The sequence below is a fragment of the Anomalospiza imberbis genome, chromosome 14 (genome assembly GCF_031753505.1).
Source record: "Anomalospiza imberbis isolate Cuckoo-Finch-1a 21T00152 chromosome 14, ASM3175350v1, whole genome shotgun sequence".
Lineage (NCBI taxonomy): Eukaryota > Metazoa > Chordata > Aves > Passeriformes > Viduidae > Anomalospiza > Anomalospiza imberbis.
In genome coordinates, this window is record NC_089694.1 from 308,839 (window position 1) to 451,206 (window position 142,368).

Below are 142,368 nucleotides of genomic sequence, written 5' to 3' on the forward strand. Positions count from 1 at the left end.
CGTGTTAAGCTCAGTGATTCCAGGAGGACTTGGCTGTGTCCAGCTTTGCTGGTGCAGACCAGAGCTGTTGTGGTTGAAGAGGAGACAGATGTTATCAGAATGCACCAACACCCACATCAGGGATTGCCACACGTCACTGTGTTGGTGCCACGCACACAGTGAAGGAGGGCTTGGGAATAAATGCATTTTTTCTCATCTTAAAATATCTGATAGAGGGAGATAGAAAGACCTCTTGCACCAACTTCTCTGTATCAGACCAGTCGCAGCAGATGACCTGAAAAAACTAGCTATCATATACCATATCATGCAAATAAATACCTCTTGCAGTTTTTCTAAGCCTCTATAGTCAGCTGTGTGTGCAGGATAGATATGACTGGATTATTATAGTCTGTCATTTCAGCATGAATTCAGACACTCTGTTAAGTGAGTATTACTTAATAGTCTGGAAAAAGCCTTTGGAGCTGTTATTATCTCTCATGTAAATGCACATTAAAGCAATTTGAACAGGCAAATCATCTTGCTGAGGGACTATATCCCTCCAGTGGGAAGGCTGAGGGGTTTATACTGTGCCACAGCAGAGCTACCTGTCCTCTGGAATGGCAAATGAGAGGTGTGTGGACCCCCAGGATGTCAGGCTGCTGCGAGGAATGGCCAAGCTGCTGCTCAGGCTCTGGCCATGTGCTTAAGGATGCAGAGGAAACAGCCTTACTTGGGAGGACCAAGATAAATAAGTTGAACACAAACTTTTGACTTGCTGTCAGCAAATCTGCATGGGCTGACTGCATCACTCAGTGTGAGACAGCTGTGCTGGCTGCAGGTGAGCTGGGAACCAGGAGCCCGCTGGTGAAGAAAAATGTTCAAGGTCCAAAAAAGATCCTTTGGGAAACCACTGGGTTTGGAGGGTTGGAGCTGTGGGGAGGGAGCCTCACTGTCAGCAGACAGTAGCAAGACATGGAGAGCAAGTGGGGAGGAGGGATAAAATCCCACACAGCACAAAGCTGCTTGGGGGGGATGTTGCTCTAAGAGACCTCCATGGCAGGGCAAAAGAGGGTTTAAAATTGCCCTAGGAGTGGGTCACCTGTGTGCTCGTTCTCCATCCCTGCACCCGTGCTGCGCCCAGACCCGACCGCAGCTGCCCTCTGTGGGCAGCAGCCCCCAGCTGCCTCATGATATTATTATTTTTTTATTTACCTCAATAAAAATCTGTGAGTCATTAAGTACTTGTCATGTTTTGATACGAGGATCAGGAACTGATCAATAGCCACCCAAATTTAATAAAAAGGAGCTCCATTCTTGGGGAATGAGCTTGTTACCATGCCAACTATCGATCTTTTCTGACAGGCTCTGTAAGTCACAAAATGGGGTCCTGATCGTAGGTTGGTTTCCCTGTCTGCCAGAAAGGGTGTTGGTTGCAACCTCTGTGTCTAAAAGACTTCAGAGAAAACCCTGCTTTTTAATACTGCCTCTTTGTAATTATTTGGCAAAGGTTCTAGATTGCCTGGAGCTAGTGGAAATCATCTAAAGGCTTTATTTTTCTTACTGGCTCTAAGGTGGTGGAAATATAAGACAGAAGGTAGCAGAGCTCTGGTTTTGCACCAGAGCCTCACAAGGCATGGAGGGATGGAGCCCAGTGCCAGTCCACACCCCTGCCTCGCTGATGCATGGTGTGCTAACCACCACCTGGTTCCTGCAGCCAACATCCCAGAATTTTTCCTTGCCATTTTAATAATATGAGCCGAACAGTGTTAAATGGCACTGAAACAGTCCCCTGCCAGGTGGATTTCTCTAGCTGACCATGGTAAGCAGGACAGATTTACATCCTGAGGAAGAGGGATGTTCTGCAGAGTCCATCAGATCCCAGAATTTTATGTTGAAAATCTCACCAAAGTCACCTGGGGATCAATGTAATTACTTCATGGCTTTTCCAGATTGTGTACTGTAAAAAGCTTATTATGATTTGACCTCAGCATTAGCCCTGCCTTTGGTGGGGGCTGAACTCAAGACCTCCAGAGGTCCCTTTCTGCCAGCATTTTTCCTTTATTTTGTCTCAGAGATCTAACCCCAAAATGAAAGTGCAACTAGCTTTTTTGGCTATTCAGACATGGAGGGCAATACAAACAGACATCAGACTCTGAATATTTCTCAGAACTATTTGTGTATCAGAGGTGCCAGAGCAGTCCTGGTCACTAGGCTACATGTAACAGGTTATTGAACAGAGCTCTTTGGCTGCAGCTATCAGAAAGGTCACCAGCAGCAAGGGGGCCTGCCCTTGTGTCTGCTCTTGGCATTCCTCCTCCTTGGCTTTAGCTCATCTCAAACTCCCTTTTCCAAATTTCCTGCTTTCAAAGATTTTTCTCTAGTAAAAAATCAGCTGCCTTCTCCATGGGGTTTGTTAGCATGAGTTGTTTAATGGAAATGTCCTTTCAATATATGACAAAGTGAAAGACTTCAGTAAGGTTTAACAGAACCACAGAATTATTTAGGTTGCAAAACCTTCCTAAAATCATCAAATCCAGCAGTTAACGCAGCACTGCCAAGGGCACCTCTAAGCCATGTCCCCAAGTGCCACATCTAGGTCTTCTAAATACCTCCAGAAATGGCGATTTCACCACTGCTATGGGCAGCCTGTGACAGGGATTGAGAACTCTTGCAGTGAAGAAATTTTTCCTGATATCTAGTCTAAAACTCCTCTGGCATAATTTGATGCATTTTCTCTCATCCTGTCACTTGATGCCTGGGAGAGGAGACCGACCCCCATCTGGGTAAACCTGCTGTCAGGTAGTTCTAGAGAATAATGAGGTGCCTGCTGAGCCTCTTTTTGTCCAGGTGGGACATCCCTCAGCTGCTTCTCACTGGACTTGTGCTCCAGACCCTCACCCAGCTCCATTGCCCTTCCCTGGACCTGCTCCAGCAGTCAAGCCCCAGCCTCTCTCTGTCCCTGGGCTACCACAGCGAGTGCAGAGCAGAGGATGGAGCAGCCCTTTCAGGAACATGCCAGATTGAGCCTGCAATAAAGGTCTTAAAACTGAGTGAAAGTTGGGTTTGGGATTGCATTGTGAGATCAGACCCTCGCTGCCTGGGCACAGCCTGGCGTGGTTTTAATTCCAAACTGACTGAATGCTCTGTCCCTCCCGCAGTTTGCACTGGAGCCTTGAAGACACACGAGAGCAGCTGGGAGCCGAGAGCCGGGAGCCGCGGTAGGAGGACGCGGGCTGCCCTCGGGCAGGGATGCGATTCCTGCGGCCCGGAGACATCCCGGCGGCCTCGGCGGAATGCAAACCACGGGATAACCAGCTCGGAAAACACCTTTAGCTCAAGAGAGAAAGCTGCCAAAAGCAAGCTGGGCTGGTCAGCGTTGGCTCGGCTGGCAGCTGCTTTCCCTTCCCTTCCCTTCCCTTCCCTTCCCTTCCCTTCCCTTCCCTTCCCTTCCCTTCCCTTCCCTTCCCTTCCCTTCCCTTCCCTTCCCTTCCCTTCCCTTCCCTTCCCTTCCCTTCCCTTCCCTTCCCTTCCCTTCCCTTCCCTTCCCTTCCCTTCCCTTCCCTTCCCGCTGGTCTCCGAGTCAGCCCGAACCCCAGCGAGGGCTGGACAGCTCGGGGCTGCCAGAGGGTTTGTGTTTCCCCATATTTGAGGGGCCTGCTCTGCAGTTTTTAAGATGTATCCGCAGCCTCACAACACATCGTGATTTGGCTGTAAGTTGAGCCGAGTGTGTATTATCTCGGCAGGCTCATGGTGTGCATCTCCTCCCCATCTAATATATCTGAACATACAGTGAGAGTTTTACAGACAAGATAATGTGTTTTGGCTGCATGAAATAGTTGTGCTATTCCTATAGGAGAAAAATTTAATTTTGCTCTGAATTCCTCTATAACCAGACAGCTCCCCATTTATATCCTGGGTAATAAATCAAAGCAACATGAAGCCTTGTGCATGGAACTGAAGTGGTTTCTTAAAGCAAATTTGGCAGGAAATAAGTCATCATCATAAAAAGCCAGTTCATTCCTCATATACAATACACCACTAACTCTTTGCTAAAATCTGTAACCAGGCACATGATGGTGTGAAAGATAAATACACAAGCCCTAGCAATGCTGTGTGAGAGGGGCAATTTGATCCTCTTATCAAAATCACCCATATCTTCATCAGAGAAATTACTCTATGAGTTCCCTGTCTCACAGGTTTGCAGTGCCCAGGTACTCAAACTTCACAAGGGTCATTAGTTTGACTTCATGTAGAAATAAGGTCAAGCTGGTATCACATCTTGCCTCTGTGTTTTTCCTCTTTCTTCTTGCCTTCTCAACAGATGTTATTTTTTCTCTCATTTTTTGCCTACCAACTTTCCTTTCTAGTTTCTATTTCTATCGTGCAAACATGCCACGGCAAAGAGATGTAAGCAATGCATAATATATTTGCAGTAATGTATGATTCATTTACTAGCTTTCATAATTAATGTGGCTGTGTTTTACATACACAGTACTTCCTGCATGCATTTTATGATGTGTACGCTCTTCAAAAATCTAATAAAATGTAATCTGTTAAAAACAATAGTACTAGTCCTGTGGTGAGATTTGTGTGCAGATTTTTGCAGCAGCTGCAAAAAGAACTTGGTGCCAAGTTTTTATTCTAAACACCAATTTTTTTGCTGCTGTTTTATGCAGCTCCAAATTCTCAAGGTGGAAATTATTATAATTATATATATTATTATAGTGATACCACAGTTGCTCTGAGTATAATTTGCTTTCATACCCTGAAAACTTTCCAACCCAAATAATCTCTCTGGAGTTCAATAAAAAATACAAAACTATGCTGAATTTATGGAGAAACTTATCAGAACTATACAACAGCATGTGTAAAATATCAGCTAAATAAGGCCAATATCTGCACCTCCAAAACATTCATTCTTGCCTGGGATTTAGTGAGGCTGAAAGCACACTCAGCTTCATCCTCTGGGCCCCAGAACCCTGTTTCCAAAGGTATTTATGCATCTAATTGCAACCAATATCAGCAAAAGTTGGGAATGGCTGGAGAGCTCAGGCCATGCACTCTATTTCAACATTATAATCTTCCTAGTGAAGATTTGAGGACCCCAAATTTATTTTCACCCCACGAAAAAGAAATCCAACATGGCCATTTGTATCCTGACACTGTCCCAGGCAGACAGACTTGGAAAGTTTTGGTTTCCTATCTTTACACTAAAAATGTGTGTAAAATGATTTCCAGCAAGAAAATCTACAATTTTGAGGACGGCAATCTAACATGAATGTATTGAAAATTCTAAATTTAAATGAGAAATGGATATAATTTCCAGTGTAAAGCTAGAAATCCTATTTCCATCACTCCAGATACCAATCCGATGTTTTGCCTGCTTTCCTCCAGCTGAATCCTTGTTAAAACCAATGGGCACAAATCATCCCAGCTCGATGGCAGTGTGGGGTTGGGGGATTTACTCTTGTTTATGTTCTGACCTCCAGCCTGGGTGAGAGCAGCCAAATTAGGCCATGCTGCTCCTACTTCACACCTGCACAGCACCTCAGCACTGCCTTAGCCACCAGCAGGTGAGGGGCACCACTGGCTTGAGTAAATTAAGCCTGGGCTTGGAACTGATGGGATGAGTTTTGCAGGGGATGGTTGTGTATAGTAGGAAAGTGCAGCATTTTCTGAATGCTGCTGGCTGGAACAGCAAAGGGACAGCTGTACTTCCAGCATGACTCCAGTCCACTGGTTTTGCTGCACTTGCATCATCAGGCTTTCTCTGAAGTATTTGACACAGAGATTTTTTTCAAAAGTGTTTAAGCTTTGCTTTTGGGCGCTTCTGTGTCCCTCCTGGTGAAAGTTTCCCTGTTGGAGCAGCTGCCTGTGCTGCATGGGGAGCTTTGGGTAACCCTCAGGTAACTCGTACATCTCCAAGATGGAGAGCGTGCGTTCCTGGCAGCAATGCTTGGCTGGGAAAGCTGCCGTGCTGTGAGCTGCTTCTCTTCCCACACCTGGCACAAGGGGAAAGGTGGAAGACTTTTCATGTGGAAAAATGAGCTAAAGACCTTACTGCCCAAATCTTACCTTTTAGAGGAATCAATACTTCTGCTGCTGTTGGGAAGTGAAATACTGCACTGCAGTGGCACAAATGTGATGTGTCCCTGTCTGGGGTGAGCACCCCGCACTTTGCATAGCTGGGGGGACACCCAGGGGGACACCCAGGGGGACACCCAGGGACACACCCAGGGAGACACCCAGAGGGACACCAAGGGAGACACCAAGGGGGACAAAAAGGGAGATACCCAGGGGGACACCCAGGGGGACACCAAGGGGGATACCCTCCCCCACCACCCAGTGCACTCTGTCTCCTCTGTTTCCCACTTGGCCACCTCTCACCTTGCATGCTGCAGGAAGGGGGGTCACAGCAATAGCAAAGGACACTTGTACAGTGCTCTCCTGGCAGCTTGGGAGGAAGCTTTTAAAATGGTAGTTTCTAAGGTTTTCTAGTTCTGACTATGAGCTGACTATGGATTTTGTTTTTTCCTCCTGAATTTGAGGAGATTCATTTCAGTGTTGTGTTTACTGCTTGGATTTTTGGGCTGAAGGTTATCGTGTGTTATTTCTTGCCACATCTTGGGTTAGTTTTGCATGCTTATTTTTACCTTTGGGTGTTAGTTGTTTTTTTTTTTTTGTTTTTTGTTTTTTTTTTTTTTTTTTTTGTTTTGTTTTGGTTTTTTTTTTTTTTTTTAGTGATTGCCTTTTTTAAGAAAACATTTGTTAAATTAATTATTTAGAGAAGAAAAGCCAGGTAAAGCCAAGTAAGTGTATCTCTGCCCTGTGAAGGTTCAGGAAATGCAAAGCTATGGAGGGGGGAGGAATCAAGCATTTTGAAACAGCAATATTTGAAAACTGTTTAAAAGTGAATCTTTTCAGTATTGGAGACCCAATAACAACGTCTTTGGCAGGCTTGTGCAGGTGCTAAAGCTTTCCTGGCACCTGCATCTGTATCTGTTTTGCTGCAATTCCATCAGGTGCTTTTGCCACAGGGTCCCTTCTCCTTCTGCCAACAAAGCTATGGGAGGGCTGCTCCCCTGGGCAGGCAAAGCACCTCTGTCATGTCTGTGCTGAGCCCCTGGGAGTGGCAGCAATGCAATATTTCTGATTCAAGGCATGTGACAACAGGCTCTGTGCTGGGACTGATCCTGGCACACGAGCGGGGGCTGCTCCTCAGTGTGGGGAGCTGCCCCTCAGCCCCAGCCTGCCAAATGCCACATCAGTGCACTGCTCTTCACTTCCAGGGCCTTTGGTGTCCTAAATGGGTGAGAACGCCCTGGGACATGTGCCCACCCAGGTGGCCTCCTGTCCCCAAAAACTGGCCTCCAGCTGGGAGGTCTCTGCCCCTGCAGCCCCCTTCTCTCAGCAGAGTTCCTACCTAAAGTCCCAGAGAGCCCCGGCTCCAATTCTGCCCTCTGGCAGCGGATGAAGGGGCACAAAGTCCCCTTTGGCAGAAATCTGGGGAGTCAGGAACAGTGTGAGTCTCCCAGAAATGCAACAGCAGCTCTGGCACATGTGTGGAGCTCTGCGTGTTCCCATCTCATGACCCAACACTGGCTGGAAGGGCTGAGACCTGCTCAAAGCATCGGTTTTGAGGAGGGTCAAAGAGACAAATTTTTGGGGGAAGGAGGAAATGTAGGACAAAAGGGAGACCTTTCCTCTGCCTGATGTGGAGGAAATTAAAAAAGAAAAATGCTAACTGCTGCTCAGACCCCTTTGTGGGATGAGGAGGGGCTGTGGCATTGCCGGCAGAATTCCCTGCTAGCCCCCCACTTCCACCAAGCGCCTTCCCGGGGTCCTGGGATGGGGTGACTCTGGGGTTATGGGGTTCTCTGGCCCTGCTGCGGGGGAGCGGGATGGGCGCAGGGGCTTCCCACGGATGCAGAGCCACAGCGCGGATGCCCAAGAACTTCTTCCTGCAGGGCAAATGGGAGGGCATGGGGTGGCTCCCGGCATCGAAGTGGCAGGTATTGAAAGAATATAAAAAATATATAATATATATTTAATTTTTTCCCCTGCACCAATAAGCCACGGGTCCATTTGCACCTGTAATTCTCTTTTCAGGGTGGATGTGATGCAGCAGCCGCTGCCACCTCAGAAGTAAACGAGAAATAAAATAGAAACAAATGCCCGCATCTGCCCCGTTTTCAAGGCAAACGACAAAATTATTTCGTGTCTCCCGGTTCAGCCAAACCCGCGCAATGACCATGGGAACACCCCAAAGTCTGGGGAGAAGGGGCAGGCTTTTCCTGCAAACGAGCAGTGCGAAATCTTGTGAGATAAAATGATGGAGGAAGGTGGGGGATCTCTGTAAATACGCTGTGCATCGGCAGTCTTTATGCTCAGGTCGCCTTGGAAGGCGGAGGGACGTCGGGGATGGCCGTCCCTCCCGACTCCCCTTTCTGTGGTCTCTGACATGGTCACATCAAAGGACCCGCCGGGGGGATCTCTGCACAACCGAGTCCCTGAAATTTGAGCCTGGAGATACAAAACCAGATGATATTGATATATTACTGAACAGAGAAATATTGGATGTGTCTGTACGTGCGCGATGCCAGAGGTTTGCACAGTTTGTCTGGAAACGCCCGGAACTGGAGGCGGGTTTTAATAAAAACCATTTGCCACTTGTCTTCAATTAGGGACTAGAAATTTAGCAAAAAGAAGAAATGTCTATTTTTTTCCTCCCTTGCTGCTGGGATCAAGAGGTAAACGCGGCGCCCCTGCAACGATTTCGGGGCTCCGCGTTACAGGAGAGAGGAAACACAGGCGGTATTGTCGCGATCCGTGTCGGTGTGGCTCGTGTCCCGATATACACCTGGCCGTGCTCTGCCGTTTCCCCGCGCGGAGCAGGACTCCGCCGGCCGCGGAACTCCCGCGGGGGCTCAGGAGCGGCGGCACGGGGACAGCCGGCTCCGGGGGCCCGGCGACTTCGCACCGGGGCTCTCCTCAGCCGGGCGTGGAAAGGTCGAGCACGTTTCAAGGTGGGGTGTCCTTATTTTCCTTCGCAGTGCTATGGGGAGAGCCCGAGCCGCGACGCTTCTCCCTCCCCGCGGCTGGGCAGCCACGAAACATCCTGTCACCCCTTCCCAGGCAGGTGATGGGCACCTCGGAAAGCCAACCCCCACCACCGCCCCCGGCCCCAATATTCCTGCATCTTCGTGTCCATGACAAATAGAGGCAACGTGAGACAGGAAAAAGGGAGGAGGGAGAGAAAGACACGCACACAATAGCCAGGCAAATTGTTAATAACTCCGGCGTTTGGGGAAGCCGGTACTGTAACTGCGCTCTCATCAGTCACCGCTCCTGAAATGATAGTAAAAATGCATCTAAACATGCTGCGGTGTGATATATAAAAGCACAGCGGGATGAGCTGCTTTCCAAAAAGGGACTTGGTGATTGGTTATGCCTTGGCATGATTGACAAGAGCTTAGTTTGGTAAAGAGAAGACACGCAAGCTTTCACAGCGGGATTTCTTTTCTAAAATATATCACACTAGCCTTTGAAAAGCGCCGCACACTATAAGGGAAATAAGGTTGCTTTATAGTGCGCTGACATTTCTTTAAAACACAACTAAGATCAAAAAAAGAAATAAAATGTGTTCCAAACACAATGTTTTAATTAGTTTATTCTGTGCATTTGCTTTTATCTGGTGTATATATCACGGATCCCCACCCTTTAATTAAAACAACTGGCTGCCTATACAACAACATAGACAAATGCTTAACTTTCTCCTTTGTAGCTACAAGCAAACTCAATTTATTACGGCTCTCTGAAGAGTTTTTAAAATAAACGTGGACTCCTTGAAAGCTATTGGGGAACGGGCGAAGGTAGAGGGAAATGGCTGTTTCCTGGCTTTGAAAACTTGAGAGGATGTGGAGTGTGGCGGGCAGCCCTGCCCGCAGCCTGCCCGCAGCCTGCCCGCAGCACTCACCCGCCGCCTCTGCGGGCTCGCAGCCCTGCCGAGAGAATTGAAACGCATCGAAGGCACAGAGCTGCCTTCATCTGGGAGCCGCAGCTGAAGGGCTGCGATGGGGCTTTCCGTTTGCTTGGTTGCGTTTTGGATTTATCTTGGTTTCTGTCTCTTGATAGCTTTTTTTTTTTTTCCTTTTAATTGATTTTGATTTTGGTGCGGTCCTCATCGAAGCCCAGACTACCGCAAGCCCTCCCTCCCACCGGCACTGCCCGCTCCGAGCTCGATCACTTGACGCACCTTTTTCACAGCCGTCTCCCCCGCCTCTGCCCGACATGGTTTTCGTTACGGAACTGATTCTCCGGGTAGGGGAAGAGAAGTCCTTTAAAAGGCTTCGACTCTTTCACCCCGTGGCAAGCACATCGTTCACAGGCGGGTTAATCGTACCGCGGGGGCCCGTCGCTGCCCCCAGCGCCCGGGGTGCGCTCCCGCGTCCAGCAGAGCGGGGCCTGGGGGAATTCCATAGCGAAAATGCAGAAGGGAGGGAGTCAGACCCGCGAGGGGACGTCTGTGTGGGGATATCGGCAGCAAGAATACAGCTGGCTGTCCCCGAAGCCCCGTGGACAAAGGCAGGGGATGAACCACCCCGGTTCCAAGCCGGACCCGGGCAGAGGGGGTCACTGGGGCAGAAACCCTCGCCCCACTCCGCACCGCTGTGATTCACCCGCCTTGGCCCCAAAGCTTCGAGCGGGTTTTGCCGGTGAAAGCGGCTCCTATTGCAGGGCTGTTTAACCGAGGAAAGCGTGCGAGGGCTGAGCCCAGTTCCCCCCCGGGAGTCACGGCCGCCCAGCCCCCGCTGACCCACGGTGCTCGGGGCGGCCGGAGCCCGTCGGGGCTGCGGGCTGGAGGGGCCGCCGGAACGCTGCCCTCGTTGGCGAAACGAGTGGGACAGGGACGAAAGGAGGAGCGGGTCAGACCCACAGCTGTGGGGGGCACCGCCTGTCCCGGGGAGGAAAAGAACACAAGAAAAAAAGGGATAAGCAGATCACCCAAGGGGACCGTCGGGGATGTGTCCTGGGCCGGAGGGCGAAGGGGAACTTGGTCCGCTCCCCGACACCTTGGGGAAAACCCCGGGCCGTTGGGGGAGAGTCTCTGAGCGATGCGGCCGGAGAGAGGATGGCGAAAATCGTCGTTTTAATTGTTTAAAATACTTTAAATCGTTCAACACCTTGTTCCAACACATCATCGGGGCTGGCGAAATCGTGTCCCCGTCTTAATGGAATGCCGGCTGCGGGAGACACCCACGGTGCCCGCTACCGGGATGCCCGCCGATGCGCGGAGTCGACGCGCGTGACCCGACCCCCGGTCTCGGGCCCACCTGCGGCCCCCCTCAGATCCCTGCTCCGCCCGAGCACCGAACGGCTCTGCTCCGGGCAGTCCCGGCCGGCGGCAGGTCCCCGCCCGGAGTCACAGGGAGCGGTGACTCCTGCTGACGACCCTGCAGCTCCGGGCCGCGGCTGTGCCCAGCGCTGGGGGAGAAGGGCTGGAAGCGAGAGGGAGCCCCACGTTCTCTCCTGGGACTCCAACTGAAGAGCGCTCCAGCCCGGCACAGCCCGGGCCGTCCCCGCAGCCGCCTCAGGGACCTGCTGCATGCTGAGCAGGGTGCCCAGGACGGGCTTGAATCTGCTTCCCCGGAGCTCGGCAGCTTCCCGGGGCTGACCCTCAGCAGCTAGAAACCGCTGTTTAGAGCCCCTAGGGGTGCCGGTTCAAAAGGGGCGATTTGTCCCCGGGAAGCGGGTTTGTTGCCGGTGTTTACACCTGCTGTGAGGCCCCGGGGAGAGACGGGTGGGCCCGGGCCCGGGCGGAAGCGGGGCTGGTACCGGGGCAGTGCCCCATGTCTGCCTGCCCCTTATCCTCCGGGGCAGGGTTCGGGGGCCCGTCGGTGCGCGGGCAGGGGCGAGGGCAGCGCCCGGAGCCGCGGGGGTCTTGGCGGCCGTCGGGGCCGGCCCGGCCGCTCCGCAGCGCCGCCCCGCGCCCGGCCCCGCCGCAGCGCTCCGCTCGTCGGCCGCAGGCTGAAGAACTGGGGCGAGGGCTCCTCCCGGGACAACCCCTCCTTATTCTTCCTCTCGCTTCATCTCCGTCGGCTCCTCGGAGAATCTCTGCAAGGCAAACCCCAACTCAGCACGGCTAGGGTCACCCATTGGGGCCTCTCCGTCCCACCGGTGCTCGCCATTGGGCGGGGAGGGTCTGCCCAGCCGCGCCCGGCTCCCGGAGAACGGCCCAGGGCAGGAAAGGGCCGCGTATTCCGGGTGCGGGCTCGGAAACAGCCGGGGCGAAAAGGCAGCGGCCTCGGCACGCTGGGGAAAGGGCGGCTCTGCCCCGGCAGCTGATGCCGGCCCGGCGACGCCCGAGGCCGGGATGCCTCCCCGGAGCCCTGGGCTTGCGGTTGCCCCTCAGGGCTCAATCACGCAGAAAGGCTGCCTAAAGTCTGTGTCCCCCGCAACAGCGGGACAATAGAGCCACCCTTCAGGTCACAGGTCACCTTCTCGCTGATTGAGATATTCGCCGCTTTCCCCCACCCTCTCTGCTCCTCGGAGGCGTGGGGGGGTTCTCAAGGGGGGCGGCCGGAGGGTGCGGATGCTCTCGGCCGGGCCGGGGTGCCGAGGCCCCGGCTTGCCCTGCTGCCCGCTCGCGGGTCTGCACTGTTCCTCCTACTGATGGCTTAGCGAGGGGTAGGGGGTAGGAGAGATGAGGAGTGGGTGTTTCCCACTTCCAGAGTGTGGCCTTTCCTGGGGTGACTCCGGTGCGTGGGCGCCCCAAGGTGCAGGGAGCCGCCTCAGCTCCCCGCAGAGCTGCGACACCCGTTGTTCCCTACTCCTAGGTCTGCCTTGGCCCCATTTGGGCGACAGGACACAATTTATTCTGTAGCACTTGAACCGGTCCTCGTGGCTTTCCCACTCGCTTCCGAGCCCGATGCATATTTCCCACGCAGCTGAACGGCGATCTTCATTTTAGGGGGGAAACTTCTCTCCATCACCACAAAACAAGCAACAGACCCTGGTGCGCGGGCGAGGCTGCCAGTGTCGGTGCCGGCCCGGCTCCCCGGGGTGCAGGGGAGCCCGCTGGCACCTACGTTTCCTCGCCACTCCAGTCTTTCTGCCTGCCTCCGTCTGGCCTTTGATATTCCTCGCCCCCTCCCCTTCCCGAAGTTCAGACCTGTTTACTCCAGCCCGGATCTCTGAAGTTCAAATGTACATGTGCTTCCCCCTCCGCTGAGTGACAGCTACAATGGAAATGTCTCGTTCGCTCCTGGTTTGCATATAATTACACCGGAGATGCAATATGTTTATGGCAGGAGAAAAACTACTTGTCTTTACGCTTGTTAAGGATATTCATTTAACCGCGATAGAGCGCGGTTTAAAAGCTCTTTAGGGTGGATGGAATATTCCCCTCGCCGCCGGCTCGCAGCTCAGCGCGAGGGGACTTTTGTTGCTGTTATCCCGGGTTTGTTCTGCCTTTTCCTCGCATCCTCGGTGTAAGGGACGAGGGAGCTCCACGAAGCCACCGACCTGCCACTCCTGGGGCCGTGGCTGAAACTTCACCTGCCCCGGCCCCGCTGTGAAATCTGCCATAAAGAGTGGGCACCCGTTGGGGACCACGTTTTCCTCCTGCGCTGGAGGGCCCAGACCTCGCGGTCTTCTCCCTGGCAAGGCTCTCCGGACCGTGCCGGGGTGGTGGGACGGGGCAGCGTTCTGCCCCGGGAGTCCCCGGGAAGCCTGGCATGGAGGTCCCGGCGGGCTCTGGGCACGGAGGGACCTGCAACGCTTTCCAGGGGATTTTACATTTTTGCAGCTCTTAAGTTCTAAAAACACTTAAAAGGGAAACAAAACAAAGCAAAACAAAAAGGTGGGAGAACTGCACAATATTGGTTCTTGACGTAAAGCAGGGGGTCTTTCTCTGCCTTCCCCTCGCGTTGGGAGCACGGAGGGAAAAGGGAGCCTGGAGACTACTTTTCCCGTTGTTGTTGTTTGCACGTTTGCAATTGAGATAGATTTTAAATGGAAGAGATGAGAGGTACCCCGACTTCTGGAAATGAATTGAGTTTGGCCAGAAATACCGCTGAATAAAAATGGAAATTACTGAATTGATAAAATAAAGTACAAAATATATATATAAATATATACACCCATATATTCCGAAAGCTCAGCAAAGGAAAAGCGATCATAGGCTATAGGAACAATGCCTTTAAAAAAACCCAAAAAACAAAAAAAAACCCACCTCGTTTTATACAATTTTTGCTCCCGAAGTGGCAAATTCCAGTCAGGAAGTGATGGGGTGTAAATAGTGACAGAATGCCAGTGCGGATGCTGCCGACTGCACACACCCAGGCAAAGTTGGCTGAGTATAAGTGAGAAACATATAAAAAGATATTTATAGGTTAATTCATGTAGCCCGATCCGCAAGTACATAGCTGCTAGGCAGGCTGTGGCCACCAAACCGTCCCGAAACGGGGAGTCCTCGTCCAAAGCTACGATCGCTCCGTTTTTCTCCCCAATCCCAGCCCCTCGGGATGTTTTTCTCGAAGCCCCGTGGTCGCGCCGTTGCCGACGCGGCGAGATTTTTTTTAGGCGAAAAACAAATTTAATTTTTTTTAAGCTTCTGCCGCCGTGGGGCCACACTCGCTCCTTCTCTCCGAGCCGGAGGGTTTCCCAGCCCACACCCGCGCCTCCCTTCCCACGCCGCCCGGTCGGGGCAGCCGCAGCCCCGCGTGGCGTGGGCACCTGGGCGGGCAGCGCCGCTCGGCAACCGCCACGGGCCCGACGCGTCCCACCCTCTGGGGACACAATGCCGCACGTGAGGCCTCTGCATAAACAGGGGTCAGCCGACCTCGGTCGCTCCAGGTCGGCGACTTCAGAGACGCTGCCCTCCCCGACGCTCATCTGACGGGAATAATTAAATTTCCACCCCCTTCCCCCCGGCCGTTTTTTTTCTCTCTCTCTCTCTCTTTTTTTTTTTTTTTTTTTTTTTTAAGTTTTTATTATGTGGTTGGTTGTTGTCGAGAAAACCCTACACATGCGGAAGGTAATTAATGACCCCGCCGCAGCCCTGCGGAGACAGGCAGGTAGAGCCTCAGCGGAGCAGCAAGGTGGCTGCGGGCCTCGCCCCGTCGCCCCCGGGGGCCGCAGGCTTGTGACCGGGTATGCCTGGCCCTGTCCCGGCTTCCCGGCGCCCGGGCTCCCGGCCGAGCCGCGGGAAGGGCCGCGATCCTGCCGGGTCTCTCGCCGCTCGCGGAACAGCCGCGGCTGGAGCGGGGAGAGCAAGAAGGCGGCCCCGACCGCCACCGGTGGGTGCCCGCGGTGGGTCCCCCCCAGGGCGGGTCCCCGCGCTCCCGCCTCCTGCTGTGCTGCGATCGTGCACCAACGGCAGCGGCGGACTCACCTTCCGACTTTGGGACTGTTCTTGGCGGCTGTGGCCTGGGAAATTTGAGTGTTTGACGGGCAACGGTGTTATCTCTCGGGGAGATTTTATATCGCTGGCTTTTTTTTTCTCCCTTTTTTTTTTTTTTTTTTTTTTTAATTTTTCTCTTTCTCGCCCCCTGCAAACCTTAAAATAAAGAAGACGAAGCCTTTCCCGGGGCTGATTGGGGGGAAGAATGTGAAAGGGCCGCGGTTATAAAGCGCTGCTTGAAGCGGGCTCTCAATGCGTCTCTGAACTTGATCAGATTTTACGTTTCCTGCAGAGAGCCGGCGGCGAGCCTGAGACCTGCCCAATAGCCAGACTTGGAGGCTCAGCAAACCTCAGGATATTACAATTACAGCCATCTTTCTTTCCGCCTTTTATTTCCACTCTTGCTCCCTATAGTTCTTTGCAAATGCTTTCCAGAACAGAAAATGAGTGGATTTATAGCGCTGTCTGCAACTGATAATTATTCCAAGGCAGAACGTTTCCCTTGCAAAATAAAATTTAAAAAATAAGAAAAAAACAAAGAAAGAAAGGGGGTAAAAAGAGAGAAAGGAAGAAGGAAAAAATGAGAGAGAAAGTAAGAAAGAGAAAGAAAGAAAGAAAAGAATAAACGCGAGTAGGGAGTAGGAAAAAACCAGCTAGGAGCCGCCGTGCCGGGCGCTGCTGGGCCGCGCTCCGCGGGTCGGCAGGGGGTGAAAAGGGGGGAAAAGGGGCTGGACTCGGCCGGCGGGGTGACCCCCGGCCCGGTCACGCTGCGCACCGAGGCTGAGGGGCAGGAGCGGGCTGTCCACGCACAGTGCGGGCGGCTCCGCTCTCATGTTTAATCAGCAAAGGTAAAAATGAATAGAAAAAAACCCCAAATCTATAAAGTATATATGATTATATATATGTATGCATAAATTATAAACAGCCTCGGCTGTAGCTTTTTTTTTTTAATTAAATTTTATTTTTGAACCAACTCGGCGGCTTTGCAGCGGCTTTACGCCTCCCCGCCGCGCCGCCTGGGGCGAGCATCCCGCGCGGCATGGGGCGGCGCTGGCGGGACACGGGGGGACCCAGCGGGGCCCGGGCCGGGACACGGGGGGACCCAGCGGGGCCCGGGCCGGGACGCGGCGGGACAGCGGGGCCCGGGCCGGGACACGGGGGGACCCAGCGGGGCCCGGGCCGGGACGCGGGGGGACCCAGCGGGGCCCGGGCCGGGACACGGGGGGACCCAGCGGGGCCCGGGCCGGGACGCGGCGGGACAGCGGGGCCCGGGCCGGGACGCGGCGGGACAGCGGGGCCCGGGCCGGGACACGGGGGGACCCAGCGGGGCCCGGGCCGGGACGCGGCGGGACAGCGGGGCCCGGGCCGGGACACGGGGGGACCCAGCGGGGCCCGGGCCGGGACGCGGGGGGACCCAGCGGGGCCCGGGCCGGGACGCGCGCGGGGCTGCGCGGGGCTCCCGCCGCCCGGGCCCCCCCGGCCGGCCCCGCTCTACCTGCGGGGCGCGCGCGCCCAATCAGCGGCCGCGGCGGCGCGGGGCGCGTGCCAATCAAGCGCGGCGCCGCCAATGGGGCGGCGGGCGGCGGGTCAGGTGACCGGCGGCGCGCGGCTCCCCATTGGCGCGGCGCGGCCTGGCCCGGAGTTGGTTTATGTGCGAGGCGCGGACGGGCGCCCCGTCAGTGCCCCGACGGCGCCGAGCGGGAGCGCGGCCGCCCCGCGCCTCCTCGCCCTGCTGCGCCGCCCTGCCCGGCCCGGCGCGGGGGGCGGGTGGCTGCTTTGGGGCTGGTTGTTTCGGGTTTTGTTTTGGTTTTTTTTTTTTTGTTTGTTTGTTTTTTGGGGTTTTTTTTTTTTTTTTTTTGTTTTTTGTTTTGTTTTGTTTTTGGTGTCGGCCGGGGGGTGCTCCCCTCGCTGCCCGCCCGCGGCCGGGGCCGCGCCTGCCCGCAGCGGAGAGCGGAGTGGGGGTGTATTTTGGGGTGTTTTTGTATTTTTTTGGGGGCGGGCGGGCGGAAGGAGGGGGGGCGGGCAGTCTGCTGCGGCGCCGACGGCCCCGCGCCCATGACGATGCTGCTGGACGGAGGGCCGCAGTTCCCGGCGCTGGGGGTGGGCGGCTTCGCAGCGCCCCGCCACCACGAGATGCCGGGTCGCGACGCCGCCGGCGGCGGCATGGGGCTGGGCCCCTTCGGGGACTCTTCGCACGCCGCCGCCTTCAAGCTGAACGCGGCCCCGCACGACCTCGCCGCCGGGCAGAGCTCGGCATTCACGCCGCAGGCGCCGGGCTACGCCAGCGCCCTGGGCCACCATCACCATCACCACCACCACGCCGGCCAGGTGCCCTCCTACGGCGGGGCTGCCGCCTTCAACTCCACCCGCGACTTTCTGTTCCGCAACCGCGGCTCCGGCATCGCGGACGCCGCCTCCGGCACAGCGCAGCACGGGCTCTTCGGCGGCTCCCCCGGCGGCTTGCACGGCCCCGGCGGCATCCCGGACACCCCGGGCTACCTGCTCTTCCCGGGGCTGCACGAGCAGAGCCCGAGCCACACGTCCCCCACCGGGCATGTGGACAACGGGCAGATGCACCTGGGGCTGCGCGGGGACCTCTTCGGGCGGCCGGATCCCTACCGGGCCGTCTCCAGCCCCCGCACGGACCCTTACGCCGGCGCCCAGTTCCACAACTACAACCACATGAATATGAATATGGGCATGAACGTGGCGGCCCACCACCACCACCACCACCACCACCACGGCCCCGGCGCTTTCTTTCGGTACATGCGCCAGCCCATCAAGCAAGAATTGTCCTGCAAGTGGCTCGACGAGAGCCAGCTCAGCCGGCCCAAGAAGAGCTGCGACAGGACTTTCAGCACCATGCACGAGCTGGTGACCCATGTCACCATGGAACACGTCGGGGGACCGGAACAGAACAACCACATCTGCTACTGGGACGAGTGTCCGCGGGAAGGCAAGTCCTTCAAGGCGAAATACAAACTGGTGAACCACATTCGGGTGCACACGGGGGAAAAGCCTTTCCCGTGCCCCTTCCCGGGTTGCGGCAAGATCTTTGCCCGCTCCGAGAACCTCAAGATTCACAAGCGGACCCACACAGGTAAGGCCCGTGTCCGTGTGTTCCCCCGCCCGGGACGGGGGGCTCCGGGGCTGCGGGGACGGGCTGGGCCGGCGGCCGGCGGCGTGTGAGCTGCGCGGCGCTGCCTCCGCTCGGCCTCCGGAGCGGAGGGAAACATAGAAATGCTAATGAAATCGCATTTTCGGTGACTTCCGCTCCTTTTTTATTTTTATTTTTAGGCCTGATTGGCGTCTCTTCTAATTAAATCGGCGATACTTTTGTCAAAGTATTTTTATTTGCAGCCCCGACTTTCCTTCAGCCTTCCTGCATGGGTGGAGGGAAGAGAGGGGGAAGGCTGGAAGCAAACGTACTTTGGCTTGTATCCTCGAGTAGGTCTTGTAAAGCTGTCCGAGCCGCTGAATTTATCTCGGGTCTTCTCCTTTCCCAGGCTCGCCCAGCCGCCTTCCCTGCTGGAGCCCAGCGTGGGCCTGGCGGGAGGTGAGTTACAAGTCATAAAGGCTGATCCAAATTTATCCGATACGTAACAAATCTTGCTGTCCATCTTGCCCTTCATTTGTTGTGGTGCTTGTGCATCCCTGAGGTGGAGCGAGCAGGGCAGATGCTGTCCTGGGAGGAGGCGGGTGGGGATGGAGAGGGGAACGGCCCTTCTTCACCCTCTCTAAATTTCACAGGTGAGAAGCCTTTCAAGTGCGAGTTTGAGGGCTGCGACAGGCGCTTCGCCAACAGCAGTGACAGGAAGAAACACATGCACGTCCACACCTCCGACAAGCCCTACATCTGCAAGGTGTGCGACAAATCCTACACCCACCCCAGCTCACTTAGGAAACACATGAAGGTAAATCACCCCTGTGCTCCAGCCCTTTCCTCCCTGAGCAGTGATGCTCAGTCGCTGATGTGTTCAGGGACCCTTCCCCCAGAGCAGGGCAGAGCTGAGCTCCTTGTTCCCAGCACGGTCCGAGCCGTCCCCGCTGTGGCTGGAGCACAGCCCGGGGAAATGGCGTAGTTTTTTTTCCGTGCTGCCGCTGGTGCAAGCGCTGCCCGGTTTGCGGAGCGGGGCTCAGTGCCGGCAGGCTGCGCAAGTGCAGCCCGGCCTGTGGCTGCAGCCCCTCGTGCTGGGATGCCGCAGCCCCCCTGGCCAGGACGCTGCAGCAGAGTGTCCGGGGGCCGCGGCAGGCGTTTTTTTTTGTCGCCGGTGCTCAGTGGCCGGCCGGGCATGAGCTGCCTGTTGGCCGGGCAGGGCCGAGCCGCTGCTCCGCAGTGCCCTCCTGCACGGAGGAGCAGTCCAGCGGGGTGCCGGAGGCCCCGAGCTCGCTCCCATCTCTGCCTCTTGGTTTTAGGTGCACGAATCCCAGGGGTCGGACTCATCCCCTGCAGCCAGCTCGGGGTACGAGTCCTCCACCCCCCCTGCGGTGGGCTCCGCCGGCAGTAAGGACTCCACTAAAACGCCGCCGGCCGCCCTGCAGAGTAACCTCGGCCATAACCCTGGACTGCCCCCCAATTTTAATGAGTGGTATGTGTGAAGGCAGCTGCTGCCCGGCCACAGACTGGACCAAATGCATAGGGAACGAGGAAAAAAAAAAAAGGACAAACCAAGCCAACTGCAGCTCGCTCCCACGGAAATGGAGTTTCCACACCGACGACCGCATAGGGCTACACCTACTTAACTGCCAGGATGCGGAGGGGGGGGTCTTTTATTATTATATTACAATTATTACTATTTTTTTTTTGCAAGCCCAGACGCTGGACTAGCCATGTCCTTTTCTCAGGATTAGATTTCTTTTTTTGTTGTAATTTTTTTTCAGTCTCAGTCTTTTCTTTGATTTTCAACCCCCCCCCACCTTGCCTGAGTCTCTCTCTTCCTCTAATTCCCCACTTATTTTATTTTTCTTAATTTGTTTTTTTTTTTGTCTTTCTTTCGGTGGGATGTTGACATGAGGATGAAAATTCTCCTTCGCCTTAGTGGTGATTGTTTAAACTTACAGTCTTAAACTGTGCCAAAGTCCTGTTATGTCTTGAACTTTCCTTTCTAGCTCTCCTGATGCTTCTTTCTCTGCTCTTCTCTTTCTCCTTCTCTCTCCAAGCATTACACTTGTGAATGTATTCTCGTCTGATGGGGTCGGTCAGTATTTTTCAGGATGAGGATGTGGTGTTTATTCTGCCCAGATTGTGACGTTTAGTATAACAGTTGCCTTTTTGTAATAACTTTTTTTGTAAATACATACCCATGATGCCATATTTATCGTTCGTAATTTAATTATTGATACAAAGTGCCGGGAACTGAACAATATTTATGGGGGAGAAAAAATTGTTTTCTAACAAAAAAATACAAACAAACAAAAAAATCCAACTCTGTACAGCTTTTGGTTATAACTGCTGTAGCATTAAAAGTTTATTGTTTTGGAAAGAGCCGTTTTTGACCTCCTCCGGGGCACGGGGCAGCCGCGGGTCCCGTCGCGGGCCCGGATGGCGCTGCCACCGGGGCCGGGCCGTTGTTTCCGAGCCGGCGATGCCGGGGGAAGCCCCCTCCTCGCCGCCGCTCTCTCTGCTGTCCTTTTGTCCCCGCCCTCCACCGCCCGGCGCTTCGCTCCCCCGTCGGCTTCCCGAGCGGGCCGAGGTCGGGGCACGGCGCCGGCGAGGTGGAGCAGCCACGGGGGCAGCGGGCCGCCTCGACGGGGCGGTCTCGACGGTGAGTACCCGGTGAGTACTGGGCAGCGCGGGGTGTGGGGCCGCGAACCGTGCCGTGCCGGACCGGCCCGCCGACACCGGGCTGCTTGCTGCGGGGGGCCCGGGGCGAACTCGCGGCGGGCAGGACTGTCTCCGTTATCGTGTGTTTTGTTTTGTTCTGTTTTTATTTCCGACTAGGATGCGGAAAAGCCTTCCCGTCTTCAGGAGAGAAGAGGGATCGAGATCAAACATCTTCCCCGAGAAACTTCTCGGCGTCGCAGAGGAGCCCCAAGCAACTAGAGCGACGGTGGAAACCGCCCCTCCCGGCACATCGCGGGGCTCCCGTTGGCCGGAGGGCGCCGGCTGTCCGGCGGGCTGGCAGCGGCTGCGGCGGGAGCGCCGACGGCCCGGTGCCCCGGCGGGGCGCGGCCGCTCGGCTCCGCATCCTCCTCCGGCAGTACGGGATTGCCGCGGGCTGAGCCCAGCCCCGGGGGCAGGCAGGGACCGCACTACGGCCGCCGCATCTTTGCTGACTGGGGGAGACCCCAGAGCGGCCCGTCTTGAACTTGACTGGGGGCACAGTGGAAGGACGAGGGGTGGCCCATCCCCTCCTCTTGCCGCAGGGGCCGCTCGGGCGAGCAACCCGCGGAACCTTGCATGCTTTAAAATTTACATTTGAACAAATTACCCTCTCCTTCCCCAAAAGGTAGGGAAAAAAAAAAAAAAAAGGAAGAACGGTTTCTCGGGCAGAAAAGGACAGGAGAAAGGTGGATTGCAGCCTGTGCAGCTGCACAGCTAAAACAAAACAAAACAAAACAAGGTCCCCCGAGCTCCCCACTGGCCCCTTAAAATAGTTCCCTTCGAGGTGTCCCGGCTAGACGTGGATCTCTGCTTCTCTTTTGCTGTGAAGTCTTTCTCTCGCTGCGCGCAGAGCCCAGCCCGGGGCCGGTCGCGGAGCGCTGCCGGCCCGGCTCCGTCCGGGGCGCGCGCGGGACCGCCCTGCACCGCGGCGGGCCAGGAGCAGCGGAGCCGCCGGGGGCCGTCGGGTTTGCCTCGGACACCCACCTGGGTCGTGTCTGCGTTGCTCCGGACCGCGCCAGGCTCGGAAAAGGTGCCGGTAGGCTCGGTTTCGTTACTGCTTTGCTCGGAGCCGGGGAGGCGCGGGGCGCGCATGGCTCCGCGGGAGCGCCTCGGGACGGGTCCTGCTGCCGCCGGGCCCGAAACGCCGTCCCGGGGTGGGGTCCTCAGCTGTGGTTGGGGCTGTCCGGCCTGGGGAGCCGTGGCCGGGAGGATGTAGCGTCTCGGATCCTGGAGTAGCGGCCCCAGCGGAGGATCAATGCAGGGGCCGTTTCTGGCCCCAGAGCGCGTCTGGCTGGTTCCCGGGGCTTTGGGCCTTGCTGGAAAAGCTGCACTCCTGCCTGTCCCCGCAGGTGCTTCCTTCAACTGGCAGCACTGCCCCTGCCATTTTTATAGCCAGGACTTAAAACCAGCATCCTGGCTCATTTGGCTTCCCTGGTGTCACGTCTGGTCCCCTACCCTCGGGCCTCTCCATCCAGACAGGGCTTGCAGCCAGTTTGCGGAAGAGTGGAGCACACTGTGGAATGCACCCCACTGAGGTCCCTGGTCCCCCATGGCCATTCTGCAGCCCTCCAAAAATGGGGCATGGGTTGGGCAGGTGCAGCTCTATGTGTGTGTCTGGTACGAGATGAAGCAATGGATTTGGGGTGGGTATACAAAGAGCTGGGGAGCTGCTTGGCTCTGAAACGCTTGCAAAACCAGGGTTCAGCACCGTGCGGTGGGGCAGGAGGACCATGCCTCCCGAGCGTGGAACGAACGGTGTTCTGGTGGGTGCTGCTGCCAGCGCCTCTGAGTCAGCAGCAGCTGGTGGGGCAGACTTGGGAGTGACACCAGAGAAGGGCTGTCTCACCCTGCAGCCTAGTCCTCAGCCTTCATGGACAAATACAAAGCGTTTTTTGTAAAAAGAGGTAAAAAGTCCCTGTTCCTTACCCTTGCCCATTGCAGGGAGATACGGAGAGTTCTGGAATGGGAAGGATCCTCTCTCCTGGATGTTTTAGGCTGGTTTTATGAGTTGGGGAGAGACAGCTTGTGATTTCCAAAGCCAGGGCCTGGCAGTGAAGACCTGTGCTCACAGCTTGGAGAAAAACATTACAGAGCTGACGAGGGCAGGACAGTACTGACAAGGCAGTTGCCCTGTTAGCTCAGCTTCTAGTGTGTCATGAAAATGGGACTTGTGTCACACCTCAGAAGAGTCCCAGGACTGTTCACAAACAGGGGACATATTCTGCTGGCCTCTCTCAGACTAGCAGCTCTCTTGAAGTTGCTGTGCTTGCTTGTGTGAGCAGGATTAGGTGGATTTGTCCCCAGATAAACACAACTCGGGATGGTTTTCTTAAAGGGGTAATGTTGATTCATTGTGCCATAAGGAATATAAACAGGGGCAGGTGATGAACTGGAGCCATTCCATCTCTACCATACTTTATGAGCCATGAACATTTTGATTCCTTTGGTGTCATTGTTTTTGCATATCTGTCTCTGTATCTGGTGTAATCCTTTGAAAAATATTTTGTTTTCAAGCACTGTGCCTGCCATTAGCATGTAGTGGTTCCATGTAGTGTGTGAAGGCAGAGTCCTGAAGGCATTTTGATCAGGTTGTGTTCAAGTGTCTCGGCTTTATGGCATCAGGAATTAAGTTTCTATAACAAATCTGTTTGCTGTAAAGCTCCAAAGCAGTGGATAGGGTGTAGTATTGTGTGATTACATTTTATTTTTTAATATAATGTCCTCAGATTAAAAGCATCATATACTAACACCAGCTTTTTAAACTGAGCGTAACTTTGACAACTGTTTGCTAAATCATCCCTGTTATTTATGATTGTTACTGTGATCACCTGTAAGGAAAATATTTCTGCAGAGATGCACTCCTCATTTGAAGAGGTGAAACTCCAGAGAAAGCCTGTATTCTTTGAGAAATCTAATTTTATAATGGAGCATGCAAAAGGAAATAGTTTGTATTGTAGTGACTAGTCTGTACATCCCCTGAACTGAGATGTTTAGTTATCCTTTCTATGCTGTTTGTGTGGGATAAAAATATAATCTGTCTTGCTAATGCCTGCTCACCTGAACATAACTGTAGGCAGTAAAAATGCTTTTCTAAGAGCTTACAGTGGTGAGTGAGAATGGCAAAGCAATGACCTGCCCTGCAGACCTGATAGGAGATGGTTTAGGGTGGCTTTACAGACATCTGTTCTGTTCAAGTAATGGAAAAACGCCCTGCAGAATCCGTAAGAGGCAGTTGTCAAAAGAGGTGCAGATATATTTTAATATTTAGATGCTAGTTTTATTCTCAGAAAAGAAGGTTGTGTGCTGCTTTACATTTTCTTTTAGCTGATACTTTGGTAATGTTTCTCCATTTCAAATGTTTGTGTGAAAAGAAACTTTATTTAAAAGAGCTAGGAAAAAAATAGTTTAGCTGAATGATTTTGTTTTGGCAGCTTGTTCAATAGTGGCAGCTTTGAAATGGTCAAGGCTCGACTTTGAAATGAGCGATACGTGGAGTTTCTTCTGAGGGAGATGCAGCCTGCAAGCTGGGGACTCATTCCTGTGCACGCTGGGAGGGTATCCTGACCTGGGACAGGGAGACCCAGCGAGGGGAAAAGCCCCTGCCGGGGCTGCTGCCTGGGAGGAGGCTGGGGAAGCTGGAGAGCCTCATGTCCGAGGATCATAAAGGATACGTGCAGAATAGGGCTGTTCCCTTGTTTTTATTGTTTTTCAGAGCGTGGTATAATCCAGTCTAGGCCTGTGGGGGTTCTGCAGCTACAAAATGGCTCCTGGCAGGGTTTGGGCACCGGGCGTGGCAGAGCGAGGGGCTGGGCAGAGCCCCTGGCCCTCCTGGGGCCGGGCCCGGCCGCTCCCCGCTCCTCTGTGCTGTCCTGCCCGAAGCTGGAGTGTGGCAGAGAGATGTGCCCTCGGTGGGGCTTGGTGAGGGGGACGGTGTTTTCCTGTGCAGCCTGTGCCCAGGCAGGTGCGGGCGTCAGCGCTCCCTGCGCTGCGCAGGCCTTGCCGCAGAAAGGGCTCTTGTGCTCTCCTCACAGCCTGCTGGGCAGCCTTCGGCTGGCAGGGTCACAGCAGGTGGAAAACGGCAGCACTCTGGCTTCTGCCGTGGGCTGGCTGCGTCTGTGTGCCACAGAGAACAGCCCCTTTAGAAAATACAGTTCCGTCCGACACGGCTCGAGAGGCAGGGCATTGACACACAGTCTTTGCCTGACATAAAAGTAATTACTCATCTCTGCCTCCTTTAAATTCGTCCCAGCTTCACTCAGACTTTATTTCCGTGCAAAATCTGGTGTTTGTTATTTTTTAAAGTGTTTTTGCCACTTTCTGTAGTTTACATAGCGTAATTCTTGTTCTTAGAAAGATGTTCTTTTTGTTTGCTTTTGTCTTTATTTTGATTTTTTTTCTGTTTGTTTTTTTTTTACCTGTGTTACTAGAATGCTATTTGTTTTAGGGTTTCCACTACCTCAGCGTGTTCTTACTGAAAATAAACTTTTTTTTTTTTTTGTTTGTTTGCATTTATTAAATCCATGGATTTGAGGTTTTCAGGGATTATCAGTAAACTCAAGAAAAAATGTTAAGCTTGTGTTGAGATTGGTGAAACTTAGTCTTAACTATTGGAAACATTTTAATTTGGAGTCAGATATGATCTCTGATTAAGAGAAAAAGCTTCATGCAGCAGGTGACGTGACTAAAGTTTCTCTGAGTCATGCAGAGTGCAGAGTTTGCAAGGAGTGTCTCTGGTTGCTCACTGGTCCAAGGACTCCTGGTGAGGAAGGCAGATGTTCCCCAGAATACTCATTTCCCTGCAATATTTTTATTTTTACTAAAAAGAAGATACTGCAAGAACTTTCTGTGAATCATAAATATTTTAAAATCATATGCCAGGGGCACTTGAAATGGATTTGCTCAATTTTACAAGATTATAAAAGAAAAGAAAATAGACTTTTTTTTCCCCCTTTGTCTCCTATTTTTCAGAACCTCACTATGCAGATTTTATTTTGCTGCCTTTTTTTTTTCCCAGTGACATCTTAACTTGCTTTAAAAAGTCTTTTAAAGTGAGCTTGAGTGTTTGTGTAATTTCATGATTCTGGAGCTTGACTTACATTTTTTAAAATAAGGCTATTGCAAACATTGTAAAAATTGGCAAAACTGCTGCAGTAAAATATATATTTAATTTTTAATCTTGACTCACAGGAGTATTTTAAAATAATACAGCAAGTAGAAGTTTTACTTTAATGGCTTTGCAGCACTCATTTTGTTTTTAAAAAGAGATACCAATGTGTCATTGCAATCTGCTACTTTTTTTCTGTTTCCTTTTTGTTCTTTGCTGATGCAGAAGAAGGAGGGCAAAAACCAAAGGAGTTCAAAATGTGCTTGAAGACACTCCCTGTACCTTCTCGGGAGGATGCTGGGCTGAGGTTAAAAAAAACCCCTTTCTGTTGGTGCTCACTTTATGTTGCCGAGGACTTGATTTCTGAGAAGTTCCCCTTAAAAAATCTCTGGTTGAATTTTTTTTTTTTTTAAAGAAGAAGATTTTTTTTTTTAATTTAAACATTAGCTCATTTTTTAAACTATGAGATTACATGGGGCATTTTTAGAATTATGATTTGATAAAGAACTTCCTGGGTCCTGCACGGGGTGCTGCTGGGGCTGAGCTCTGGCAGCCTCGTCTCACAGCCGTGGTCTCTCTGTGTGTTTAACATGAAACCAGAGTGGACCTTGTAAGCTATGTCATGACGTCTGCAGTCAGAGGACAGAGGAGAAGACTACAGAGGGCTCTTCTAAAAGTCCCAATTTCAGACTAAGTCCACTCGATCAGCTTTATAAAAATTTATAACTCAAAACTCCAGAAATTTGTAACACAAACTTGAGCAATTGTAGTATTAAAGCAAAGTTTTGTTGTTATTTAATTTTCATCCAAGCTAGGGAAAAAAAAATTATAGAACAATAGGTTATATCAGTACCTTAGTTGTATCACACTAATATTTCTAGATTTTGTAATTTTGCTGTAGAGTAAGAAGTAGTTCCCTTCCAGATTGACAATAAATTGCACTGAAAAAATTAAACTGGCATAAATGCCCCCTACAAAGTATAAAATCACAATTGTATTAGCGAAACATTAATGCCCTGAAAATGCATTTTCTTCTTTCTGTTAGTTTTCTGCTCTTCATCTTGGCCAGTCTTTTACAAAAAGCTGGTTGTCAGTACAGCAACGGGACTAAATCAAGCTCCATGGAGAGGCTGACGCAAGGAAGGGGCATTGGAGAAATACTGCATTTCATAAACAAAATCACTAGAGCATTAGGAGAGCAAACATGTGGTTTTATGAACATAGTTATAAATATTTAAACATGCAAAATGAAAATGTTACTAAATATCTGTTTTTCATTATCTTTTGATGAACATTTTCATTCTTGGAAGCGTTGCTGGCTGTCTGCACAGAGCGATCACCACCCCCTCCCCAGAATGAATGATGTCTAATGTGAAAACGTGTTAAAATGCACAGTTGTTTGTAATATCTTCTACCAAAGTGGAAGACATTCTACCAAATTTGGTATTCTACTGAATCACAAAATATTCTTGCCCAACAAACAGGCAACCATCCTGATCTGTCAGCAGCTTGCTTGCTGGATCTTATGAAAAATCTGAGAATGGTTTAGAAAATATAAGATGTCACTCAACGAGCTTGGAGTCATGGTCTACCATCCTTTCTCCGTCAAAATTCCTACAGAAGTCAACAAAAGCTTGGGCTGCTGATTTCATCATTAGCAACGTATTATTTTGACGTGTCAACAAGCGTGGAAGAGTTCTGTGTGTCTCTGTGGAAGGGGTGGAAGGCTGCAGCAGGAGGTTTGGGTGGGAGCCTGGGCTCTGCCTTTGGCGGGGCTCTCCGTGTAGGTTGTACTCTCAGTTGTGCTGCTCCTTTCAGCAGGGGTGAGGCAGGCAGTGGTGCACACAGGTTGTGCGGCTCAGCCCGCGTGCGTGCACGCCGGGAGCAGGCGCAGGCCAGGCCGTGCCTCAGTGTGCGTGGTGAGGCCGGTGTCTGAGTCCTCAGACTCAGCGCAGGCAGCCGGCTCTTGGCTTCGCTCCTCCATCCCTGCCTCCCCACCAAGCTCTCGCTGTGCTGTGCATCTCATGAAATCAGGTGCCAAATGAGGTATTTTTTATGTACCAGAGAGCCCATGCTTAATGCTGGCTGTGCTGAGTTTCTGGTGGAGGTACGGCCCCGGTGTGCTGTGGCATCCACACGCACGCGCACGCTGTTTACTATTCCTCCTGCAATTGCTCCCACCAATAAATCTGCACTTGCTGTAGCCAGGATGGAAATCTTTGAGACAAAGGACTTGAATGGGCAGTTTTTTATTGCTGTTATAGAGTAGAAGGCCCCAAGCTGGGGACTACTGCATGCATGAATGCTGCCCCCCTTGGCTTGGTACTGTCTTCTGTGAGCTCTATACCAGTACCAGAGACTGTTAAGGGGAGAGGGCCCCAAGGCTGGTATTTCCCCATTTCAATTCCTGCTCCTCTGACTGCAGCAAATCCCAAAGAAATGATGGCTGAGAAGTAAACTTGGAGAAGAGCGTAGAAGGGCAGGCTGTTGGGTAGCGCAGGGGATGCGTGGGAGGGCAGCACAGAAACGTGGGAATGAGGAACGGAGGAACAAAAGAGATGTGGGTTGGCGAAGGAGGAATAGTGGAGTGAAAAGCGGCCAGGCTGGTGCAGCAGTGAGGAGCTGCTCCTTGTCCCTGTGTGTGAATACATCCAGCTGAGCCTTTTGCATTTGCAGGCTGTTCAGGCAGAGCCCCCACAAAAGTGTGTGAGTCTCTGGAGACGTGCAAAGGATTTGCCCTGTGGGAAGCAGCGTGTGGCGCTCGGGGTGAGGGACGCTGCAGGCTCCACGCTGCTGGCTCCCATGCTGCAGCCATGCAGGGCTGCGGTGGGTGCAGAGCTGGGCACCACTCGGGGTGAGGGAGGCTCCACGCTGCTGGCTCCCATGCTGCAGCCATGCAGGGCTGGGGTGGGTGCAGAGCTGGGCACCACTCGGGGTGAGGGAGGCTCCACGCTGCTGGCTCCCACGCTGCAGCCACGCAGGGCTGCGGTGGGTGCAGTGTGTGGGCACCTGTGGCGCCGTTCCTGTGCTGGGGCTCTGGGCTGGGGATGGGGGTGAGTCCCTTAGCGAGCCGGGCCTGAGCTGCAAGGGGGTGAGAACGGGATGCCGTCCTGCCGGCAGCTCCATGCCCACCAGGCTCGGGGGCAGAGGGGCCCTCAGGGAGCTGTTGTTGCCCTCCTGCTCCCCCATGGCTCCCACTAGCCCCCGTTCTTGCAGGCCACAAGTGAGTGCTGCCCTGGCGAAGGGACTGGGGTTGGCTTCTCAGCAGCAGGAGCGGTGGTGCTGTGCTCCTTCCACTTGCGTCAATGCAGACCTTTCCATGGACTCCAGTCGGGGTTGGATCAAGCCTTGCATGATTGTGGCCCTTGTGCATTTCAAAACCGTGTTAATCTATATCTGGATCCCAATAGGGGCACTCGGGATGAGCTGAGCTCAAACAATCCTTGGCAGGAGGGACGGACTGGAGTTGGCAAGGATTTTTGTCCCATTATTGGTTACTCAGAGGAAGGAATTTACGCACCATTTTAATATATGACAACTTGAGGTCTGTCATCTTTAGCCTATTAGAAAAGCCTCATTTTTAACAAATCCCAGAGCATTTACCAGGCATGGTGCTGCAACTGAGTTGAGACTGCATGCTGGTCCTGGGCAGAGGCACAGCACTGCTCTCTGTCTCTTTAGACACAGAGCAACTTCTGCTGCCAGGTCAGCCCTGTGGGTGCCAGCCCCAGCCCTCCAGGATGCTAACCTCTCATTCCTGTTTGACCCTGCCAGCAGGAGAGGTGGGAATATTGGGGCAGAGAAAAGCAGTCACAGTGCAGCTGGTATAGCAAACCCCGTTGAAAGCTCTTCCCAGCTAGTTAAATCTGCCTCTGTGTGCTCAGCAAGTTTAGCCAGGGCTGTTTACCAAGCTCAGAGCAGACTTGCCTGTCTGCACTAAAATCTTCAAAATATGTCCCAAAGTCCCAGAGAGAGATTTTACACTCTCTCAGTCAGTTTGCTCTTTTCTCTAGTGAAAAATCCAGATGGATGCTTGTCTTGAAAACTGGTTTGTATGAAGTCACACTTTCTGCTTTATATTTCTGGATTTCTACAGTAGAAGAATTCAACTTGTAAAGATTTTCCAAGATTATTTAGGCTTGTTGTATCAAGACCAAGAAATTAGTCCAGATAACCAGAAAATGGCTAGGAAGGATGGAAGAAATATGTTTGGGGTTTTGTGTTGTTTGAATGTTTTGGGGGTTTTTTGGGGGGAGGAGCACTGTTTTGCTTTGTTTTTTTTTTTTTTTTTTTTTTTTTTTTTTTTTTTTTTTTTCTTTATTCTCTGTTTGGGTTTTTTGTTTTGTTTGTTTTGTTATGTTTTTTGTTTTGGAGGAGGAAAGAAATTGAAAATAGTTTTCTTTGTTTTACGAGCATTAGTTGTATTTTTATCAACCAGCAAAGCACCCGAGTACTTCGGTACACCCGAGTACATGAAGAGAGTGCTGAAATAATCAACCAAAAGAATTGGTGACAGCCTTAGACAAACAGCTGTGTTTCTTGGTAATCTAATGCCATTTTAATATCTTGCTTTTAATGTAGCTGAGAGAATGGTTTGATGGACAAGGCACTGATGCTCATGAGCCTGAGTTCAGTTGTTAGGGCTATGTCAGAAATTATTTTTCACAGACAAGTGTAGTTGGAGTGTCAGCTCCCATTAAGTATATTAGGGCCTCTGAGGTTCAGTGCTAGCACACCATGTTTTGTAGCCTTTGGTTTGCTTCTGTGGCAATAAAACCAGAAGGTCTTTGGTTAACTTCTGACCACTGACATATTAAATGAAGATGAGCATTTGAGCAACATCAGTGATTTCAATTGACTCATCAATTGCCATTGCATAGCAGTCCTCATGTTTCACTTGGGTAACAAGCTCATCTGCCACATCTGATGCCAGCAATTCAGTCCTTCAAACAAATGACATGTTTGATAAAGAAATCTTTTAAAATTCATTATGCACTTTGGCTTTTGTCTTTCCTTTTAATACAGCATCTGTTGCAGCCAGGATACATTCCTTGATCGTTTCTGAGTCTGCAATTATTTTTATGCCTGCCCAGTGTCCCGGAGATGTGAAACGAAGCTGCCATGCTATGCTGCTGAGCCCTGAAACTCTACACAGACATTCAATTTAATCTCTTGGAACAGACTGCATTAAAGTAGTGTCATCAGTGCACACTTGTGATAAAAAGATGACATGAAGAAAGACAGTGAACTAAAAGGCCCTACTTTTTTTTCTGGGAAGAAAACAGGATATCTGTCCCTTCATTTGTTTCATGGCTTCCTTGTGCAGCCATTTAAATTCAGCAGAAGGCTCCAAGTGTCTAAACTTTATCCTGAGCATTTTGCATTTTCTTCAGTGCTGGAAAGGAATACAGTTAAGTGTCCCAGAGGGAATTTAATAGAAAATGCTATGTGCAATGTTAATGACTTGGGACGTGGTTGTACATTTTTCCATAGAGAGCCAGTAGGGAAACAAATACAGGACTCGATGAGAAGTGTTCTGCAGGAATCCACTGCTCTGTGGCTCCACAGACTGGCAGAAGGATAATGAGGGCTTTAACCCAAAGTGCCCCCTTGTGCCTCTGTCCTGCTCCATGCCAGAGCCCTGTGAATATCTGGAGCTAGAAGAAATGACAAACTTCTTGGGTGCCACAAGAGATTGCATCAGCATTACTGATCCCTACTCGTCTTGTTACTGAAAATGCATCAAGCAGCTATTTGGGTCAGACTGCTAAATTTGTAGACACGGAGTGTCAAGAAGCCTTTTTGTCAACTTGGTACCGTTTAGAGTTATTTGTCTTCAAGTTCAAAGCAATCGTGGCCTCAGACTTGTGATATTTTCTGCCCTTTCCCCTTTCTGTTGGCTCAGACCTCTTCCCTTTGAGGTCAACATCAAAATAAAGATGTACGTTTCCTCAGCCTGACCATGGCTCTGACTCTTTAGATCAGCAATCCTATAGTCCATATGTCTTCCCATCTGTCAACTGGCATTTGAAGCCAGCTTGCTCCTCTATTCTTTCAGACAAGTGTGAGAATCAGGAGTTTCTTTAATGATGGTTTCAGGCCTTAAAGCATTTGCTAAGATACTACCTATTAAGATCCCTTGATGGCACCTTGAGTAGACATCAAAAGCAACTGAGTTCACTCCACAAATCTGATTCCTCAGTCAGTTTAGGGCATTGAGAGAGGGGTGGGGAGGGCTCAGGAGGGCACCTTGCTCCCGCAGTTAGGAGACAGGCTTGGGAAGTCTGGGCCCTGGCTTCTGGCAGTGACAGAACACAGCAAACAAGCACTGCTGAATCCCTCCAGTGGTGGCTGTGCTCGAGCTGCCTGGGCTCCTTGGGTGCAAGATGCAGATCTGTGCAGCGAGGCCTGGTGGCTTTGCCCATGCCCTTCAGGGTCTGAGCTGTGCCTGGTTTGAACAAGTGCTTTTTGGTTTTGCATTAATTAATACCTGTGTCTGCGCCTTTGGCTGAGAGATTACTCAAAACCTGTTAGTCACATAAACAAAAACCTGATAGTAAAAAAATATTCTTCTCATTAATAATTACTACCAGGCTGCAATTTGTCTCTTATACTTTGGAGAGCTACTAATAATGGGAATCTGTTTGCTGTTTCACCACTGAGACTGCATGAAAAGTGATGTGGAGAGATGCTGCCTACACAGCACGATCACAGCAAGGTGGTCACTCTTTCTGGGGGCACAGTTTGACTTTCAAACTCCCCTGTTCTTTATGCTTGTCAGGAGATGATGCAAAGCCCTTGGAATATTTGGGAAAGTGTTTGCTCTGGTGGTGCATTTCTCGAAGTGACTATCATAGAGAAATTAATGGGAAGCTGTGCACATTATTTCAAGCCCAAAGCCTAAAAGTCAAGGCCTTGTTGGATGGGGGGCTGGAAAATGCAGGGTCCTCACCGTGGGAAGGGTGGTGGAAGGCATTCCCCAGGGGCCCTCCACAGCCAGTGCTAACAAAAGTTGCTGTTTGTTTATGGGACCCAAATGTCTGAGAAGAGCTGAAAAGTGCCAGGATGTGACTGAGTGTTGGAGGATGGTGTCACAGCACTGACTGTCAAGTAAAACTTGACTTGCTGGAGTCAAGGACACCATATGTCCTTAGCTTTGTGTTGGAGCCTGTTGAAGTGTGAGCATGAACCTGAAGTCCAGACACAGGCTTTCTTTGGCTTCAGTGTCTTTAACTGCAGTCATAATGTAATTTCTGCTCCCTGAGCAAAAACAGCTGCTCTAGCTGCCTGCTCTGGTGCCTCACTGCCTTCAAATCAAATCAGGTGGTTAGTCAAAACCTGGGGCATGTAGATTGTTTCTTTTTAGGATGGAAAACAAAAATTACTTTGATGCAATTATATGTCTTCACCCACAAGATGCACCGGCTCCTGGACACTGCAGTCAGCAAAACATCAAGAGTCATTTTGTGTTCCCACTCCAAGCCAGCTCAAAAATTATATCTATCGGAGACTGTCATTGGACTTATTTAAAGGCATTTGGCTTTCTGCTCTTATTCTCTGTCTGTACTCTTGGTGACCCACTGTTTTTCTTTTACAACCCCCACTCAGTCTATTTTGTCTCTTTTACATGATGATACTCAGCCAAATTTCTCTTCATCACAGTCATTTTTAGTGTGAATCCATATCTGCCTTTTTAGGGGATAGTGGTGATGGTGACGTATACTTGTGGTTGCAGCAGAAACTGCTATTGAGTTGGATAAAATAGGATGAATGCTGTATAAAAAGCCTTCAGAGAGCTGTGAAATCGCCATGCTCTCTTCCTTGTTCTCCTGGGAACACTTGCACAAAGAGTATTTTTAATGTGAAGCAAAAAGGATTCTGAGGAATACTCATTAACATTTTGTTTCTGCAAAGATACATGATTATCACAAGGCTGCAAGGGACATGTATTCAGTAAAGATCTTAAATGTATGCCTAGTTTTATGTATATGCTTAAATCTTACTGATGGCCCCTGCTTTGCTGAATTGACTTATTAACCAATCCAAAACCAGGTATTTGGTGGAGCTGATTTGTACTGCTCAGGTATGATGCAGGTCTCCAACCTCACTGCATAATAATACTCTGTGAGCAGTGAATCTTCTCAAACAAGTGTTGCAGTGGACTGGTTGAAGTACACACCCACAAATCATTTGTATCATAATTGTGAACAACAAACCATAAAAGCAGGATTCCGCCAGAGAGGTTGGAAGGGGAAAGAACATCAGAGCCATCATATGCTACAGCTTGTTTGCTTCATGTGCCTTTGTAGTGGGAGCCCAGATGGAAAACATCCGGGGAAGGTATTGCTTCTCCATTCTCCATTGCCACTGTGGAAGCTCCAGTGCCATGAATAAAGATCTGATATGGGCTGCAGTCTTTGTCCGACACTGGCTGTATCCCTCAGGGCATATGCAGGCAGCCCCATTTCCTGCTGCCTGATCTGAGCTGGTTAAACCCAGCACAGCCTTTGTCAGGAAGAGTTAATGCAGTGGCATGGTGGTGAGTCTCAGCTACTTATCTTTTCTGAAGGCAGGAGAAAGCGCGTCTGTCTGTGCATCTTCCTGCATGTCTGTGGAAGGTGGAATGCTGGGCTTGCTTGGTGTGTCATTAGATACTGCCCTAGATTCACTTAAGAGTAAAGATTTCCCATTTGTGCGAAAGAGAAATATGTTTTGGTGGCACAGGACGCAGCGGAAGTAAGCAGACATGACAGAAGGGCTTCCAAGCTTGCTGGAGTTCTCATATCTTGTCACAGGGGGAACCATACACTCATTTTTCATGAGGTCCCCATTCTTCCAGTGGTTGTAATCCACTTTCTGTGCCTCTTTCCATATGAAACATTTGGTTCCTTTTAGCAGTTGTGTTTGGGTGGAATAATGAAATCTAAGAGTTGGAAACAAACAAAAAAGTCCCCCCCAAAAGATTTCATGGTCCTAGCTATTTCTTTTATGAAAATGAAATGTTCTGAAGATGTTTTTTTATAGCTGAGTGTCATTTTGAGTCACTTGAAGCATACTGAAGCTTTGACACAATGTCACTGAGACCTGGAATTTCTGTCACTGTGCAATGGATGTTTTGCTAAGACGTTCATTAATGTAATACTTCTAAATGCTGCTGCAGCCTCAGGGTGTGATCCAGTGCAGACCAAAAGCCCAAGTGTCTCTGCTGGGAATGAGAAGCTCCAGGTTCTGGTTCATAATTACAGGATTCTCTGTTTTACATACGAAGAACATTGAGGAGCAGAGGTCTGGCTCGAGGATGTCCATGGCTGCAGTGTTCAGGTGCTGCAGCCAAACAAGCTCATCAGGGTGATGGTTTGGTACCGGTTCTGTACCCCGGGGCAGGAGAGCAACAGCCCCCTTGCTTGGACACAAATACTAATTCAAGTGGGCCTCTTGTCCCTGCAGGGCAGGGTGAGCAACTTCAGAATATGACAAGTACTTAGTAATTGTCACTAAAGATTAGTCACCCAAGAAGAGCACTGTTTTCGTTAGACTAACTGGCCAAAAGCATCCTGGTTTAATTTCAGGAGGGCCAGGGGTGTTACACTGCTGTTTTTTACATCACCATTCATTTTGACTGTGCTGCAACAACAGGTTACTTATTATGTGTGTGTAATTGGGAGTATTTTTATTAGTTGATGGAAAGATAGCTGTGTAATTAATGGACTGGGTAATTTGTTCTAACAGTATTATGACATGATTGCTGAACAATTCTACCTTAGCAGAAAAAGAAACATTTGCAGCATAGAACTCAGGATTTCTAAGAAAGCAGTGCTTGACCTTTGGTGAAGACTGGAGCTGGTAGCACCTGTTAGCATGAAGCAAATGAAGATGGTGTATCACTGCTATTTATATGACAGAGGTCGAGCATTATAAACGTGTCACTTCTTGCATTAACACATCTTCCAAAGGCACAGAGCTGGTGTAAAAAATATGGAACTAAAAATCGTTAAACTCCACCCAGCATTTGACATAAGTAATCTTTCTCAGCACGTAAGTAATGTGAATGTTATGTTGCTCAAATACTTAGAGCTTCATTTACCCTCATCTTCTTTTCATTATTTGCAGGAGGTCTTGTTCTCTGATGGTGTCCTGAAAAATACAAAGTGGATATTATTCTTATCTCCGCTGCTGATATTTACTGCTGATAAACAGACTCAGTAAAACGGGAACAAATGCTTGTTTCATAATCCTCCTGCAACTGCTGCCTTCATTATGTATGAAGAACACAGAGATTAAGTCTGCCATTTGCCAACAGCATGTTTACAGTTTCCGTTTATATAGTACTCACAAGCAACTCGATATTAGTATTAACCTGTACCTGGGCTGAAATACATTTTTTTTTTCCTTCTTGGGTAAGATATGAGGATTAATTATTGATGTACTCACTCTAGCCTTTCAACCTGGCTGGGATTGCAATTTTCTCCCCATGCTGCAGTATCTGAAGTATGTTTTCTCCTCGGTGGAGGTGAAGTTTGTGCTGCAGTGAATTGATCTTTGCCTCCTTAGAAGTTTTATATTTTTAAAATATTTTTGTGTGCATGGGCAAAGTCCATTTTCTGAAAATGGATTTCTTTTTATCACAATATGTTATTAGACCACATCTTAAGAGTTAAAGTTTTATCATAGTCAGATTCTATTTGCAGATAGCATCATGTGGAGACTGTTTTCAAAAGCATTAACTCAAACCACACGGATGCACAACTATTTTAGAAGATGAGAATTCACACATGCTTTTTATTATAATGCACATAAAACTGAAGTATAATACAGTAGGCTAGGCAATAAAACAGAGTAGTCAATATATAAATTTTATGCCTGGTTCTTTAGCTTAATGACCTGCTTTTCTTGATGAATTGAGGATGAATGAGTAAAACCACAATGATCTGATTAGATACTAAATCAGTTGTTTTCTGGCAATTCAGAAATTATGTATCTAGTTCAGTTTTGTTTTGGTGTTTTTTTGTTTTATTTTTTCCTTCCCCTGGGACAACTTGATAACCTTCTTGTGCTAGCCAAACCACTAAAGAGGCATTGTCAGTCTCTTCAAGTTCCCTATTGTTCTCAGAAAATCACTTCCTTAAGACATATCCACATGTTGAGGGTCTCAGTAGTACTTTGTGGGAAACAAAGTTATGGATTAAATTAATTTAGTCTGTAACACCATTGAAGCTGGATTCAGCTGGCACAAATACCTCTGGATGCTGTTAGAGCAGGGGGGAGTCTGCCTTTGTCTTCTCTTTTCTGGCACAAGAAATGGGGAGAGGTCAGGAGTCAATAAGGACAGCTGCCGGTGAGGGAGATTCCTCAGGCTGAGATTTCAAGTTGATTCACTTCATACGTTTGGAAGCTCGGATTTGAATTTAGGAATATAAATGAGGTCAGTGATTTTCCAAATGAGGTGAACAGTCAGACGACCTCCTTCTGTAGAGTGGGGCCCATATGTGTTTGTGGCAGAGAGAGACCTTTTCCATTTTAGAGGCACTGGGAAGAAAAAAATACTGATGGGAAGCTGCCACAAGCCAGACAAGCCTCTAGAGGCTGGCAGGGAAGGAGTTAATCAGCTAGAGCAAGGCCTGTGCAGCAGGTAGTGATTTGTAGAATGGTTGGGAAGGTCCAGCTGGGAGAAATGAGCTGATTGCTTTGGGGTGGGGTCGTATAAAATACTGTCTCAGCAGAAGGGTTTGTTGGAGAGGCAGCTTTGGTTGTAAGGAGTTGTGGCTCAGCCTGTTCTTACAGATTTAGGTGAGAGAAACTCTGTTTTGCACTTTTCTTCAGAGTCCTGCTAGTGCTTCCCAAAGAGGTGCTGCTTTTGTAGTGAAGGTCTCCCTTCTGTCCAGTGAGAGCAGGGTGGTGGTGGTCCTCGAGCTCTGTGGCATCTCCTTTTGGTGCTGCAGTTCCCGGCTGAGAGGGCAGATTGGCCACCATGGAATGGAGCCATTGCAGAAGCTAGCTGAGATAAACTCTCCCATGGGAAAAGATGCTTGTCCTGATTCTCCCTTCCCCTACCATCTTCTGTAGCTGCTGGTCCAGAGCAAAAGTGGTGTGGATTATTCCAGGAATGAGTGGCTCCTGCAGGGTGGAAGGCTATGGCATCCTGTGTCCATAGGGAGCTCTGGGGTGGTGGTAGGGCCCCTCCATACAAAGGGTGAGTGCTGTGAAGAATGGGAACACCTGCATTTAAGGCTGTAAGGGGTAAATCTGATGGAGATGGTGAGCCCTCCAAGGTGGAAGGAGCAGCTGCTGTAAAGGTGGTTGGAAAATGCAGAGTGTTGGGAGACTTTGCCAGGGCTCTGGGACAGTTCTTGTGGCAGGAAGGACAGGATCACCAGGGCAGCCCAGGGTGTTTCAGTGTGTGCAGCTGTGTTGTGGCTCACATAGGTGAGGGCTGAAATGGAGGGACAAAGAAAACAAGTGGTGGAATTTAAGAAGGTGGCAGCACTGACAGTGGTGAGCTGGCGAGTGCAAGCTGCAGGCGTCTCAGATGGGCGGTAAGAAAGGGAAGGAGACATGTGGCATGCAGAAAAAAAAGAATAAATAATGGAAAAAAATTAAAAGCTCAGTTAGAGAGGTCAGAGCTTGAAATGAGCTTGCCAGGAGTGAGGGTCCTGTCCTGGGGATCCTTTGCATCCAGAAGCTGCTATGGCATGCACAGACCTCGGTCTGGTCCCTTTTCTTCCTTGGTAGCGTCTTCTTCCCCCTCCCCCTCCTCCTTTGTCAGGCAACTCGTTAACACTTATTAGCAAGCATCTTCAAAAGGCCAGGAGGGGAGAAAGGATGGGAGAGGAGCTGAGATGGCTAAAGGAAATGATTAGGAGATTCCTTTTCCTTTCTGCCTATTCAAGCTTTAATGACCAGCCCTTGCGCTGTCTGTGCCCTGCATTGTTATCCAGCCCTGCCCTGGGACCCAGCACCCCCGCTACCCCCGGCACTGATCCGCTCTGACATCTGGGGCACTGAGGTGCCCACAGCCACTAACCTTTCTCATGCTGGGGTGCTCGCTGGGCTCTACTCTTCTGGCTGCCCTTGGCATCGATGGCAGTGCTGTGCCAGCACTGGTTTAGTCTCCTGCTGGTTCACCCCTCCGAGTGTACCTTCCTCATTGGTGTCATCAGAGCTGGGCTGCCTCGCTGGATGTGCCCTCGTGTGCTCCTGCCTGAAGACTGATCTCTATTTATGTCTAAACGTGGCTGGTCAATCCCGGCTGTCCAGCACCAGGGATCTGCTGGGCAGCACTCAGACAGGTTTCATGGACAGAATTGTGTTTGCCTGACAAGGAGGAAAGAGGGTTGAATAAAGGTGACAGAATTTGGCCCATAGTTCTCTATTTCTGCCTTGGTTCCAGCTGCAGTGCATGTTCAGTGGTTTCCCCTTGAGCTAGTTATCTAGAGCTGAGACTTAATCCCATCCTCGAGGATGGCAGAGCTCCCGTTGGTGCTGGGAGGAGTGCACTGAGCGGCAGCACTGTTCTGTGCTGCTCTGTTGTGGAGTGTGGGTCATATTTGTTCTGCTCTGCCCATCTGAGTCTTCACCCTTCCCATGTTACAGTACAGGAACAGATCCTGGAATGGTTTTTATGCATTAGTGAACTCCACAGAGAAGGACTGGTCTGTCAAAAACTCCTCTAACTTGGTAAAGACAACCATCCCTCCTCCCCTCCCATCCACCAGACAAAAACTGAGAAATTTCCAGAAGTTGCTGAAGTTCTGCATCTACCAAGGCCTCTCTAGGCATAAAATACCAGTGTATGTTGTCTTTTCACATAGCTTCTGCCTTTTCCTGCAGGAACAGCACGTTGGCATCTGGAGAGCTGGGTGCCAGCAGCACATGCTTGAGCAAGCAGGTGACCTTCAGTGCAAAGTTCTGCTTTGCAGAGGGGAGGAAAGGTTTCATAGATTTCCTGCCCCTACTTGATGATCTTTAAGTGGGGGTGTATATGTGTAACTGCATGCAAAGGCAAAGCCTTTATCCCAGGAATGGGTACTTTGGGACAGATACTTAAAATGTAAGTAACTCAGAATATCCATGTGTGGGTTGTGGGCTGGAGTTAAAGGTCTAGGGTGCTTCTTGAAGTCAGCTCTGACTCTGAAAGGCAGTGCTGCATCTTCTCTGGGCCTTGCTGCAGACCTGTCACCTATGCTGGCCTTCTTCAGTATCTTCTACTGACCTACTGGTGCAGATATGTGTGCAGTCTGACTGTGTGGCCACCTGCCAGCACCTGCAAAGAGGCTTTGACAACGCTAGGTTATACAGAGGATAGATGTGATTCTTAGTAATAGAAAGTAATTTGCTCCAGAAGATGTTTTGAGGGCTCTGGCTCACTCCTTGGGGATATAAAGTCTTTGGGGCAGTGACTCTGTGTAGAGACAAATAGAGGCTTGCTAAATCGGGGGATGTTTTACTGTTGAGCCCAAGCTGCAGAGGAAATTTACTCAGTTTGTTGACAGTTGTGTCAGCATCAAAGACGACTACAAATTTGAAATAAAAGGGAGTAAGTGATTTAGCTAGTTCTGTTTTTTAGCTTGTAGAACATACCATGGGTAATGTGGAGAAAAACCAGACCAAAGAGTTGCTGGTGGCTGGCTGGAGTATTCCTGCTCATATTCCTGCTCCAAGTGCTGGGAGCCTGAGTTCACACCGGCTCCTACAAGGCTCCTTCTTTCAACAACTTATTATTACAGTCTGCTGAGAGTGTGAGCCAATCTCCTCTGTGTCAATAGCTGAGGGTTTAATTTTAAACAAGGGGAAAAGTGGATTTTCAGATGAATACTGGAAAATTTGATATATGCATGGAAAAAAAAAGCACAGAGAAGAATTGGTGAGCTGGAAAAAAATAGACAAATGTTATTATTTTTTGGTGTTTTTCAGAGTATATTCTTTATCTGGTACTTATTCCATGCAGCATTTTGGAAAGTATTTGGCAAATACATAGAAGTAATCTGTAGGATACTATGTAGTCAGATGCCATAACTTAGATTAATTTACTGCCTTCAGAAATGTCTGCAAACAAATGCACTGATTAATGTGTCAGTTTAAAATTTTTGTGGGGAAAGAGCTATAACTGTAGAATACAGGAAATATTTAGGACAGACATTTAAAAAAATTTATAGCTTCTAAGTAAGAGAAGAGGGATAACTTCCAATTATGTGCTTTATGAACATATCCTTTTTAGCACTATGAAATGGTAACAATGTTAAAATCCCCTCCTGGGAAATAATGTCACATGGCTTGCTACTGATAGAACTTGAGGAGGTTGGGAGATGATGGTGGAGTTAACCAGTTGTTAATCAGTTGCTCATTTGCAGCTGAGTCTTGCTCTAGCTGGACTGGAGATAATCAGATGATAATTTTGACTTGGAGGTGGGTGGGTTTGTTGTGAACTTGGCATCTTGACAAAATCTGTAAGGAATGATTTTATTCCCATGATGAAATCAGGTCAGCTGATGAACTCTGATGTGGTGGCAGGTCAGCAGTGTTGGTGCTGAGGTGTCTGTGTGGGGCTGGACCAGCAGGACCAGTGGCTGCTGGGCACTGGTGGCTCCCAGGCAGCTTCTTGACAGCCCTGCAGCTGCTGGCTTTCCTGGAGGCCACTGTCCTGAGCTGAGCCCTCTGGGGAGCATCTGGAGTAGGTCTGGAGGAGCTGGTGCCCAGTACAAAACTCAGAGGGGCTGGTGGGAGCAAGATGCTTCTGCAGCTTGTGGGGTCTGGACTTGGCCTTGCCCTGCCAGGCTGGGATAGTGGCCCTGCTGTGAAACACCTGATGATGGTCTGGGACTGGGACAAGTCCCCTCAGAGAGGTGTGGGGAGTATGGGAGAGCTGTGAGACTCAGCCACTGATGTCCCAAAGGCTCCAAGGTTCAGTGTTTCTGTGACAGGCTGTTTGTAGGGCACCTGGGAAAGACCAGGAGCACCAGGGCTGGATATAAACCTGCTGTGGGCCTGCTCCTGATGGGATATTCCTTCAGAAGTGAGAGAGTGCCACAGGATTAGCTGTGAAGCCTCTTCACTGCAGGTCAGTAACCGAGAGCTGGTTCATTACATTCCTGTCTCCTGCTACTTATGGTGGAGGCACCTGGTGTTTGTTCCCTGTGCCTCCTTATCCTTGAAGCATGAACTCCATGTAGCACCTGACAGCTGTAGTGACTAGCTCAGCTCCTTGGCTTCCTTAAAATACTAGTTTTCTCCCCCCCAGAAAAAGAGTTTTGGTGATATAATCCCAATGAATGAAGGGGTTTTCTTAATTAAAGTAATAATCTGAATGTTGTCATTGAAAAGTGTGTAAACAAGCTGATTGCAGTAGGCACATGAATAGCTCTAATGAGCACGTGTGGGTACTGAATTAACCATGGTTCACAAGCCATGCATGCCTATATGGTTATTCACAAATAACCACTTTCCCCTTTTGCTTGACTTTGCCTGCTGCCCCAAAAATCTTGTCTTTACACAGCAAAAAGGAACCTGCATCTTTCACAGGAGGGCTTTGGGGGCAAACACTGCTTTTAAGGAGGCTGGGGAGGCAGCCCATGCTCCTGGTGTTTTTCCCCCGAGTGAAGTGCAGCCTGGTGGGTACAGCGTGTGTTCAGCATTGGCCTCTCCTGCTGCTGGGCTGTTCCAGGGCCCTTGGAGGAGGCACTCCCCTGCTGGATGTGATGGGGTGCCCTGTCGGTGAAATGGGAGAACAATGGCTCTGCAAGGCTTTGTGTTTTGTTAACGAGCTCCTCAGAGAGAGGGCCCTACAGAAGTGCAAATCATCTTCTTAACTTGCTGTTAATTATTGATATATTGATTACTGCATTAGGCAGGATGGCAGTAGCAGGGTGATGGCAGGCTCAGCTGATCTGTGTGTGGGTGGAAGGACACTGACTTCTTGTGACTCTCCCAAGGAGGTGCCACCTGGACCTGCTGCTCTGCTGGTGCTGGTGGGACTCTGGAGGAGTCTTCCCTTTCCAGGCCTAGGAACCCCTCCATGATTTGATTGAAAGGAGGTTGTGGCTGTACCTTCCATCTATTGGAAGAGAAATAACGTTTCATTGCTAAATGCCATCTGGATGATCTTGTCTGCAGCTTAAAATAGCAAAGGAAGACATAGGGTGTAGTTTAACTTCCAGAGAGTTAAGTACACCTTCTTTCCTGATCAAGAGGAGATCAGGGTTTGTGTTGTTGTGTACTCATGGCACTTAGATTTATCTCCTGTTTTTGCAGCAACTCATTCTTCGTTGCTGTCATTTCAAGGCATCATGTTGTGAAGTGGAAATTCAGCCTCTTGTTAACTGCTGTGTTGCTGCAAATAGCCTCCTTATTTGTGAGTTCCCAGGTCTAGCAGAGAATTAAGGTGGAGGGAAGATGCTGAATCAGTGACACCAAAGACACCTGTCTTTTGTTTAAACAGTGATTTGCATAATGAATGAGGATATTTGTGTGTCTACTTCCACCCTGAAACCATGACTTAATGTTTCTCTTTTGGGGTAACAATAAATAGTCCACGAGGCTGTGGAGGGAGATGGCTTTTGAGGATCTACTACAGTTTGTTGTGTATCTGTCCTGTAAATTCATATGCCATGCTACTGTCATGGGCTTTATGCTCTTCTGGGTCTGCATGGTCATTAAACAGACCAATGAACCACCAGGGTAACCTTGGCTCTGAAGATATTTGTTTACCAATGTCTGCTTTTATGTGCAAAAGCTCAGGGAGGAGATTTCTGCAGGGCTCCATGTGTTCCCTTCCACAGTTAGCGCTGTCTGATCTGTGCATGTCCCATGTGCACACCCTTTCTCCTGTCCTTTGGGGTTGTATAGCCATTCCCTGGTGAGTGCTGAAAGCAGCACTCTGGTGCTGCTGGAGATCTTGTTACAGGATGGGTTCTGCTCTTCCTCCTACTAAATTCTCCTGAAAGAAAAAGACCAAAACAGCAACACAAATTCAAGCCCGGGTAGGGTTGTTACAGCAGAGTGTCCTGTGCACACACAGGCACTTCCATACACATTTAGGTTAAAATGGAAACTCCCAGGTGGAATTTCTGCACTGGTGTGTGATCTGTCTGGCTCACCTGCCTTTCCTGCCAAAGGGAAAGTAACGCTGCCCTGCTTTCCGGGAAGCTCTCTCTGCTGCCTGCTAAATGGACATGAGCCCAAGCTGGCTTTAGGGAGCAAGATGTGTCCTAAGCTTGTTGGCCGCTGCCCTGCAGGAACTGGACTACAGGAACCGTGGGGAATTACAACCTTCAGGTGTATTTCCTCTGTCAAGCAGGCTGAGGTTTGCTGGAGAGTTCTGGCTTCAAGGTTTGGCAGAAATTGTCATTTCACATTGCTAGTAAAGAGTCTGAATATATGCCATATAATTAACACCAGGAAATTCTGACTCCTGAGGCTACAGGGTTAAACAAATATATGTCCCCATTAAACTTGAATAATAAGAGGTTAACTCATTAGGAAAAGAACACTCTTGATGTGCTTAATGCAGGGAGAGAGTATTAACTCTTACAGTTCCTTGTGAACCCTTATGTTAGTTACACTTTCATTTTTGGGTGTTAATTTTTCTGCTGCTTTACACATCCAAATTTGTCTCCTGTTTATTCTGTATGAGTTGTCTTTTGTTTCCTGGATTATTGATATGCCTGGATCCTTTGGAGTCTTAAAAATTAAGCTTTGTTGATGGTTGGTGCATACATTAAAATAGTATGCAGCACGGAACAAAGGCAAATCTTTGAAACCCCTTATTTGAAAATAGTGAAGGAAAACAGGTGAAGTATAGATAAATTAATATAGCCAAGGGAGAAACTTGCAAGCTTAATAGTTCTTTGACTGTGGTATGAGCAAGCCTTATCCAGGCTGTGGCTCTGGAATGCCTTTGGTGTTCCCCAGATGCTGTTGTATTCTGGAGAGCAGGTGTTGTCTGAAATCATAATTCTGGCAGAGCTGATTGCCCCTTGCAATAGTGACATGCTGGCCACTGGTGGAAATAAGTCAGCTCCAGCTCCTCCAGCTGCTTCCTCCAGGCCCTCTTCCTTGCCCAGCACTGACTGTGCACTCCAGATTGCAGTTAGAGTGGGAGATATCTCATTTTTGTCTTTGAGGTTCTCCTGCAGAATTCCGCCTTGCTCCAGGCATATTTAAATGTTGTTCTTTTGAATAGTTTGAGTCTGGCTTCTTGGGAACTTCTAGCACTATGAAGTCAACAATCCTATTGCTGATCATGCTGTTGTCAAAATAATTATTCCAAGTGTTGGCTCCATATGGCGCAATTAAACTATTGATTAGTATAGTTTGGTCCAACCAAGGAAAAAAATGTGGTCCTTTGCACAGATTTCCTAGAACTGAGAGACTGATTTTTCTTTTAGATTGCCCTATTAAACAAAAGGAACAGACTTAATTCAATAATTGACTTTGGTAAATGGAGCACAGAGATAATTTGATTCTGTTGTAAGCAAATAGGAAATTTTTATCCATTGTTACTCTCATTCTGGATCCTTTATAACATATGGATGTTTCTGGCTATGCATTCCTTCAACTTGGCAGTCAAAAAATTCTAGAGAGGATTTGAAGTTAGGGGCCCATGAGGTGAGAAGGGGAACCCAGAGTATTGATGACCCACTTAAGAAATTATTTGCTTATGAAACAGCAACATGTGTGAAGCAGCTCTAGCTGGGAACAGTTCTAGGCATGGAAAAGACTAAGGTAGTCTCAGACTATGTAATAATACTTTTCAAGGCAGAAATAATAATTTATAATTCATGCAGCTGTGTAAGCTCTTAGCAGAGTCAATTATGGAGCATTTTATTTTGTGGATCACCTGAGAATAGTCTATCTTCCCAAGTTTGCAGAGAAGAGATGCAAGAAGTCTGGGAAATGCTTCTAAGCAAGGAGGTTTCCAATAGCAAATAGTACATGAGTGATGTCAGCCTACGACAGGAAATCGGCATTTTGGCTCCTGCATCCTCCATGGCTCAGCCTCTTTCCTGTATGTGGGAGTGTGCATGTGTGTGGAACTGTATATATAATCACACACCAACGTGTTTCATGTGCTGAGTGACTGCCTTGGAGCAACTGGTTCCTGGGATGAGTAGCTACTTAGCATAAACACATTTTGTGTGTTCTTAAAGCTGAGTAACCTGATTTTCACCTGTGTCCTGTGGAATGATCCTGAAATCCAAGATGCTCTATATGCTGCAGCAGGGTAGAAGAAATGACACATTTTTTCCTTTTTTTTTTTTTTTTTTAAGTAACATGTTTTTGTTGAATTTACTGTCTGTTATGTGGGTAAATTAATCTCTATGTTTTTGTCAGGTGTTTCATACAAGGCTTCTGTTGCAGCAGCCCAAGCATTTAGTTTTCTGTCTTTATTTTTATTGGCCTGGTTTCCACTTTAGCAAATTCACAGCTTGTGAGCTGTTGCTGGAAAATTCAAATGTGCAAAACATTACGGAAGCACTAAGCACAGCCGTCCTCTTAATTTGTGCTCTGTCTTCACTCCTAATAGCGTGTAACATCTGAGTGCAGTGATGCCCAGAGCAGCAGCTCCACCAGCCCCACTGTGCCCTGCCACGTGGGAGGGAGGGGAATTCCTCCCTTTGGGCTCTGGAGTGGGAACTCAAGGGGATGGGGCCAGGGAATCACCACAGCGGGGAAGAGAGGAACTGGCTTGGTCACACAGCAGATCAGTGGCAGAACAAGGAACAGAATTAGGTTTCTGCTAGGACATTTAGTCACATCTAAGCTAATTTTTCATGGTGCCTCGAGGCAGACTAGGTGACTTCTTACAGTACTTTTTTTTGTCCCATTTTTTATGAGCCTATGGATGAATTAACTCTTACCTGCTAATTAGTGAAAGCAGACAAGGGCAAATCCTGCTCACCTCAGCTTGCCTCGGGTAAACTTAATGCTGACCATGACTCTTCCTTGTTTCCTGGCCAGTTAGCTGTTGTGCCAATCTTGATTAACTTGGTAGTTTAAAAACTGAATTCAATTAATTTCATCACAGAGACAAGCCCTCTGGCCATGCGAGTTTGCAGGGAGAGGCACAGAAATTAGACTTGGATCAGTACCTGCATTTCTCTGGAGTCCTTGAAATCCTACCAGTAGTTCATAACTGGAAAGTACAAAAATAAAGCTAATAGTTATGGCAAAAGAAATCTCACTGCTGTTTCATAGAATGCCATGACATGCGAACCATGCTTTGAAGGGAAATACTGAGTTCTTGATATGATAGAGCCTCTTCTACACATGCAGCACATTAGTAATGACAAAGAGATTTTCCAATGGATATCAATTTAGGTAAAATAAGATGGATTAATACAAGCATTCACCTTTCTTGTCAGTTTAATATCAAGATAATTTTACTTGATAGTTCAATGTAGTAAACTCCTCTTTTCCTTAATAAATATTTGCAAAAAGTAGGCAATATTGTAATACAGTAATTAGCCATATTTGCCTTTACTATGTGTGAATAAGATTAATATACTAGAGTGTTCAACCTAATTGATCTATTATGTGATAGGGACTCACAACCAGACTGCAAATTACAGTTTAACCCCCCAAAGGGCTAGACTTGTTTAGAAAATGTGTGAGTCTTTAAGAGATAAAATTAATAGAACTGACGTTGACCTAAATATTCAGTGTTATTAATTGTATCAGTGGATTGTGCTGCTTTTATGTGCAACTAGGAAGGCAGTGTTTGGAAAGGAGAGGGCTTATGACAGCAGTGGGAAGGGTGGCTAACAGAAAACATGACAATTATTGCAAGCCAGGTTTTCTGGTTAAAAAAGTGATTGTCACAGGCCCTTAAAATTGCTATTCCATGTGGTTGTGATTAAATAAATCATCCGTGCAGTGCGTTTAGAACATAATGGCTCTGTGGGAAAAAAATGTAAATCAGGTTTTTGTATTAATGAAAACAGTTTAATATGGTTTTAATGACCCATTTTTCAGTCTTCACCAGAAAGTAATTACCAGTTAGATAGTTAGTGCTCTGGGCTTTGTTGTGGCTCTCAGAACTCTTTCAGCTGGTCACCCAGGGGAGTCCTGCCATGCTCCGTGGGCAGCCCTGGGCAGTGACCCAGCCCTGCTGCAGCTCCTGCCTTCTGCTGCTGGGCTGTGCTCCCAGCCCTGCTCCGCTGCAGCTCCTGCCTTCTGCTGCTGGGCTGTGCTCCCAGCAGTCACTCCCTGCTGCTGGGGCTGAGGCTGGGCAGTGCTGGCAGGCAGCAGTGCCCCTGTGACCGGAGCAGGAGAGCTGGCATGAGGTGCCTGCTCAGAGACCCCCCTGCAGTGGGATCGGAGCCTTTGGGCTGCCACAAGAGAACCTTTGGGCAGGGAAGCAGTGCCCAGACCTGGCCCTGGGGGAGGATGCTGCCCAGAGCTGTACTGGCAGTATGGACAGGCAGCAGGTTCAAATGGCTGTGACTCCATCTCCAGGAGGAATGGGAGGTAAACAGACACCAGTAACTGAGGAAACAGGTCAGGAACCAGGATGTGTGTATTGCTGCCAAACCCCACTGCCCCTCTGCTCGATTATAAAAATGAAGGTCTTACTAATGACTGAGGTCTTTGTGTGTTTTTAATGCTTGGAAAGGTCTAGCAGCCAGTGTTAGGAGTGGGATTACTGGATTAACTTCTGCAATGCTGCTTGGCACTGGTGTTTGCCCTCTAAGAAGGGCACAGAAGTGGACCCAGACCAGGTGAGGCACCTCTGAACTGAGCAAATTAAGGCCCTGTTGGATGCTTAGGGTTTGCACCTTTTTATGTGGGAGAAGGTGTTTCGTAATAAAGGGCTCTTTGATCTTCCAAAGAAAGGCACAATACAGCCCAATTCCTCAAGATAGGAATACACAGGGTCAAAAAGATCTATCTTCATTTTAGTAGTACATAACATTGGAACAGCTTGCTGAGGAATATGGTGATTTAATTGTCATTGGAAGTTCTGCTATCAAGACAATGTTTTCCTCTAGAAACCTGCTGCAGAAGCTCAGAATGTGCTCATCGTATTGATGTTGGGTTTGGACAGGATTTGTGTGCTGCACTGGAGCGAAACGCAGGCTGTTGTGATGGTCTCTGGTGAGGTCTGTGCATTCAGAACTCTTCTTCCTAAGCCTTCTGCTGCAGAGAAGGCCAGTGTTGCCTCATACTCATATGGATGCAAAAATAATTAAGGTCCAGGTGAAATCTAGAAGCTGCAAAATTTCTGATTTCTGGAAGCTGCTAGGTTAGTGGATTTGAGTGTGCTTGCTGAAGCTTAAACACATCTGGAATGTCTCTTGCTCGGAAGCAAAGTCAGGAATCTTTTGGCTCTGTCAGTCCCAGTGAAAGCCAAGAGGTTTGTGCTGTGTCTAGTGCCCTACCTGGGGTAGTCCAGGCTGCTGAAAAGTTGAATGTGTGGGTTGATACAGAGCTCTGTGTGACAGCAGCACCTGCATGAGCTGTGCACCTTGTTACTGCCGCTGCCTGGGCAGAGATGTCAGAGCTGACGGCCTCTTAGCTTGAATGTCGAGTGGATGGCTGGGGGAGTTGCTTGGGGGTAAGGTACATTTGGGCTAGGTGCTCCTAGCACTTATTTCAACTTGTAAAATTCACAATATGAGCGTGATACCAGGCAATACAGAGGGATGGGTTTGTGTTTGGAGTTCCTGATGCTATTGAGAAATAAAGTCGTTTGAGGGCAGTGAGTGAGAACAGAAAGAGATTTTGAGGGAGGTGAGGGTCCTTCAGACTTTATTTATCCATTGTAAAGAAACATATGAAAGTAAACAGAAATCAATTTTCTGAAAACCCCTCCCAGGTCACCTGCAAGGGAAATAATGTGACACTGCTCAATGCCAGACACTGCACATTTTGTCAAGACATAAAGAATCCTGGTGCTTTATTTTTATTTTTGAAGTGAAAGTGGTTCACAAGGCACACCAAGGAGATAGATGATTCAGTGCTTACAGTTGTGACATGTCAGAGGCTTGTAAGCTCAAAGACAACTGTCTTTATTGTGTTTGCCTTTTTATCTTCCAAACTTTGAGCCCCTGTGTTCCTATCATTTTCCCTTTCCGATGTGAAATAAGGAGCATATTCTAAACAATAGTGCTCTTTTGATACATGCCATAATAAAGAAACACTGACTCAGAGAACAGCAGATCATAGCTGTCCACAAAGAAGTACAGAGAGGTGCAAATCCTTTTGGCATGGCACCACAGCAGTTGTTCCTGCTGGCTGATGGAAAACCAACAATTATTCTTCTCTTCTAACATAACAGGGACAAAGGAGCTTCCCTTAGCAGCCCATGTCTGCCCTAATTTATGTTGCAGCTTTTTAGGGAAAGGAGCAAAAGTCATTTTAGGAGCTATTGAAAGATACCTTCCTCTTTTGTAGCTCCTGTATGTTTTTGGCAAGTGAAGTGGAATACGTTTGTGGGGCACATCAATGGCAGCAGCCTGAAAAGGGCTCAGGAAGGGCCTAATCACCTCCTCGGTGTGGCACAGCTGCTCTGAGATCTGCCAGAAGGGAAGGTGGGGGCACAGGGGAGGACTGCTGGGCTGCCCTGTGCAGAAAGAGGGCACGGGCCAGCCCAGGGAGCCTGAGCCCAGGGCTCATGGTGCTGAGTGTTGGCCCCTTTGGGGTTATGGTGCTGCTGGGGACAGGCTCTGAGACTGTCACCCTTCTCCTGCAGGCTGAGCTGGGACTCAAAAGGGGCTCTGCTGTCCTGTCTCAACCCTGGGAACTGCTGCATGTTCTATCTTTGGAAGCCCTTTGTAATTGGGACTTTTTTTGCTTCAAGCAGAATGACTTTGCTGTCCTGTTGTGTGAGTGTTATGGCAGCTCCCTACTGAATGTTGGACTCTGATGGGAACCTTAAGATGTAACACACACAGGTGAAGCAGAAACTGTTAAAGGAAGTTTTGGGGTGGGGATCTTTCACATGGTTAGTAACAGTACATGGTGAGATCCAAGCTGAATGACCCTTACCAGCATCAATATTGCCAGCTAAGATTCCTGTGAAATCCCTCAAGGGACAGACTGTTTACCAAGGGTGGAAAACCTGCTTCCTTTTTCTCCTGTGTATGGCTCAGGATGAAGCAGGGACATGTCAACAAGTGGCCCTTGATGTGACATAGGATCAGTGAGGGGCTGGAGCCCAGGGTGGCATTGTGTTGTTACAGGTGAGGAATTCCTGCCGGTGCCCTGGGAACTTAACGCTGGATTGATCTGGGAGCCCTGTCCTGATCAGGACAAAATAGTTAAGAGTTGTCTCTGTGTCTCACAGTTTGTGCTGCCTGTGCATTTTAACTATACAATCATTTCATCGTCTCATCCCTAAGGAATCTCTGGGCTTCAAGAAAGATTTTGTGACTCTCTCTGTGACTGACTTATACGAGGGACATAAGTGCTCGGGTCGAGGGCTGGCTTTTTCCTATGGAAGTGTAAGACTGTGCAGTGTTTAGTGGCTCCAGCTTCTGACTGAAACATCTCTAGACTTGACTGCACCATGAGTAAAAAGTAATGAGGTTGGCCAGCAATAAAAAAGCCCCAGGAATTCTGTTTTTTTTTTACCAGACTGAGCTGCATAGAGTCCCTCATCCTGGCAGGCTGGCTGAGAGGGAGTGTTTCCACAGCCATGGGGTGTCTGTGTGTGAAAAACATGGTCCATCTTTGCAGCATGAGGGTTCAGCTGCTCCATGACCTACCTGTGTGTGCTGCTTGAACGAGCTGATCTCTATCTCTATATAGCCAGTGCAGTGTCGGTCATGTTATATCAGATGTGGCACCACTTTCTCAGGCTCCGTTGTTCCTGCTGCTGGTGCTGTGCCCATGACCCCTGACACGCCAGTTGTTCACACTGCTGGGACTACCAGGTTTTGTCAAAGGATCCTCAAAGTCTGTGGATGGCTGGTGGATATTGGTATTTTTAAGCTCCTAGTTTGAAAACCTCCCTGAGCTTTTAAATTGCTTTCTCCTTCCAATCACAGTGACACTTCATTCTCAAAAGGCTGCATTCATCCTTTTATTTGCCCTGTTAAAGGCTGCTTTGTGGCTCTCTGACATCTATCCTTCCTTAGGCTGTTGCTGTCTTGTCTCCATGTTTGATGGCCAGATGGCTGGGATAAGCTCTGTAAGTGGAAGACACCTGGGGACACCAAAAAGGAGGGTTCTTAATTTTTTGGCTGAACAATACTTGATATATCTTGTTTCTGTCACTGCAGTTTTGTTTTATCTATTTTTAATGTCTGCTTTCTTTAAAAACAAACACTGGGGGAGGATCAGGCTCCAAGATAAACCTCAGTGCTGTGACTTCATGGGACTATTGCAGATTCTTGAGTCCAGTGCTGTGTCCTTTGCTTTGCCCCAGACTCTGGCCCATGCTTCCAGGTCTTGTTAGTCCTGCTTGTGCCAGGGCTGTGCTCCCTTGGCTGAATTGCAGAAAAAGCCAGGAGTGAGTGCTGTGGGTAGTGATACACAGCTTGAGGGGAAAGGCCAAGCCCAGGGGGTGTCTCTGATTAATCAGTTTGAAGATTTTTACAGATGGGGCTTTCTGGAGCTGAAAGATGCTCGGAGGAGGTGGGGATCTCCTGCAAGCAAAGCCCTGTGTCTTCCCAAGGAGGTTTGCTTTGCTGCCTGGAGGAGCTTGGGGAGTTCCAGTGCAGCTGTGTGGGAGGAGAAGAGGGATTTGTGGTTGAGCTTCTGGGAATTAAAAAGGGTTGAAATCTTGCCAGCCAACAATGAGAACCCTTGCAAAACTAGTGTGAAATCCAGGCACCGCTGAAGTCGTTGGCACAGAGTTTTGTACTGGACTTCAGCAGCATTTTATCCCAGCTGTGTGTGGAAAGTTGGAGTTCTGTCCATTGCAGTTTTTGCTACTGAAGCTCTATAGCATATAAAGGTGTTCCTTTATAGAAAATAAGTGCCACAGCTGCAGTGCCAGAGCTCTCAAACTCACATGTCTGTGTCCAGACAGCAGAAGGAAAACCTGTGGGTATTTGTAGGATTAAACTCCCTACACTCCTTTGTATAGTCAGGAGAGTGTGCTCCAGTATGGACCATTCCTTAATTTTTAATGTGTCTTTTCCTCTGGAGGGAAGAATCTGTTTCACGTCTCCAGGACTGTGTGACCTGCTTGATACATTGGTGAAGTGAAGGGTATTATAAATACTTCTTACCCATGCAGAGAAATCAAATAATTAAAAGGAACCAAATAAAGAGGCATTTATTAATTCTATTAGACTAACAAGAACTTGCAGAAATAGGGTATGCATGGGGTTAATATGTGAATACACACGCGGTAATTTGTCTTTTTTTTTAATCTATGATTTTTCTTTTAATTGGGTGCTTTGGTCAGAAGATGGTGCTGTAAATATGTCCAGTTGTCTTTTACACTTCTCTAAGCATCCCTAGTGCAATTTGGTTTGAACTCTGAAAGCAGATTGCCATGAAGATCTGTTGTGCTGCGAGATCTGCTCTGTGTAGCTCTGAGAAGAGGAATTAATTACATGGTTGAGGAGCTGTCAAGCAGCTTCTGTACTTCAGATGCGGTCTCCTGGCAATTTGCTATCACCTGATCTTCCCCAGCAATGAAGATTTGTCCTATCCTTTGCCCTTAAATGCCCCTACTCCCCCTCAAAGGGTGTTACTTGGGCAAAACCCAGACAACTGGTATCCAGCCTCAAGCACTACGTTCTTTTACCACCTGAAATGGAGTTCAGTGGAGCTCCTTTTAATAATGTGAATTCCTGCTGACCTTAGCAGTAAAATATTATGTCTTGCATGCTTGAGGTGACTTGCATGTGTGTCCAGTAGGGAAAGCTGTCTGTTGACATGTCTTCACAACGCTTTTTGTCTCAAACCTGAGACTCAAACACAGAATCTAATAGGAGCTGGTGAGTTTACGAATGATTCCTGGAGGATTGCTAGAGAGTTAACAAACCTCTAATGGCCTGCTTTTAGTTGTTTCCAACTGGTATGGTCTTCACTTAATAGACATTTTCTTGTATTTGCTTAACAGTAAAAAAATCTTATGCAGTTTAAATGTCTGGAGAGCAAAATAAGCTCCAAAAGCAACTGCAGCTAAATGGCGATGCATTTGTGATGGTAGATAAAATACATGTGCTAACGGAGCACTGCCAGGCTGTGTGATATTCCTGCTTTGTAATGCCAAGAACTAGATCTGGCTCTGAGCTCAGGCTGCTGTCTGTGTTTTCAGGCGCTGATTGCAGGACTCTCTCAGCACACCTGTGAGCTGCCCTGGCTGAGCTGGCATGGTGTCACCCGTGGCACCTCAGAGAATGGGACCCCATCCTGGCCCAGCTGTGCAGCCTGCAGAGAGGCATCATCTGTGGGCTGTGGGCACCCCAGAGTCCCACCCTGCTGTCCCACCCCGCTGTCCCCGAGAGCAGCGCTGGGGCTCAGACCCCCGGCCTGTGTGGCAGCTGCTGGCCGGCCTCGTGCCTTCTGCAGAAGGGATCATTCTGCTCAACACTTCTGCTACTGCCTTTTTGCCAATAAAACCTTAATGACTAGAGTGGAAAATACTTTGAATTCTTTTTGATAACTTCAGAAATGTTTTCAGTAGCAGCCGAGTTGTCAGAAAATATTTACATAACTGCATCTGTGAACCTCGCTACAGTATCTTAAGATCTGCAGCAGCTTTGTCACTTCCTTACAAATAGCTGTGAGCGATCTATTATGTAAAAAGGCTCAGTTTAATTTACAGGAAGCCTTACATTTTTCTCCAAATACTGTGTTTAGTTTATCTTGTTGGGTTTTTTTTAAACCACTGTGGCTCTTTTTAATGCTTCTCTGCAGAAGTCTGAGCGATCTGTAGGGAAATGTAATTCCTTTTTGTTGGGCAGGCTGGCTGGGGAGGAGAGAAGGAGCAGTCCTCGTGGAGGTGAGCTGCTCTCGAGGCATCCCTTGGCCCTCCAGGCCCAGCACCGAGGTGGTGCTTTACCTGGTTATCTCCAGGTAAGGCTCTGAGTGATGCCATCAGCAGTCAGAGATGCATGCTGCACCCCCCTGCAGAGCTCAGGGAGCCTTTGGGACTGAGGATGACTGAGCCTTCACACCTGGGATGGGCAATTCTGGCTTCTCTGTTGGAAAGAGCACCAACCTGCCACATTCCTGCTAACTTCAGTGAAGTTATTTTTCAGGTGGTTTGTTTGATCCAAAAATATTTTGATCTGTGTGGTGACTTTTGAAAAAAGTAATAGGCAGTATTTTTGTTTCAAGGCCTGATGTTCATGCTGGTTTAATACCGTTTTCTAAAACTGCTGGACCTAGTTGAAGTCTGTGTGGTTTCATTCCAAAATAAGTGGATGGTGTTAATGTAAATTAGCTTTTTGCATTAGTAACTGACTTTTAATCTCTTTCCTGCATATTCAACCTGAATGATAAAGCTGTCCCTTGGTTGAACTGGTCTGAAACAACTAAATTGTCTTAAACTTGTACCTTTCATTGTTCTGAATGTGAGTTTTATGTGGACCCAAACAACTCGGTATCTTTAATTGTGTTATGTAAATTTGACCTCCCCAAGTTGCAAAGCTTCCCTCAACAACTCGAGGCTTGTTGGCATATGTCCCTAATCAGCCGAAAACAATCAGGGACACTTCCTGAGGCTGCTTTGTTCTTCTCCACTGTCATGTGTATTGTGTGTGGTCACGTTCTCTAAGTGTGAGAAGACTTACTCACACTGTGGGAATTTCTCCTCTATCTGCATTGCTGATGGAACCAGCTATTCAGACATATTTCTCCCTTAAGTGTAAAGCTAGACACGATGATAATAATGGGACCAATTATTTTTTCCTCGCAGTGTCCCAGATCTGACTTTCCCTGGGGAGAATGCAATGTTTCTCTTATTTTATTTATTTTCCCTCCTAAACACTGGATGATATATTACCAAGGAGAAGATTGAGAGAAATGAGCGATCTTTCTCTCAAACATGGTAATGAAAGAATTACATGTTGCTTTCCAAGTAATAATTGAAGCATTGCAGCAGTGAAGGCAGTTTTTGAGCTGCTGCAGCATTCCCTGGAGAAAGGGAACATGTTGGCAGAAATTTCTGTTAATTTCCATATGTACTTTCATTCAATGGAGAATAAAGATATGGGGTTGCTGATACTTGGGAGAAATTTGCATGGGAAGGATGATTTTCCTCATACTACCATCTAGAGTTACTTGAAATTTCCCTACTTTGCTAGTCCTTGAAATCATTTAACAAGAAAAGAAAATGGTCTGTTTTTTGAGGAGGAGAAAACAAACTTTATGGGTTTGATTGTTTGGGGTTTTGGTGTTGTTGTTGGGGTTTTATTTTGTGTTGGTTTCTTTTTTTGCTGTTGTTTTGGCTTGGGTTTTTAGAAATTATTTTTAAAGAAGGCCTGTCCAAAGAAAAAATCTGCAAACTTAATTTCCTTGAGGTAGTGTTTGAAAATACTTGGTTTAGGGTTTCTTGCTGAAAAGCCAGAAACCTGTCAGAATAGACCAAGCTGAAATGTCAGACATGAACAGGGAAATTTTTCTGAGCAGATTCAGTAATCCAACTTAGTTTTACAATTCCCAGTTTGTCAAATACAGCATCTGGCAACATTAGCTAGCCCTATGTACTTTTTTCTTTGTAAAAATGAGGAAATAAATGCACTGTCAAGGCAAAGAAAAGAATAAGAACAGAGTTCAGTGAGTTTAAACTCGGGTTAGGAGAATCGTGTGGTGCTGCCAGTGAGAAGAGCAGTCTATTTCCATGCACTTCCAAGATGTTCACTGTAATCTCAGTTTCTGGTATCGATTTAACTCTTACTCCATGAAATCCCAAGAGCTGTAGCAGGAGGCATTTCCCAGTCTCTCTTCCAGAGGGATGAATGAGAATCAGTTCTCTAAGGAGCCGAGTTTACTGTTCTCTCAGCCATGGCAAGGGCTTTGCTCTGGTCGCTGTGGTGACCTCCAGGTTATCGCAGTAGCAGTGTGCTCTGCTGGAGTCCTCTGCTCCCTGGTCCAGTACTGCTGACCTTTTCTGACCACCTCCCTTAGAACGTGGTCAAAGCCCGGTCTCATCGCATACTGAGAGCGAACCAAACCCGACTGCTGTCTCATGGAGCTGTGCAAAGCCCACTGGATGGGAATAGAATTCACTTTGCCAATATTTTCTTTATAATAATTGGAAGAACTTGCTGCACTTGACGCAACCCTTGGATTCCGAGAAAGAACGTTTTCCAGCCTAGCAGAGCCATCCATCTTGGCGGGACTATTGCTCTTCCCCCGTCCCAAAGTGCTGGAACTTCATTATAAATGTTCTTCACCCTGCAAAAACTTCATGTTTCCCCAGGGTGCACTTTCTGTCTAGCCTTGTTGCCTTATTAATGTGTTCTTCTACCTCAGCTCTTGTGTCAGACCCAGGGCTGATGCTTCTAAAGGTCACAGTTCCACAGTGTGCATCTCTTTAGCTTCTCTACTCTAGTGAGTTTGTTCTCACATTATTTTTAAATTTAGAATTTGTAATATTGTTCTGTGCACCTCCAAAAAATGTACATCCCTCCTCACTCTGTTTTAAGACAGATTACTTTTTTCTCTTATTTCCCAAGAAAAGAAAACATTTTCAGGATTTTTGAAATATTGATTTAGGTTCAGATATTAAATAGACAAATGTTTAGGTAACTTAGTGTGTGATTTCACCAGTTATTTCATATATGAAATTCAGCAGGAATTTGAAGCCAGTGGCTTGGATAGCTAATAAGTTGGGTTTTTTTAGGTACCCATCTCCTGGTTTGTGCTACCTTGACTTTTCAGAAAGTTTTGAGCACCTCAGTTCTTAATGTTGCACTCATGGGCAGCATAATAATCGCTCTTCTATTATTGTAATAGCACAAAATTGTGATCACCTGTGAAGCACAATACTGCTACTCTGTGTACTTCCATGTAATGGAGGTTTTTTGTGTATTTTTTTCGAAGTGTCTGTTTAAAGATAGATGACAGTACTCTCTGAATTTGAATGTGGAAGTAATCTGCTTGTAGAAGTGTTCTGTTTTGTGGCTGTGTTGTATCTTTTGGACATACATTTTAAAGATGAGTTTTACAGGAATCTAAAATGAATGAGGGAATGAACAATAAATCAAATTTTTTGTAGAAGTAGAAATAATCCTGGGTGCCAGTTGGAAGCTTAGATGCTGCTTAACTAAAATTGATTTTGAACACTGTGAGAATTAAATTGTAAGATGGAGACTTGGGTCTGGGTTCAGTTCTCAGATCTGCTATTTCATTGAGTAACTTGTTCAAGTCACTGAATCTTCTGGTGTCCCACTTCCCCTTCATAAAAAGGAGGCAACAATACTGCTTTTCTCTTGGGTTATGAGGCCTCTGGGACAGGAACAGCCTGTTAGTTTGAGCATGTGTAGTATTTAGCACAATGGGGTCCTCCTCTTAGAGATAATAACAACAACATGTGTGACATTCACAGAACACAATTTATCTTTCATCTTCTAATGCACTGGAGTTCCCAGATTGCCACAGTGTTTTCTTTTTTAGATGTGAGAGATCTTTTTTTGTCTGGTGAGAATGCAGACTGCTTTTTGTCTTTCTGTCCTCTTTCCATCTGAGAGGAGGGAGGTGTGTGGGGTAAATACGGTGATATAGTGCTCAGTTTTCTGAAGGGGCTCCTTGTGTAGGTTGTCAAGGTGACTTCCCAGTTTCCAAAAAATCCACTCCAGCAAGGGAAAGTGCTTGTGATATACAGGAGAATTGCTTCTATATTCATGGTTTATGGTGCACCACATGCTAAAGACTGAGTCAGACCATCTTGACCATTGCTGTACTCCAAGGTAAATTACTTGGGTTATATATCATATTTTACAGTGTTAGGAACAGCCTCAGAAAATATAAGGCTTTACAGTGTGGGGAAAGAAATTATTGCCAAAATCCAGTCAAATCCATGAGACTAGTTAACAGAGTGTTAAGGCTGTGCAGAGATACAATGGGGGAAATGCCTGTTTATTGTAAATAGCATCGGGTAGACTGTCAGAAGAAAAAACAATTTTTTAAAAAAGGTATTTAGTGGTAAAAAATATCTGTTATGCTCACAAGAAGTGGGAAGCATCTTGTGGCACAGCTGACTTAAAAATAAATATTTAGGATCCTAAGTATCTCAAAGTAGGAAGTAGAATTGAGCTGGAGAGATTGTGTCATTAAAGAGTGGGGCATTCAGCTGGTCTGTAGATGTCCAACTTCTTCCCACATCCAAGTCAGGGACCAGCACATCTTAAAGGTGTAGATGGGCAAACTTCCCATTCAGCATATCTAGTCCTTGTGCTATTATAAAGAGATGTGTGTGGAGATGGAACTCGGCAGACTGTGGAAACATCAGTGACTTTGTTCTGCATCTCTTTAGCCCAATGAGAGATCACTGGCTTCTCCTTAAAGCCAAAAAGCTGCTCTGAGCAAATGCAAGCAAAGTTTTTGTAAATTCCATGTGTTGAACTGTTTTAGCAAATTATTCCAAATAGTATTAACACAGGATGCTTCTGCTCTTCTGAATCAAGAGTTGTAGGATGGCTTTAAAAGAGGAAATACCTGTTGGGTTAAGGAGAGATTATTCTTAAAAATCTTTTACGGTGAATAAAGTGGGAAATGTTTAATTGCTGATACAGTGCACAAGTAAGCAGATTTACTTCCTGTAACTTCTCTGACTGTTCTCAGGAAGTTCTGCTCACAAAGACAGGTGCTGGGCTCCAGAAGCCCAGAGCACAGATGGAGATGCTCTCGGTGCTCTCTGTGGCTGGCAGCGGGGTGGTTTCAGCCAGGGATGAGCCGTGACGTGCCACTGTTGGGCTGCAGCTGCCCTGAGAGCTGTGCCTTCATGAAGTACTGCTGGAAAAGGCTGAGCACACACAGCAGTGGGCCAGCACCATGGCAGAGCAGTGTTTTCCTGAAGACAGCCAGCTTTCATCAGTCCCAGACTGCAGTCAGCAGCGCTGAGACACTCTGTTGGGATGGGTAGAGTTGTTCCAGCCAAGAGGCAAGATTTAGCAGATGTTTAGCAAAACGTTCCATTCTTCTTGCCACAGACACATGTGGAGCTGTCTTGAGTCTAGTAAGGATTTTACAAGTTTTATAAGTCATAGTTTATTGAGCTTGGGAAAGATTTTAATGTGCCATTGTGATCTTGGAAGCTGTTTTCCTCTGAAATAATTTTTTTAAGTAAGCTCTGATTTTGTGATAACAAGTGAAAGAGAAGGTAAGTACATGGTGGTTTTTTTTTTTTTTTTTTTTTTTTTTTTAATACTGCTTCTCTTTTTTGGAGTGTCCTCCTGTACTATCCTCTTCAGTTGCACAGTGATGTCTTCCTCTGAGTGATAAACAACCAGAAAGCTGAATCAGCACTTTGGAGCAGCATGAATCTGGCTTAACTTTGCTTTGGAGAAAGTTCTTTACCAGGTTTCATAATGACTATGGAATGGTACAAATAAAGGCAACACAATTTATCAACCACGTTGGCCATGGAAAGTGATATATTTAGATGAGCAGTTTATGTCAGTGAAGGACTCCTTAGGACAGGAGCCAGTGCTACACATTATTACAGCAGGCATTTGGAGGGAGGGGTTTGCTTTGGGCAGCCCTGGATTTGGGAGATGCAGCCCTGGAAGTCAGTGTTATTTCTATCTACTGAGCACTGAGGCTACTGATAAAAATGAAAAACTGATAATTTTATAACAGTTTGTGAGGTTCAGCCTGTAACTTATGCTACTATTTAAAATGTTCCACTGAAATTCTGTTGATTTGGTTAAGCTCAATGAATTTTACTGCTGGACTTGATTGCTGAAGGGAGAGTGCTCTATATCAGCCTGACTGGTGTGAGCTGAAGTTGAAAGCATTTGGGTGTGAAACAAAAGCAGGGCACTGGAGAGACATTGGAAGGGATGTGACAGAAGGGCTAGTGTAGACACACAAGGCTAACAAGCATTTCTGCTTTTAAAATGCCTTTCAGAAAGAATGGCTGCCTTCTCAGCATTCCTTCAGAGGGTTGAGAAGTAGTGCAGTCACTGTTTTGGAGGCTGAAACAAAGGTGAAAAAGGTTTCATTCCCAACAGGAAAATTGGATATAGAGCTCAAAGCCCCTGATGACCAGTCCTCTGCTTCAAGAGTGACACCTCCATCTTCTTCTCCTGGACCTTCTGCTGAATTATAAGCAGGAATAAAGCCTGTGCAGCACATGGAAATGCACTTTCCTCATGGGCATAGCTGCGAAGAGCAGTTTGATCAGAACTCGACAGATGTGACACGGCTGAGGAGGGGGAGGAGAAGAAGGGGTTAAATACCTGCTGGTACAGTCTCAGTGTGACCTGGCTGCCACACTTGTGTGATTCACACTTCTGCTCTCCTTTGCATATGTCAGTTCTCAAGGCACCAGCAGCACAGAGGAGGATGATGTTGACTGACACTGCCCTAACAGAAGCTGCCAGCAAACCCAGCTGGCTGCTGTGCTGTGCTTGTTAGTGGGCACAACATTTGGAAAAGCCCAAAGTAAAAAACCACCATCTGAAAATCTGCATCTGATCCGCTAAGGTGAATTTGAGAAACAGGATTGCCAGAAAGTGATTCTCACTCATTGCTAAGGTGGGTTTGCCTGGTGGTATAGCCTGGAGCAAGAGCAGCTCTAGGGAGAGTTTGGGACAGGTGTGCTGCTCCGGAACACAGTGAGTAACATCCCAGTAACATTTCCTGAGGAGCTGGGGGAGCAATCACCGATGAGAAATGCTGAGAATCAGTCATGGCAGGTCAGTGTCTGAATCCTCCTTGACTTAGGGTCTGCCTTTGTTACGTTTCAGTTGTTTCCCCAGATGAGGTATGACAAATGCAGAGATTCCCAAGGGAGGAACTGTCCATCCTGAATATGTGAGTAGCTCTCATTATTGTTAATGGAAGTTGCATGTGCTCAAAAAGCTAAGACTCCCTTGTGATGCCTTGAGATGGAAGACTGATATCTAAATGATGTGTAATTATTTGAGCAAATGGTGTAACATGTGATGTCTTTGTTAGGGCATTGTTGTTCAGAGAATTGTCCCAATATAATTTTTCCCTAGGAAAATGACCACACACACAAAGTAACAGACTGTTAATTTCTGCTTGGTTTTATTTAAACTCTCTCTACTCCCTTCTTGTTTTCTAAAACTTTATATCTGGCTTCTAAGAAATGTATAAAAGACGGGAGTCTGGCCCTTCAGAAATAATGTAGTAACTCACTGGTGATTATGTTCTGTACGTGGATGGAGCTGGGTTAGTGAAGAATCTCTACATGGCAGTCGACTCTGGAGAACTCTTCCTCATGCAGTCAGGTTCAACAGCAATGATAAAGTATCACAGGTGAACTATCCCTAATGAGGAATGAAGTTTTTTAAAGAATAAAGCTTTCCCTTTTTTCTATGGCAATGAAGCTGATTTTTGGTGACTTGTAACTCCATATAAGCTCAGGGTGCTGTCAGGCACGAGCCAGTCGGGTGAAACACAAGACCAATGTGACCAGAAGGTACAACACACTTTGCAAAGAAGAAGCTTATTGGTGGCAGTGTGGCTGTTTGAGGACAGCAAACGAGCAGAGTGGAAGGGCTACTCGCCCTCATCCTTGACGACAGAAGCAAAAATATCATTAAGGTAGGGTGGAAGCTTGTTTGGCATCGGGGTTCCTGGCACCTGCACATTCGATTCTGATTCGTTTCAGAGATGGGATGCCTAATATGAGAGAGCACAAATCCTATATCCTGTGCCTAAATAAGCAGGACAAATGAAGCTGTCATGCTTTGCCATTCGTTCCTCTCCTCCGTGCGGTGGAGGGCTTTACAGATCAGCCTTTCCTTCCCGCAGTGGTTTCGGCTGGTGTTGTCCCTTACTGCTGATGGCCCTTGGCCAATCATGCATTGCTGATCACCATTCAGGTGAGGGACAAAGGAGGGAGCTTAGCAGTCAAGAGGATACTGATGAGAGGGGAAATTGCCTATTTCAAAGGCTTTTTAAGCGTTCTTCTCCATCTTGACAACAACAGACTTATCGCTCTCCTTTTATCCCCCCCGTACAGAGTCAGACGCTGACCATTATGAGGAGCTCTGAAGAAACCCTCCTCTCCTCTTTGTTAGTCTCTCTTGGCTTGTGGTGCCAGCGAGAGGGGACTGGGCATCTGCGTGGCCGAGGAGTGAGTGCTGGCCAGCACCAGTCCCTTGAGGTGATGTCAGCGGTGTGGGCTTGAAACTTGTAATAAAATGGACAGGAGGGCGAAAGGAGAAGACAAAATTCCACAGAAAGCTCACCAGTGTGTTTTGAAATATGTTGACAGTCTACAGTATTGACTTACTGTATAATCCAGCCTGGACTCTTCAGTTTTACAGCTGCATGGTTAGATGGAAAATCACTGAATTTCTTGGCAAGTAGCTCAGTTGTTCTCTCCCTCCACTCCTGGCTGTCTGTTGTGAAGTTTAGTGCAGGCAGCTAACATTGCTTGCATGCCGTTTGTCTGATACCAGTGGCGTGGCTTAGACTTAGGGTGACACAGCTGCTTTCCAACTTTGCTTCTTTCCAGGGGTTGCTCAGACTCTTGCTACTTCCTCCACAGTTTTTGTTTGTATTCATCACACCTAAAGGGCCACCACCCCCATGTGAGGCCTCACCTGCCCTTCTCTCACCCCAAAGAACTTGCAATTGCATAGATGGTTGGGCAAGGTGTGGACAGGGATGAAGTTGCTTTTGGCACAAAGAAAATAGATCTTTCAGGAACTGGGAAGGAGCACTGGGGCCAGCCCTTTAGAAACAGGGCTTTGTAAAAGACTTGCAGCTGAACATAATCCATAGTGTAATCGTCTGGCTTCTTCCTTGCAGGGATAAGGGACTCCTTTTCCAGCATCTCCTTTTCAGATGCTGTCATTGCCACCCACTGCATGGTGACCAGTCTGTCTTGCCATGTAGCTGTGCCAACTTGTAGCATTTTATAGTCCCCCGTCAGTTACCTATAAAGTTTTTGGCTGTCTTGGAATCAGATCCCAAAAGGTTTAAGGCAGGTTAACTGTAAATTCTTCCATAGGGATACTTTTGTGTTCGCTCTTAACAATGCCAGCAACTGTTATTTTGGAAATACGTGACTCTATGGAGTTACAATACTAAATTTTGAAGTGGGACATGTTTCGTTGCACTTTTCTGAATGAACATAAACATTTTGTGTCTGGGCAGCTCAGCTCTTTAAGTGCAGGTTCTTGAGGTGTGGTGTTTCACAGGGACATTAGGTGGGAGACAGCTGTCCTTGTTCTTTGTTTGGTGGGGCCCTGAGCAGACTGGCTCATATGAGGCATCACAGATGAACCAAAATCTGGCCCTGGACAAGAACAGGGCCTAAGTTGGCCTCTTTCTTGAATGACAGTAGTAAGACTGGTAGCAGACATCCACTTGAAGTCCTGCACAGTACCTGAGCAAAGTATCTCACATTTTCCAGAGGATCTCCTACATAAATGATATTTTTCACTGGAAAATAGTCTCTGTACTTCTACATAGTCAGTTCAGGCTTATGAGGGTTTGTTCCTGGTAAAGATTCTTCCCATTTTGGAAGGTGGAGAATATAAACTGTCATAATTGAAATTCTGCTGTTGATGCATTAAGCATAAAAACGTGTTTGGTCAGCGAATGTGGTTCAGAATTGTAACACCCTCAAACTGCTCCCTGCTGTACACAGAAAGGATGTGAAATGGCATGTTTATCAGTCAGTGAAAGCTTAGTTAATTGGCTTCAGTCAAGTTTCTGTATTGTTCTGAGTAATCTGAATTAAACATTGGTTTGACTACATATGTGGCTTTATCTTCCTTGAAGACATAGGTGCTCAGTCAGACAGTAGCATCAGCTTTGAAGTTAAGTTATTCATAGCTCAAGGATTGATTCTGACATTAACACTGTTTTCCTGCACTCCTTGAAAATGCATCCCACCACCCCATTCTTTCAATTCCTGCTTTGGTATTAATTTTAAATATCTGCAATTTCATAGTGAAAATAAAAGCTCCTCTCCTACTCTACTCATGAAAGGTTGAAAAGACCAAAACTAGAGGTATTAACAGGGAACGTTGCTTTTTAAAGAGTATCTTCTTGCTCATGTTTATAAGTTACCAGCTGTCATTTGCCTTCATGTAGAGTTGCTTTGCCACTTCCATCTGTGAAGAGATTCTGTCACTTCACCCCAGGGCTGGGGCAGAAATTCCTGCAGCAGAAATACAGAAGGCTTAACCATACAAATATTTAGCCTGGATCTTGCAAACCCATGTTTATTACTGACATACATGCCTAATAGCTTAGAGTCACCCACTTAACTAGCATTTGCTTTTAGCTGGCAGGTACAATTGGGTTAAGTGACATTTCCTTCTCTCTTTTCTCCTTTTTCTTTTTTTTTTTTTTTTTTTCTTTTTTTTTCCTTTTGCAGGGACATGTGGGGGAGGAAGCATGACTTTATTCTGAACTTTCTTCTTGTTTCTTTAAGGAACTTTTTGTGTGAGAAAGACTTGATGTCAGTGCACAAAAAATGACTTAAGATTTGCATTCTTTTGCCACAGGAATAAATGAACAAAGTTTGCAACTGAAAAGGCATTTTTACACCTTTTGTTGTTTAGTAATGTAGAAATCCCATTATGCTTCATGCATAGCCCTAAGGAATGTGCAAACAAGTATTAGATCAATGGCATGTCTCTGCAGCTTCTTTTATCATGAGTATTTAAAACTGAATATTCAAACATTCATTCATATTTCAAACATCTGTCTCAAATAGTGGATTTGTGTTGGAGTATGTTTTATTGCCAATTGATAGGTTAAATGTAAAGCTTTTAAATGTTTTATAAGTTGCAGATGCTTAGTATGGTCTTGTAACAGTGTTTGCGGGTTTTGTTAAGCAACAAAGTGGAAAATCAGCAATAAGCTCTAAAAGGTGGCCAGGGAAAAAGAGTTTAAAGAAAAGAAAGGTACCTACCTGAAAGAAGGCATGTGAAAAGTTGGTATGTAATTCAGAGGAGTCATGTCGGCTTCAGTCAGTGATGGTGGGGCCTGTATCATTTATTACAGTGATACTGTTAAACTCCCTCCTTCCCCGGGTACCCAGAGGGATCCCCTCCTTCCCCGGGTACCCAGAGGGATCCCCTCCCGCTTGCGCATGCTCTCCCCTGCAGTTTGACAATTGCTGGCTCTGCGGGGCGGCACGGCGGGGACCAGGGTGGGTAACCCAGGGGGGTGACTGGGATGGGTAACCAGGATGGATAACCCAGGTGGGTAATAGGGATGGTAACCAGTGTGGGTAACAGGGATGGGTAACAAGGCTGATAACCAGTGTGGGTAACAGGGATGGTAACCAGTATGGGTAACAGGGTTGATAACCAGTGTGGGTAACAGGGATGGTAACCAGTATGGGTAACAGGGATGGGTAATAGGGCTACCCAGATGGTAACCAGTGTGGGTAACAGGGATGTTAACCAGTATGGGTAACAGGGATGGGTAATAGGGCTACCCAGATGGTAACCAGTGTGGGTAACAGGGATGTTAACCAGTACGGGTAACAGGGATGAGTAATAGGGCTACCCAGATGATAACCAGTGTAGGTAACAGGGCTGACAACCAGTGTGGGTAACAGGCTCTGGTACTGCATGGGCTCATCCTTGCCCATCGTTCCCTGGTTTTGGGGCAGCATTCAGGAGCAGCTTGGTGGCCCAGCAGTGCAGGATGTGCAGCCCGTGTATCCCCTCGCTGCTGGGCCCCCCTCCCTAGCAGTGCTTATGCCTCTGGTCAGTCCCAGCTCAGCTCGTTCCTTTCTTTGGGCTCTGTCCTTTAGCTGTCCTGCAGGAGGACACGGGTCAGATGTGCTCGTGCTCACCCACCCTGTGCAGAACAGATGATTCAATGTCACTGTAAGGGGAAGGCAGGGCAAGGCAGTTGCTCCCCTCTCCAAAAGAATAAAATTCAACCTTTTTTGAGCTCTACTACCTGTTTTAGCTGGACTGGTCCCATCCTGGCTGTGGGAGCTCCTGGTGCAGAAGTGCTGCAGTGCCTGAACATGAAGCTAGCCTTGGGGGTTTCCCCAGTGCTTGAGCAGATGTGTCACTGTGTGCATCTGTGCTAAGGGTTCTCTAAAGGAAAATGTCCCCATGTTGAAGAGATGTTCAACATTAGAATTGAAAATACGTTACTTTTTGTGGTGAAAATATTTTTCAATGACAAGAAAGCTTTTATTTATTATTAAAGCATTCCTGGTTTTGGTGAGATTTTTGCTGTCTCTCTGGAGTATAGGCTGCAGGCTGTAGCAGAAATACAGCAAGACTCCAGTCCTTTAAAAGAGTTTTTCATATGTTCATGTTGTGAATTCTGCCTTTCAGACATAAAAAAACTTTTGTAAAACTGTCTTTAAAAACAAATTAATATTCAAACAAACCAAATAAAAAGCAAAGAGAATACATTTCTTTTAAAAAGAAGGCACCTCTCCTTTTTGTTGAGCCCATTATATCTGGAATTATTATACTGAATACTTCATAGTTAATTTTGCAAAAATAACCGATTAGAAATGTCTTAACAAGGCCTCTCTTCTGGCAGTAATCTCCTGGGAGTTAGATTTCTTCCATTTTCTTTTCTTTCATTTTTTTTAAATTATTTTTTTTTCTGTCAGGACACTAATAACTGTTTTTGCACCACTTTATGTTGTTGTTATCTTGCTTGCAGTTAAACTTTAGGAGTTAACTTTAGATTTTGCGGGTGCAAATACTTCAGCATCTGAACATCTGGCCTTTACCAAAAGATGCTGGCAAAATCTGTCTTGCTTGTGGATTTTCTGCATGTATATTTCCACTTTCAAACTGTAAAGACATTGTAGAGTGATTCAACAAAGTTCTTAAATTTAATAAGTTCCTAATCTGTTTAAATTAGGCTGGAATAAGACTTATTTTAAACAAAACTGGTGTTTGTTTAGCATTTAGCTTTTTGTAGACTGAACTAATTAAGATGGCACATTGGGTTAAGCCAGTAAAAATGTGTGTATAAACAAGAGCTCTGCATTGGGCACTGCATCAGTTTTTAGGTAATCAAGCTTTTTTTCTCAGAGATCTACTTTTTGATCCAAGTATTTGCACCCAAATATTGCAACATTGTAGTAATCAAGACTTCAGCTCCCTGACAGGTTTGATGTGTGTTTCCTGTAATTGAAATAGGACAAACAGAAAGACAGGTGAATGTCTTCATGTGTGATCTGCCTAGAGGAGGACTGAGACCTTGCCGGAACATGGTTTGTGTGGCTGATGGAGGACCTCAGTTTCCATTTCAGCCCCTGCCGCAGAGTGGTCTCACTGCCCTCTCTGGCTCTTGGAGCATCTTTGCCCGGGGTGTGTGCAGGTGTTTCCCTGTGCCAGTGCTGCCCCGTGCTCCCTCCCGTGCTCGCTGTGTCGGCAGAGCCCTGCAGGTGCTCAGTGCCCATCCCTGGAGGCTCCCAGGCCAGGCTGCTCGGGCTCTGAGCAGCCTGATCCAGCCAGGGTGTCCCTGCCCGGGACAGGGGCTGGATGGCATCATCTTCCAACTCAGCCCATTCTGTCAGCTTTGGGCACTAAACCAGGACATGGTGGCTCTTCAGGTGCTGCCTGCACCTCTCTCACGGGCTCCATGCCTCAGTCCTCTTCAGGGGGTGTCCTGGCCCTGGCAGCAGCTCCTTGTCTGCACTTAGCAGCTTCCAGCTTTTCCAGCTCAGCGCTGCTCCCCGATTTGTTCTGTCCCAGTGGCAGTTCTCACTGTCCGTGCGTTCTGCAGCCTGCGCGCGTTGTGCTGGTACCAGGAGCAGCAGCATCTCGGGAGTGGGTGACCTCCCAGGCCCTGGCTCTTCTGCCTGCTGCTTTAGGGAGCAGGGCAGGAGAACATCCAGCTCAGCCCCTGCTGAACCAGGCTGGAGACTGCTCTGTGAACGCACTGCTGTAAGAGAACAAGAGAGCGGTGCTGACTCTCTTCCCCAATGATTCACAACCTGGCCAAATGCAATTCTTTTTTCCTTCTTTTTTTTAAATTTTTTTTCTTTCTTTTAAATTAATAAAAGGCACAGTGAAATCCCTGTCACCAGCAAAATCCCTCTGCTGAAATGTAAGGGACATTTCTGTTGGGAAGCTATCTTTGCCTTAAAGCAGTCAGGAAGAATTTGTTGTAATGCCTATGGAATTATATATATTCCTCAAATCGTTTTCTTAAAAGTTATTATTTCTTGCAGAATCTATCAAGAGAGAATGCAAAAATCAAATCCAAAATGTACCTGGCATGAAATGTCCAAACTTTTAGAAAGCTGTAGGTAACTGAAAACAGAGCTTGTAAAAGCTGTCATTGCTAGCTTTGTCTTCAATAACAGCTAATGCAAACAGAAACTGCTGCAATGTTTTTGGAAGGATTCTCAACTTCTGCTTCTGCTTTCAGGGATTAGGAAAACACCCATGGTGGGAGGCAGATTATCTCACATCTGTGTACTTCAAGGCTTCTTGTGTCTTTCTCTGAAACATCTGGTACAGGCTGTTGGCAGAAGAACATAAACTAATTTATATGTGCATGTGTTTTTTATAGCTCATTAGCAGGGGCTGGTACTTTTTTTCAGTGAATTCTTGGTGAACTGATAAATTTTTTTAGGTGAATCAAAACTAATGGTTTATTGCAGCCCAGAACAATTGAAATATGTTCTTAGCTTTAAAATGATGTGCCAAAGTAACTGTTTTTATTTTTTTTATTTGGCATCTGAAACAGTAATAATTTGAGATGAGCTAAACCAGAAAAAATTTGTCACAGCAAGGAGTTGCAAGACATTTTGTTTTGAAAGAAATAGGTTTTTTTTTTTTACTAAGACAAAAAGGTTTCATTTGGCTCTTAAATATATTTTAAGTATAAAAATTGTACTAGAGGGAAACTTTAAGAAATGTAATGTATTGATGTTTGACTTAGGTCCTGAACTTTGTTCCTGCTGGAAAAGTTAATAGTGGGATAAAGTTGGTTGTGCCGGCATTTTGATTTTTCTGAAAACCTCTCCAGTCTCATTTTTGAATATTACCTGGCCTTAAGCAGCGATCATTAGCGATGACCTTCAGGCTGGATGGCCACAAACCTTTTGTTATGCTGAATTTTATCTGCTGAATAAAGGGTCTGATCACCTCGGACACAAGGGGCAGCTTCAAGAGGCATCTCTGCAGGTCGGGGTCCAGTCCTGTGGGTCAGTGCTGGAGACATCTGGAATTGAAAATGCCTTTAATGGATAGGACTCTGTGGAGCCCGACTGAGATGCCCACTGGGATGGAGTCTGCGGCTCCTGAGCCCAGTGGAACCAAGCAGCAGCTCTGCAGAAGCACAGCAGAACAGCCCAGTGTCTCAGCTGAAGGAAAGTTTGCACCTGGAGAATGTTGTTGCCAGAAAGTGCAATAAAGGGTTTTGCAAAGCCAGGCCTTGATGCAGGTATCACCTTAGTGTTGGACCCTGCTGGCCTTTAGCACTGTTGCTCTTTTTCCCAAGAAGGGTAAAAACCTCCAAAACCTTAAACTTTTCAATACCTTTATATATCTTTACTCTTAAGCATCCCTGCCATGATTAAATGTACAAATCAAATATGACAAATAGTGAAGTTAATAAGTCAGCTGCTTTTCCACTCTTCCTTTGTGCAGAGAAGTGATAAAAAGAAATATAATAGTACAATCTAAGGTCCATGCATTTAAGAGTAAGAGGTAATTTTTAAAAATAAAGATCTGCCCATAGTGGTTTTTTTTCTTCAAGCTTTAGTCTTCTATCTGAAGGCTGACCTCTATTTGAATGAGGGAATCAAACTCTTTGGTTAGTGTAAAGGGATGAACTGAATATGAAAGCAATTGAGGGAAGGGATGGAACATCTAAAGGCTACATTGTCATTAGTTTTATTTTAGTGAAAATAATTGTACATGTTTAGTTTAAAATGTAGGGGGAAATGTACTTTGAAATATAATTACATTTAGCAGTCTTGTAGCTTTGTACTTTGTGCTATAAATTGCGTTCCCAGTTGTTTTTCATCTCCTGTAATTTAAATAAGTAAACCTTTTGTTCTTAAACTCTTAGTTCCTTCTAATTCTGTTGATGGACATCCATTTCTACTGCTTTATTTTATGTTAATATTTAACAATGGCATGCAGTTACCCCCCTGCTGGCACCGCTCCACCTCCTTTGTTTCTAGAAGGCCTCTTTTTGCCTTGGTCTTTAGTTTTATAGAAGAATCCAAACTTCCTGTCCCTGCATCTAGCAGGAGCAAGGTTTCTGCATAAACGAACACAAAATCCCTCAGGAAGGGCGCTGGCCCCCAAGCAGGGAAGGTGGTGCTGGGCTGTCAGTCTCTTTTGTTCCTTGCTCAGATGGAAGTATGGAGTGGATGATGCTTTGTGGGCCAGAGCAAAGCTGTGCCAAGGGAATGCAAATCCACTAGGTGTGCCCAGGTAATTTAAAATGCTCATGCTGGCAGCTTTTCTGCATGAGTAAAGCCGTTTAATTAATGCGTTTTCTCCACTTTCTTTTCTTGACAGTTGATTCGAATTGAAACGGTCTGTAATAAGCTTGTCACGGGTCTTGGGGACAAATAACCCCTCCCTGCAGGTGGAAAATAAAGAGCCCATGTGTTTTGTAATTCTGTGTGATCAGAAGGGTTGGTGGCAGGTAGGGCAGACTGGTCAGGCTGCAGCACCCCTTGCAGCCCAGCCCATGGCTTGGCTTCACTGTGGTGCCCAGCAAGGCTTCAGGCAGGAGAGCTGGCACTGCTGTGGCTTTTCTGCTCCCCTGGTTTTACACAAGGAACGTGAGAGTGGAGTGAACATAATGGGCGCATAGGCTGAGGGAGTGCTCGTCCCTGTCTCCCCCTCCTCCACCCCTCCAGAGAAAGCTTATGTTTAATTTGCTCAGCCTTGCGGTTTGACAGAAGTGAACATGGAGACCTGAGCCCAGGATCAACAAAGGCAGCACTGGGCATTTCAGCCACTGCCTTTGAAATAGGCCTTGACAATAATGGAGTTGGGAAGCCCCACTGTTCAGCCTTCTTTATAGTGTTAATAACTGTCCAGAAAGAAGAGAAGCAAGAAATTGTTCAGATTTCATCTCTCAGATTTCATCTTGCATCTAGAGTGCCGCAACAAATCAAACTGAAATGGGCCCCATCGTGGCTTCTGCACTGCCATGCTGAGCTGCCCTGGGCCCCTTCTCCCCCTGCTTTGCTGAGGGTTATAATGCTGAGCAAGTGCTCAAAGCAGGCTGGCTGGGGCAAACACATGTGCTTCCCAATTGGGCAGGTGTCCCAGTTAGGGCGGACTCGGAAATGAATTGGTTTGTAGAGTGTGAAGCTGGAGGCTGAGGCAGTAGCATGTGCCCAGTGACAGACACAGAGTGAGGCCAGAAGAGATGTCTTCTCTCCCTGTTCACCTGCCCTGGCTGTCCCCAGGACATGTCTTCCTTCCCTGGAATGTGCAGGGGCAGTTCTTCCTTAAGGGATCAATATGAAAATGAGGGTTGTGCTTGGTCAAGGCAGAGTTCATGCCCGGCCATCTCCTCTGGGCCAGGCTTTGAGGGAAGATGGCTGTGCCAGTGACAGCAATGTTTGGGCAGTGGTTCTAACAAGAAAATATTGTTCATTATTTAACAAATGAAAACTCTTTGATGCCATTAACAGGTAATGCTATTTTTTATGCCTCATAGTAGTCATGGAATTTGAAGTTGTATGCCTTGTCCTCAGGGATGCCTTTGGAAGAGTGCTGGAAGTCCAGGAGGACAAACGTGTATCATGTATTGAGTTACACTTTAAAAACTGATAGGAGTTGCAAAAATATTTAACTTCTGGGAAAAGAAAAACAAAAAACCCAAAGCAAACAGTAAAATGTGCAAAAGAGTTCCTAGTTTTAAAGCAGAACAATGATAATCAAAAGAAGTTGCATCTTTTCATGTTCATCCATTTCAGGTCTACATAGTAGAAAGAACTCTGGCACCTTCATTGATTTAAAAGCTTTTTGGATCAATAATCTCCACCCTCTCTGTACATGGAAGCAGCTGGAATGCATTCTCATGTTGCAATAGACAGTGCATGGTGTTCAGCAGTTTCCTTATTATCTTTTGTAATTAGCAAATCAAATTTTTGTCTTTAATCCTTTTGCATCCAGGGATATTTTGTGCTCGGAAGGCTGGGTAGTATGTGTGAACAGATTGTCTTGCCAGTTGGAATTCCCCAGGGCACTGGGGGAATCGCTGAAGAAGAGGGGCAAGTGTTTTGCTGATTGTGTGAGTATTTGGAGCTGCAGCATTACAGCATCGTTCCCAAGAAGTGCAGCAGGCAGACAGGGAACACATGCTATTGTGTTCACATCTGGCATTAACATATAAAATTTGAGGCATATAAAGTTTCTTCCCGTACAACTAAATTAAAAACCTGTGGCAAAGGTAAATTGACAAGTGCAAAACTTCTTGGGTGGGAAATTTAAATGGTTGCAAATGTTTCCTGAAAGCTGCTTCTGGAAGTGTGTTCTGAGCACGGCTGTCTGCAGGCTCACTGCCTAGCAGTGTCAGGGAGGACTGTCCTGTTCCCATGATTGATTTCATTTTAGTGGCGGGGGGAAATTCTGTTCTGGTCTTGAAGACAGCACTACCGCGTGGGACAGAGTCCAGGCTGCAGAGCTGAGTCGTGCCACGTAAAATAAGCACATCTTGGCTCTCTTTGGAGGAGACAGGGAAGGCACAGTTCACTGTGGCTTGCCTGGGTAAAGTGGCACATGCTGATAGCTGTTGATGTACAGACACCTTATCTCTGGGATGGGCAACATGTTTCTTGTTTAAATTTGCTCCTAGAATGTCTCAGCTGGGGTAATGCACTAGAGTGTCCTTCCTGGAGACCTTGTTCCTGACTGAATTTGATGTACCTATTGATCTTTCTGCTGAAACAGAACCTGGTCTAAATAACACAATCTCCTTCTATGTGGCACTGAGGCAGGCCCACTGGAAAGTTGCTGTGCTGTCTGGCTGCAGATCAGTTGGGACTCTGATGTTGATGACTCTGTCGAAGCAGGTGAAGAAAATATGTAGCTGACAACATCCATTCAAGGCAGCAGGAGCTGGAGAGCTCGGCACTTCTGCAGCAGCTCTCTCCCATGAGGTGTCCACACCTTCCTTGCTCTGGGTCCTGTGTCCTGGGGTGCGCTGACCCTGATTGCTTTTGTAGAAAAGCAGAAGTCATGCTGGATGTTGGGAACTACAGGTAGACTGAAGTCAAGTAGAGCTGCTGGAGCAGAATGAGACCATCTTGGTGTCTCCAGCACTGATACTCTGCTGCTCAGGTCAGGAGTAGCCTGACCAGTCCATGTCCAAGCTGGGATTCCTGTTTAGACTAAAATTTGGCCTTTCTAGTGGTCAAAGAGAAATGAAACTTCTCTCATAATGACCATACTTGTTCCCTCTTGATGCTGGCCTCCACTGGCCTTTGTCCATGCTGTGTTACAACACAAGTGTTACATCTCTATTAATGTCTTTGCTGATTTTATTAGCAGCCCTGCCGTTTATGTACTTGTGTTGCAAATAGTCCTACATGAAGGTACTTAGAAAGATATGTTATGGCTGCAGAGACCCAAGTGATCAATAACTTTTAGATTACTGTGTCACTAAACAGCAGGCTGAGACATGGAAAGGCACTGTTACTTTAGGGATGAGAGATTTTTATAAAATAAATCAATAGCGAGTACAGGCTGATTGGTTTCCAGTTCAAATAATTCCAAGAAACATGGAGCCCAGGGGAAACCATGGCATTCATACTTGGAAATAAACAACACACGCTTGCTTTCATTTATGTATTTGGGTCAGTACTCTTGAAAATGGATAGGGAGCGATTGGGCAGGGTATTAGTCTGGAAATGGGGAACCTGGGTTCTCCTTCGAGTGCTCCCAGAGACCTCTTCTCCTTCTGTTTCCCAAGTTCCTTTTGGTACTAACAGCCTTCACTCTGGGGCATGGTTGTAAAGCGCAGCTGGAGCCCTTTTGGGGCTATCAGGAAGGTAAGTAATAACAAATATTCAGGGAGGTGATTTTGCTTTCACAGTGTTTCCCTTTCTAGTGTTCAAGCAGCCATGGGCTAAATGCTGGTAAGTGGCTGTCAGGTGCAGCCAAGGGCTGGGTGGTTTGTAGACAGGGATGACATGAAGCTGCCAGGGAAGTAGATGCTGCTGCCTCTCCAGGAGGCTGCTGGGACACCTTCCACGTGCAGGTGTGTTCACATGGCATGGGCTGGCTCGGCTGGTGTGCAAGAGTGCCTGGAGCAAACAAGTTGCTGCAGTACCAGTGCTCATCCCTGCTGGCTGGTGCTGCCCTGGAACACGTCTGTGGAGGTGAGGGGGGGAGACTGACACTGGGTGGTGGCTGCAGGAGCACACCTGTCCCTTGCCAGTGGGGAATGGATCTATCTGAAAGTGTCCCAGCACTTCAGGGACTTTGCAGCATCCACTGCCAGGAAACATTCCTCTGTGAGCTTGAGCTGTCTTCAGTTAATTCTTGTTCTAGGCCAAGACCTGCCTTCTACTCTGCACTGAATCCTCCCAAAAGCTCTTTTGTGGATGTGCTTCAAGGACAGTTTGGTGACCTGCTACCTCTGGCACACAGTGGACAGTGACTGAAGGTCCCAGAAATTTTGCTAGAGTGCTGGTATTATACCTACTGGGTTATTGGATCACTACTTTTATCTTGGGATGGGTTGCTGAGTCCTGGAAAGCAGCCAGTGGAGATGTGTAAGTTGTGAAGGATATTTTCTAGAACTGCAGCATAGTTCAGCAGCCAGGGGCTGACTGCTGTTCATCCACTAGTGGCAGAAGACAAGTTGGAAAAATTTATTTGAAAAAAGAAGTGAGAGATACTTGAACACTGTTTTCTCACGTGGGTTTGTTCCTCCTTGTCCAAACAAGAGAAGGAAACAGGCTGCTCTAATCTGACTTGTGTGTCTCCACTTGAGAAAGGTGTTTCATGGTGGTGACAAGGTGTGGAATAGTACTTTTGTCTAAGGTTTGGGATGTTTGGAGTTAAGACCCTTTTGTGACCTGGATATGCCTGTGATGCATAACTATGTCACCTGGTCTAGCTGTGCTCTGTGTGCAAGCTGGAGAAAAGAGTATTCCTCAGACTCAAAAGAATGAAGGGTAATTATTTTGAGGCACTGAGATAAGGGAAGCTGTATAAGCATCTAAGACAAATAGATCTGCTCCCACTGAATTCGGTGGCAGAACTTTTAATGGGAGCAAGATCCAGGCCCCATCTGATAAAGAGTTTCATCTGGATTGCATATGGGGGTAGGCATTAAAGGACCCATCTAAGGATCTCCCCTCTGGAGTACATCTATAAAAGACCCTCTGTAGTTGTGTTCAAAGCTCACAGTAATGCCAGTCTCCTCAGGACCATTCACTTAGATCATTCAGAAACTCTTTCTTGTCTAAGCCCTGATGCTCTCCCCCAGTGGAAGAATGTGGTTGAAACTCCCATGCCGGGAAGACTTGAGATTTGTTTTTTATTTGAACCCAAAACATTAACAAATTGGACACATGTGCTCTAAGACTAGAGCCCGCTCTTATTTAAGCCAATGGAAAACTCTCCTTGATCCCAGCAGGATCAAGGTCTTGAATATTGCTTGCACCTTTTTAGAATATCTGCCTCTAAATGAAACAGACAGTGAGACAGTGACAAACTCATTCTGGATTTATCCCCCTTGACTGATTTGCAGCCAGAGAGGTTTGCAGACCCTCCCTCTTGGAGCAGAGGAATTCAGTCTTAATTGCTGACTGAAAGACCAAGGGCAGGTATCACTGTGCCTTCTCTTGTGGCACGTTCTTTAGCATGTGGAAGTCAGTGCTGTGATTTAGTCTTTTTTTTTAGCATTTAAACATCTTTAATGCTCTTGTCATACTGTTGCTCCAGGTAGCATAGTGCTTCTGTTCACTATCTGTGATTTTCTTCCTCTTCACTGACAGGTGAGCATTATATGTGTAGGAAGCTATTTGGCAGAAACATATGCCTTGAATATGTTTAAATTCCTTGTAAGTCACTTGATCAATGTGCAGTATTTGTGCCCCCTCTATCTTTGCTCTAAATTCGTATTCATCAACAGAGGTTGCTTGGTACTTAATGGGACACTGGGGGCACTGAGTGAAGGGAAGGGACAATACACAAGCAGGGTGAAGAATGAGGACAAATGTAGATGAACTTCCTCCAACAGGCACAAGATGCTCATTCCTGAATAAAAAATGTGAAAAGGTCAAGTGCCCCCAGAGGTTTCTATTGTGACAGGCACTTAACCCCTTCACTCCTGGTTATCTGCTTCAGCTGCTGGGCCACTCAGTGCACAAGTGCCATTAGCATCAGTGAAATGTGGGGCTGGGAGCTCGGGAGACCCACCTCCCTTGCAGGCAGCAGGCACTGGGTGAGCAGGAAATAATCCTTGTGGACACTGACCTTGTCAGTAGCTGTGTCTAGAGATAATTATTTCCTAACGTGTAACCTTTTCATGGTCAATTGCTCCAGTATATTACACAGAATTGTGATTTCCTTCTATCTTCAGACACACTCGAGGTCTTGTCCTTCCTGCTTTGAGGGCGTAACTTAGCAAGTGCACAGACTGTGCTGGCTGAAAAGTGTTGTTTCTATTTTGCTTAAAAGGAAAAAACTTCTGCTGCTCTTCTTTGCCACTGAGCAGAAGGGATCTGGGGTATATGCCCACTCCCATGTTTTTTGGACAGACAGACATTTCCCTTTAAGCATCTAATACTAACCAGGCAACTGTCAGTGTTTAGTAATCTTCTGCTCCACCAGGTTTCTTGCTTGTTGACTGATTTTGGTTTACCTTTTCCTAGCCTCTGATGCTTCAGTGTGCCCTTGACACATCACCAAGGCATCTGCAGAGGCAGGATCAGCAGAGTCTGTCAGTACAGCTGCTCCGAAGGCGTTGGCTTTGATGCCATCAGGATCAACACCAGCACGAGCAGCCAGGGGTGAAGGCAGTTCTCTTGTGTGACCCCTGAGCCCAGTCTGCCCCTGCCTGAAGTGCACCTCACAAGGGCTCTTGGATGGTTGGGACTGAGGAATGTGAGGGAGGACACTGTTCTTGCTCCTCCACCCCAAAGACTCTCCTCACGTACTCGTGTTGCAGCTTGTTGGCAGAGACTTGGGCATACCAGCCAGAACCTTTATTTGGGACAGTCCCTTTTGGGAACATACTCAGCTGACCCCTTGGAGACACCTCGTGTGATCCAAACAATACCACAAACCCAGCTCCTGCAGCTATGTGTTATTCGTAGGTGGTATGTCTGCAACCTGCTCTGTTTTGTAGCAGTATTTCATTGGTTTTAAAATAAAATTGCAAAACTAGGTCAGTTTGCCATTGGGCCTTGTAAGACTCTTTAGCTAAATCTCCAGACTTTACCTAGAAGTTAATTTGAGACAGACTTAGGAATAATATATATAAATATACCCAAAGTCTCACATGAGAAACTTGTAGGCAACGATTTGGGATTCAGAGCCATATTCATATTCCTAAGACTAAATTCAAAGCCACAGTTTAAAAGCAGCCTTGCACATGTGTATGTCCTGATCTTTAATTAGGCAAAACTCCCACTGACATCAATAGGAGTTTGACTTGAATAAGAACTGCAGGATCAGGTCCATAATTTGGTACCTGGGATTTGATTAAGCAGCTAAATTACTAGAACAGTTTCCCCATGTGTATAATTGCCTAATTAATTTTTAAAATAGCTAAGTTCAGCACTGGATATGGTGTACCTCTTGCCACATGAAATGTATGCTATTTAATCAAGTTGATGGAGCTATTTGGAAGAGCCTGTAGAGTTTATTTTACTGTTAAGTAGTATTGCTTATTTTAAGCTCAGAAATGGCCACCATTGTGTTAAAATGTCATGCTCCAGAGTAGTGCTCTGCTACATCCTAATTCTTGAGTTCTGGCTACTCTGATTGATATTGCAGGTGAGAAAACACTGGAGGCTGGGGAAGAACTTACTCTCTAAGATGATTTTAAAATTCAATGCTTTGAAAAGTTTTTTGTCTTATCAATGATTTTTTTTGTTTGTTTGCTTTTTTGTTTAGGGCCGCATCATACTGCCTGTGGTAGACTATGTATCAGAATAAGTGTGTATTATTTGCTTTTTGCTGAAATTTCAGTCTAATACTGGAGTTGATATATTTGCTGCAGAAGAAGGACTTGCTTTCACAACTGTCAGACTTTGTTTGTTCTTTGTTTGAAACAGAGAACTTGTTCTGTAAGAAGAAAAGGGAGATCATATCTGAGTTTCCTAAATGGAAAAATACTGTGGAAGGACTTGCAATGCCAAAAAGTAAAATCTGTTCTCCCTAAATGTATATTTGCATGTGTGTTTATATGTGTGGGTCTTGTGTACAGATATAAATAATTAGACTTGTAGCTGGCATAATGCACAGTGCCTACTCATACTGTTGACTATTACGTAATAATGCATGTTCTCCCATTCTCTCCAGCTGAATTCTTGAGGCATTGCCATGGGAATTTCCCCTTTTTGGGGATTGCAGTGTTGCTCCAGGACTAGCTGTTTTTGTGATGTGCATCTTGCGGTAGCCCTCATTCAGGAACTCCATCCAAGCATCTCCTGCAGAGAATGAAACCATCAGTTGTCCTCAGAGAAGAGCTCCATGCTGCAGCCATGGTGAGCCTCGTGCCTTTGGGTCTGTCGGGGTGCTGGGAGCTCGGATGCATGGCTAGAAGTTGGAATTCCAGCAGAACATGGGATGGAGCGGGATAAAGTCAAATGTACTGCTCAAAGAGGTAGGCTTGGAGCCTCTAGAAACCATTCTGCCCCTTTAAGGATCTAAGAATGCTCGATAGGTAAACTAGTCATGGCTCTGAAACTGGCTGAGCTCTGCAGTGTTGCTGTCTTTTCAAATTATAGCTTTTTGTGTGTTCCATCAATGCCAGAAACTTGCCCACAAAATAAGCAATCCTGTACCCTTGAAAATTAACGATTGGGCCCATCCGGAATGATGAGATGGTCTTAAAAATGGGAAGATTATCTTTTGTTTAAATTGGATTCCTTTTGAAGGCTGTCCTGCTGTCTTGGTTTGTCAACTTTTATTCTGTATTCAGCTCATATTTTGAAGACTTTCTATAGGGATTATAGAAATGAGTAGAAGGGATGGAAACTTTCAGCTTTTGTTTAAAAAGAAAAATAGGTAACTCTGTCTTTCAGACACTTGATTTCTACAGCTGAAATTCTCTGAATCATCCTGATTTAACATTGTTAGTGATGACTAGAAGTGATGTCTGTGGGTTTGGGATCCCTTGGGTTTTAAATAAAATTTGGAAATACCTTGGGGCTGTGTGTCATATCATTTCCCCCAGCTCCTACTGAATCTCATTAATACTGAGGAGGCTCCTGGGTTACACAAATACAAATGGTAAGAAGGGAGTGCAAAGTCTGTGTGTGGTAGCTGGGGCTGTGGTTTGTCTCCCAAAGCTGTGGAAGCGTCGCCCCTTCTGTCGGTGGCACTCTGCCCTCCTCTAGCGGTGGCAGGACCACAGAAAACTCTCCCAGCTCTGCTGGGGACCCGGCGCTGGGCTCCGGTCACCCGGAGCGGCAGCGCTGCTGTAGACATCTCCTGCTGGGAGAACTTGCCTGTTCTCTCCGATTCAGCTGTGTTTTCAACGTCTGCCCTGATTTTTCCTTTGGACAATACCAGAAGTTTCTTGTCAGTGTATCACTCGGCGGAGCCAGGGACGCGATAGTGGAAGTCTGACAGCTCCTATTGCCCTCTTGTTTTTAGTCTAGGTTTCTAAAGTGTGAAACCAGCAAGGAGCAAACACCAGACGGTGGGGGTTTTCTCTCTCTTTACCCCCCTCTCTTTGTAAAATGCAAATTTAGGGAAAAGGGCCAAGTTTCAATTTCTCCTCAAATTTATGGTCATTTTCCTGTAACTGTGGATGCTTGAAAAATCCTGAGTAACGCCACAAAGGGGAAATCCCTGTTTGTCTCATTCTCCTTATTGTCTTGGCTTGCTTGACCCTTTGGGGATGTGCCCTGTCACTGTGAGCTGCTGTTGGCCTGGGAGGACAGACAAGGGCATGCGCTCTGTGCGAGCCCATGTCTGGATGGGGAGCAGCTGAGGGAGCTGGGGCAGGGGCAGGAGCAGTCTGGCCCAGCCCCAGGTGCAGCTGCAGTGTGCCAGGGGCTGTTTGCCTCTAGCCCTGCTCGCCCTCAGCCTGGCTGCTGTGCAGGGCCTGCAGACAGTGCTGGGGTGATTTCCACTGGGCACGCCACTCCTGGACTTGAGGGGAGAGAAAAGCTGAACCAGAACTTTTAAGAGCTACTGAATCACATCCCACTAAAACGAGAGGGCAAGTGATGTTTTCTTTAGTGGTCCCTTCCATGGGACAGAAAGCAAAAAGGTTTAGTCCAGTCTTCAATACAGTCTCTGGTTTGCTGTGTTACTACTTTCAAGGAGGTGCAGGTGTCATTAAGCAAAATCCTGCAGAGTAGAAATGGCAGGATTAGGTCTGGGATAGGGTGGGACTCTCCCTCCCAGCACACTGCAACACTGCATTCTCACTTTCAACAAAAATAATGAAAGACCAGCTCCAAAAGGGTGGCGTGTCCTTTTCTCTTAAACCCCTCAAGCCCTTGCAGTTGCTTCCCTGGACTGGTTTGTTTGTCAAAGGGCTCCTGCCTAGCTGGCAGTCCTTTCTCTGCAAAAACTCAGTGCTTAGTGGCCTTAAGGTGAAAGGCTATACTTAGGTTGGCTATTAGGAGGAAATTCTTCCCAGGCCCTGGCACAGGGTGCCCAGAGCAGCTGGGGCTGCCCCTGGATCCCTGGCAGTGTCCGAGGCCAGGCTGGACACTGGGGCTGGGAGCATCCTGGGACAGTGGGAGGTGTCCCTGCCATGGCAGGGGTGGCACTGGATGATATTTAAGGTACTTTGCAACCCAAACCATCCCATGATTCTCTGGGCATTGACGACATTGTTTTAACAGCATAAATGTCTCCTGAGGCTCAAGCAACTGTGTTTTGTTTTTTTTTTTCTTTTGGCTAAAACTTTTTTTTTTTGCTGGATGAGAAAGTCTATGGGAAATATATTATGTTCCAAAAAGTAGTGTTTGCTGCTGATTTTGCTACTCTGTTTTATTTTACCTGAGATGATTTTTACATTGCAGAAGTACTGGAAATAACAGGAGTGCAACTGATTTTAGCTGTATTAATGATACAACAGTTTAGTATGATGCATGAAAATAGGGTCCTCACTCTGCTTTTGTTTCTTTAGCACTGCAGCCCAGGGAAAGATTTAGTACAGAAAGAGAAGTGAGGTAAAGACCCATGGTGTGTTTAAAACCTGCCCTAAAAATGATCAGTCATGATGTGGTAAGTGTGGTGGAAGTACTTGGATAAAGTCCTGTGCCACCACCTGACATCGTCCCAGGCAGTTCAGCACATCCAGATGGGTGTTGGGGTTACAGTTTTTGTAATGCACTGATTTTTTTTTCCCCCACTCAAGTTTCAGTTTTTAGAGGACTTCTGTATGCTTTAGCGCTCTTCAAAAAGTTAAAAATAAAATAAAGAACAAATATCCACCAAAGAAAAATAAAAAAAAGAAAAATCAAAACAGAGTGAAAGTTTGGAGCCAGAGTACAGATAGATGTAGTTTTCAGGAAATTCATGGTAATTTTTCGGTATGTGAGATTTGGTCATACTGTCAAATGTTTTAAAACCTCAGTTGTCCTAAACTTGCATGTTAATGGTAGTTTTGGTAGGTTTTGGGTAGAGCTGAGAGCTGATACCCTTGAGTCCCTGCAGGCAAAACCTCTGGGTTATCTGGTTCCTAAACTACTCCGTAATCCTGGGTGGATGCATGCAATTTTGGCTTTGTTGCATCAGTCTCTTTGAGACGAGCAAAAGGGAAGATTAATTTCCTAGAAATAGCTTTCTCTGCTGTGCATCCATATAAATTTCAGTAACTTAAGATCTCTTTCCTTTTTTTTTTTTTTTTTTTTTTTTTGAGAATGGAGGGAGTGTTTAAACTGAATACTTATGGAGCATAGCAGTGCTGCAAAGTTTTCTATGCCCCAGGCAAAAACTAAACATCAGTATATAGCAGTCTGTTTGTATGGAATATTTGAAGAGCTTCATTTTTATCTTAGAGAAGTTTAAGACTCTGGAGAGATACACAAACCTCTTCCTTCTCCCTATGAAATAAACAGGAGCTGATATGTATTGTTGCTGCATTCTAGTACTTTTTTGTGATCCTTTACCCCACTATTCAATATTTTTCAATTTGATTAATCCTTGTAGTGCAGGGAAAGCTGTGTTTAATTCTGTTGTGATCACCTCTCCCAAACAGGCAACAGGACTTTCCTGCAATGAGTGAATTTGTTTGAATAAGGGTGCTTTTCCAAACCATCTGCTTTGTCTTCATTAAAAACTTGTAGTGATGGATCTGCATCGCTGTCACCTGTGGTGAGTGACTTCTAGCCCAGTCAGGCTGTGTTTAACTTCTGTTTCTGTTAGGCCTTTGCTAGACTGGGAAACTGCTCTCACAGTTTGGTTCCCACAGAGGTGTGCATGAACCTAGGCTTTGATAAGCTAATTAGACAGAGTTCTCTCACTGAAATGCATCTCCACGGCCTTTAATCAGCTCTGTGACTCTGCTCTTGGCTGCTCCGAATTTAAAAAGGTATTTTCTGTCCCTACCCCTCTGCCTGTTCCCTTTTCCTTGCTGTGCTCTGTGGTTTGCCTTTAAATATCTCTGGGGGGTAGAACTATCTGTGTGTTTTGTACATTATTGAGGATCTGGGAGGGCTCTGGGTGCTGCCTTAATAAATGTTAAATAATAAAGCCGAGAGGAGGTGTTGCTTTAGCAGTGTATGGGTGTACCAGGGAAGAAATGGAGAGCAGATCCTCTTATGGGTGTACCAGGTAAGAAATGGAGAGCAGATCCTCTTAGTCTGTCCTCTGGCTTAACCAGCTGGAGTCTTGGGAGACGCTTTGGAGACCCACTGTGGCAAAATCATCCTATTTCCTTTATAACTATATTGATGGTTAGGATCTGTGTCCCTTCGGTGTTACGGGGTTTTTTTCCCCTGAAAAATGCTGCTGCCTTCTTCTTGAAAGCTGAGAGAGATCCCCAAAGCTTACCAGGCAGAAAAGCTCAGGGAGCTCTCAAAGGATATTGCTGCTTTTCCCTCTAACCTCTTACAGTCTCTACCTTTCCTCTGTTCTTTTTTCTTTCTTTGCCAGTAAGGCACTGTGTGCAGTCTTTTGTGAACCTTTGTGGGCCAGATTTCTCCCAGGTGCCTTTTTTCCTCCTCAGTAGCTGCAGAAGAGGCAGTGGATCTGAGGGGGAGATGCGTTTTATGATTTATGACACTTTATAAAGTGCATTTCGCAGCAGGATTGACAGAGCTGGAGACTGAAGTCCACCGAATTTTGGGGTTGCAGAGGCAGGTAGGGGGTGGATCTGCTCCTGGTGACTGTCTGTGTGTCATGGACTGAGTGGGGACACCTCCGCTTGCTCCTTGCTTCCCTGCCAAAACTCTCTGTGTCAAGAGCTGGGGGTGGTGCCAGGAGATCCCAGGACCTGCCTGTGCTGGGAGCCAAAGCCATTTTACACCTCTGGCACCTCTCCAGAAGCCGTGGCAGGGCTCCTGCGTGTCATGGGGCTCCCTTATCAGCTGTTGCTCTAAAGCTGGGCTTATTTTGACAACCCTTGCTCTTCTTTCTTGGGATGCCTCCTGATGGCAGGGGTGTCAGCACAGCTCGAAGTGTGAGGAGCAGGGCTTTGCTCCGTGTTCCTTGGCACTCGGGTGCTCTGTCAGAGACTTCAAACAGGGCTCTTTCCCACGGTTTGTCTCTGCCTCTGCCCCTTTCTTGCCTGTAGCCTCAGGGCTGCAGCTCTCCAGCCATCTATTTATATGGCCCTCATTTGTCTTAGTCTCTTTGGCACTTATATGGCTCCCATTGGCCCAGGGCCTGAATGCCTCCCAATCTTTAATATATTTATCTTCACACATGCAGACGCACAGGCATACCTGTGAGGTCAGGAAGTACCAGTGCTGCCATTGTACAGATGGAGGACATTAAATGGTAATTGGTAAACTGGGAGCAGGTGGTGGTGGGGATGGAGGAAGGCTGCTCTCACATGGTACAGGAAATGGCATCACAAGAAATTGTTCATGAGCCACAGTGCAGTGCTGGGAAGATGCATCTCCCCACTCATACATGAGTCTTGCAGCCAGTGGAATATGAGCTCCTAGTCATGTCCTATTCTTGTTTTGGCCTCTTCATTCTTCAGTCTTGTTTTAAAATATTTTTGTCCCAGTGATACAACTACAGATGCAAAGCTTCTGTCAAATTGCCCAGCCAGGATGGGGGAGGGAGGTTGGAGTCCCCTTAGTCTGCCAGTGAAAGCAAGGATCTTTTAGTGGCAGGGTCCTTCCCTCTTGCTCGCTGGGTTTACTGTTCTTGTAGGGGGGGGGGTTGGTCCCCTCTTTTCTGTGGCTGCAAGGTGGGGATGGCCCAGCAGCACCATGGGCGGAGGATTTGCTTTGTTTAGCTGGAGCTCTGGGAGCAGACTGTCTGCTGGAGCAGGAATTTCTGGCAGCTGATACACGGCCACTCTGTTCCTTGGCAGTGCCTTTCCCTCAGCCTTTCCCAAAGATGGCAATGCTGCCAAGCACATCTCCAAATGCTTTGCAAATGTGACCCATTAGCAGTGTCTTCAGCACAGAGACAAGGCTTGTGGCATTTAGGGAGCTCAACCAAAACCTGCTGGGGGTCGGGGGTAACCCCGTCCTGTTCCGTGGGGCCTTCTCCTGTGCCTGAAGCTGACTGGAGCCCCAGGGCCAGGGCCGGGCTGTGGGAATGGCGAGGGGAGAAGTCAGGTGGCTCCTTGCTGGGCCTGGGCCTGGGCCTGGCTGATAGAGCACGGTGCCTAATTAGTGTGGCAGCTGTTCCCCGTTAGCAAGGCTTTCCTTAGGCGCCTCACTAATGTTCATGATAGCAGCTAAGAGAGAACGGAGGAGGAAATTGCATCTATATTTAATTAATACTGCATCCATATTTTATTACAGAGAGCCCTTAGGTGCAGGAAGATTCTCAGTGAGAACAATTGCTTTGGAGGGCTGAAGCTATTGTATGGTGCTGAGGAGGTGAACTTTGGCTTTAAAAACAACTCCAAAATCCATTGCAGGGTAACCTGGGGAAGCCCAGAAACCCTCTGCCACTCACCTCTCAGCCTCAAGCTGAAAAGCAAGTGGCAAATTTGCTGATAATTCATATTTGATTACCTTTACTATCTTCTATTATTGCAAGCGAGAAAGGTCCAGTGGCTGCAGACAAAAACCACACTGATTATTTTTTACTTTTGATAAGCTTCCAGGACTGGAGAGGTTTCCTTTTCCATTCTCTGAGCTTACTCCTGTCTTCCAGCTGCATGCTGTGCTCCTTCTCTTCTGACTCTGAACCCCAGCGAGGAGACAGAGCATGTTGTTGAAATGGCCATCCCATTCCCGTGGCTGGCCATGGCTGAGGTGCCCCGCTGGGCTGGCTGGAGCTGAGAGCATGGCAGAGATGCTGGTGGCTGGAGTGGCCTTGGCAGCTGTTTTGGGGTCAGCCTGAGTGTGGCCTGAGTGGGGCCGTGGGTCAGCCTGGCCTGAGTGGGGCTGTGGGTCAGCCTGGCCTGAGCGGGGCCGTGGGTCAGCCTGGCCTGAGTGAGGCCGTGGGTCAGCCTGGCCTGAGCGGGGCCGTGGGTCAGCCTGGCCTGAGCGGGGCTGTGGGTCAGCGTGGCCTGAGTGGGGCCGTGGGTCAGCGTGGCCTGAGCGGGGCCGTGGGTCAGCATGACCGGAGTGTGGCCTGAGCGGGGCCGTGGGTCAGTGAGCCTGAGCAGGGCTGTGGGTCAGCGTGACCAGAGCAGGGCCGTGGGTCAGCGTGACCAGAGCAGGGCTGTGGGTCAGCGTGACCAGAGCAGGGCTGTGGGTCAGCGTGACCAGAGCAGGGCCGTGGGTCAGCGTGACCGGAGCAGGGCTGTGGGTCAGCGTGACCGGAGCAGGGTTGTGGGTCAGCGTGACCGGAGCAGGGCTGTGGGTCAGCGTGACCGGAGCGGGGCCGTGGGTCAGCGTGACCAGAGCGGGGCCGTGGGTCAGTGTGGCTGGAGCGGGGCTGTGGGTCAGCGTGGCCTGAGTGGGGCCGTGGGTCCGCCTGGCCTGAGTGGGGCCGTGGGTCAGCGTGGCCTGAGTGGGGCTGTGGGTCAGCCTGGCCTGAGCAGGGCCGTGGGTCAGCGTGACCAGAGCAGGGCTGTGGGTCAGTGTGGCTGGAGCGGGGCCGTGGGTCAGCATGGCCGGAGTGTGGCCTGAGTGGGGCCGTGGGTCAGTGTGACCAGAGCAGGGCCGTGGGTCAGTGTGACCAGAGCAGGGCCGTGGGTCAGTGTGACCAGAGCAGGGCTGTGGGTCAGCGTGACCAGAGCAGGGTTGTGGGTCAGCATGACCAGAGTGTGGCCTGAGCGGGGCCGTAGGTCAGTGTGGCCTGGGCAGGGCCATGGGTCAGCGTGACCAGAGCAGGGCTGTGGGTCAGCATGACCAGAGCGGGGCCGTGGGTCAGCATGACCAGAGCAGGGCCGTGGGTCAGCGTGACCAGAGCAGGGTTGTGGGTCAGCATGGCCTGAGCGGGGCCGTGGGTCAGCGTGGCTGGAGCACGGCCATGGGTCAGCGAGGCCGAGCAGGGCTGTGGGTCAGCCTGGCCGGCACTGCCCTGTGGCCGGAGTGCCCAGCCCTGCACACGGGTGGTCACTGCTGCTGTCCAGCTGTGGCAGCGAGGCACAGCCTGACCTGCTGCCAGCGCTCGGCCCTCTGCCCTCATTAGGGGCAGGCTTGGGCCAACAAGGAAGCAGCTTATAGTCCAGTCAGAGAAGCAAAAAACAAGCCTGTGTGTTGGAATAGCCTGAGCCTCTTCAAATATTTTGTACACACCCTTCATGCCCCATTAGTACCATTGTTTTGTTCAGTCAGCATGTGGTACAGCCCTTCTTGTACTCTGCAAAACACAGCATTTTCCAGAATGCTGTTGTACTCTGTGGTTTCCATTATAATAAAAATATGCAAACAATTGCTATCCAAAGAAAACTAACTACCATTTAATTTTTAAATCCTCCTCCTTCTCCTTTCACTGATTCCACAGTTTTTCCTTGGTAGTATCCAAATTTTGGGGAGGAAGGAAAGCTGAAGACAGAAGTGTTTACAGAAAGGAGGATTTCTGCCCTTCCACAACTACAAAAGAAACATTTGTTGCCTCAGATAACTCCTAAACAAACTGCTGCCAAAACAATTAGTGTTATTTTTCTATTATCCTCCTATTTGAGAGTAAATAGCCATTTCATGAATATGTTAATTATCTGGTCGGTGCAGAAGATAAGTGGATGTCGTATCTTCACAAATGATGATACCTCTTCTATTGTATACAGAAATTTCCAACAGTGATTTTTCCCAAGTATTTTGGGTCAGGTGACTGCAGTTAAACTGCTCACAACTGGACCTTTTGCTTTGATAACTTAAAGATTTAGCAAAGATTGAACAATGGAGTAAATGAAGATTTTTTTCATTTTTTTAAAAGAAAAAACAGGCAGCTGAGCAATAAGAACCAAATCCCTACAACAGCTGAGCTTTTAAATCGTGTTGTATTTCTGTATTAAGTTTTAACGGCTAACAGAGAGGTTCTGGGGAAAAAAATCACTTGTGTAAATAGTGCAGGGCCATATGTCTGTGTACTATTAAATACATGATATTTTTAGAGGTAAAGTAATACAGTGTTATTCTATTTAAATTGGGCTGTCTGCAGGACAGAAATTATTTGTGAATTTATTTGTCAGTAAAAACTGCAGGTTACTAGATAGATATGTTTGTTTACGTTTTAAATAATCCAAACATTTATTTTAGTGATACTGTACTTATTTAGGCTCCAGAGAAGCAGCAAAGTGCTGATTTTCCTTTTGGAGATGTGTACATGTGTACATTTAGGAAGGAAAATTCAATATTCCGCAATGTTGAATGCACCATTGTGCCAGATAATTAAAATGTAAATTTAAGTATCTATGCCTGCTTTGTGATTTTTTTAATACTTTTAAGTTAGTTGTCTTTTAAAACATGTGGTCAGCTGTTGTATTCACATATGGTCAAATGATCAAAGTCTGAACTCCTCTCTAATTGTCCCCTGCTGCTTGTCTGCTCTGTCCATGATCAAGGCCTCAGCAGGTGATAAGAAAGGCATGAGAACAGGCTGGAAGGAGAATGAACTACTGAGGGGCCCAAGCTGAAAGAAATAAAGACTTCCAGTACATCACCCTGACAGTAAAGAACCAAGAAAAAGTGAAGTCTGGTTAGTTCTTATTTTTTCTTTCTTTCTCGCCTTTTCCCCCGCCTTGCTCACAAATCTGCATGTATTTTTTTAACAGCAGAATGCAAATAGGGTCGTCTCTGTGTATTCTCAGCTCATATAAAAGGCAGAACCAAACAGCCTTCTGCAGACATGTTTATTTACTTGTGAGGAGGAGGAAGCTGCTAAGTCACACAGTTTATAGTATTTCACATGTTTGTGGAAATCATTGCAATTCTTTTCACTTGTGCTTGTCATTGTTTGCCTGGAGTTCACTTTGCCAGATGGTGCTTTATTGTCACTGGTGTCCACACCTCACTCTTGCATCACTTCAAGACCAAATGGTGTGAAGAGCTTTAATACTTAGAGGATTTAGTAAAAGTAAATCCACACTTTGTGGAAGGTTCATTCTCAGCTATTCAAGCAGGTCTAGCACTGATTCAGAGAGGGAGTAGCTGACCCCAGGAGTGAAGAAAGGGTGAAATAAATGGATTGTCTTTGCCACTCCTGTTTGTTCCCTGCTCTCTTGCAGTCAAAACGCTGATAGAAAATTAAGGATCAATATTAGATTTAGAATAAAGACTTAACAGTTAAATAAAGGAAGGTGCATTGTCAGATTCTCCTTTCCTCCCCCCAGTCAGTGTAGAAAACAGTTGGCTACATTTCTAAAGCTAAATTTCTTAGGCTTCCAGTAATGTATTTGTATGCATCGTGTTTTTGGAACCACGTGAGGATTAATTTTTTACATGAATTTGCATGCAAATAGAGTACTCCCTTTTGGCTTGTGCAGAGTTGTTTCTTAATATTTGCAAACACTGTCGCCCAGATGCAAGAAGTGCCATTGCCCCTTTTTACAGATGAGGAGGCAGTGGCTGGCTGAGAAAGAAGTGAGTACTGTTCAGACTGTCATTCAAACGTGGGGTTTACGGGCAATCTATATTTCATTATTTAAAACAGTACTGAGTGCCTATTTCTCTATTTTTGCAGGTAACTGAAGTCTCTGTGTCCAAGTGATTACAGCAGTAAGACTGGACAGAGGGAGTGTGTGTCTCTGCATGGACAGGCAGTATTTTAGCAGGAGGCAGATGTGGGAGGATTTAGAGGATATTATAGAAAAATCCTTGTGGTGGTCAGGCTATTATATGGCTGTGTAAAACGGCAAACAGGTTAGTGGGTATAACCACAAGGAAAGAGCACACATCACAGCTGCAGCCCCTGCAAAGAGGCAGAGCTGTGTTCAGTACCCCAAGTTTTTTCTGGGGTCAGCTCCAGAGCGTTCTCCTTGTGGGCCATGTGGGTTTTAGGAAAGACAATTCTTGGAGCAGGTTTGTGATGGAAGGGGAGACTGATGCACAGGGAGGGTGGTGGAGAAAGAGGATTATGATCATGTGTCTGCACGGGGCAAAGGGTGAGAAAGACTTGAAACAAAGGGTTTGGAGCAGTTTGACCATGGAGATTTGTGGGAGGAAGGGCCCCAGTCCTGCTGGGGATCTGCTGAATCCTGTCTGCCTCAGCAGGGACCCAGGGAAGGGAAGTGCCCCTTGGAAAAGCCGGCGCTTTGCTTCCCTCCCTCCTGTGCTCCCTTCTGGACTGTGAGCTGCTTCCACTTGGTCATGCTCAAGCGGCTTCCTGAGCTGGGCTTGTGGGCGTGCACGGCTGGGGAGGCCAAGTGCCAGCTCAGGCTGTCTGTGGTGAGCGTGGCAGAGCTGCTGGCTCTGGATGCGGGCAGCACAGAGGCTGCCAAGCCAGGGCACAGCAGCAGGCTGTACAAATGAGCTCGAGAGACAGCCAGAGGTGGGACTTACTGAGTACTGGGAACTCACCCTTACCTGCTTAGGGTGTCTTGTACATCCCATGTGCTGCTAGATCCATCCCCCTGTGGGGTGATACACAGCCCTTCTGCCAGCATTTGCCATGCCCTAATGACCTTCCTGTAAATATTTATTGTCCAGAACATCCAGAAGTAGGAAATATCTACTGTGATGGCAGACACACAATGGGAACAGAGGCAGCCACATTTAACCAGCTTACACATCGTATCTTCTGCCATTTGGTCCTCTGTTTCCTTCAGAATAAAACTGGCAGTGTCCAGAGAGAGCTGTTGAGAGTCACCTTTGCACCTGGGACATTATTAACTGGTGTGGCCTGTCTACCTTCAACACGCTTGAGATGTTTATTTTTTATAGAGAATTCCCAGCATTGTCTGTGAATTCTATTTTCTGAATGTTTTTTTTTTTTTTTGTTGAACATGTGGACTTCTATGCATACAACAATAGCATTCAGTAATACATGGAATACATTGAAGCAATGAATGGAAATGCTTTTTATGTAATACTGCATTAACCTTGCAGACTTAAATGGTTTGGTGAGGACTTACTGGTCACTGTAACTGTGAATAAACTCACATATTCTTGTTTTCATATTGGTTCAGGTTCCTTTTCTGGCAGAAGCTGGTCTTTCTGCAAGCCCATGGAAAGCTCTTGAGCAGAGAGCTCTCCATACCTGCTGCTGATAGCAGGTAGTATCATGATGTTTTCTTGGAAAATGTCTTTGGATGCTATTTTCTAGAATAAACAAGTTTAAGTGGCCAAGAAATAAAATAGATTCCTCCCACTTCTCTTCTTCCCCCATGTGCTCATAATAAGTGGCTGAAGTAAAAAAAAAAAGGTAGGTGGTTGATTCTCACTCTTGCAAATGGTCAAGAAAATTACAGAGCCAGCAAAATCAATTTTCAGGTTTAATAGTCCACAAGCCCAAGGAATTCTGCACAGTACTCCCTGGGATCTGGGTAGGTGTTTAATCTCTGAAGTTCTAAACTGAGGAATGTTGAAAACAAGAAGTTTTTGGTGGGGTCACGTGCTCCAGGAGGTTTGGGATCAACAGGAGGTGTGTGGTTTGTTTGCTCTCATAGTGGTTTTGGGCAGTAGCTCTGACCAGTGGCTTTGGTGGGAGGGGGTGAGGTGCTGCTGAGGTTGGTTTTATATTGCTTTGTGAGGAGCTGAAGGGGACAGGTCCCAGCTCTCCTTCCATGGCATCCTTATGCAGGAAGAAGAATTTGGTTTGTTACTTTGCCAGCCTGTTGTGAGAGCTCTCTGCAATAACAGATTTTTGAAAAAGCACCCTTGGGCTAAGCAGGGCAGGCCCTGTGTGTCATGGGATTTATTTCCTGCAGGATGTGATCCTGTAAGAGGCTCCTCCTGGCTGGACTGGGGTGACAGTGTGAGCCCACCCTGTCCCTGCATGGTGCCTCCAACTGACCACAGAGAAGGGCTGGTCCCTGCTTTGGATGAGATTGTGAGGCAGAGGAAAGCAGGAGGCTTTAGCAGAGACTCGTGTGAGGATTTTGGTTGGTGGAGGGAGAAAGGACCTTTCTTTGCACTTTGTGTCGAGTGGTTGGGTAATGAGAACAGCCCTGATGTGCAGAAATGCTGCCTGTCAGAATGACTGCTCTGCAAGTCTGCTTAGAAGTAATTTTCTGTGTGCCACCCTGAAATGCATCTGGCAATTAAATGATAAGATTAATATGTTGCATACATGGAGGCCAGAAAATTTGGAGGTAGTGTTGCCATAGCAACTGTATCTCTGCCCTCCTGGGCATAGGCATCCCTGTGGGGTCAGCCAGGGCTCAGTGCTGGGGGTGGGAAATGCCGCCAGCGTAGTCGCAAAGGGGTGGGAAAAGTCATAAAAATGTAAAAATAAGCCAAACTCTTTGATCTCGCTGTGTGCTGTCGGTGGAAGAGCAGTAAAAGGTGAAGCTCCTCTCCATTGTGTGTGTCAGAGGGAGCACTGCAGCGCTGCCTCGGGCTGTGCCAGGGAGCTGTGCCTTCAGGAGGGCAGGGCTCACCGCTGGCTTCAGCTGCTCTCTGTTCCTGGGGCTGCTGATTAACTGGGAAAAGGTGTCTTCAGTACCATTCCAGCATTCTCCTTTGGCTCCTACAGCTAAAATCCCAGTGCATAAAGGAGACACCCGCTCCAAAGAACATATACTCCAACAGTCAGATATACTCAAGAAGGGTTCTCTTGCTCTGCCACAAATTTTGAAGCCATTTAATTTAAATCTGAGGACTACAGAGCCCTTGCTTTTGTACCTAAGTGTGTTTGTGAGCACTTCCATTGGTGGCTGTGCATCCCTGTGGGAGGTGGCAGGGGAAGCTCTGCTTTCTCCCCTGGGCCTGTGAGCAGGAGCAGTAGGGTGCTGTCTCCACTGGGAACCATGAGTCCTCCTCCCTCAAGTCTGCAGTGTCACTGCCTGGGACTCCAGTGTGTCCAGGTTGTGTTAGTGCAAATGATTTTAGGCTGTTAGAAACCCCTGTGGTGAATGATGTAGCTTCTCTTAACTACAAATCATAAAAGGAATTTTGTGGGGAAATCAGAAATGATGAGTTGGCTTTCCCTGCTTTAATGAACTAAGTGTTCAAATCTCAGTAGTGTTGCAGAGATTGTGATTCTTGTTTCAGTCTCCAAGCTTCACTCCTGAGTGGTCTCTATTGTTTTGCCTTTGAGAAATGGTTTGGTTTTCTGTTGCTATCTTTTCGGAGTAGATCTGTGCTTAGGTATTACCACAAAAAAACAGGTAATCTTTTAAACTGAAAAAAATGTCAGCTGGTTGCTTGCAGATATCTCTCATCTGAGAAGGGCTCTTGGCTCATATGCTGGTTATCCCTGCTGAGATAAAGCGAGCAACTGGAGCAAATGAAGCACTTATGAAGCATGTTAGAGCTTCTCCCGTAGTATGCAAATGAACTGCAAATAATCTGTGTTCCTGCAGGAAGTCCTTTATGAAGAGCAATGGGCTGGAAAAGGAAATGGAGGGCCTTGGCACTGGTGAGATTATTTACATGGAGGGCACCGTGTGTTTGCTGTGTGGTTGGGCTACGATAACAGAAGTCTGCTTTCCCTGGAAGGTTGTGGCTCTCAGAGGCAGGAGATGAAAGACCTAGAATGATAAAATGGTAAAGTGGTACATCTCAGGGCATTTTATTTTTTATTAAAGCTTTTTTTTTTTTTTTTTTTTTTTTTTTTTTTTTTTTTTTTTTCAGCAAATGAATACCAAATGCCAGAGGGACCAGAGGGAAAGCCTGTTGTGTTACCAGACTAATGTCAAAACATGCACACAGATGTCATCCTAATGTCACCTTGGTTTATTTGAATAAATACATGTATTTGCCAATGGTTCATAAGAATCCTTGCAAAGGTACATGATGACCGTACCCTGAAAGGCAATGTTTAAATATGCTTCTTCACTTTATGTTCCTTTATTTTTAAGGATGCATAACAACTTGGTGTAGTTTTGGAAATTTGGGGCAGATGTAACTTAAGTAGATTTATCAGACTACACACAATACTTTGTTGTTGGATGCAGCAGTAGTTGCCATAGCAACTGCAGGATCCCAAACTGTTATGATACCTCCAAGAAACAGGTTGTCTTTTGGAAGAACTGCAAGCAATTTAACTTTATTCTACAGTAGCTATAGCTTTAGGGGATAAATGATATCTCCAAATGTATGCTTCTTGCCATGTGGGATCTTCATGGTTTTTATTTCGATAATGATATTTTTTCACTTTGCTGTAATTTTTTTGGTCATAGTAATTTTTTCTGAGCTGAAGGAATAGGATATGTTTTAACTGCTCATCACTATTAGCTCTGTATACCATGATAGTGTCTAATGACTCTTACAAACTTTGAGATCTTCCTGCCACCACTTAAAAAGCCAAAAACCATGATAGTGTCTAATGACTCTTACAAACTTTGAGATCTTCCTGCCACCAAAAAAAACCCCAAAAAAACAGGGAGGAGGTCAGTGGCATTTTTTCCCTTTGCTTTTTTTGTCATCAAATAATATATCCCAAATGGAGATGAATTTACCTTCCTAACAGCCATGACCAAGGTATTGTCCCAGCTTCATAGATGGGTGAATTGTTCCACTGAGGAGTTAACAGAGTTCTGTAAGACTGAAGATGAATCTGTTGAGAGGTGGGACTAGGTCTCATGAGTGGTTAGGAGAATCGTGAACTAAGTGCCTGCAAGCAAAATTTTTCATGGGAGGTGACAAAATAAAACGTGGATTTTCTTGCAGCCATGTCCTGCTCCTGCAGACAAATCAATATAAATAACCAGCTGTATCAGGGGAGTTCACTTGTGTATAGTATTTGGCTCAGATGGTTTATTTTTGTGATTCCAGATTTATTTTCTTTCTTTTCTTTTAGAAAGGTCATGGTAATGTGTCCCAGCTCCATGGTAATGTGTCCCAGAATTGTTGAGCCTGGAGAAGAGAAGGCTCCAGGAGACCTTAGAGCCTCTTCCAGTGCCTAAAGTGGCTACGAAAGAGCTGGATAGGGACTTTTCAGAAGGCAAGTGACAGGGCAAGAGGAAATGACTTCCAGCTGCCAGAGGGCTGGGTAAGATGGAATTTTGGGAAGAAAGCCTTCCCTGTGAGGGACAGGTTGCCCAGAGAAGCTGGCTGCCCCTTCCCTGTGGGTATTCAAGGCCAGGTTGGATGGAGCTCTAAACAACCTGGGATAGTGGAAGGTGTCCCTGCCCTTGGCAGGGCGTTGGAACGAGATGATCTTTAAAGTTCCTTCCAACCTAAAGCATTTTATGATTCTATGAAGTCATCTTATAGATTAGTTAGGGAACTAAAATGTGTCTGTGAAAATAGAAGGAATCAAGAGAGTGTCTCAGTTCCTGCTAATAACGCATGCAGGTGATCTACACTCATTCAGGTTAACTCTTAATGGGTTAATTTTCTTAGAATTTGTTACTTGCTTTGTGGGGCCAAAGAGTCTTAGCTGTGCTCCAGGATGTCAGGGAATGCATTGGAACAAAACAAAATAGTTTTATCCTCAGACCTCTTCCAAAGTGAGCCCAAGACAAGGGCTTGCAGATAGGGGTGTGTGAGGACTGATAGGAAGGCTGGTCTGTGGATGTCTCTCAGGAAAGGTGCTGTTTAAGTGCTGGCAAGCTGTTTGTTTGCATGGTGCTTCAGGAGACTTTGAAGGCTGGCTTGAAGACAAACAACGAAGCACTTCAGAGGTCGCTGTTGGCAGCTCTTCTTGCAGGAGTGGCAGCAGGGGGAAAGCACAAAAGGGATTTTGTTGGAAAACACAGAGTGTAGGCTAGGGACACGTTGGGGAGAAGCTGTGTAAAACAGCCCTTTATCAACTCTTATTCATCAAACTTTCTGTGAGGAGGAATCTGGGGGTCTCCCCAAAGGTGGCTGCATTTTGAAAATCTCAGAAATGTGGTATTGCTGACTGCAGTTGGGCTTTCCCAGTCGTGCTCCCTGATAAAGCCCTGTCTTCTTATGTGAATGGCTGGCTCTTTTCCTTCTCCAGGGAAAGGGCTGGGATGCCATGCCTGCTGGGGACAGCTCAGCCAGGGACCTGTACCAGGGCCTGCACTGCCAACAGCAGCACTTAACGGAAGTGGCAATGACTTGTGCAAAGGTGGATGCTGAAAAGCAGCCACTGTCTGGTTATTTGAGTCCAGGTGGTATCTCTGATGTGGGAATTCTGAGACCTACTTGCTGTGCATCTTCACAAGGTGTTTGTATACCTTTGCCAGCCTTAAGTGCTCAAAATTCGTGAGTTATACCTCAGAAAGTTCATGAGGCTGGGTTTTTTTTCTTTTTAAAAAATTTTTGGATGTATTGTCATGTTTACGAGCTTTTAGGTCCAACTGGGTTGCCTATTACAAGGTTTTATTTGCATCTGCAAATTGGAAACTTATTTTTATGGTACATGTTCTTTTTTCGTACAGAGCCTAGATTTGGGTGAGTCACGTGCCTGCAGGTTCTGAGGCTTCCTGAAAGCACCAGCTGCTGCAAGACTTGGGATGAAACTGCAGGAGTGTGCAGTGCTGCTGGTACAGGAGGCCTTTTCGTTCAGCATCCTTTTGGGTCACGTGGGTATAAAATGGGCTGAATTAGTCTTCTCTTCCCTCCTGACATTTGGCTGGGTGGGAGGTTGATTCCTGGTAGGTTTTAATATGGTGTTTGAAAACATAATTTTCTCTCAGTTTTACATGTAATTTGCCCATATTATTACTATAATATGATTCTTATTCCTCTGGAGGCTGTACAAGTCTTCAGGATACTCTTAATATGTATGGTGGGAAATGGGCTGTTTGCAAATTACTAACAAAACTATAATAATTACTCTGCTTTCCCCTTGAAATGCTAATCTGAAGCTTTGATGACCACAAAATTCCCATGTAAAGCCACACAGATCTTCAGCTGCATTTGTTGGACCTATTTAGATCCCTGCTTGGTGTCTAAAAGAGGCGATAACGTCTGCGAACATCTCTGGCCACTTCCTCCCACACACTGCTCGGTGTGGCTCCTGTCTGCTTGAATATCTATATACAGCACAGCTGTAGGTGTGAGTTTTTGTGGTTTGACCTGTTTCCAGAAGTTAAAGTTGCTAAGGATGGCCACAATGTTAATTTAATAGGAAATACTGAGCTAGTGGTGAATTTTCTAGAAATATCTGCAATGAAAATACTGAGCATTTGAAAATTCATGGGAAAAAAATATACATTTTGAGGACTTGAAGACATGAGAGGAAAAAGAGTTTGTAAACTAGTGCTAATCTTGGTCAGTGTTGTAGAAACTCATGTTTAATAATGATAAAAAAGTTTGCGGTAATATAAAAACTCGCAGTGTACAATTCTCAAAGTGATTCCTTCCTGTCCACTCTAAGTCCAAGCCTCTGTTTGACTCTTCTTCCTCATGGACTACCCTAGTGCCATCTCTAGAAGGCAGCTGGAAGACTTCGTGTCCAGCTGTGTCTCACAGCATCTCCAAAGATCTTTTCCTCCTCTGATCTGAAAGCACAATACCAGTGCAGACAGGCTGAGTCTGAGGCATACTCCATCAGCCCTTTTCTGTGTGGTGAGGAAACATCAGTGAAATGGAGTGTGTTGGCTTCTCCTGGAGCGTGTAGGCAAGCTGTCCTCTCCTGCCCCTAACTTTTGCAGCTGGTGGCTGTTTGCTTTCTCCTAACCCCTTTGAAAATTTGAGTAGGTTCTCTTCTGACAGCTGCTGCTGCTGCTGTTTCTGTAGTAGAGAGCCATTTCAATATCCCTATTATTGTTTTTGGGCTCTGCCGCCTGGATGGAACTGGTGGGAAAGGCGTAACCAGGAGGAAGGAGGTGCCAGCGAGGGAGCAAAAGGAGAACGCTCTTGAGGAGAGCAGGTCATCCTGCACCCTCATTCATTGCTTTGGCTGGGGTTAAGCAAGCTGCAAGAGCGACATGGGAGAGGGCAGTTGCCCACACAAGCATCACCGTGCCAGGGCTTTTCACCCCTTGCTCTGTATTTAACTCTGCTAGCAGGAGAAGGAGTTGTGAGGATGGAGGTGCTGATGTGCGAGCCGGGACAAAGCAGCCCTGGGGGCGGGGATGCTCCGGGATCGGTTACAGCCTTCTCGCCCTCCGGGGAAAGCAAACAAGGAATAAAGGTCACACAAGAAAGTGAGGATATCATCTTAAAGAGAGCCTCTGCTACACAGGATTGTCTCGTGCAGTGCTGCTGAACATCTTGAAAAGCAAACCAATAGCATTAGGGTGGAGGAATTCCCTCTGCATCCCCCTCCTCTAGCCCCCTCAGCTCGGCCTCCAGATCAAAAAGGCAGCAGCAGTGCAGCCTTCTGTCTGCATGAGAACAGAGCCTATGCAGGAGAGCTGCCACAAGGGAAAGCTGCTCTCTGAAGATGCTTGAAAAACAAACAATGGCACATCAGCACAGTGTGAGGTGCTTACCTGGGTCTGGAGAAACCATGTGTGCTTGGGGTAGTGAGAGCCTGCCTTCTCTCCCTCTTGAATGGTAAAACTTCATTTCCATGTACTTACCAGGCCTGGGGCAGCATTTCCAGGAAAGGCAGTTTGGTAGAGGGGGATGCTGCATGCAGTGCAGTGCTTCAGGGATTGCTTTCTGTCTTCTGAGGGCTGAAATGCCCCAATACAAACCATCTTGCAGTGTGCCCTGGGGAGCAGGATGTTAATGGGATGTGCCAGCAGCGTTTTCTTATCTTGAACATGTGATGGAAAAGATTGAGGTTTTTCTGTCCCCAAATTCTTGGCATTAGCCTGACCTCTTTCTGCACCTGACAAAATCTCTCTCAGTGGGCTGGTTTTAGTGTTACAAGGTGATAGTTAAGGAGACCAAAGTGGTGAACAGTTCCTGAAACACACTGATGTGTGCCAGGTGCCTGAAAGGCTGTGTCCAGGGCTGGTTTTGCTCTTGCTCTGTCTCAGTTTCCCAGGAAGCTGTTTTGCTGCACGTCTGGTGTTGCTGACCCACCGCATGGGAAGCCTTGAGCAATCCCACACTGCTCTGAGCATGTTTGAGAAGTTTTGTATGCCAAGATCGCCGAGTGTCCTGCCCTTTGCTCTGCCCCCTCTCGTGTTTGTCACATCTAATAATGGATAGAAATGTGGTGTGTGCCACTGAACACGGGGAATTTGTTTGTATTCCATGTTTGCCACAGCCTTTTAATTTGAAGAGGGAGCGTGGGAGCAGGGAATGGCTAAGAGCACTTCTCTTTGGTAGCTCTCTGCTGTGGGCTAGATGCAGTTCTTAGGGAGTGATGTGAACTTGAGCTGAAGTGCTGGGCTTTGGAGCGGCAGTGGTGTCTGGAGGGGCAGTGCTAAGTGCTTTAAAAGCACTGTGTCTGTTTCAGGCCTTGGTGAAGGGTGGTGGGACAAGCTGTTGTCTGTGCTGTTATCTGGGTAGGGGTGTCAGGTACTGCAGTTTCCAACGAGGATGTTGCCACATTTCATTTTGGGAGGGAAGTGCTGTGGAAAGATCACTCAGGCTGTCTCCAGCCCTAGCCTAGGCAGGTGCTCATACACCCTCTGAGTTGTGCTTGTGCTGCTGCCAGCTGCTGGACTGCTCTGCTGCAGGCAAAGTGGGCTTTTGTCCCTAACCTCCACGTTGGTACATCTTGGGCTTGTTCTTGCAGAGATCCTATCTAGTTAGGTAACAGTAATAAGGTGTAAAAGTGCAAGAGAATCCTAACTTGTGAAGTCCTGATGATTTTTCCATGCTTACATATTTGGTTGTTGAATGTGAGTATCTGGCCCTAATTTCTGTGCACATGCTCTTTGTTCCTAGATGTAGCAGATGTTGTTCCAACAACCACCTCCCATCTTTTCTCCCTCCTTTTTATTCCTTTCTTGCATGTTCAAAACATGGTAAGTAAATAAGGACACTGTTGTTAGGTTGAAGACTTCAGCTGTCTTTATTGCCTAGTCCAAGGGAAAATGGGACTGGTGTAGCTGCGATGTTGGCAGGAGAGGAAGGCACACATAAGAAATTACTTCTCATGAGGCCTCTTTTCCCTTCTTAGCCTGTATCAAAGGGGATAAGGTCTACTTTTGGATACATGTGAGTATTCAGCAGTCAGCAGGGAAGCTTCCACAAGGCAAATAAAGTCCCTGACATATCACAAAGGCATCTGCCTTGTTCTGTACACTTTGTAAGAAGTGTGAGATCTTAAATGAGACATGGAAATTAGGTGAATTGTGCCACTAGGAAAGCATTTTTGAGAAGCACCTGGTTCAGGATTGTACAATGTCTAGAATGGATGCTTTCTGGTACAATTCCCCATCCAAGGCTTGGTTCCATTTGCTTTATGTCAAGCCCCTTCCAGGAGCATATTGCAGAGATTTCTGAAATGATGACAGTCAGACAAGAGTGGGATTGTGGAGCATGAGAGCTTTGCCAGTGAGATACTGCACCCAAGTGAAGGAGCCCTGCTGACAGGGTAATTTCACTGCTGCTGGGACCTGGCTGGCATTTCCAAAGGAAGTTTTGTGCATGCACTGGCTCTGTGCACAGGAGGAACATCCTCTGGGATGGCTGAGGGCAGGATACATGCCAGGATTAGTGCTGCTCATGGGTAAAACCTGACAGTTACCTATTATCCAGAATTTTAATAGTATCTTTAGGGTATTTTTTCTGAGACACACATTTTTGGATGACTGTTCTTATCTTTATTTATGTTTTCATAAGCATTCCCAATATCCTTCTCACTTCCAGCTGGGAAATCAAAATACAACAAGCTTTTATTTATTTATTTATTTGTTTGTTTGTTTGTTTATTTTACCTCATATGGTTGTTGTGGGCTTTGTTATCTCTGGTGCTCTTTGTGTGCCAATAACTTCTGAAGTCAAGCAGTTTAATTGCAAAAATGAAGAAACAGAAAAAAGCACCACACAAAAGCACCAAAAATATATGGGAAAAGCCGCCTATTTTACAGTGTCCATGAACATCTGCTAATGCAACATTTGCCAAATGGGTGGGGAAATTAGCAGGGAAAGGAATGTCATTCATGGTCCAAGCTAGGTATGGCAAGATTTGTGCCTTCATTTTTGTGCCTTTCGTCATCAGAGCTGCCAGGCTCCAGGCACAAGCTTCTGCACTGGGCCAGCCTTGGTCAGGGATAATCTGCCTTCACATCAAACTGAGATTCTTTTTTTTTTCTGGACGATGTAATTTTTTTTTTCTCTTTAAGAATTGGATCATTATTTTGGAATTTAAAGCCTTTCAATAAAGGGCAAGGGGAGGGAGAGTTTGAAGCTGTTAGGGTGCTGCAGTGCTGGAACTTGCTGGCCACAGAAGCTGTGGATCAGCCATCCCTGGAAGTGTTCGAGGCCAGGTGACTGAAAGGTGACTGAAAGGTGAATATTTGTCACAGCCTGGACAGAGCAGAGCCCTGTGTGAGCCAGGTCAGTTTGGAGGGGAGGAGAAAGCTGCTGCCAGATCTGCTCTCTGGTTTGAGTTGCATGTTGTCCAGTTCTTATACTAATATATGATAACACTCACTTTGTTGGTTTTGGTATTATCAGCAAAATGTGTCAGGCATTTTGTGGTAAGATGATCTTGGTTTGACAAAATCTGTGGGGATTTTTTCAAACTGTGCTCTTTCTGCTCAGTGTTTCTGTGCCCTGTGGATGCACATGGATTATACTCTGTAAAATTATTCTAATGTTAAGTAGAGTGTGGATGGGTTGAGGAAAGAAAGACTTTGAAGCAATGTGTTATAAGCTCATCAAAAGCCTGATAAAGTGTAAATTAAAAAAAAAATAGAGTAAATTGTAGACATTCTAATTTGGGATGAAACTGTATCAACATTTTAACATCTTCCATGGTGGCTGGAAAGTCTTGTTGACCAAAGAAAATGGCCTAAGTATGATAGCATTGTTACTTTGGTAGGTAGAGAAAGAAAATTAACATTAAATAAAAATTATTTCTTGCTTCAAAGACCTGATGACCTAGTGCATCATCAAAAGGAACTTGGAGAAAGACCTCTTACATAAAATTAACTCTCTGAATCTGTCTCTTACCAGTCATTTGGGGAAGTAAAGCCACTAAGTGAGGGTGGCTGTTTGCAGCCAGCTCCCATGTCCTGGCTTGACTGCATTGCTAATTGGGGTGCAAGAATGGGGCAGCCTTTTCCAGGGAGTTGTGTGAGACCTTTGTGCACCTTTTTCTTTATAATACACTTTACCCTTTTCAAAAGTAGCTCCTTTTTTTTTTTTTTTTTTTGAGGAAATACAGGTTTTTGGTTTGCATTTTGAAACTTGTCTTCTCTTCCAAAGGAAAACTTGGCACTGTGCACCTGCTAACTCCAGCAGGCATCCAACATGGGCTCTGGAGAAGGTGATTATTCCCTGTCACTGGGGCAGGTGTCTTTTCCTGTGAAGATTTTGATGCCATTAAAGAGTGATGTCCTAAAGGGGTTTGTATTTTTAGCAGCTGTGATTTATGTCCTGTGGGCTCTGTCTTTAAATCATGCCTCAAAGAGGGATAGGTTATTTTACAGAGAAACCCATAAAGTAATATATGCTGTGTGTGTGACTTATATTGTGACTTTCTTTAAAGCTGTGCATTAATTCCTGAGAGCTGAGGTCAGCCTGCCTGTGCTGAGATCTGCAGAATGACATTTCCATACTGGGACTTATTTCATGCTGATGTGAGAAGCAGGAAGTAATATTTACCATATGAAGATTCATAGTACTATTAACAATAATGATAACAACCGATTAATACTAATGCAGTGCATTTAATTTTTTTTCTTTGCCTCAGAGTACTTAAGAAGACCTCCAATCTATAGAAAAAGCAATGAAAGTGTTAATAAGAATTCAGGTTTTGTAGGGATCAGTATCAGCCTCTGGTACATGTACAAACCACTTGCTGGAAAGCTGCTGGCTTTGGAGTTCTTGCTTTTGACCTGGAAATGTACTTGCTCTGCTGCTGTGGAGACACCTCTGCAGGGTGGGGAGGCCTCTGAATTTTCCTGTCTCTGCTCAGCACCTCTAAGTAGTGCTGCAGATCAGGCTGAGAGTGCAGAGGAGGTGGCCGATCTGTGACTTCACTGAAATATTCCCTCCACTCCCCAGTACCCCATGCAGTGTCATAATTTACAGCTCTCCACATTCTGACCAAGGCAGAAAGCTGCTTCTGTGGTGAGGGTTTGTAGGTAAGTTACAGACACTAAAGCTTAGTGCTGTGTTCTTCTCTGCAGTGTTATCCGGGTGGGTCTGACTTGGCAAATAGAATTTCGTTCGTGATGGGTTTAAGAAAATGGTGATGTATCTCTGCTGGTGAGACACTTCTGGAGGAGCCTAAGAAGGCTGTAATTTTTTTCATGTGTAACTATGGAGGCATGCTTTGATATCAGAGAATTGCTTTATAAATGAAGTTGTAAGAAACATTTAAATGTCAAGTATCCTTCATCTCGTTCATTCAAGCACAGAATATTTATGAGGATACTGTTAATAAAGCATCTTTGCCTCTCTGACAGAGACTGGACTTAGGCAGGATATTTGACAGTGGAAAAGACTAAGAAAGTGAGAAAAGGACGATTTCAGTGAGTTACTTTGAATTTCTCTTGCATGCCCTTTTCTTTTAAGGGTTTTGTCAATTGCTCTGGCAATTTGCTAAGTATTAAAGGGAACAATGAACACGGCCCTCTTTTTACAAAGACAAAGAAACAAAGATTTGAAGATTTTTCAGTTTGCTTCAAAAATAGCTTGATGAAGATGGACATTATAGCAAATGAAATATTTAACTACAGTGACCCTCACTGAAGTGATGTCAAGGGTAGTAAGTAATACAATTGTCACATTGTATGTAATCACTCCTTTGTAAGCTACTGAGGCACAATTATTTTAAGTAAATTGAAATGTCTAATAGAGACAATGCTGTTTTTCTTTAGCTATAAAAAGTAACATGAAATTCTTATTTAATCTTTAAAATGTTTCAGGCTTTTAACACTAAGACTGGATAATTTCACTCTTTTGGTTTTAGTTTTACTCTCTCTAGCTAGTGTCTTTGCTCTGAAGCTTTCTCAGGATACAAGTATTTACCAGTTTCCTCTAAAACAATGAAGTTATTAACCACTTAAGGTGATTATCTCCCTGAAAAGTTTAAAGAGGTTTCATTTTTTGAATGGCACTCTTGAGATTTTGCTCAAGTGTTTGTGATTTGGAGTAGCTGCAAAATTGTTATAAGATATATGACTCAAGAAAAAGCTTCTAAAATACCCACATATCTAGGAAGCAGTTTCAGGTCCTGAGTTTCTCTTACTGATGCAGACAGCAAACACTGCACTCCTTGTCCTGGAGTGGCAGAATGGTCTTCTGCACAGCCCTTGGGTTCTCCTTCCATCTCCAGGAATAGGTCAGGAAAAATGTCAGGCAGGTGGCACACGTGCTAGCACAGTCCGGGTTTGCTGTGAGAGTCCCTGAGAAAATGCTTGTGGTGGAGTCTTCCCCTCCAGCCCTGCTCTTTTTAGGCTGTGCTGTCTCTACCCCTTTGGATGAGATTTGCAGGAGCTGAGCCTGAACACCTCTTCTCTCAGAACTCTGGGCTTTACTGTTATGTATGGCATCCCAGATCCTTTATCTTTAACCCTGATGTTCCACTGGATTATTGTATTTCAGCCTTTGAAAGATTTTATTCTTTTCCTCAAACATGCACAAAAATATTGTTGAAAGTTCCACTCATTGTCAAGGCTATTGGTGCTTTCAGTTTGCTGCCAGGAGTGCAGCACAGAACTACTTTAGATAGATCAAGGAACATGCCCAATTACTAGTTAATTTTCTCCTTAGATGTTCAAAGACAAGTCCTCTTGTAGTACGTCAGCATAACTGAAAAATATTTTTCTTAATTATTAATTATTCTAAAGCTCCGTTTGCTTATGAATCTCTTGTTACCCTTTTGAATCCAATTATTTATAAGTAATATGTTTAGCACATGTTCTTGAGGGAACATGGCCCTGTAAGTCAGACACTGACTGGTGTTTTGGTGTTGGTCCATTGCCCAGTGTCAGTGCCTATGAAATTGCCTGAAAACTCTTACAGGAAATTTCCTGAATATACCCACAGAGGGCTGGAAAGCAATGTTGTGTCACAGATGGATTTACCAGGGTCTAACTCATCACACTGCCCTCCTCCCTTTGGCAGCAGGAATCAGAACTTTGACCTGTGACTGTATAAGAAAGAAACATCACTGCCTGAACTTGAAAAAAGGGAAAATCTTAGTGACAATCTTCATAGCATTTGATAGTTTCTTTCCTCAGGGCCCCATCACCAGTGGAGAGGTGCGGTGCCAATCTAAAGAGCAAGTTCTGTCACCTCAGCAGTCCCTTGATGTCCTTCTGGGGCCTCCATCTGAAGGAAGGACAGGAGCTGCTGCATTTGCTCAATAGCAGAGATTTCCCTGTAAGAATCTTGGGGAATGTGTGGACCAGCAGCTCTCTCTGAACCTTTGCCCTTGCATGGTGGCCCTTTTGTGATTCCTGTTTTCAAGTTAGTGTGAGACTTGCAGCTCAGGTGGAAATCTCTTCCCTGATGAGTACTGAGCTGGCAGCTTCTGAGCTTTTGCTATCAGAAGCCAAGCTGATGCTGAGTGCCCAGACTGGGAGTGTCTGCTCTTTACCTGTGCACTGCCTGTGACAGTCCCCACAGAAGGGGTGGGGGCTTTGTGGGACTGCCTACAAAGGCCAGTGCCTGACCTTGATGAGCTTAACAAAGCCAGATCCTCTAGTATCTTAGTGTGACCCTGATTTAACAAGGCACTTCTAAGCTCTGCCATCCTGATTCTGACAATGTTCTGACTAATCAGATTAACCCCAAATCTCAAGTTTATTCTTTCTCCTCATAGGTAAAGAATACAATTTTTCCTGAGAGAGATTATTTTCCAATACCCTTTTATGGGCATGAGTTGAATAACTAAGAACAGTTACGGTTTCATCAGAGAGATGAGCTGTTAAGGTGGAAATTGTTAGATAGCAGTATTGTTTGATTGAAGGGCAGTATATGCTGCTAGGTTCTGAGTTTTTCCCTAAAGAAATCAAAAACTTGTCAGATTTCAGCCTGGATCCTTATTTATCCAGATGGAAGTCTGTCTTATGCTGCCAAAGATTTTGCAAGCTTTTCTTAGAAGCATATTAAAACCCTAGTGTTGCTATATTTCATTTGGCAATAATTATGTCCTTTGCCTCTCTTCTGGATAATATTTATCTTTATCATCATTATTATTAGTTGCTACTGTTCTGCTGGGAGCACTAGTTTGCATTTAATTACAGATCACTTGCAAATAGCCTATGTGGCCCTGATTCAGCAAACACTTCTAGCAGGTGTTTGATTTTAGAGCAAGTGAATGAGCCATTGAAGTTCCATGAAGCCCTGATACATTCTGTGCCTGGCAGGCACTGAGCCCTGGATCTGAAGAGTGTCTCCATGCAGGTAGGGGCTGCTGTGTGATCTCTAGGTGTGAGGCTGAGGCTGCAAATTGCCACACGTGTCATATCTCAGGTTATCACTTGAATGGCTCTGAAGCTGCACCTGGCAGCACGTTAGCATTTGATAGAACTCGAGGACTTCTGGACTTCTTAGAAAGGACAGCAGCTTTTTGTCAGCTTCAGACAAAGTAGAACCCTCTGTCTTGCATGCTTCCTTGGCTCAGCATAAATTTTAGTCAGATTCTCTGTACTAGAAGTAAAACTTGGCTAAATGACCTAGCAGGCAGCCGGATATGTCAGGCACATTCACAATATTGTATAATTTAATTGGCTAGTTGGAAATGCATAATAAAATACAGGGTGTTTGAGTTATTACTTAGCTGCCTATGTAATTACTTCTGTTTAATATTTAATTTTGTTGATCTTTCTGTCTTGTCTTTGTTCCACACAGAAAATAGATGCCCCTTTTTGTCTATTCACAGGCACTGGGCTACTGGGTAGAGGGCTTTGCAGCTAATCTTCCTGATTGTTCAAATGTCACCGTAAAATGTTTAGCATCTTGATAACTCCAAAGCTATCAAAACAGATTGGATGGTAACAATTAAAATTATGCTAACATCACTAAAACAGATATAACAGAGTGATGCTTGTTAAGCACTTAATGATCCCTTTCTCCAAGGAATTCCATTTCAATTTCTTTATGCTGCCTGATTGCTTTACTGCATCCTGCAGGTTCTGTGCACTGCTGCTCTGTGTAATACATATTCAAACCCTTCTCTGTGCTCTCATCATGCCAATCAAGGATGCAAATGGAGTCTGTATGACTGTGTGATCAGAATTTCTTCCTTGTTTGCAAGCCTGTAAATAATGGAGTGAATAAGGATCTGATGTGTAACAGTATAAAAGTAATCAGACCTTGTATCTGGCTTCCAGTAAACATCAGTAGGGCCCTGATCCAACCACTGCTGTCATCAATGGGAGGCTTTTATTGACTTTAATGGGAGTTGAATTAGGCCTTGTCTGAGGCTTGAAAATTCAGCTGCAGCTCTTGGGGCTGATCCCTGGCTGGTGTAACCTGGCTTTGTGCTCCTGCAAATCAGGCAGCTGATCTGCCTCTCCCTTCCCAGGACGTGGCAGGCAGGCCCTGCCCTGAGCTGCTGTCACCCCCACACTGCAGCTTTCTGTGCCAGCCCAGCTCTGGGCTCTGCTTCGTTCAGCTGTTCACTCACGAGCTTACACTGCTCTCTGAACAGTGCTTGAAATGTGTAATTATCTTTGGAAAAACCTTTTACTTGAAAGGAATTCTAATAATCATTATTTTGAACTTCAGGTTTTTTTTATATTTTCATTGTTTATAAAGGAACAGTATCTATTCCTTTTGCTTTACTTTGGCTGCAAGGGAAAAATGAGCCTAATTAGCAAAACCGAAAATAAACTTGGTTGATCAGAAAAGCAATTCTTGCAAATTTTCAGACCTTCCCTTGCAAATGCTGATATGAAAAAGGATAAAAATTTTATGAAGTGTCTTTGTTTGGAGTTTTGTGGGGAGATGAATGGGTGGTGAAGACAGTAACTGTGTGTGGATGAAAGGCTTGTAGAATGTAACTTTGTGGATCATCTATACTATGAGCCACTTAGAGCTGTGATACCCTTCCTACTTCTCGAGTACTACAATGAGTATAAAAGACTTTGTAAACTTCTTTGAGCTGATTCTTACTCTGGCCTCTCTGCTTTGAAAGGATATGGAAAATACATGCTTTGGGAAGTCTTCTGGCCAGCTGAGCTCTCCAAGGATAAGCTTGAAAATATGCTAGATTGATGTTCTGGAGCAGCTCCAAGAAGGCTTGGCCAGTGAGTGATGGCAACTGCATCTACCCTGAAATTCAGGGAGGGAAATGTATGCCTGCCTCTGGGCTGTGTGTGTTTGAGGCTCGCTCCTCGACAGGGACAGCACAGCTGCTGTTTCCTGCAGCAGGGTGAGGGGGATTTATCCAGCTGGAAATCTGGGTCTCCACATCCTTGTGCATGCACAGGCACCACTGGTTGACTTGTGCTAAGTTTTTTTCCCCTCAGTTCAGTGTTGCTCCCAGCAAAGGCAGTGGAAGTAGCTTGGATGTTGGTTTTTCAGCCACAGATGTGTCCTGTGTGTAGGGGAGTACTTGGCTGTGCTGGGAGGCAGGAGACACCCCCAGTCACCCTCAGCAGAGGGGAGCTGCCAGCACCTGGCTCTTGTGTCAGCCTGGGGCTCGGCCGGGCCAGAGCTCGGCCAGGTGCCCGAGTGCCACAGGACCTGTCCTGGGGTGCTCCCCTGGATCCCAGCAGCTTTTCCGTGCTCCTTACAGACCTGTGTGCTCCTCTGGGAGACAGCACCTGGTGAGGTTAGTGTGCCTGTATGGGTCCTGCTGGCAGTTCTGGTCCAGACTTGCGTAGGAAGAATCTCCTTCCAAAAGGTCTAAAAATGTCTCAAAGTTTTAAGATTCATGTGAGAAGTCCCGCTTCAATTTGGCCATTGAACGTTGCTATGAATAAATACTGCTGCTCCAGTTTTCAACAGAAAGGCTCCTTTGCCTGGAACTACCAGGCTTACTCTCCTTTTCAGACCTAAGTTGGAAAACAGGAGGTTCTGCTGGTCTTTACAGGGTTTAATTTCTCTTTTGTTTTATAAAATCCTGTCTTTGGAGATGAGTTCCATAACAACCCCATTTTTAAAAAATGGTGTTTCCCACTTAGCTGTTTTCCATTTGGAGGTGTTTTATTTACAGTAAATTAAAGCAAGAAGGCAAAGTGGGTTTTATTTTCCTATTTTCCTATGTTCTGTATTCATTGGCTTTAACATCCGCCCTCCATCCACTTCCTGGGATCATGCAACATCAAACCACGCAGGAACAAGTCAGGGTTGATCTTTCTGCCATGCTATGCTCTTCTTGATCATTTGACTGAAAAGTATGTGTTTGTAGGTGAAAACTACCACTGCTTTTTCTTTTTTCTGTAGTGACTTTGGAGTTGCACCTTTTCTCTTATGTTTGAGAGTTCCAGTTTGTGGTGATATTTAGAAATAAAGCTGAATTCAGCCAAAACACAGAAGAATTGAAGAAGCCCAGGCGTCAGAGGGGAAGAATATAGCCTGACAAGTCCACAAAGTAAGTAAGGTTGTAGAGATGTGTCACTTCATTTTAATTAAACATCTGTGCATTCTCACCTACTTGTGTTCTGCGGCTTTGCTGGTGAGTAGAAGGATCTCCTCAGTGATGTTGTTTACTTTTTTTTTAATGCATATTTGAGCTTACAAATTCCTTAGTAGCAATTTAACTTTTTTGCATAGAAATTTCACACAGGTGAGGGCTTTTCTGTGCTAGGGAAAATATGAACAGAATTTACATTTGTTGATTTTAAAGTCCTGGAGTGTGGAAGCCTCCAGAACTGCCCATTGGCAATGTGTGGGCAGTTCTTCTGCCTGTTTACCTTCTCATTTTCCACATGATTTTTTTTTTTTCTAGCCAGATATGTTGTTGCCTTACATCTGTTTCCTGAGGAGTTCATTCTCTCTCCCCTCAGCTCCCAGTACCTGCTTGTCTTTCAGTGCCGTGTGGGGCTGTGCTGGCAGCTCTGGTGACCCAGTGTGTCTGGAGCTGCTCTGCTCAGGGTTCAGGCCCCAGGGACGTTGCCCTCGTCATGCCCATGTGCAATTAGCAGCGAGGGCAGGCAGGGCTGGGGCTGCTCCTGCTGCTGTGCTGGCCTGGGGGGTTACCCTTGGGCCCAGCACAGCCTTGCAGTGCAGCCTCACCTGCCAGGCATTCAGAATGTTACATGGACAAACATGTCATGATTAAGTCCTTAGGAGCCTGCAAGGAGGTGTTTTTTCCCAGCCGCTCCTGGTGTGTTGAGATTAAATGTCCTGTCACACTGGGTGTGTGTACACTTCCAGGCAGGAGCTGACCTCTCCAGCGGCTGTAATTAGAAACAATTTTCAGATTTATATGATGAGTTTTATTTCACAGTGTGCACATACAGTCCACCCAGAGAAGTTTTTTTCACAAATTGAACTTGTTCTCTCAAATGCAACCACATCTCCAGATGTCTTCAGAATACCCTGCACTGTCTGTGAGAGCTGTAAAATAACTGCAAGCTTATATATTCACCTTTTGCAGTTATTAAATGTGCTTGACTCATTCCAGCCTGTTGCTGTGGAGAGAGGTACAATATAGGAACCTTGGCACCATGACAGGCAATTAAAATACCAAAATGTTTAGCCATGTATGAGTATTTTCACAAAGTGAGACCTCGAAGCTTAGCCCACTGCTGACATTATTAGTTATTGAATCAGTTGCATGAGATGAGGTTGACAGGTGTAATTATATATTTCTGTGGTGATTATGTATGGCCTGTCATAGAGACCAACGTGCCTGTAACTCTGCACTCATTTAGTAATCATTTATTGAGTGAAGTATTGGAGTTGGCACACCGTTTACAAGGGAAGGAAATGTAAAGCAAAACAGAAGTCCATTTTGAAATATAATTGATTCATTAAGCCATTTATCAATGCTTCATTTTAGTGCAAGGAAATATATCTTTCTGTATTTCCTACAGATGTCACAGTTATTTAAGGATATTCTTACATCCTGACTTTAACAAAAGAATAAAACTCCTGCAATGAGTTCATGAGAAGCTGGGTCTCAGGTCTTTAGCTGCCACATCCTGGGAGAAGTTATGGAGCTTGCTGGAACCGTCTGAATATGGGACCATTTAAAAGTATTTAGCTTACTTGTTAAAAGAGCTCAAAATCTTTCAAAATAACCTCCTTTCTATGCAAACACATGTGTACAATCGTCTTCTTTGTAGTAGCTGTTCTTCAAAATGTGTTAAAAATTATACAAATATTTTTGGAATTCATTGAAGTGAACTTGGGCTATTGCTGGAATTCCTCATTCACTTTCCCAGATAAAAATTCTTCTGTGTAGTGACATCACTCAAAACTTTGCTGTACTATTTCCCATATAGTTTTCCCTGGTGTTTGTGCCACCCTGATGATATGAATGAAAAGTCTCTGTTTCTCAAAGTGAGAGGAGGCTGAGAGAAATGAAATATTGCTCTCAGTTTATTAACCTTGGACCTGGTTGAAGTCAATCAAACAATTTGACTTATTTTCCGTAGCCACATCTCTCTGCAATGCAACTATTACCTTATTCACAGAAGTTTCTATGTCTAAGATAGTTATCTGAGATGGGCTGGGGTTATTTGCTGGTGGTTTTGTTTAGTTTTTGGGCTTTTTTGTTTGTTTCAAGTATAAGAGTAGTGGCTTTTAGTGCCTGCTTTAACAAAAAGAGCCCGCTGTCTTCTGCAGGAAAACAGGATCCATGTGTTCTCTGGTCTTCTAGGATGGGCAATAGGAATTTGTGAATACAAATAATAAAAAACCCAATTTCCCCTCATTTTATAGGATACAAAAAGAGCCTTTTACATAAAACTTCCATTATGTTCTTAATTAACCATTAGAATTTTTTATCTTTGTGTTCAACCAAAAGCTGTTTCTCACAGCTTTTGTGATAGATATGAGATGATATCTATGAGATAGAGAGAAAGAAAGAATAGAGATGGTGAGGATGTGGCCAAATGATGAATATTTAGAAAACTGACCTTGGAATCAGTAATTAAACTAGGTTCAAATGCCAAAAAGTGGATGCAAACCTAAACTTGGAAAGTTTCATCCCAAAGTTTGGAAGAACCTTTTTTCCCCAGTCTCATCTACTTAGAACACGTAAGTTTCCCAGTAGGAAGCATTTGGGTTAATATTTGGGTTAATATCTGGCTTTCTAATCACGTGCTTGGAAAGACAACTTTTGTTGCTTTTCCAGAGAACTTCCCAAGCGTGCAGTAAAATGCGTGCTGTTCCAAAAAAAATATCCTGAATAAAGTGATGCCTGGTGAATTGCATTTTTGTTTTTCTATTACTAAGCTAGAGTTTGAGGGCTTTTTTTTTTTTTTCTTTTAAATGTAATGAAGTTCCATTCAAGTAGAAGAATATTTGATCTTGGAAGAGGTCTCTGGAGATCATCTTATCCAACATCCCTGCTTAAAGGAGGGTAAATTGGAGCAGGTTGCCCAGGATCACATCCAGGTGGGTTTGGAATATCTCCAAGGATGAGGAGAGTTCTCTTTTTTAGGTGCTCTGTTCCAGTGATCAGTCACTCTTACATAAAGGTTTCTTATGTTTAAATGATATTTGCTGTATTTTGGACATTGCTGTGTTTGAAAGACACTGCCTGTCTTTCCTTCACTGGACACCATGGAGAAGACTCTGGCTCTGTCCTTTCCTCCTCCCATCCATTTATAAAAATGGATAAGATCCCAGTTCTCTTCTTTTTCTGTCAGATGCTCCCTTGCAGTGTCTGGGACAACGTAGAGGAGAAATACCCATTTTCTACGTGCCTCAGAAATCTGTTTTTCAGGGGGCTGAAGGGAGGAGCAGGCTGGGGCCCTGTGCTGGAGCAGATGGTGCTGGGGGAGCTGCTGGTGCACTTGAGTGGAGCCCTTTGGGGCTGCCTGCACAGGGAGGGTGGGAGCAGTCCTGCCCTAAGGCAGACCTGAGTATTTATAATGAAGAACAGCCATGGGCATGAGGAGGAAAGGAGGGGGCATCTACTGGAGCTCCCTGGCGCTGTGCTCATCTCCTTGGCTCAGCACCGTGCCTGTCCCGCTGCTCCCTCTGCAGCTTGGCTGCCTCTTCCCACGTGGACTGCACACCTCACTGGCAAAGAGGGGGTCATGGATTTTCCTCATCTGTAGCTTTAATGCCCTCCTGGATAGCCCTAAACCAATCCTGCTCTGAGTGGAGGACAGGAAATAGAGCACAAGGCTTCAGGGGCCAGCCAGGACCACACACCCCCTTGCTGGCATTGCAACACAGCCAGCTCAGGAGCAGCAGTGGCATTTTCTCAGGATAGGATAATCTGCTTTTCCCAGGTACACTTTCTATTTTCATACACTGTTTATTTCTGACTTTAAAGTCATTCTCTGTTTTTTATTCCAGCCTTGACCACGTGGCTCCAGCTGTTCCCATAACTCCCACTGCTGATGTTCTAACATGATGCAGCCATAAACTGGATCTTTCTTTTCTTTTAATGTACTTTTTAATTATCTAAAGACTAAACTTTTGAATACCACTTCTCATTTGCATGCTGGATTTGAGGCTAGAAAGCAAGTTTGCTTATTTAATATTTGCTTTGATTTGGTGATTAGTCTTTGCTCTTAATTATTTTTACCATTTCCACATGAGTGATCAGGAAATTAACAGCTGTCTCACACTTTCAGCAAGTTAAAAACAGCCTATGGTATTTCCTTATTGACTTTTTACTTGGCCCGTTGCAGAATGTTTTAAGATGTTGCTTCTCTTGAGTTTCCCACCTCACAGCTTGAGTAATGCCACAGCTTTTAAAAATGTTTCCCTTTTGACTTGCCAAAGTGATGAAGACAAGTAAAGTCATCCAGCATAAAAGGTATATGTGAACAAAACATGAATGGAAGGTGTGGGTCAAGTTACAATCCAAACAAGAAGAATATTAGAAGCAGTTTTGGAGACTGAGGAGACCAGTCCTGTGGCACACATCTGCAATGAGAAATACTGCCATCCTGGGATCCTGTGTGGTGTTTGCACACTGATAGCAAATCCTCTTTAAAAAGTGAAGATAAATGGCTTGCTGCTCCTTTTCCCACTGGTGTTTTCCTTTTATCTTTTCATTCCTTTTCAAATTGGTAATGATTGTAAATGGCTCCTCACCACAGAAAGTGCTGTTTTCCAAGAGCAGTTATTTGATTCTTGTAATCTTATTTATTAGTTAAATTCAATGAGTGCCCAACCTATGCTCTAAACGCCTTTTAAAAATACACTAATAAACAGGTCTTGATTGCTTTTTGATTGAATTGCAGATAATGATATTTATTTCACCAGTGAGTTAAGGTAATCAGCCTTCCCAGGGAGGCATTTCCAGCTCAGACACTGAGGTCTGCACTTGGTCTGCTTGTAGACATGAGATGAAGATGAGCAAGGTGGTGGCTTTCTCTGTGCTCCTGCAATCTTGGGCTTTGGGGGCTTTAACAGATTCGCTGCAATTGCTTGACTGATAAGAGTGTTGTGACAGAGATCTATTTGTACAAATAGTAAGTGTTGCAGAGTTGGACCAGAAACTGCTGGGGCTGGTGGAATTTGTGGTGCTGAGCAAAGGAAAATGGTGTGCAGATCTTTTCACTTCATGTACTTTTTGTGCATGCTTTCTGATGTGAATCCTGGTTTCTTTGAATTGGAATTGAAGGGTTAGGATTTGGGCACTGCACAGCTGGATTGGAGTCATTACTAGATGCAATGTGGCTGATTTGGCAGCATCTATATGTGTACTTCATTTTTGGTGGGTTTGAAGAGAGATTGGTGAAGAACTGAGTGGAGCTCATCATGATACTCCTGTTAGGGCTAGGAAAATGCCCAAGAAATATCCTGCAAGACCTTTTGCTTAGCCAGCTGTAGAGTGACACAGCAAGAGGGAAGACACAGGAGTTCCTCTGCTTTACACCAGTGTGTTTGAAAAGGCTCCTGGGCCTTCTCCGAGCTTCTTCTGCTTGGGTGACACAACAGCCACAGAGTTCTCCATCTGACATCCTTTGCCTCATGGAGGAGGTCAGAGCGAATCTAACACAGGCAGAGCACATTCCACAAAGGTGATAATCGCTGTTGTTCTCGGCATGGGGCACACTAACAGCAAAACAACTGTGATGGCATGTGCCTTTCTCAACCTTACAGCTCCTGAAAGGCTGCATCAGTTCCAAGGGAGAAGAAATAAAGTGCTTTGCAAATGTTCCTGTAGACAGATTCTCTCTTAGTAGCCAAACCGAGATGCTTTCTTGCATTTATTTTATTTAGTCAGTGTATTAATGCCATGATGTTGCTTATAAAATCTGTTCCTAGCCATTTGCTTCAGTCTAATTGAAAACAGTAAGTAATTTAAAATCAAAGGGAATCTTTGTTTGACTGGCAAACAGCAGAAGGATGAACTCTTAGCAACAGCCTGTTACCTGCGAGCTGGGGCTTGCACGTCTGAGATGGGAGAGGGCTGGTGCTCTGGCTGGGTGCACTGATAATGCCTCTTAATCAATCTTTTGAGCTGCGACTGAGAATGTCAAACGCTGTCACAGCCTCCAGGTGACATAATGCTATTCCTGCAATTTCTGCTCTTCAGCGAAGGTGACCCCCAGGTAAGACCAAATTTTTTGTTTTAAGGCTGAAGTTTCAGCTACATCTCTGACTTGCTGAGAACTGGAAATGCTGCTGACTTCCACTTCAGGTGGTTTGGATGTGACAGCAAAAGGCTAATTCATGCTTACAGCTGACTTGTCTGGCTGCTGAGCTGGGGTGTAATTGGACTCGTTTTTCAGTGGTTCAGATGTCAGCTGGGTGTGGGCTGAAGTTCACTGCCACAGTTTATTTCAAAGGTTTTCAGAGATGGGCTTCTGGGCCTTATTTAGGTATTGAAGTCAGTGCAGTGTTTTTTTTTTTTTCAGTGTATTTGCTGTTGATTCAAAGATCTGGGGGGAACTGTCGGGAGATGTGCGACCTCTGAAGCCTGATTCTGTGTGCCTCGTGTAGCAGGGCTGGAAGGATTTGTCCTAAAGGCTGGGAAGAGTATTTCTCAGTGCCAATGCTTAATGCTCCTCTTGGCTTATTACAAGCTGCAAATTAGGAACTCAGAGCACTTTTATTTCTAATGTGGTTTTTTTCATTTGACTTGAAAACATTACTGTGGATGGTCTGACCAGCCTCTCTACTATGTTAATCTACTATGTTAACAATCTACTATGTTAATTTTTTTTCCCCTTAAAGAAAAGGGAGCTTTTAACATGCTCTCATGTGGCTCTGATTTATACTAGAATTTGCAAATCAAGGCTGGTGTGACTCCAACCTACTGCTGTGTTCCCCCTGGGAGCATCTCTTCAGCAGATGTGGCATGGAAAGATCTGGTAACTCTGCTTGAGGACAGCAATGAATGGCAGCAGAGGCGCTTGTGATCTGCCCCCCAGTCCATTCTTATTTAGAAATAGTCTTTACAACCATCACAACTGCAAAACACTATTTTTAAAGAGAGAAACAAATACTCAAAAGACTGATAAGATAGTCTAATATAAAATAAAAATGAAACAGTTACATTTTATATTTGTCTGTTGAAAATAGTACTTATAGCTTTTAAATTCTTTTGAGACAGAGAAATCAATATGCCAGGCTAAAGATAATCCTAGAGGTGAACAACTCTGGGGTTTCATCTGCTGTTTGCATCTCTCACCTCTTCAGTTCGGCCTGGAGCCGTATTCCATGGCTTCTCACAGCACAACTTGGACCTCCTTTGGTCAGTACATAAACATTTCCGTTGGGAAAAAATATTCAAAACTTCAGAGATTTCTGTCCATGTTGTGAAAATAGAAATGACAGATTTTTTTACATTATTCATTCTGCTATGGTGAGAAGTGGTTCCAGAATCAGAGGGCAGAATCTGACACACAACACAGGTTTTGTTCTGTCTTTCTCTTTTTAAAATTACTTAGGGAGTTGCAGGGGATGACTGAAGGAATGCAAATTAATGGACACAAGCTATACTGCATGTGGCTTAATGTGCCTATAGGCTCCTTTTTGAGGAGTGGGAGCTAAATAAAGTTTGTGTAAAACACCAAGTGGAGAATCCCCCTGCTCCCTGTGGGATCACCCCGGTGCTGCTCAGGGAGTGAGGGATGTCAGGTCTTCTGCAGCCTCAGTTCCCCTTGGGGTCCCCCAGCAGCCCAGGAGCTGCTCAGGGCTCTGCTCTGGCTGCACTTCAGGTGCTTTTGCCTTGCCCTAATCCTGCCTTACCCAAAATGAGCTCAGCAGAGCAAGCAGCAAGGTGAGAACTGTGTCGTGCAGGAGCTCGGGTGTTGGAGCAGGGAGGCGACAGTGTGGGACTTGGGTAAGGTCTGGGGCTGCTTTGATTTTTTTTCCTAAGGAGAAAGAGAACTCCCTTTGAAATGGTGTTTTTTTTTCTCAAAAAGATACTAAAATACAGCACTATCTCTGTATGATCAGCAGCCACAGTAGCTTTGGTACGAAGTTCTGATGAAAAACATATTCCAGTGCAACTGATCCACTACTAGAAATGTGAGTCATATCTCTTTCTACCAGTGGTTTTTCATACCATTTCTGGCTCTGGCTAGTATTATCTTGTTTGACAAATACCTTGAGATTGTATGAAATGAATGCATTGTGGAATTTGTGGTGCAGCTCATAGGAAATAAGAAGCATATTCATGAATCCTCCTTTTGCAAACGTGCCTTAGGTATGGACAGACACAGAACGTTGGCACGAGCTTCAAACATGTACATGGAACTGCTTAGAGGTTAATTATCTGCCTTGAGGGCTGTGTTTCCACTGCACAGTGCTGGAGTGGAAGGACCAGAGTTCTCTCTGCCCTCCTCATTGCTCTGCAGGTGAGTCTGCATTGCTGACAGCCTCAGCGCTCTGCTGAGGCCCAGTGCTGCCCATCCTCTGCTTCCTTCTGCCCTGGCCTCTGCATGGACTGATCATTTCCCCATCCCTGCCTCTGCCTTCGTACCCCATTTGATAATTGTTTCTAACTGTCCAAGCATCTTCAAGTTTTAATTTTCCCCAATTTCACAGTAACTGCAAGAACATTTGCAAACAGAAAATTTACTGCTTAATCACTTGACTTGGGAGTTTTGGAAGAAAAGACATCTTGCTGTGGTACAGCTCAGGCCAGCATTCACCAGGGTACCTGTGACCAGCACCGCCTTGGTCTGTGCAGTATTCCTGTGCTATAAATACAGCTTATACAAAACACAGATTGGAGAGTTTCATCCAGCTAATCTGTTGATTTTACTCTACTTTTTGTGACAGAGATTAGTTTGCATTATCATATGTGTTTGAAGATCCTAAAAGTAATTTTGTTACTACAATGTGTAGTGGATGCAAACTTTCAAATACGAGTTAACCTGCCTGGTTTTCAGTGTTTTCTAACAAAACAGAAGGAGATCTTTGTGGATGACTAGAGCTTGTCAAGGCTCTATAGCTGCCTGAAAGCAGAGGCAGAAATATCTGTGTTTTTCAATATCGTGTTTATTAGTTTTGTATTTATTATTTATTTTTTATTTATCCTCCATTTGTAGCTGACTTTGCATATCTTGTTATAAAGAATCAGCATTTTGGGGGGTGTTTTTGTTTGTTTTTCTGTTGTAAAAATGGTGGTAGTTTTAAATGTTTTCTGAGCCAAAGGTCTTGTTTAACTTTGTGACCTAGGTGCAATTTAAAGTGAATTATGATATTCTGTGACTTCTTAGATTTTGGCTCATCGTCTTTAGATGCTTTCATTCCCACACCTGCTATCCATTAGGAGACCTCCTTCTGTGATCTTTCATCGTCCAGAATATATGATGATTTTCTTAAACACTTGAGCTAATTGGGAGTGACTGTCCTTTTAAATATATGGCAGTATTTGTAAATAGCAGACATTGGGCAGGCTTGAAATAAATACATGCAATTTGGCAGGAATTGTTAAAAAATGCAAAGCCAGTTTCAAATGGCATTCAAACATTCAAATGACTTCCAAAGGGGGCTGTTGTACACAGGACGGGCCAAGTAGACCCTGTTCCCTGGAGAGCTTGCTGAGAATCCCAAATGCCCTTCCCTACAAGAGAGATCTGCTGATGTCAGTCCTTGTCCTTCAGCCTGCTACCTGCCTCCAGACTTTACTGCAAAGTACACTGGTTCTAGTGCTTGAGGAAGGGGCATCATTTTTGTGTAATATAAATAAATCCCAGTTACTGTGCATGCTGCTCTGCAGAGCAGCCTGAAGAGATGGAAGTGGCTTTGGGCCCTAATATCAAGGGAGAAGTGAGAACTCATGAGTCCCACAAAGGTTTTTATGAATTGAAATAGCTGCACTTGTCCTCTCCTGGTCTTCCTTGTTGTAAGCCAAACCAGATATTCATTGGTTTTGTACTTTCTCATAACCTGACTTGAATTTCCAGTCACAAGAGAGTTCTTTCAGAGCCATGAATAGATGATTGGAGACCCCAAAATGAAAAGAAAGGCATAGTTTGGGTTAGAGCAGTGCTGTCAAACTCAGTGTATTTAAAAAAACCCTGAAGAGATGAACCATAACATCTGTCATCCCTAGGTAGAAAATTCTGAGTTGAGCATTGAATTGCATCTGTAACAGAAAAAGACTTTAAAGCTTGAGTGATTAACAGTGATAAATGTGTGTTTTTAGCAGTTGTATTTATCTGGTCCATGTCTTACTGGGCTGCTGGTTTGGGCAGCCCTTGGCAGCAGAGGTGGTGATGTGTGCACAGATGGGATGGTGCTCAGGAGAAGGCACCGCCCCAGACCAGCCCAAAATCCTGGAAGTTCCCCAGGACAATTCCATCCTTCCAGCCTGGCTCAGCAAGTCCTGGCTGTGCTGAGAGGACAGCTGGGACAGCCTGAAAGCAGTAACCTTGTTGTTGACTAAATAAACTCGAGTGTTCGGGTTCCTGTGGGGTGTGTCACAGTGGTTAACAAGAGACAGCCCCAAGCTCTGGCTTCATCCCAGGATTTCCCGTGGTGACATCTTCCACCCTTATTTACAGGGTTGCTCAGAGAATGAGTTGGCCCCACTGGAAAGGGGCACAAGGACCTGAGCAATGATCTGACCCCAGAGGAGCTGTGTCCCAGCTCCTGAGAGCGTTCTGGTTTCATGAGGAGCTGAGTGCAGCCGTGTTCTCTTCTGCCTTCCTGTGCCTCAGCTCTGTGTGATCAGAGGAATGTCAGGAGGGAGCAGCACTCTGCTGCTTGCAAGGACTGTGAGAACAGGAGTAAAAATGCTAAAAAATGAGTAGCTTATGTTGGCATACCTGAGGTACCCAAATGGCTGGTGTTATTGTATTGTGAGATTGGCAAATTTGCTGGAAGATAGTGTAATTCCAGATGTAGTGTGAAGTCATTTATGAGGTGCCAGAGGCAAGAGCTAGTGTGGGTGGTTCTCTTGTCTGGTTCTTGCTCAGGTCAGTACCAGATGCAAGCTCTATATGAACCCAGAGCTCTATATGAACCCTGTGCTGAGATCAGGGAACCAAAATTTAAGTCTATTTCCAAAAAGTAATTTTAATTAATTTTCAGACCAACTTTTGTCTTTCTATAGGAGTTACTTGGCCTCCTAAAGACAAAAAGAGCAAAAGGCAGGAGAACTGAAATGAGATGTGGGCACAGAAGAACCAAACAGCTGCACAGGGTTGGGAGAGCAGCTTTCAAAGGCTGATTCTGCAGCCGGGGGAATGAAGGTGCCAAGTCAGTAACCTTTTATGTCATTGGCATGAACTGTAATGAGTCAAGTCTCTTCCAGGGGAGGGCAAACTGAGCAGCTCTGTCTGGCTTCCAGCTACTTTTGGCTATGTCAGCTTTTAGGAGAGCAGCTGACAAATCATCCAGTGCTGTGGTGGGGTAATAGGAGAGACTTACTGGGTTTGAAGCTTAAGTAACTCACGTATGAAACGCTCTCTGCATAGCTGAAAGCTTCTCAGAGTTGTGATATGATCACTCTGGGCTCGGGACTGTGCAAGGAAAACAGCTGCTCTGTATTTTGGTGTGGTACTTTGACACGTATTTGGGGCAGATCTCAGCGAGTGCAGGACCTGGCGTGCTTTGCACTGCTCCCTTTTGGTATTCCTGTCCTGTATGCTCAACAGATTTAAAACAAGGCATGCAGATGGGACATCTTCCCCTTTTGCTTGCACATTTCTTTTCCAGCAGGATGCTCACCAAATGTTCTTCATTTCTAAACACACTGAGAGCTGCATGAGATGATAAAAACCAAGGCTGGGGACACCAGGGAATGGGAGAACTTGGGCTGTCTAGAAAATAATCAGCCTCATTGAGAGGAGGATACTTCCATCAGTATGTGCTCTGAGCCTAAAGAAGACATGTGCTTCTCTTTTTCTGTCTTGCTCTCCCTCTTTGCATGCTTTAGAAAGAAAAAAAAAAGTAATTGTTAATAGTTTAAAACAGGTTTTAAGCCAAAATTTTTAAGAGCTGCAAACAGACTTACTGGCAGGTTTTCAGATCTCTCATGGCAATCAAAAGCAGCTGATCCATGTTTTGCAATCTATTTTCAGACTGCCAGAACTTATGACTCAATTAATAAAACAAATGTGCCTATTAAGTACAGTATGATTATGATTATGATAAGATTTTGACCTTAATGAAGTCCTAAATCTTTAGTGAATTTGTTTCAGGATTTCAAATGTACACACAGCTAATATCTGCACTTGTTGCATGATAGTTTATTGCCTCGTCATGCTGCTGGTGCAGCCCTTGCTAAACTTCTGACCCTTGCCTGCACACACCCTTTCCAGATGACCGGCAATTTGGAAAACCTCATCAGACAAGAGGTCACATTTCTGTGCCCTGTTACTTGATATAACTTCTGTCTGACTAATTGGCACGCAGGCCAGGAGAAGCTGCTCCCACTCCTTGCACGGCAGACACGCTGGTGGCACAGGAGGTTTTTCCTGTGTGCAGGACCCGTGTGCTCCTCACAGAGCAGAATGGGTGCAGATCCCATCCCCTGTGCTGTGCACACTGCTAGGAGACCGCTGGCACTTTTCTAAGGACAGTGTGCTTGATCCCCAACTTTGCACAGTTTTCTGCAGAGTGACCACAATATTTTAAGTCACTGTGATCCTATTCCCTGTCAGCTGTGATGTTTCTGGGTTTGCAGCCCAGGCTCCAAACTGTTTCTTTGCCTGGTGGGGAGATGGGATCTAACCACAGAGCTGGACCAATGCTGGCTTGTGCTTCTGTACAGAGACAGATGTAGGTCTTGACATGGGCATTGCAGGCATTCAGGAAGGGTTTATTGACATTTTAAAAAGGTACAGAAATGGAGTAAAAAAGGTAGTGATTGGAACATCTCCAAGGTTTGGAGCCATTAGTGAGTTTTGTTACTTTCTAAAAGAGGATTACAGATGGAAAGGAAGGTAGAGCTCTTGTGAGGGGTCCTGCCAGCCTCCTTGGCTCTTGGAAACCTAATTCTGGCTATGAGTGCCAGAAAAAGGGTGAGGAACATCACATCACTCTCTGCTGTGTCACCCGAGGCCATGCCAGTTCAAAGTGCTGAGGAGGAGAGGTTGGTGGAGCTGGTTCTTGAGATCCAGACAAACTTCCAGCAGGAGAGGGCACGGGCCTTTGTGCTTCCCCAGCTGCCCCTCAGCCCTCCTGTCCTGTGCCCTGGGGCAGAGCAGTGTCTGCAGCTCCCTGGGGACAATGCTGCCAGTCCCAGAGCAGAGGACATCTGAAGGGGAACATGGGTGTGTTTGCTGCACAGCTCTTCACGTGGAGGGTTCGTGTGAACTTCTGGAAGACAGCTTAATAACTGAGTAGTCAACGTCAACACAGACTATTAAAATCGGAATTGTAGAGTATCCATTCTCTCAAGGACTTTAATAAAGGGAAAGGCATTGCTTCCCAGGAGAGCTGAGCAGGCTGGCACAGAAAATCGAGTGTGACAACACTGCTCTCTGCACTTTCCTTTGTTTCTTTCTGCTTATGGCAAGTGTTCTCCTCACTAGTCTTCCACCCTAACTTCTTTGCAAATGCATGAAATGGTTCTTCTTGCCAGGGATACTCATGCCCTGACAATGTCAGCACAGTCAGGTAACTCACTGAGCTTAGTATCTATATGTATAGTTTTCTTGTTTAACCTGTTAGACTGCTTAAAACTACTTTTACAAATACAAATGAGCTTTGTTTTCAGATCATAAGAGCATTTTAATAGTCTATTAGAGGGGGAAGAAGGTGGCTTAAGGATTGAAGGGGGAACCTAAATGAGTTTTAATACTGTGACTGAATTGTTTCATTGTTTTGATTTGAAGCTCATTCTTACCTTCATTTTCTGCATGGATTGAGTTGAGAGTACAGCTCTCATAGGTTTAAGCAGACCTGGGGAGGTTGGGTGGATTTCCCTCAGGTTTGGTCTTCCAGGCTTGCTGAAACCAGCATCTTGCAATGCCCTTGCCTGCTTTTGTTAAGGCGGAAGAGGCCGGGCAGTTTCCTGTGGAAATCTTTCTCCATTGCATTCTTCTGGATGGTGACACAGTTCCAGCCAGGAGAGCTCGTTTGTGCCCCAGGCAATGGCTCTGTCAGGCATCAGAGACTTTTCTCCCTTGGTTATCACTCACTCCCTTCTGGGTCAACGGGGAGAGCCCCACGGCTCAGTGTGGGGCTGGGTGAGGGCCAGGGAAGGGTGAACCCCCCAAAGATCCCCTTCGGCAAGGGACTGCTCTGGAACATCCCGGGCACAGAGGGGAGAGGCACCGTAGGGCAGATGCACTCCTCATCCTCCTCCCCTCAGCATCCATCCCAGGGTGTCACAGGCTCTGGGAGAGAGCCAGAGGTGTCCCAGCTGGCCAGCAGTGCATCCAGGGACCCGGGGAGTTTCTCTTTGTCAGTGCAGGATTTTTTTTCATGTCACTGTTTTGTCCTAAATTGTAAAAACAGCATAAGCAGCACTGATGGCTCAGCACCCCATAAGGCCAGGAAACAGGTGGCCTCCACAGTGTGCAGAAGTTGTTTCTTTCTGAGCAAAGTGGGGGAAAATGGATAACTCTTAAATTTTAGAAACATAGAACTTTTAAAAATCGTTATTATTATTATTTTACTGAAAGAACAGTCTGATTTTGAGACAGGAAGAGAGGGTTGCTTAGGAGGCAAAGCAAGGAGATGAACTTGCTCTTTTACATTGTTTTTTAGGAAAATGAGAACCGTGGTTATCCAGTACATATGTGAGATCATACAGTAATTCAGATCTGACAGGACTTACTGTTTGTACAAACCACACTCCTCCCCTCTTCCCCTCCTCAGTGTATTTTGAATGAGAGAACCAAACTGATATGCATTTTAATGAGACTGGAGTAATTTCCAAGACACCAGATTTCTGTGATTTCTTAAAAAAAATTGACATACTGTATAATTTGATTTGATTCTATCTTTATGATGATGTATATTACTTTTTAAAATGCAGTAATAAAAAGAAAGTTGCATCCTAGATGCTCGATGTGAGGTGTTGCACAGTTCAGCTTATCCCAGTCCCAGTCCATTCTTGCTTAGCTCTGAAGTGGGAACAATAACCATTATCTTTTCTCTTTTAGCTCCTTAGCAGCTTTGACTATAAGCCCTTTGGATCTCATAAATAGATGTACACTACCAAGCACGGTGCCTGGCAATTCCAGCTGGGGACTCCTAACAGTCTGCTAATTAAAATATAAACGTTGTAGTGCAGTAGATTGATTGCATTGTCTTAAGCAGTTAAAACCTTGAGATAGCTTAGAGGGAAGGGCTGAAGTAGAAGATAAAACCACTGCTTTTCAGATACAGTAAGGCCAGTTAGTCCTGCCTGTTGTAACCTTCTATGGGTGTCTGTCCAGAAGCTCCCTGAGCAAATCACTGCTTCATTTTTACAAGTTATGGTTTCCAGTGGTCCTGAACTCTTCTTGAAAGCTCACTTGCAATAATTTATGTATTGTAATAATAATCAGATTTGTAATAATTATCAGTCTGTGGGGCTGTTAATTATAAATTTAAAATGGTATATCACAAATGAAACAACTACTTTAAAAAATCCCCTAACTCTATATTTAAAACAAAAAATAGTCCCCTGCACCCTGTATTAAAAATATGTAAAAAGTCAAGCTTGATCCATAAGCTGACAATAGTAAGGAAATTCAGACATGAGCAGGGAAGTGTTCCATATGTTCTCCACTACCTAGGCACAACTGGGTGCCTCTTTAATGATGAGCTGAATGCTCCCTGTTGTGCCTAGGTACTGCAGAACATATGGCGTGGTTTCCCCCTTAGCTGTGAATTTCCTTGCTTTTGTCAGTAGGTGTCTTAACTCTGTTGTGTTTTAATATAGTGTTTGTGCCTCTGAGCACAGGCCAAATTTGATCTTAGGCAAATAGGAGGGTGGATACAGCTGTTGATTATCTCATATTCCTCTTGAAACTATATTTTAGTGCATAATCTGTATCTATATAAAAACACCTTGTAATTGTTAATCAGAACCCTCTGTTTAAAAATCATTCCACTGTGCTCCAAACTTAGCATGGATGATAAATGACTCTTTAGTTGCCAATATAGCACAATATTTCAATTTCCTGCCTTCACAGAGGTATTTCAAAGGTTGAATGGAGTTCATACTCACAGTATGTGTTGCCTAGAACTCTGTGATCTCTTGCTGGCAAACTTTAACCAAAACCTTTTCAATTAACTAAACGCATTCCTCGTGGAAATCAGCCAACCCAAAGCTGGACAAACAGAGTTTCAGTGATACTTTGCAATAACCTTTGCCTGCTCCTGGCTCTGGATAAGCACAGCCAGAGTGAGTTTATTAGTTGATAGCAAGTTATGTGATTGATAAAAAGATTAATGTAACTTTGAACTAAATTTTGCTCTCTGACAGTTATATAATTCCAGTGTAATTTCCTTTAGTTCTGCTGGAATCCTTATTTACGTGGTGTAAACATGAGTAAAGCTTAGCCTTCAACCTGCAGAGCAGAAATCCCACTGACAAAAGCACAGGACACTGAGGTGTGAGCTGGGTCAGTCTCAGGCTTGGTTCTGCTGCTGTCTGGTGATACCCTGGGGGTTAGGGCTGTGCTGGTGACTGCTGGAACTACAGACAGTAAATGGGACTGAGGAATACCTGTCTTCTTTGGAAAAGCTGGGAGAAAAACCCTCCCACAGCTGGAAACTCTGCCACTGGAATTCCCCAAGAATAGTCTTGGAGGAGTATTCTGCATGAAAACCACCGTGTGCTCTCCCTGTGTCTGTCTCTGGTGAAGCACATCTGTTGTTGACCCCTCTTGGGACAAGTGACTGGGCTGAAGTGACCTTTTGCCTGAGGTGCTGCATTTTTGTGCTCAACATGTGCTGCAGTGGTAGCCAGGAATATTTGTAAAAGACAGCTTGTTCTAGCCACACAGAGCTCCAAATTTTCTTTGTGTAAGTCCTTGTTAAACCCATTTGCTTTGATATGAAAATGTCAACCCAGACAGTCCCTTAATTCAGACAGTACCCGTGTCTGAATATTTACCAGTGGAAGATGACATGAGGGGATATGAAGTTGCATGCACTGGTGGAGGACATGCCTTGTCTCCCAGATAAACTGTTTATCATTTTTGCCCTCCTTTAGCGTCCTAACCTGGATCTACCACAGCTTATGAAGTCAGAGTCAGGCTGATCTCTTTTACCTGGAGCTGGACAGGTAACCTGCAGCTCTCTCTAGAGGGTTACCAGGCAGTCAGGTTTGTTGTCCTCAACACCAGCTGGTCTCTGTGCCTTTGTACTAAGTCACTTTGTCATTATCCATGAATGCCAGTGTGGTTCCCTGTCCTTGGGTCCACATGCACATACAAGCATAGAAATGGTTTTCATGAAAAGCCACCATTTGGACCATGAAACAGCAACTGCTCAAATGTGTGTACTAACAACCTGCGTAGTGTGCTAACCCTGTGTAGTGATCCCCGTCCCAGCTGACCAGCTCTGTCCTGACTGGCAGTTAGCTCAAAGGGAACGTTCTCCAGCTGCAGAGCATCCAATTCCAAAACACTGGAGCGGGCGATTTTCCATCTCTTTTCCACTTTCTCAGTGTTCCTGCTTCTTTCTCTGTCTTAACATGATGCCTCTGGGTGCTCAGGTTTATCCCACCCAGGCACAAGGGTTCTCCTGCATCCTTGGCTGGAGGATGCCACCCGTGCTGGTTGTGCAGGACTCTGCAGTGTGAGCTGCCATCACCTCCCAGCACCGCGGGGCCCTCTTGGCTAGTGGCCACTTCGAACTCTGCTCCCTTCGGTTTCTGTCTCTTTGAGGGAATGTGCCTTTTGAATAGCAGAAACCACACAGAATTTTGCCATGTGCTGCAGCTGGGCACACCATGAGTCAGTCCTTTAGTATGTGTAGAAATCAATATTTGACCACAAACACCCCCCCATGCCCCAAATGGCCCTTGTTTTGCCTATGGAAAGATAATCTGCCTATTTCAGCTGGAGTCTGTACAAGGCACTCTAATGAGCCATGGCCACCTCCAGTTCTGTGACTGGGTCACCAAATATATTGCATAAAAGATACAAAAGATATTGCATTTTTATTGTAGCACCGCCATTTCTGTTTTCTTTTAAAGAACCTTCTTGTGGAGTTCAAAAAGGGAGGAGAGAAGAGGAATATTTGCTTGTTGCTTTGCAACAGTGCGGCTGGCTCCCAAAGCACTGAGCTGTGTCTTTAAGGCAGTACAGACCCAGTAATCCAGTAAATGCTGTGCTCTCCCGTTGAATAATGCAAAGGATAATTACCTAAAGGACCACACAGATGACTGAGGCTGAGCAGCGTGTTTGTGCTGCCGGTTGGGTGCAGCTGGCTGGGACAGGAGCTGTGCTGGAGCCCAGCTCTGTGACAGTGAGGAGGCTCTGCTGCCTCTGGAAGTGCTGCAGCATCTGCCATGCTCTGGGGGTCACCAGTAGTATTCCCAGAGATGGCAGGGCTCCTCAGATTTTCACAGCTCACTCTGCTTTGCATAAGACATCAAGAGGCTTTTGGTGCAGCATGTAAGAGGTAGAGAGAGTGTCTCAGTGCAGGAGTTTCTCCATTTTCCATGTGGGCTCGCTGTAAAATCATACTTTGTGATTAGCACCCAGCTATACCACCCTAGGGAGCAGTTTCAGCTGGCTCTAGGGATCTCTTGGGTTCTAATTCATTTATTTTTTTCCACCCTTTGTTTTTTAACCCTTCTATTTGTCCTAGACTCCACCACCCTGGGCAGTTTGTATCACAGTTATTACCCATTGAAGTATCCTGGAAATCCATTTTTCCAGTTATTAATTTTTACTGTCATTAATTATTTTCTCCTTCTCTCTTTCTCTCACACACACACACCCCTTCCCTCAGCCCAGACCATTTCTCAGTCATCACAAATTTGAACACTGTTTTCATGATGGAGAGAACCTTCCATGAGTTGTGTTCCTTCCCTTCAGATAGGTTTTCACTTCTTTTTGAATTCTACCTGTTTGGCTTAAATAACCTCTTGAACCTTGCTGTTTTCCCATGCTAATTTTATTTTTCTTGCCTTCCGTGTTTCTTTGAAAAGCTGTGCATTCCTTCTGGGACTCTATTATGGTTGCTTAAGTAGCCTCCATGCTGAGTTGAAGGATTTTAATTTCCTCACTTCTGACTTCAGGGCCTTTTTGACTGGCTTCCTCTTTTTTTTTTTTTTTTTTTTTTTTTTTTTAAATCCCCTTTCTAAAGCTTAATGTCACAGTGCTAGGTTTTGTTGCATTCCCTCCCACAAGGACACTGAACTTAATTACACTATGCCCCTTTGTACTTAGTGATTCAGCTAGAGTGAGTTCTTCAACTCTGCATGTCATTTTCACTGGAAAAGGGGCACTTTGTTGGTATTTTTTTAAGCAAGAAAGGTAACTTTCAACAGTTATCTTGATTTATAATCCAAATGGAGCAGTTCCTCAAAGAGCTCTACAGCCCAATGAATGTTGCCCTCATCCAGTGCATTTCTCTAAAATTGCTTTTCCTCATCGTGGCCGGGGTTGATTAGGAGAGCTGATTCTGCAGGTAGGGTTTGGGGATTTGGTTGGGTAGAGAAGACCAAGGACTGGAATTACTGGGTAGAGTGACCATGGAGAAGATGGTCTCTTTCCCAGTTCTGTATCTTAGTTTAGAGCTGGTACAGATCCTTCCCACGGGTGTCTTGATACCTGGAGATAGACAAGTATCTCTGTTTGTCCTGTGGGAGCACTGGGGTTTAAAGCTGTCCCAGGACTCCAGGATCATGTCTGACATCAGGGGAATGCCCTCCCCATCACAGCGTGGCTGTGAGACTTCAGGTCCTGCCACTCTCACCTCTGTGAGTCCCCATGACAGAATCAGAGCTGGCCAGAGTCCCCAGGGCAATGGTCCCTAAAGACAGCCTGCACATCTCAGAAGTGTGGAAAAAATCCCTCTTGCTTGGCAGATGGTGCATGACTCACCTGCTCCTGTTCTTCCATCCTACTTCACTAGTGTGTCCCATGGAAGCCTCTTGACTGCTGGTCAGGGTTTTTTATGTTTTATCTGCCCTTCCTCCTGCACCCCAGCAAAGTGCCCCCTCTGCTCTCGTCTGGGATGCCCTGTGTCCCCTGGAGTTCAGCTAAAGGGCAGGGCAAGGAAGAGTGATTGCTGGTTTGTTTGAGCACTGCTCTGTTTTATTGACCACCTTTTGTGATGCTGAGTTGTGTCCCTGGATGTCCTCTCAGAGGGATGCCTGCCTGTGCAGGGCTCAACTGGAATTTTTGCCTTCTCCTTCACAATCAGAGATTTTGTTGCTGATACGTAGCTGACAGCATGTCTCTCTCTGCCTTGTATGCTTGGTTTCCTATTTTAAATAACACCCTTGTGCCTCGTTGGGTTTTTTAAGCATTCTGATCTGATTCAGCATCCTCTGTGGAGTACCCCCTGCATCATCCTCTGCTTTCCCAAACAAGGAAGAATATTTTGGGCTGTGGTCATACAGTTTTCACCACCTTCTGTGCACCAGGGCAGCCGCCTTGGCTGCTGTCACGGGCATAAGTTTGGTTTCTTTATCTCCAAGGCAAGGAACTGGCAAGGCTCTTTCTGAAAAACAGTTCAGCAAGCATTCCTGATGGTGTTTCATGGTGAAGTGCAGGAGGAAGCATTTTCTATTTCTTTATCATAAACGGAATTTTAACTCTCTGGATCCCCATATTAGCTGAGCACAGTGGCTTCCGCAGTGTGCTGGAATCCTCCTTGGTGTGTGGAGAAGATTGGAGTCTGTCTCATCTGTGTGCAGCTGAACACCATGGAAAGGACTCACAGCCAAACCTCATCGTGAGGGAGTTGCAGATAGAGAACTCAGATAATTTGGGGTTTTTTTGAACATTCCTGAGGATGGTTGGCCATCCACTTGATTGCAATCCAGTGAGATCCCATTCTTGGTCTAAGCTAGACAGGAAAACAAAATATACCTGCTTCATATCAACAATTAATTTAATGGAAATTTTGTGCTATTCAGGTTGGAAACCATGTGGAGTTGTCTCATACATCAGACAGAGGAATGAAAGCCAGCAGCAGAAATTTCAGAGATCCTGCCATAGGTACTTTGGAAGCAATCTCAGGCTGCTGAATTACTTCTCTACAACAATATTCTACAACTGATAATTAGCATGAAGGAAATTACTTTAGCATGTCTTCATGATATTTTTAAGATTTGCTGTCTGAGATGTGAAATATGGTCAAATATGGCCAGCTTGTAAATTCATTTCAAAGAATCTGCTGCCAAAAAGATAATTTTTCTAGAATTTCAAGTGGGAAAAATGCAAATTTAAGGCATGAATAGGAACAAAAAATTTGTATGTGAATTTTGAAAAAACATTATTTTGGTAATGCCTTACATTTGCAAGGTAATTATTGTAATAATTTGATATGTAGAAGTGAAGAAGGTTTAAAACCGGAAGACAAATGTTGCTTAAAATCACATTCTGCCCCCATTTTCATGCCAAAATTGTCTTCCCAAATTTTCAAGATAATTGCAAATGCTTCCAAAATAGTTTGACACATGAGACATTACTTGCTTTTGGAAGGGAAAAAAATGCACTTAGCAGAGGCAAACCTTTATTTAATTAGCCCCAGTGTAAAGGTTTCTTGTATTCCTCTGCAGTTACACGGCCGTGAGAGACTGCGGAGTACCTGAAGGGTAACTCCTACTGGGACTAATTCAGTCCAGACAGCTCCAAGTATGTTCATTAAGCTCTGGCTGGGTTTCACACAGGTGGGGAAGGTTAGAAAGCAACAGATAGAGAATGGTCCTGATTGTGTTAAGCATAAAACACCATTTGTTTCACAAGTGAGAAGGGAACTAAATCGGCACGTCCTGAGGAGTACTATCCCGCTGCTAGAAGTCAGCTCTCTTTTTTCTTTATTTTTTATTTTCTTGCTACATTTTCAAGCCTCAGTGTAAAGCAGCTAGAATGTAGAAACCCTAAGCTCATAAATCAGGGGGCTGCTGAAAAGATGCCAAGGTTTAAACTGCCACGGGAGCTTTCAGACTTGTAATACGTCAGGAAAAGAGGGAATTTTAAATAAGTGTTATGGTTGGCATGAGAGAGGGAGAGAATAGAACAGGGTTTAATTCTAAAGTTTTAGAACAGAGCCAAATAGGCTTGAAAGTCAACTGGCGTAGCAGTTAAAATGCTCAACAGTGACTACTGCTTTCTCTTCACTTTTGAAGACTTGACACTAAGAAAGGCAAAGTGTGTTGGAATGCACAGTAACTCTGCCAAAATATTGAGTACTTTGTTTTTGAATTAGAAAATCTTCAGAGGATTGCTAGTTAAGAAGAAACATTGCAAGCAGATGTAAGTGGCTAATGCAGATGTGTCTGAGGGCTGCAGAGCTTTGTGGACACTGCAGGCCATGACAGTGGTCACATGGGGAAAGAAGAGATTTTCCTCCATGCTCTGCCTGTAGAAATTCTGCTTGGAAAACCCATGGGTGGGACCTGGTGTCTGCAGGGCTGCAAACATCTGGCGCCCCGGAACATCAGAATGCAAGACCAGGATTTCTGCAGATCCTGAAGGTGATGGTGCCTCACCCTTTTCAGAAATCACCTGTCCATGGGAAGGGCTTTACTGTGAATCCAGGGACTCAGCCCGTGAGTCCCATTTTTTATAATCTTGGTTATTATTCTATATAATCCCCAAACTCTGCATTAATGGGACTAAAAGTGCAAGAAGTCGAGTGAACTGTGAATCTCCACTGTCACAGGTATATCAAAACTTTAGTGGTATTTGATATTTTTGTTAAAATCTCAGGTCCTGAAATCACACAGAACTGGAAATTCCCCTTTTTCTTCTTTGGCCTCTCTCTCATTCTCCCTTTATCCTTTTTATTTTGTTTTCTGTGTTTTTAATATAGTTCCATTACTTGAACAGGACTAATTTCCTGACCCATTAGACCAATAATGGTTTTGCCATTCTTTAGCTGTTAAATGCTGACCTAGCCTTGACTTGCGCCAACAAATTGTTCACATTAGGAACAGGATTTTGGGATGCAAGCCAAAGCTTTTACAGGTGAGAGCAGAGATGAGTGTGGGCCCACCAGAGCATTGGTGGAGGTGGAAACAATTGACATCTGGGCTGGCATGAGTCCCTCTGACACACGGGTGATGTATGGTAGAGAAAAGTCCTGTAACAAATGTTTGTTGGTTGCTCCATCTTCATTTCCCTGCGGAGAAGCATCATAGATATTCAGTTCATAACGCTTGCAAAAGCCTGTGCTCACCTTTCAATATTTGTCTTGCAACACCAGCAGATTCAAAAGCTTGGTTTTTTATGTTTAGAATAGAATTTTCTAGACAGCTTAGCTCCCATCCAATGCAGATCCTGAGATCAGATGGTAAGAGCACAATGTTAAAAACCACCAGGGTGGCAGGTTTGATTCCCATATGAGTCATTCACTTAAGAGTTGGACCTGAGGTTTTTTTGTGGGTCCCTTCCAACTCAGAATATTCTGTTTTAAGAACCTGTGGTAAGGTGACCCCCAGAGATGCTTTGAATGGTGTCAGCCAACCTGGAATGTGATTTTTGGTTGTCTCTCTTTAAAATGAGGTCTTTTGTTACTGTTTTAGAACTCAGGATTCTTTGGTTTACAGAACATTTTGACCGTTTGTGATTCCCTTCATTGGTGTGCACCTGGACATCCTCTACCACTTAAAAGAATCTGCTGAAGTCCTCCCAAACCATGACACTAAGGTAAGAGCACGTATCGTATCCCTCTCTCTAGAGAGGGTGTGTGCTTAGGGTGACTGGAGATGGACCTGCTGAGAGCAGGACTGCTGAGGCAGGACCTGTCAGGGACGTTTGGGTCTGGGTTGTTCTGGGCAGCAGTGATGAGATGAAGAAATGAGACAGCTCAGCAGCTTTGCAGGCACTGAAGAGGGTTCCCAAGAGAAGGTCTGCACTTACTTTTCTAAAAATTCCCATCTTATACTCGGTTGAAACCAAGGTCCAGATCTCTTTGCCTCCTTTTTCTGCCTGTCCTAGGTACTTTTATGCAGGGTTGAAAGCACGAGAGGCTGGACTGAGAGCTGCTGGTGCTTTTGGACCTCCTGACCTTCCTGTCCAGCTTTATTAACGTGAGCTTCCCTACACTCCTCATCACCTCCTATTTTCCAGCCAGGATCCTTGGGAGCGGAGGTGAATCAAGTGTCCCCGCTGTAGTGACACAAAGCTTTGGTCACATTTGAGGTGCAGTCAGGCATCACCTTTACAGGACCCTGGTGTCTGCAGTGCCCCGTGCTGCGGCCCTGTTCAGTGTGCCAGGGCTCGTGGGGCTGAGGGGGGCTGGCCCCAGACTGTTGGCATAGCGACTGAAACACGGCTGGAAAAATGTCAGCCCCTCCAAAAAGCCTGGGCTATGCCACAGAAAGTTCCAGTCAGTTTTGCAGCAGCTTTGGCTTGTAAAGCTCCCATTTCATCTCCCGGTCAGATCGTTTTGTGACCTCCAGAGTTTATCGCAGAAAGTACAAGACATTAAGTTCATTACCGACTGAAAGGCATTTTAGCAAACAGTCATTAGCAGCACTTAAAAGATATTCTGTAGCCTGAAACACTAAATCCATGGGTATATAACAACCAGCCGTGGAGCACATGTGTGTGTAACAGTATCAATATTGAAAGCCCCTACTGTGATGAGCCATAGCAAAGCATTTTTAGTCGACATACTTTTGGGATCGCTAATGATTAATTAGTGTGTATCATAATGTAAAGCAAATGTCACCTCCGCTACCTGGGGCTCTGTCGTTGGAGAGGGGCTGCGTGCGGAGGCTGAGCAGATCGCAGGCAGATCCCAGGCTGCCACCTCGCGGGCACAGCCCCGCTGCCGCGCCCGCCCGTCCCGGGCAGCGCCCGCGGCTGGCCGCGCCGCGCGGGGCTCCGCGGCGGAGGAAGCCTCCAGCCGCGAGAGCTCTGCCCTCGCTGCCTGTCTGGAGGGCGGCCGCCTGAAAGGGAGCGACCTCGGAGGGCCGCCAGTAACCAGAGAGAGGTTTCTGACAGCGCGCGGCAGAGCCGTGTCAATAAAAAGCCGGGATTAGGTGCCTAAGAACCGCATTATTACCGATGATTTCGCCCTTAACTAGCCTCATTATTTGGAGGTGTTGCAGTTGAAGCAGTTTGCAAGACAGCCACAGAGCAAAGGCTTTTTGCCTTTCGCTGGGGAAGTCCACGAATTTCCTCTCTGTGTGTAGAAACCACATTGCCCATACTCTTGTGTTAATTCACAGCACTGTGTTTTATCCCGTCCCACTCTTCCTTTTCATTCCTCAAGAGCTGCAAGTTTTCAGTATAAATTCTATTATTTTATGAATATTTGTTGCTCATTTTTAAAAATAGCTCTCTGGGAAATTGTTACTAACCAAGAGGGAACACTACAGATTTAGTCCCACATTAGGATCTAGAAAAGCCGATTTTTCTGTTTGCAATGAGAGAGAGCCAAGGTATATCTCTTGGCAGGCTCAGCCCAAAAGTGTTGGTTTACTGATTTTTACAAAAACCAGGGGTGTCACAGCTGAACTAATAAACGTTTTCTATTCAGCACCATTTAATGCAAATGGCTGAACCGATGATTTCAACTAATGAATTTGTCTTCTAAAACTGCAGCATTAAATTTTGTAATCCTACTGTCAAAAAAAAAACAAACAAAAAAAAACCCAACAAAAACAAACCAAAACAAACAAACAAAAAAACAACCCCAAAACCAAAACAAAAAAAAAAAAAAAAAAAAAAAAAAGGCAATATGACATTAAAGCTGTGGATCCCTAAATACTGTAATCGGATATCACTAATCTGGAGAATTTGTGTGAACTCAATACAGTTGCAGTTCAACTTCAATTTGGAAAGGGGAAGATTTGTTTGATTTATCACATTTTTTTGTGCGTGCAAGTTGAAAAGCGTGCTTGATTTCCGCTATAAATTGTATCCATGCCTCATCACTCCATATTTTTAGAGGTGTGCTGACATCCTAAGCACAGTAGGATCTATACTTGACATTTTAAAGGGGCTTTTATAATTTATGTGGATGTTTGATACAACATATTTTTTCAATCTGTAGTGTGGGAGGGTCATGAATTTGAGCTTTTATTTCCCATACATTCTAGGAACAGCTAATTTTAAAATGTAAACTGTATAGCTTGCATATATTTTCCAGTTCTCTGCCTAAACTATATAATGGTAACTTACTGTGCAACTGATAAATTTCTTAGGTAAATAATAGTAGCTGTAGTGGACAGAATTGTCAGACTTTTATCTACCTAATTGTCAGCATGGGTTTGATTAGTTTTGATCTTTTGCTACTTATTGTAGCAGATTAAAAAAACTTACATTTCATGTTGCTATTTTTTAGCAAATAAAATTCATGGAAATATTCTATTACATGTCAGACAATACTGTGGTTGTCTGGTAAATAAGTAATACTTAAAATGACAGTCTTGTTACTGAGAGATACACAGAGAGTAGCAAGGGATGGGAATTGATGCAGCCAAATTATAACCATCTCTTCTCTGATAATCATGACCATAAACAGGGAAATTTCACTTAAATATCTATTTCAATTTATTAACCTGTCCAGAGGGAAAAGCAACTGCTGAAACACTGCTCAATTTCTATGTTTTTACAATTTTATTTGATTTTATTCAAAATTCTGTTTATGTTCTGCTTTTATGTTTATTTCAGCAAGAACTTGGCAACCTAGAAACGGCAAAGTCCAAGGGATACTTCCTTTTCCATCATGTCTCTTAATCCCTTTATGGAAGGAGAATGTGTGTATTGTCTAATGTGTTGTTTCACAGGGTAGATTTTTCTTCTTAAAATACCTGAGATTTCTCTTACACTAAAATCTCTAAGAAAGAATGCAAAGGAGAGCTCAGAGAATTTCATAGCAGTTATGGACCTTCTAGTTGTTCCAACTCTACACTCTTGACTGTTTACCTTGTCACTTAGGAGATGTTCAGGGTGAGTTACAGGGGTTCAGGAGTACTTTTGAAACCACAGCGCCGGGACATGGAACCGTTCCCTGATTCTCCTCTAGATGGACCAGGACAGAGCTGGGAAAGGTTTTTGTTCCTCCCAGCGGGGATGTGGGATCTCTGGGGACTGCAGGCTGTGCAGCTGAGCTGCGATGAGCTCTGCAGGTCTCTGCTGGGACACACCCTGGCAGAGGGAGCTCCTGTGACAGGGAGTGGGGCTGGTGGTCCCCAGGCAGGACCTCATCCAGCTGGACACGCTTCATGGCAATAATCACCACAATAATCAGAGTTACAGCCCTGCTCTGCTCCTACGCTGGGGTGTGGGCTGCGAGGGAGAAGTACTGTACCTGAGGATACAGGGAGTGCTCAGGTGGCAGGGCAGGGCTGGGACAGCGCCGTGATTCCACCCCTGGACCTGCCCGGGCTCGCCTGCCCTCCGGGATTCACCTGTCCTCCGGGATTCACCTGCCCTCCGGGATTCACCTGTCCTCCGGGATTCACCTGCCCGGGGCTCCCCTGCCCTCCGGGATTCACCTGCCCGGGGCTCCCCTGCCCTCCGGGATTCACCTGCCCGGGGCTGCCCAGGGTGTGCCCACCCAGGTCTGTCACACTGTCATGTGTCTGCTGGGAACACAGTCTGATATTGCTTACATGCACAGCCTGTGATATGATCTGTTCAGAGCTATTCTGCATATTCTATTAATATTTAAGATGTAATTATATTATTAATGCTTTACATCAAGAGAGTGCAGCGTTAGCTTGTGTTAACTGTATGTATTCTCCACCTGAGCACTCACTCAGTCTTCCCTGGACCTGCCACATGCTGAATACGGAGGAACACGGATTTCTCTGTCCGAAGGGCAGCTTTGCAGACACTGTGTATGTTTAATAAAGTGCATTCACTGATTTTTCACTTCACTGTGTGAAGACACTACACAAGGCTGAATGCTGAGTTTCATAGACATATACTGCTAAAATTGCCTTGCCTATTATAAAGATAAAAATATCTTTTTGTTCAAATGTTCTGCTTGCTTCTTTACAAATGAAGGAGTTAAATACTGAAAGGCAGGTGGATGCTGTAACTACTTTAGAAAAAGATGAATAGGGCTGATGGCTAAAGCTACAGGGAATCTATTGAAGGTCCAGATGCAGACATGGCTCTTACTCTACACACAGTTCAAAGTGGGGTGAAGCTGCCTGGTTAATTGGCTATGAAATAACTAACCTCTGGGAGAAAATTGCCCTTGTAGTTAATTGCTTGTGTTCAGGGTAACATGTGGCCACCTGGCTGATTAGTGCCCTCACCTATATTTACACCCACCCGTGTTTAAATGCAGGCAGCATTGTCAGGCTGGCTGTGTGCATTCATCTAGTGGCCCTCGTGGATTAAAGAAAATATGACCATCAAGGTCAGTTTTGCTTTTCATTCTTCTTTTATCTCCTTCTGAATCTCCCATTTCTCACATAAGAAGAGCAAATTCAATCCTAAAGTAAATCCATAAGCTTTAGCAGAACAGTAGTGGAATGGATTTTGCCCTAGTTGTTTAGTTTGGTCATATTGCAGAATCATCAGGGCTGGAGTGGGGGAGTAAAATCTGACAGCCTAATGGAAGCCAGAAGGCAAGGCTGGTGAATGAGTGGAAGGAAAGCAAAGTGTTGAAATACAGACAGGAAGTTGTGGTGTTTCTGTGATGGAAAAATCTGTGGGAATAGGTCGGACAAACACCACTCAAAGAAGATATTAAGCTTTTCTGAGGGGGAGAGATGGAGAGGAGGGAAATGAAAACAAGTTGCATGTAGAATTGTGTGGCTTTTAAAATGGTTTTGTGTCTTCTGCCCACTTGTGTTTGGCAGTGGTGCTGGGGGCTGGGCAGCGTGTCCCCTGGGACCTGGGCCCCTCTGAGCCAGCTGTGCTGAGCCCCTGGGGTCACTGCCTTGGGGCTGGCTGAGCAGCACCCCTTGGATCTGTTCTCTGCTGGGAGATGCTCAGTGTGCAGGAAGGGGGAGAGCCTGTGGCAGGAAGGTGTCAAAGGAGTTTCTTCAGACACCACTTTCCCTCTCAGTGCTTTTTTACTGTTGCCTTGTTAGTGTTTCCACTTCCCATCTATCATGGATTTGTTGATGTTTTGCTGCTTTTAGAGGAGAAGAGCTGCACATCACACCTTCACTGAGGTATGACAGCTCGGCGGCTTTGGGTCCAGGCAACAGGAATGTTACACAAACCTGTTCTGTAGGTTTAGAGTGACTAACTGAGCAGAATCCAAGGCTGTTCCTTTGTTCTCAGGATGTGCCTTATTTATTCAGACAGTACACATGCCACAGGTGGTCACACAGAAGAAGTGATGGACTTACGAATGGAAGCAAACCCATGGGACAAAGGGCTTTTTCTACTTTTGCTTAGCTAGCTAAGAGTCTGGCACTTTGTCTAAGCTTGTCATTCAGAGTTCTCCACCTATGAGCTCTCTGCCTCCAGAGAGAAATTCATCTCACCTGTATTAGGTGGGAGCCCTGCTGTGTGTCTCCATGAAAACAGAGAAATCACAGTCAAAAAGCTCAGACATCTGGATTTTCCACAGCCCAGTGTTCAGTGAGGTCAATTCATCCTAAATGATTCGTCTGTCCTGTAGCTCTCTGGCTGGGAGAGACATCTCCTCCTCAGTATCAGAGAGAAGCCTTAGAGTCCTGCTCAGACTGATAGTCTCTAAACACTCTGGCTGTGTTTGGGGAGATCAGAAGGTTTAGGTGAGCGGTTCTGCCTTGTGGAATCTAAATCTCTCATGCTCTAAATCCTGTAGAACAAACTTCAGTTTAACATTTTAGCCCTTTCTAATACTTCACTGTTTTCTGTGAGTGACTATTACTCCACTCTTTCATTTACTTAGTTGAAATGTAAACTTTGTAAAGAGAAATGAACACTATTTATTTTACTGATAAAGATTGTAGTTGAGTTGAAGGTATAGGGAAGCTAAATGAAAACCTTGCTCCAATAGGATGCAGCAGATCTGTGAGAATTGTGACAGGAGAGTGGGATTAACACATCACAACTCTAAGTGATAAGGACCTGACAAGGGCAATTTCCTTCACACGTTTGTACAAGGATCTATATATACAGAACTTGAACTTGAGAGATCACACAGACATAAAATATACATTAAAATGGTGTGACAGAAAAAGATTATGTTAACAACTGTTTCCCAGTCTGTAAAATGTGGGGAAAGTGCATAAATTCATGGGCTGGTATGAGAAATTGTCTCCCTTAACTCTATTGTGTTATAATGAGGACCTTCCACTTGTATTAAAAATGGAGCCTTTAGAACCTAGCAACAAAAAGGGTCCATTTGTATTAAAGATTTGTTTAAGGATGGGCATTTAAAATCGTTTGACCAATTTGTAGAAGATTTTAATATTCCTGGAGCTCAGTTTTCCCGTTTCCTTTGGGTAAGACATGCTGTTCTTTGTGAATTAAAAGAAGGTATAGAAATGCAAATGTAGCAGATTGAAAAATTGTTGTACAAAGAGACTGTCTCACTAAATTGATTTCAAGGCTACATAGGACATTGTCAGTATCCTTAGACAAAGGCAAATTGGAAGTTAAAGAGAAAAATGAGAGAGATTTAGGTAGAAATCTTAATATATAAGAATGGAAACATACAGTTTAATAAAATGGATTTGTATGAAAATAAGACATCAAGTTGTTCAATTTAATTACATCCTGTTCAGAGAACCTATTTATGCCCTCTAAAATGGCAGAAATATAGAAAGAGATTGCTACTATACTACAATAACAGCAAGGTGCAGCATAGGGGGTAATGTATACCCATACTTAGGTATTGTATGGACATCAAATGTTTTCACAGAAAGGTGTCAGGAATTCTGCAAAATGAGACCTTTTGGTGTGTTTAGACTGAAATTTAAAGACTTTTTGATAATACCAGTGGGAGAGAGATATTTCTCGTTGTGTTTCAAGGAGGTTTTACCAATTTCTTCTTTGTGTGTTTAGACACGAAGACATTAGAAGGCCAGAGGAGAGAGATGACCTGTATTATCTGTGGTAGAATATTTAATTTATTCTATGCCTCAGCATTCTGTTATTAAATATTCCACAAGAGTAGTGAACAGAATAAAACAAGTTTCAGCTTGTGAAGTGTATGTGTCGGGTGGAAGTGAAGGCTGGATAAACAGGTAGGCAGTGAAAACACTGAGATGTGGCCAAGACACAGCATTACTCTATGAAAAGAAGGGAAAATCTCCAGGCACTGCAAAGCTATTATTGTGCAATTTCACAGGGGGATAGTAAAATGAAATACTAAAGAAACACTGAAATAATCATTAAAAGAATATCCAGAGTTTTGAAACTTTTTCCTGATGTTCTGAGTTGACAAAATCTTGACTCTGCCTGTTGAATGGAGTTGGTGCTGTGGTTGTTAATTTAGCCTTGTGAGAGCTGGTCAGTCATCCCCACCACAGGTGGAGTCTGGCTCACAAGGACAGGTCCCTTCTGCATTGCTGGCTGCGTGAGGAAGATGAACTGAGGTTTCTGCGTGGGTTTCTGTCTGTGACAAAAACATCCCAGGAAGTTTCTGCAGTGACAAACTCCCTCTGCAGCTATTCCCTGCATGTCAGCCACCTCTGCTCTGGGCTCTGCTGGGGCTGCTCACCTTTCCCAGCAGAGTGGTGCACTCCTAACCAACAGTGATGAAGTCCTGCAAAGTACGACTTTGCCTTGTTTTACTTTTTCTGTAGACTCGAAGTGGTGCCTGGGCAGTGCT

The 142,368-nt window shown here is 46.0% G+C and overlaps 1 protein-coding gene and 2 long non-coding RNA genes across 5 annotated transcripts; all 3 read left to right on the forward strand.

The window, feature by feature from the left end:
• The first annotated feature begins 17,316 nt into the window (after positions 1-17,316).
• On the forward strand, positions 17,317-20,865 carry ZIC3 (Zic family member 3). Of its 2 annotated transcripts, none has more exons than XM_068204513.1 (3): positions 17,317-18,482; positions 19,133-19,245; positions 19,799-20,865. In XM_068204513.1, exons 1-3 carry the CDS (start codon positions 17,438-17,440, stop codon positions 19,979-19,981), a joined length of 1,341 nt encoding a protein of 446 aa, XP_068060614.1. In that variant the 5' UTR covers positions 17,317-17,437; the 3' UTR covers positions 19,982-20,865. The 2 variants fall into 2 exon arrangements, with proteins under 2 accessions (XP_068060614.1, XP_068060613.1); XM_068204512.1 differs by having other exon boundaries at positions 17,325-18,482; positions 19,133-19,296.
• A 766-nt stretch (positions 20,866-21,631) lies between these two features.
• LOC137482291 (uncharacterized) lies at positions 21,632-113,211 on the forward strand. Of its 2 annotated transcripts, XR_011003983.1 has the most exons (6): positions 21,643-22,242; positions 89,581-89,714; positions 90,502-90,616; positions 92,162-92,229; positions 110,455-110,602; positions 112,461-113,211. It is a non-coding gene; the product is annotated as an uncharacterized lncRNA (long non-coding RNA). The 2 variants fall into 2 exon arrangements; XR_011003982.1 differs by lacking the exons at positions 89,581-89,714; positions 90,502-90,616; positions 92,162-92,229; positions 110,455-110,602; positions 112,461-113,211 and adding an exon at positions 31,336-32,270 and having other exon boundaries at positions 21,632-22,242.
• LOC137482226 (uncharacterized) lies at positions 60,580-63,463 on the forward strand. Its single transcript, XR_011003931.1, has 4 exons — positions 60,580-62,078; positions 62,487-62,658; positions 63,014-63,227; positions 63,368-63,463. It is a non-coding gene; the product is annotated as an uncharacterized lncRNA (long non-coding RNA).
• Positions 113,212-142,368: the final 29,157 nt, after the last annotated feature.

Excerpts from the sequence above, each read along its gene's own strand:
- ZIC3 (XM_068204512.1), top strand. The coding sequence starts at position 17,438 with ATGACGATGCTGCTGGACGGAGGGCCGCAGTTCCCGGCGCTGGGGGTG. Across the intron at positions 18,483-19,132 it reads TCACAAGCGGACCCACACAG|GTGAGAAGCCTTTCAAGTGC; the intron begins GTAAGGCCCGTG and ends TAAATTTCACAG. Across the intron at positions 19,297-19,798 it reads CACTTAGGAAACACATGAAG|GTGCACGAATCCCAGGGGTC; the intron begins GTAAATCACCCC and ends TCTTGGTTTTAG.